This window comes from Mobula birostris, chromosome 5 (assembly GCF_030028105.1).
Source record: "Mobula birostris isolate sMobBir1 chromosome 5, sMobBir1.hap1, whole genome shotgun sequence".
Taxonomy (NCBI): Eukaryota; Metazoa; Chordata; class Chondrichthyes; order Myliobatiformes; family Myliobatidae; genus Mobula; species Mobula birostris.
The window spans coordinates 34,592,781-34,736,959 of record NC_092374.1 but is presented as its reverse complement, the minus strand read 5'-3'; the positions used below and the strand labels follow the sequence as shown (position 1 = coordinate 34,736,959).

Below are 144,179 nucleotides of genomic sequence, written 5' to 3'. Positions count from 1 at the left end.
CAGGAGGGGAGTCCTGACTGATTTTGAATTTCTGCATTCAAGAGAGTCTAGAAGAAGCTTTTTGAATAAGGGAACCAGCATATAACTGTACACCACACAACTGTTTTGGCTTACGTGGAACAGGGGCATGCAGATGCAGCAATTCTTGTACTGTTAACGCAAGTATTTTTTTGATTCCTGAATGTAGTTGCTTCAGTAATAATCTCATGCTGCACTGACAACAGAGTCCCTTTCCTTCGGCTGACCAAGTGCTCTCTCTCTTAAGTTGCTAACACACAAAGGACTTCACATGTTCCAGTCTAGCACCGGTGCTGAACATCCAGCTCTCAGTCCTTTTAAATCACAGCATTCTACAACACTGAGTAAGCCCAAGTGCAAATCTGCTTTGGCTCGTCGTGAGATTTTATACAATCAATCATCTATGCAGGATAGATTGCTGGTCATTCAGTCTCATTGCTACTTTAGAAATCCATACACATTGATCCACCCGGCATGTGAACCATTACCAGAGATACCAAGTGAATACTAATTTCTTCCTTATATGCTTTTCCTTACTAAACAGTAGTACCACAATTTAGTCTTTATATTTAAGATAGATGTTATAATCATCATTTGGTTTAATCTGCATTAATGGATGCATATTGCTGAAGTTAAATAGATTCATCAGATCCAATCTTGAGAGTTTAATCACTACGTGTACAACTGACGACATGTAAAACTGAAATTTTAAGAGAGGAAATTTTCTCCAGGTGTTAGCCTTTTTTCCCCTATGGCAGGGTTAGACAGACATGTTTGAAATTACTTCCCTTCTTCCCCTTTCATGGATCTTCCTGTGTCCCATTTACCCCTTCCTGAGCAGACAAGTAGATTGGCAACTTAGCCAGATCCTTAGAAAGCAGTTTTTACCTAACTTATCACATTCAAGCAACATAGAATTACTGTACAATCACCCTGTGTTACCTGCTACCACTTAGTATTACAATGTAGCCACACAGCTGAGGTCAAAATTTTATTATGTAAAACTCAGTTTGTAACTCCAATTTATTATATTTAAATATTGAAAGAAAAAACTTACAAAAATCATTTTTAGGTATTAAAGAAAGGTTTTGCATTTACATTCTACTCTTTTGTACAACTCGTGTATTGTAAATCTCATGAGGAAACTCATAGACCAATAGAAAAGCAAAACCATTGAAAAAGCTGCAAATTTGACAGAAGACCATCCATGTCAACAGTTAACTCGATTTCCCTCTCCACACATTATCTCACCTGCTAAAGATTTCTACGGTTTTTGTTTCCCAAATGTTAAAATGTTTTCAATTTCTGTTACTGAAGGAAAAGCTTACAAAAAGCAGAGCAGTCCGTCACAGGCAAAGCCCTCTCCACCACTGCACACACCTACAAGGAGAACTGCGCAAGAAAGCAGCATCCATCATCAAGAAACCCCACCATCCAGGCCATGTTCCCTTCTCACTGCTATAATCTGGAAGAAGGTACAGGACCCTTAGCTCCCACCAGGTTTAGGAACAGCTATTATCCATCAACCTCTCGGCTCTTGAACCAGTTGTGGATAACTTCACTCATCTGAACAAAGTGCTGATACTACAACTTACAGACTCACTTTCAAGGACCCCACAACTCATGTTCTCAGTAATTTACTTTCTTAAAATGTGTACAGTTTATCTTCTTTTGCATATTGATTGTTTGTTAGTCTTTGTTTGTGTGTAGTTTTTCATTAATTCTATTGTATTTCTTTGCTTTACTGTGAATGCCTGCAAGAAAAAGAATCTCAAGGTAGTATATGGTGATATACTGTATATGTACTTAGATAATAAATTTCATTGAACTTTAAACACTATATGGTTGGAGAGAGTTATTATCGAATATTGTTACTCCCTACAAATAATATAAAACACTTTCACTGTTTCTTACATAGCACTATAAAGCCATTTGAGACTGTCGATGTTTGGCCTCCCATTGTAGGTAAAACAAATGGAATTAGGCTGGGTAAGCCCTTGCTGGACTCGCTGACAATGGTCCTGGCCTTTGAATTCACACCTGAGCCACAGTGGAAAACATATCAAGGAAACACACTGCAGCCTGATCGTGTCTGGAGAGGCCCAAAGAGGCCCCAGTAATATAGCAATGAGACCCATCCTCTCATGCCCTGATCGCCTTGGACAAGAAGCAAGGCTGGCGTTGGAAATTTCCCTCCTGTTCAATCCATTACATCTTTGCATTGGTCCTTAAATGTCACTGATCTGCAGAGACATTTAAAAATCAATAGATTGTTGATTTTTTTTAAATATTAAAAACTAAATTAATAAAGTTAATTAAAAGCCATTAACATACTAAAATAATTTAAAATATTAAACTAGCAGCTTAATTATTTAACTTACCTTTCTCTTCCATTCTCCAGGGCATGAATCCCAATTCAAATGAATGGAGACTTTGTTCCAAAGCCAATTCAGCCAGAGGTCAACACATTTAGAATGAAGGACCAAGAACCAACTTTATTCATGGTATACATTTACATATATTAGGAATTTGTTGAGGGGTATTGGCGCAACATGCAACAACATTCAACAATTATAAAGAATAAAGGATTATATAAAAATAGAGGTTAAAATGTGGATATGGAATAAAATGTGCATAAATACATAAATATCATGTGTATTTATGAAATAAACAGCATTATAAAAAATGGTTTAAGGTGTTTACAGTGGAGTGCAGTGACTGAGGTAATGGAGACAGGGGTGGGGGCGCTAACAGGAATGGTCGATCAGATTAACTACCCGACAGAAGAAACTTTTAAGATGGTGTGAAGATTTTTGTTTTAATAGTCCTGTAGTGCTTTTCAGAAGGGAGGTCTTGGAAAAGGCAGTTTGCTAGGTGAACAGTGTACACAATGACATTTTCTGCCCACTTCTTTGCCCTGGATACATACAAGACCTGCAGTGATGTTAGATTGCAGCCAATGACATGTTCTGCTGTCTTGACAGTTTACTGTAGTTTTCTGTATATTAGCAGAGGATGCTGCACCAACCCAGACAGTATTGGCTGATGTGAGCCTGCTCTCTATGATGGCATTGAAGAATTACACCACCATATTCTGGGGAAGATGGAACTTTACCTACTGTTGCAAGAAGTACAACCTTTTTGCTAATAAAGGAAATATGGCTCTCCCACTTAAGGTTTTGTGAAAAAATGATGCCCAGGAACCTGAATGTTGAAAGAGTGCTAACTCTCAAGTTGTTGATGTTGAGTATCATAGAGTCATAGAAAAATACAGCACAGAACTAGGCCCTTCAGCCCATCTAGTCAGTGCCAAACTATTTAAACTGCCTACTCCCACATTGACCTGTGCCAGGACCATAGCCCTTTATATCACCACATCCATATACCTATGAAAACCTCTCCTAAACATTGAAATCAAGCTCACATGCACCACTTGCACTGGCAGCTTGCTCCACACGCTCACAACCCTCTGAGTGAAAAGGCTTCCACTCATATTCCCCTTAAACATTTCACCCTTCACCCTTACCTCTAGCTGTAATCGAAACCAACCTCAGTGAAAAAAGCCTGATTGCATTTACCCCATCTCTACCCCTCAAAATTTTGCATACCTCTAATTCAATCTTCTACTTTCAAAGGAATAAAGTCCTAACTTATTCAGTCTTATAACTCAGGTCCTCCAGTCTCAGCAACCTCCTTGTAAATCTTCTCTGTACTCTTTCAAACTTATTTACACCCTTCCTGTAGGAACTGCACACAATACTCCAAATTAGGCCTCATCAATGTCTTATATAACTTCAACATAACACCCCGCCTACTGTACTCAATACATTGATTTATGAAGGCCAATGTGCCAAAAGCTTTCTTTACAACCCTGTCTACCTGTGCGACCATGTTCAATGAATTATGGCCCTACCTTTTTATTGCTGATGAGATCACTCTGCTATGGAGAGGGAGAATGCTGGCCAGGTTTTCTGTGTTTTGGATGTGGACTTGGACTGTTGGCTTTTTTCAGTCCTTTTTTGTACTCTGTGCTTTTCATCCGATCTTTCTTGTTTTTTTTGTGTTGGGGGAGGGGGTTTGGGGATTGTTGTGCCTGTTCCATTTTTGTTCCTTTTTTGTTCAGGGTGGAGGAATTTTGGGGTTGTTAATTGTGCTGCTTTCTTTCTTGGTTTTGTGGCTATCTGGAAAAGAAGAATTTAAAAAGAAGACGGCTTTATAGAGTGGGCACCAGAGGAGCGGATGTCAGAGAAGAAGGCGTCAGAGTAGGAGGGCTTTGGCTCAACGGGGCTTTGGTGGTAACGGGTCAAGGCGAGGTAAATTCCTTGTGAAGAATAGGAATAGGAAGTATGTCTGTGAGGCCAGTGTCCTGTACTGGGTGTCGAATGTCAGATATCCAGGAGACTCCCAGCCTCCTGGAGAGCCACAGCTGCACCAGATCTGTCGAGCTGTAGCTCCACAGGGATCAGGTTAGGGATAATCTGGTCAGTGAGAGTGAGGACGTGATAGGAGCTATAGGCAAGTAGTCAGACCGGGGCCTCAGGAGTCAGATAAGTGGTTAACAGTTAGGAAAGAGAAGGGCAAGGGTCAGATTCTGGAGAGTACCCCAGTGGCTGTCCCCCTTAACAATAAGTACTCCTGCTTGAGTACTGTTGGGGGGAACAACCTACCTGGGGGAAGCAACAGTGGCCACGCCCCTGGCACAGAGTCTGGCCCTGTGGCTCAGAAGGGTAGGGAAAGGAAGAGGATGGCAGCAGTGATAGGGGACTCAATAGTTAGGGGGTCAGACAGGTGATTTGTGTACACAGTAAAGAAACACAAATGGTACTTTGGCTCCCAGGTGCCAGAGTCCGGGATGCTTCTGATCACATCCACAATATCCTGAAGTGGGAGGGTGAACAGCCAGAGGTCATGGTATATATTGGTACCAACAACATAGGCAGGAAAAGGGAGGAGGTCCTGAAAAAAGACTATAGGGAGTTGGGAAGGAAGTTGAGAAGCAGGACCACAGGTAATAATCTCGGGATTACTGCCTATGCCACGTGACAGTGAGTATAGGAATAGAATGAGGTGGAGGATAAGTATGTGGCTGAGGGACTGGAGCAGGGGGCAGGGATTCAGATTTCTGGATCATTGAGACCTCTTTTGGGGCAGGTGTGGCCTGTACAATAAGGATGGGTTGCACTTAAATCCATGGGGGACTAATATCCTGGCAGGGAGGTTTACTAAGGCTATTGGGGAGAGTTTAAAACTAGAATTACTGGGGGGTGGGAACCGATCTGAAGACACAGAAGAAGGGGTGGTTGGCTCACAAATAGAGAAAGCTTGTAGGCAGTGTGAGGGGGAGGATAGGCAGGTGATAGAGAAGAGATGCATTCAGACTGATGGTTTGAGGTGTGTCTATTCTAATGCAAGGACTATCAAGAACAAAGCGGATGAGCTTAGAGCATTGATCAGTACTTGCAGCTATGATGCCGTGGCCATTATAGAGACTTGGATGGCTGAGGGGCAGGAGTGTCTACTTAGAGTGCCAGGCTTCAGATGTTTCAGAAAGGACAGGGCGGGAGGCAAAAGAGTTGGGGGCATGGCACTGCTGATCAGAGATAGTGCCACAGCTGCAGAAAAGGAGGAAATCATGGAGGGGTTGTCTATGCAGTCTCTGTGGCTGGAAGTTAGAAACAAGAAGGGGTCAATAAATCTACTGGGTGTTTTTCATAGACCACCCAATAGTAACAGGGATATCAAGGAGCAGATAGGAAGTCAGATTCTGGAATGGTGCAATAATAAGAGTTGTCATGGTGGGAGATTTTAATTTCCCAAATATTGATTGGCATCTCCCTAGAGCAAGGGGTTTAGATGGGGTGGAGTTTGTTAGGTGTGTTCAGGAAGGTTTCCTGACACAATATGTAGATAGGCCTACAAGAGAAGAGGCTGTACCTGATCTGGTATTGGGAAATGAACCTGGTCAGGTGTCAGGTCTCTCAGTGGGAGAGCATTTTGGAGATAGTGATCACAATTCTGTCTCCTTTACCATAGTATTGGAGAGGGATAGGAACAGACAGGTTCAGAAGATGTTTAACTGGAGTAGGGGAAAATATGAAGCTATCAGACAGGAACTTGGAAGCATAAACTGGGAGCAGATGTTCTCAGGGAAATGTACGGCAGAAATGTGGCAAATGTTCAGAGGATATTTGCGTGATGTTCTGCATAGGTACGTTCCAATGAGACAGGAAAAGGATGGTAGGGTACAGGAACCATGGTGTAAAAAAGCTGTTGAAAATCTGGTCAGGAAGAAAAGAAAAGCTTACAAAAGGTTCAAAAAATTATAAGACTATCAGGAAGGAGCTTAAGAATGAAATTAAGAGAGCCAGAAGGGGCCATGAGAAGGCCTTGGTGAACAGGATTAAGGAAAATCCCAAGGCATTCTACAAGTATGTGAAGAGCAAGAGGATAACACATAAGAGAATAGGACCAATCAAGTGTGGCAGTGGAAAATGTGTATGGAACCACAGGAGGCAGTGGAGGTACTTAATGAATACTTTGCTTCAGTATTCACTATGGAAAAGGACCTTGGTGATCGTAGGGATGATTTACAGCAGTCTGAAAAGCTTGAGCATGTAGATATTAAGGAAGAGGATGTGCTGGAGCTTTTGGAAAGCATCAAGTTGGATAAATCACCGGGATCAGATGAGATATACCCCAACCTACTGTGGAAGGCAAGGGAGGAGATTACTGAGCCTCTGGCAATGATTTTTGCATCATCAATGGAGACGGGAGAGGTTCCGGAGGATTGGAGGGTTGCTAATGTTGTTCCCTTATTCAAGAAAGGCAATAGAGGTAGCCCAGGAAATTATAGACCAGTGAGTCTTACTTCAGTGGTTGGTAAGTTGATGGAGAAGATCCTGAGAGGCAGGATTTATGAACATTTGAAGAGGCATAATATAATTAGGAATAGTCAGCATGGCTTTGTCAAAGGCAGGTTATGCCTTGCAAGCCTGATTGAATTTTTTTGAGGATGTGACTAGACACATTGATGAAGGTAGAGCAGTAGATATAGTGTATACAGATTTCAGCAAGGTATTTGATAAAGTACTCCATGCAAGGATTATTAAGAAAGTAAAGAGGCATGGGATCCAAGGGGACCTTGCTTTATGGATCCAAAATTGACTTGCCCACAGAAGGCAAAGTGTGGTTGTAGATGGGCCATATTCTGCATGGAGGTCGGTGACCAGTGGTGTGCCTCAGGGATCTGTTCTGGGATCCCTTCTCTTCGTGATTTTTATATATGAACTGGATGAGGAAGTTGAAGGATGGGTTAGTAAATTTCTTGATGACACAAAGGTTGGGGGTGTTTTGGATAGTGTGGAGGGCTGTCAGAGGTTACAGCGAGACATCAATAGGATGCAAAACTGGACTGAGAAGTGGCAGATAGAGCTCAACCCAGATAAGTGTGAGGTGGTTCATTTTGTTAGGTCAAATATGACGGAAGAATATAGTATTAATGGTAAGACCCTTGGCAGTGTGGATGATCGGAGGGATTTTGCGCAGGTTGACTCTGTGGTTAAGAAGGCTTACGGTGCATTGGCCTTCATCAATCGTGGGATTGAGTTCAAGAGCTGAGAGGTAATGTTACAGCTAAATAGGACCCTGGTCAGACCCCACTTGGAGTACTGTGCTCATTTCTGGTCACCTCATTACAGGAGGGATGTGGAAACTATAGAAAGGGTGCAGAGGAGATTTACAAGGGACGTTGCCTGGATTGGTGAGCGTGCCTTATGAGAATAGGTTGAATGAATTTGGCCTTTTCTCCTCCAAGCGACAGAGGATGAGAGGTGACCTGATGGAGGTGTATAAGATGATGAGAAGCATTGATTGTGTGGATAGTCTGAGGTTTTTTTCCCAGGCTGAAATGGCTAACACAAGAGAGCATGGTTTTAAGATGCTTGGAAGTAGGTACAGAGGAGATGTCAGGGTTAAGTTTTTTACGCAGAGTGGTGAGTGCGTGGAGTGGGCTGCCGGCGATGGTGGTGGAGGCGGATACAAAAGGGTCTTTTGGGAGACTCTTGGATAGGTACATGGAGATTAGAAAAATAGAGGGCTATGGGTAACCCTAGGTAATTTCTAAAGTAAGTACATGTTTGGCACAGCATTGTGGGCTGAAGGACCTGTATTGTGCTGTAGGTTTTCTATGTTTCTAATTTTCTATGTAAGAATTTCAGAGTTGTATACTTTGATAATAATTGAACCTTTAAACCTTTAGTCCCAGTTCCCTTTGTTTTACTCTCTCCTCAGTGCTCTACAGTTCACTGTGTAAGACATACCCTGGTTGGTTCTACTGAAGTGCAACACCTCGTACTTGTCTGCATTAAATTCCATCTGCCATTTTTTAGCCCATTTTTCCAGCTGGTCCAGATCCCGCTGCAAGCCATGATAGTCTTTATTACTGTCCACTGCACCCAGAATCTTGGTGTCATCAGCAAATTTGCTGATCCAGTTAACAACATTATCATCCAGATCATTGCTATAGATGACAAACAACAATGAACCCAGCACTCTACTGGTCACAGGCCTCCGGTCAGAGAGACAGCCATCTACTACCAATCTGGCTTCTCCCACAAGGCCAATGTTTAATCCAATTTAGTACCTCATCTTGAATGCTGAGTGACTGAACCTTCTTGACCAAACTTGCTAAAGTCCATGTAGACAAAATGCATTACCTTGCCTTCATCAACTTTCCTGGTAAATTCCTCAAAAAACTATAAGATTGGTTAAACACAACCTACCACACACAAAACCATGTGACTATCCCCAATCAGTCCATGTCAATCTAAATACTCATATATCCAGTCCCTTAGAATACCTTCCAATATCTTTCGCACTACTGTTGTCAGGTTCACCGGCTGATAGTTTCCTGATTTATTCTTGGAGCCTTTCTTAAACAACAGAACATCATTAGCTATCCTCCACACCTCTGGCATCTCACCCATTCCAACGGATGTTTTAAATATCTCTGCTAAGGTCCCTGCAGTTTCTGTACTTGCCTCCCACAGGGTCCAAGGGAGCAGCTTGTCAGACCCTGGGGATTTATCCACCCTAATTTGCCTCTAGAGAGCAAACACCTCCTCCTCTGTAATCTCTATAAGGTCCATCACCTTGCTGCTGCTTTGCCTCACTTCTATAGACTCTGTGTCCATTTCCCATGTAAATACAGATGCAAAATCCATTTAAGATCTCCCCTACCTCCTTTGGCTCCACACAGAGAATACCACTCTGATCTTCAAGAGGACTGATATTGTCCTTTGCAATCATTTTTTTCCTCAACAAAATTAGCACAACATTGTTCTTAAAATATCCGTAGAAACCCTTAGGATTCTCCTTCACCTTGTCTGCTAGGGCAACCTCATGCCTCCTTTTAACCTTCCTGATTTCTTTCTTAAGTGCCCTCTTGCATTTCTTACACTCCATAAGTACCTCATTTGTCCTACCAGCCTATACCTGCTATGCACCTTCTTTTTTTCTTACCCAGGGTCTCAATAGCTCTTGAAAGCCAAGGTTCCCGAAACGATATTTTTATTTCTGACAGGCACATACAAGCTTTTTACTCTCAAAATTTCAGTTTTGAAGGCCTCACATTTAACAAGCACATCTTTGCCAGAAAACAGTCTGTCCCAATCCACATCTGCCAGATCCTTTCAGAAACCATTAAAATTGGCCTTTCTCCAATTTAGAATCTCAACACATGGACTAGACCTATCTTTTTACATATCTACTTTGAAACTAATGGCATTATGATCACTAGATGCAAGGTGTTCCCCCACACAGACTCCGGTCACCTGCCCTGCCTCCCTAATAGTGGATCAAGTATCACACACTGTCTCTTTGGGACTTCTATTGTACTGAGTGCGTAGAGAGAAAACATATTTCTCCTGGTCGATATACATCTCCATGTTGTTCATGGCATTAGCTCTAAGTTGATGTGATTGCACCAGGACATTAGCTTGTACAATGTAGGAGAATCCCTGTACAGTCAAATCTGCATGTGCACCTGTCACTCAGCACAACTCAGACTTACATCATGTCTGCATAAGCCTGGCATTTATTCAGGTGGGGGCCGAGGACACTTGTATTTCCTTTACTGGTCACAGTCAGTGCAATATCTTGTACATATTACAAAGTGTCTTTGGCAAACTGTAGAACATCTCACAAAAATTCATTACATTGACTCATTAGAAGCCTACAAACCAGTACAGTTACTAAGAACAATTCTTTTTTCCATTTTTTATTGTAACTTTATTGGAATTAAGATTCCCCAAAAATACTTCATAGATGAGCATTAGGAAATCAGTACATGATTGGATTAAGAAGGGTGATTGATAGTGGGATTTTGGAAAAGAGATGAAGAACTTGAAGATATTTAATTAATGAGTGTGAGGGACCAGGGTATAGGATAAGGAAACTGAAGGATTCCCATGAAAGGAACAATAAGGGGTGTGACCCCAATCCAGAAACAGGTTCACAAAACTTTTGGATTTTAGAAAAAAAATTTGTTATAGTGCTCTTCATATCTTCAGCACAGCCAAAGCAACTTTAAAGGCAGTTAACTACATTGAAGTAAATTGAATTTTCACATGGAAATTAACCAACTCATATTGCTGGATATCTGACACACAAGTAGCAGATAAAGTGACATGTTGCCACCTTGTTCCCATATCTTTATTTAATTTTTCTTTAGTCACATATCAAAATTGATGGTCTCTGCTTCAGTTGTAAATTTAACCACCCTGCATGAAAGGGCTCGTCTGCTTTTTATGTTTAATCTTTTACATTTAGTCTTGTTTTGAAGGTCATTCATTCTATATCTCCCAAAAATCTAGAAGATCTTTTAACTTCAGTGGGACATTAAATGGGTTTTATTGAATTATCTGCGACTGCACATTGGGTAAGAGCTGTAGATGACTTTCCAATGCATTATCATTCACTTCATACTCAAACTGAATATAAAAACTCTGACTGATTTTTAAAATCTGATTTGTTTCATTCTTTCTTAAGATGAAATACCTTGTAATTTACCTCAATCCAAAGAAAATGTGGCAATTTTAAAGGCTTTGTGTTGTTTTAATGACATTAAATGCCATCTTAATGGGTTTTATAGTGAGTTGTCACCATTATTTTGATGGCATATATGTTGCAATTTTACACACAACAAAATGCAAGAATAACAATGTGATAAATGTTTATAAACTATTTTTAAAGGTAATGATTCAGGAATTAGTGTCGGTAAGGTCACTTGTAAAACTCAACTGCTCCTCTTCACTCAATACCACGGGATTTTTACAACTATCCAAACGATATCACAGGCCTTTGATCTAACATCTTATCATGCACTACATCATTCTAATACAGAGACAACTTAACGTTGTGATCTTCAGTGTGTGGTATTTCCTATCTCGTTCCTATTCCGAATATTGTTTCACTTGTGACACTTTTTGTCAAGGAAACTGTTGGCTATGCTGCTGTGTCTTTGACCTAACAAATGTTGATGTACTTTTTTTTAAGACTGAGTCATCTGAATTTGCCCATAAACATGAAGACTTGGCACTACAGATGTTGATTTCCTGCAACACACATCAAAGTTGCTGGTGAACGCAGCAGGCCAGGCAGCATCTCTAGGAAGAGGTAGAGTCGACGTTTCAGGCCGAGACCCTTCATGGTCCTGACAAAGGGTCTCGGCCTGAAACGTCAACTGTACCTCTTCCTAGAGATGCTGCCTGGCCTGCTGCGTTCACCAGCAACTTTGATGTGTGTTGCTTGAATTTCCAGCATCTGCAGAATTCCTGTTGTTTGTGTTGATTTCCTTGCTGTTTGGGTGATGAGCTTTAGTAATTGTGACTCTAGCATTGTGACCACCAACAATTTGTAATAGAAGATTATTAAGTCTGGTATATCAGTGCAGAATAATGAGTTGAAATCCACCTAGCAGTACATGCTAATGGTAGATTATTTAAATCAAATAGATGAATGACAATTTTTGTGGCTTTTCCCCCTTTTTTGACAATTTTATTGTGAGTTTGGCTCAGTCTGCTGAGCAACATCCTAGAAGTGCTTGTGATACCACAACTCTGGTTTTCTTTGAAGACAAGAATGCACTAGGGAAATGTGATTTGCTGGGCTGCCTCAGCATTCCCTTGATTAAGCATTGAAGAAAATCCTAAATGATAACAAGCTTTACTTAAAATCCCATGTGTGTTCTAAGCATTCAGCTTGTTAGATCTTTTTGTTAATTAATAATGCACCTACTCATATTCTGAACACTGGAGCTGAGTATATTGTGGTTGAGAGCAGAGCAAATGAACCCAGTGTGGTGACAAGAAATGGGGCACATTCTATTCTAACAGCAATAGCCAAAGAAACTCAGTAATCATATGTAATTCCCACTCAAACCTCTCTGCTCCTTTAAAACATTCCCCAAAGTTATTTTTCTGCTTGGTGCTTACTACCAACCACTGTTTGAAATGCTCCTGTGAAGTGCTTTTAAATACTACTATTTTCTATTTTGGTACTATGTACTATTTTGGTAGAATTATTATATTATTAAATTGAACAATAAAGCCAAACGTCAAAATTCTTCATTCCAGAGTATTATCTTGGTTTCACAGTGTCGTAATCTTACAAGTTGTTTGATATAATTTGAATATAACTAAACATGGGAGAAAAAGATTTCTGTACATTTCCTGGTTGGATCAGAAGTTGCTTTCCATGGTTTTCCATTGCTCCTTTCTGCCTGAGAGCTGGAAGGCCTCTGGTGAGCAGTTTTAGAGAAAGAAAGAGTCAGTAATATCAGAGGTGAGAAACACTGGTCAGATCCATCAACCTTTTACCTATAAAGTGAAAGTTTGAAAAAACCATACATTAGCTATGAAATAGATGGTGGGGCAATTTTTGAAGAGTATATAGCTGGTGAGTTCATTATCATAAAGAGTTGCCTGTTTTCGGCAAATTAGCAATAAACTAATGATTTGCAATTAATTGCAAATATAAACTGTATGCTTTCAATTAATGTATTTTATTTTGTCATTATCCTCAAGGGTCTCTGAATGCGGATGTCACCATCCATTGTAGCTCAAGCTATTAATGAAGCTATAATTTATCATTTTGAAGTGAAACATGGAAACTACTCTTTCCTGTTTTGATTTCAATTCCCTATGTACGTTATAAACATAAACTAACACAAGGCGCGGTGAAGCAGGATTAAGTACTCCAATGCAAACTATTAATTATCCTCGAGTTATTTGATCCCTCCAAAACTTGGCAATTCCCAAACCATTACAACAACGATTCTGATAGATTTCACAAAGCATGTCAAGATAAAGAATCGTTTTATGTCTACTTAACTGCGATAAATATATTTATTTAACAATTACATCCAAGAGTGTCCGGGTTTGCAGAGTTGCGTGTATTCACTCCGACAGTTTCATCGCTAGGCAAAAGGACATAACCGTTTAAGCAGCGACACTCCTGGGGAATTTTCTCAGGAAAGAGACCCGTCTACTGCGCGCTGCAATACTGAAGGCCCACTGTATGTTATTCTCGGCTGCAGCATCGTCCCACTAAGTGTTAAACAAACAGAAAATGTTTATAATGGCGCAGCTCCTCCTCGCTGTTGCCAAACTGTTATAAATCATTTGTCAACAACATTGACAGATCATTATCCTTATGATATTACCGAGATTCAAGAAAATCACGTTTTAGTTAACACAGTGTTAATACTATATGCAATCATATAGACCATTTATTTATATTTATCTGAAGCATTACGCTTCAGCGGGATCTTGAAGCTTTAACTGCACAACAGACCCTTAACCAACAAGTTCTTTATTTTATTCAAAACAATTGTATTTAAAGTCTCGGCTAGATACTTACTTAAGAACAACTATTTACGATTAAAATACATATGATGGTAAAACAATTTATGGCTATTTGTGCAAGATTATATTTGGGTTGGTAGAAGGCAAGAGTGAGATATTCTTTGGTAAATACGTTAATAAATGTATCAACAGCGTATGTTCATTTAATATTAAGCAGTTTAATAATGTGCACACTGATATTTTTAAGGAATTGTTTTGTCGAGGCATTTTGTTATTTCATTGTAAATGTTGCTTGGTTTCGCTTAACTCTGTACACTTTTGTAAATTGACTACCAATTGCTATAGTATGACGTTATGGTTCCAAAAAAACTGTCCTCGAAGAACTCGTAAAGGACTCGAATTTACGAAACAGCCCTTCTAAAGGATTAAAATTGTTACGTCATTTATTCTTGCTCCCCTCCCACTGATGTGGAAATGAGGGGAAAATGGACCGGTGAAAGGTCGACTGCTAGCCGAGCCTTATGCGACATGGAATCATAGAGTTACGCAGCTCGGAAGCACGCCTCTCCGGCCAATTGATCTATGCCTACCTACGCTAGTCCAATTGGCCCACATCTTTCTAAACCACGCTCCTGCCTAAATGTCATTTAAATGTTATAATTGTACCCGCTTCTACTACTGACTTGGAAGTTCATTCCAAATACCCACCGTTCTGTGGAAAATTTTATTATTAGCCAAAGAACCTCATGTCCCTTTTTTCTCCCCTAATTTCTCCCTTAAGTGTGCTCCTGGACCCTCAAAGCACAACTCAAGCTTAGCTCTGGAGTGTCGGTTTTATCTTCTTCTTCACCTTTCAAGGCTCTCAGTTGTGCTGAAAATCTTAAACCTGGAAGAATAACTCCGCTTCTACACCCCCTCCCACCCACTTCCGGAGACTTTGTTTTTGAAATTGTTATCGTTAAGATGAGATTCCTCACCTAAGTAATGAATAAAATCTTACTTCGTATCTTAACTTCGGTGCAATAATCCCCCCCCCAAAAAAATCTTCTGGAATCGTAGGTTCTAGAACTTCCTCGGGGTTAATCCTTCGATAAAGTAGTTTACGGTTAGTGTTGAGCAATGGTTTGTATCTGAAATGCAGATTGAAATTCATTAACGGTCCACCAAAACCTCCACTTGTGTTGTAAGGTGTAGATTTTCTACCCCTGGAGGTAACCGGAGAGAAATCAGGTCAGTAGTACCGCAAACGTCAGCTGGCGTCTTTATTAATGGAGACAGAAAACTTGATACTTTAGCATTCAGTACGTAATTGAAGAGAATACGTGCGAAGTCTTTAGAAGGCGCCAAAAAAAAATACACAAGACTATTTCCATAACAAAAACTGCATAACGGCTGGTAAAGACAGCACCCTGCTTTTGAAAGCAGCTAGTGAAAATAGTGCCCTCCTTTTATAAACCACCACCCAGTTCACTTACTGTGGCATTTAACAAATTTCACGACACATGCCGGTGCTAATAAACCTGACTCTGATTTGGTACACACCAGTTGCCCGTTTTTATGTGTAAGGAAACATCAACCCACATGCTACCATCAGGGAGGAAGGAGGTACACACTCAACAATTGAGGAACAGCTTCTTCCACTCCGCCATCCGATTTCTGAATGGACCTTGACCCCATGAACACTAACTCGCTATTTTTATTTCTTTTTATTTTCACTACTTATTTAACTGTTTGTTATACATACTCACTGTAATTCACAGTTGTTTTTCCTGTATTGCATTGTACCGCTGCCGCAAAGTTAACAAATTTCACATTTGCCGGTGATATTAAACCTGATTCTGATGCTGTGATCTAGAGAATTACTGAACTCTGGGGAAGTCCAAGGGAAAATAAAACTTTCTCTTCTTTAACGATAACATATCAATGTAAAGCTCCGTCTGTCTCTACAGTGAAACGTCCACGACAAGTCTGTGTAAAAAGTCTGAAGGCGAAACTTTGTTCTGCAAGGCATTGCAATTGTTTTTATTCAATTCATTTGCTGAATTTCCACAAATCGAATTTCACTTTTATACCGCTTCCAACATCTCTAAATACAAATAACTGTACATGAAATCATAAAGCTTTTTCTTATAAATTCCGTTACAGGTTTAATACACATTGTGTATTAAAAAATTGCAATTATTAATCATCACTTAATTGCTAAATTGGGTAGTAATTAACATAAAAGGTTTTCTGTGCCCCTTTAACCGTACGAGTTTCCAGTTAACATTGAAAGCTTGGTGAACGATTAACCATCGAATTTCTAACAGTTATGAATTGCTATGTATCTGTGAACGTTTGGAATAAACATAATTCCGCGATAGCCTTGCTAATTTTGACGCTTTCGTTGTCTTTCTGATTTGGAACTGTACATGACAGTTAAAAAGGCACAGAATAGCGTGTCCCCAGAAAGGGGATGTTAAGCCAAGAGCACACACTCCGAAAATGTGAAGATATTGTATATTACATATTCGAAAAGCAGGGCTTTTTTGATTACCATGAATAATTTTAACTCAGCGCAAAAATTATAATATTCAATAACAGATCAAACATTTATTAGGAAATCTATGTTCGATAAATAAGCACAGACAATAATTTAAAACATAGCACAAATTGACCAATGTATAGCCAGAGTGGTTATTCTACACAGAAAACATTCTATATCACAGCTTTGATCGTTCAGTTCAATGTAACTTTCGCCCGATGGTTCATTCTGATCAGTTCATGCAGATGAAAGTATAGGTTATGGGTTACGTGGTTCCAGGGGTCGAAATACTCACGTGCACATCGCATGCTGGAAACCTCCCCTTCTGCATGCTGTGCAGGTGGCATCTTGGACTGAAGCATTTCTTATATTTAAAAGAAAGGAAAATCACCCAAATCACGAGCTACGACCAAGGAGAAACAAGCCTCCGTGAGGCTTGAATATAGTGCATTGAAACAAATACTGTTAGTAAATCCGTGTTCTTGCATTGTCCGCTCGTGTGATATGGCCGCTGTAGTGCAAGACTAAAATATGCTTCCGTGCGATCTCCACTTCGGATAAAGAACCTGGCGGTATTGTAAATTAAAAGGGATCTGTTGAGCCAAGTGTTAAAGGTGCAGAGGCAACGCTGAATGGCCAATATCACAAATGCATTTGGCATTGACAGTTGGCTCTTATGTAATCAAGGGTACCGAGTCAATACATTTTTCAAGAATGAGATAGATTTTTGATTGGTTAAGAGATTTGGAACCAAGGCGAATAAATGGAGTTGAGATATAGATAACTAGGGATCTGTTGAATGCCGGAACAAGTCTGAGTGACCCATTCTATTCTTGGACAAGAAGAATTGGGAAAACATAACATGACACATCTGCAAGGTTTGTGTGAAGTGCATCGAAATATAACAAGACAGGGTCTGTAAGCACTGTCCAGTAAGTATATATTAATATTATATATATCAAGACTAAACATGTGCAGAAATTCAAAGCAAGTAAAAGTGTCCCCTAAAGTTTGTCAGAGTTGTGTGATTTAATGTTATTGCAACAGGTCATCTCGTGATCTGGAAATGTGATTCAGAAAGATGAGGCTGCGCGGGATTCCAGATCACCGCCATTGATCAGAGTTCTTGAAGTTTGAGTCCATTGGTGATCGTTTTGCTCTCTGGTGCCTCTAGTGTTTTCCTCGTCTATTAATGATTTAGAGTTTGACCAACCTCCCTCCCTCCCTCCCTCTCCCTCCCACCTCCTGTTTACGTGTGGCTGCTGAAGGATGTAATTCAAATCCTGAGTCGACTCCCTGGTTGCTGAATGTTGGAGCGAAGGGTGGGGGGGGGGGGGTGCAGCTGCATTAGGTGAAGCTCATGGACACTGTGTGTTCGAGTGCTTTACGGCGCAGGGAAGCAATGCTGGTCCCCCGCCACACGTCGCTGTCCGGGGAGCTGCAGAGCTGCGGTGAGCCGCTCGTCACGTTGCCGGGGCCGGCCAGGGAGGCGGGTACCATGCCAGGGAAAGTGGGCTGGTAGAGATGGGACTGTAGGCCGCCGCCGTTCGCGCCTGTGAGGCTATTGGAAAGGCTCATGGAGTTGGACGGGCCGCCGAGGCTGCACTGGGACAGAGACTGAGCCATGGCCTGCTGCCTACCCAGGGCCGGGGGCAATTGCAGCTGCGAGACCCCCATGCCTGCAGTGGCCCAGCGGGTATCATTGGCATGGAAAGAGCAAAGGCTGTCGCCCATGCTGGCGCCTGGGAACTGGGGCAGTCCTGGCGTAGGCACCAATGTGCCAGGGGCGCGGAATACATTAGTAGTCTTCTTTCGCTTCTTCCATTTGGCGCGGCGGTTCTGAAACCAAACCTGAAAGCAGAATAAAGAGGGAATTGTATTCAGGAAGGAAAGAAAACAAAGTCGGCGAGAAGCATTAATCCTGTCAACAATCAGACCTAAGTGGGTACAAAACGAGCCTGCAACTGTCAGCAACAAACAAGATGCTGAAGAACTCGGCCAACATGCAACTGAGTTCATCCAGTATTGTGTGTGTGTTACCGAGGAATTCAGCGGATCAGGCAGCAGCTGTGGACAGACCAGATGAAAGGTCTCCACTCGAAACGACCTTCCACAGACGCTGCCTGATTCTTCACATTCCTCCAGCATTTTGTTTGTTGCTCCGGGATTCAGCAATTGTATCTACACCTGTCAGGCCCAGGTAAAAATCGGAACTGATCTAACGCCTGTGCGTTCTTACAGTGTCCCCATTCTTTGTTTCAGTGGAGACGGTGTGCTGAGATTCTTGTTGTGGGGGGGGGGGGGGGTGGATCATTAACGTCCCAGATAACATACCTGCTGCCTCTGCTGTTAGCGGGCAGCTACCGCGCCCCCTCCCCAAACCATGCAAGCTCTGACCAGCTTACCTAGTTAACTTCGTGATTGTGAGTATGGAATGAGCAGCCAGAGAAAGTGGTTGAGGCAGATGCAGTGACAACATGTAAGAGACATTTACAAGGATATCGGGCAAATGGGACTAACTTAGGTGGGCATCTTGTTGGGGATGGACAAGTTGGTTTGAAGGGCTTGTTTCCGTGCTCCAGGACTCTAAACTGGGGACGCCCAGGGAAACTGCGTGGAGAACGCTGATCTATCGTCCCAGTGTCCCGAAAGTGGAAGTTGGCCGAGAGTTGGAGATTCTTTTAACCGAGGATCACAAGGAGAGCAGAATGGGTTGGGTGGAAGGACATGGATGCGTGTCTATTCCTGAAACAGGAATTCCACTCGCCGGAAGGCATGTAAAACGCCCAATAGCAAATGTAGACCAAACTACAAAATGGTTTAAGAGGTTAAGGCATGTTCCATCTCCAGAAAGAAAACTCGTATCTTTTTTTTTAAAATACTTGGGGGGGTGGGGTAGTGGGAGGAACTTCCTTGTGTCACCCTGGTGACGATTTTGGAGGGAGGGAATCAACTCTCGCGAACAAAAGGAGTGCAGTTTGATTCGTGACAAATGTTTCAGGTGCAACTGGGAGAATAGGAGTTGTGAAAGAATAAAATATAGACACAATTAGGCCTTCAAACACTTGAAATAGAGGGAATTAATTGAACCAAATGGGAAAAAAAACGTCGTGTTGATGGAGAAGTAACTCGTCAGTTTATCGCGGAAGCGTTGAAGAGCACGTATAAATACAAAGAGCAGGTTGAAGTAAATGAAGAGTCCTTCATCGCCTATTATGGAGCCTTTTAGAAGTTTCACAAGTTGCCTTATAATTAATTGAATTTTCGTTAGTAAATCGAGTTCCACTTCAGTGCACGTAGATATAAAATTAGCCCGATATTATATACGTTAATAATTTTGGAAGATTTTGCACTAGAATTGTGTGATTCTATACTGTGATTGCCACCGGGAAAGAGTCAACAGGCACGTAATAGACACATAAGATGTTTCACTTATCTTGAAATCATTCACTGTTTTGGAATGTATCTTCACGTTTAAGGCAATATACAAGGAAACTGCAATATTCTCAGATGTGATATAATTGTAATAAATACAGGGAAATGTACTGAAATAAAGGACGATTAGAAGTGTTCTTTTATGGGAAAAGACGTCTTAAATCATCACGTGTTACCCTTTAGGAAAACCTCCGTTTCTTGTAGAGACCCATAGCTTTGTAATTGAAATATTAGCTGTATTGACCAATCTAGATTTAGAAAACAAGAATTCTTTCACCTAACAAAAGATGCAAAGTGGGCAAGGGAAAAAAAACCTGCTATTTACACAAGGCTAATTCGTGATCATTTTGCAACAGCTGTGAAATAGATTGGACCAAAGATATAAATAATGATCATCATGATAATGTAAATGACGTTGAGGGAAAGGGCGACATTCTTTAACCAAAATTAAAGGTTGAAATAGAATTCAGAATGAATAAAACGTCACTACTCTAGGAAATAACAACAGACAGATAAAATAGCATCTTAGATATATAAAAAATAAGTCGATACAGATCGAGAAGCCGCCATGGTGACTGAATGTAATAAGTTTCTTTGCTGCCTATCATTTCATTTTACAAGATAAAAGCAATATTATAAGTATATTTTTTTCATTTTATTCTTCCTTTATATATTTATGATCAGGCAAATCCATGGTTAGAAAAGACGTGAAGTCGTTTTTAGAAAATATAGCATTTGGAATGTTAAATTTTGCAGGAAACTGTGGGTTTATGAAGATCTCATTGTAATATTTGCGATGATTAATGCGGAAATTTTGTGTGAAATCTCCAGCTCTCGATGTGCTCAGGGCAGAGATTCATTCTGGCCAGCCAGCCGTGAAATCCCAGCGAAATTCATTACACTTTAATAGTGTTAGAGAAAATGCAATTTCTCATTCCATTAGAAAAGTAGAAAATACTTCCAACTTGTCGCCTATTAAGATGTGGCAGGTGACGGAGCATTGCATATCTACAATACAGAACGCCAGGTTAGAGCGAGAATTAAAACACATAATTAGGGAGAAAAGATGAGACCTCAAGGATCACTGCAGCGGTTATTTCACTGATATGGGTTTTATGTAAATAAAGTATTGGAAGCTAATTAATACATGCTGGAAACTAATGATTATGCTGATTATATTGTATTTTATTGCATGATTTGCATTATTTTCACATTGTCATTTAATAAACTATATCAGACTACAGATGATTCACAAGCGGGCTACCTATAATTGTTCAACTGAAATATTTTAAGTGAATAAATAAATTTCAGTATTAGTGAGGCAGGAATGTAAAATTAGAATAAGCCTTTCTCCAAATGTTAAAAATAAAGTGGCGTTAAGCGGTGTGTTTTCATGTATGTTTGTATCGCGAAAGAGAAAGAGAGGGAGGTTGGGGAAGCATCTCGCTTTTGTTCAGCAGGTCCCTGGAACGAAAAGTGATTTATGTTGTAATGTGTTGTCTGTGGAAATTGAATAAGCTTTAGATAATATCTCCTTTTGTGTGAGATGACAGGAAACAACTGCGAGACAAACGTTAAGAAATGGTAAAGGAAAACAACAATAATGCGGTAGAATGAGCTGAAAAAAATTCTTCCATATAAAATAAGAATTGTAAAACCGTGCACGCCATTACTAACAAATGAATTGCCCCGGTATTGAGAAAATTAATCTCAGCAAGACACAAAATAACTTTCAACAAAATCGATTATAAAAATATATTCATATTTTATGTAAATTCAATCAAAGATATATTTTTCTAAATAAATTGATAAATAGGGATTACATAAATTAGAAAATTATAATCTTCAGAAATCTCTCAGTAAACACTAACTAAGATTATTGCGATCGCTGGCTAACACCCATTTGCCTAATGTATAAGTCTGATTACAAATTCGGTGGCAATGACACATTTTTTAAATTCTTAAGACAAATTCTTATAATTATATTTAAACTGAGCACTGAACATTGAATAATGAAATTCCCGCCATCCTGATTTTGTCTACAAGGTTTGTGGTAAGATCTCATTGATTTTATTTTGAACAGTCGCCTAATTTGTTACTGGAAACTTTCAGCTGCGAACGCGTGAGAGTCTTTCCTGCAATTTATGACTATTCTGTATTATTTTAAAACTTGTTTTTCCAACGATAATATATCGAAGTTACCAAAAATAACCAGTCCTTCCAGACCCAATACACCTAGGCCAATACATCTGAACGTTTCACATCAAAATTTGCACCATTTCACTTATCTCTTGTTGTGGTATTTAACTTCAGTCAAATCTTCAAATTCGTATTTCAGTCCAATCATAAATGGAATTTAGAAACAAGCTATTCATGATGTGCTGACCCCGTTCCATCTACGTTGTTCGAAATGTTGATTATTTTCATTTTTAACTATGCTTCTAATTCTATTGATTATTAAGGTCTCTTTGGACTGTACGCTAGTACACAGTCGGAATTAAAAATATGGGAATTCTGCTCCGATTTAATGTCCAATCTCCTTTTCATTAAATGAGAGTCTCTAGGACCCTAGCGTATTGTTTAACGTGCGCCGTTACTTTTCAGGTGCTTTCTCGATGCAAACGTTTAAAATGCAATTCTTTACTCTTTCCATTATCTGCTTTATCATCAGATTAGAATTGCTATCATGTTAAATCACTGGGCAGCCGTTGTAATGGCCAATGTCAGCAGTAATTACAGATAGCCGCTTCGGGTGATTTACTGATTATACCGTTCGTCAAAACCCGGAAACCTCACAAATCTCCACGTCTTTAAGAAAAGAGTTTCCTTCTGCAGTCGGTGTTCGCAGCCGCACAGAGATGAGTTTCATTGGCCTGAGTTACTTTGGGAGGCGCAGAGCTTTGAGAGATCTGTAGTTGTTAACATCACGGTCATAAATCTTAAAATGAAATTAGGTGTCTGCTGTATAATCTCTTTCAACTTCCAAAAAATGCTGAATTCTAGTTATGAACTGGAAGGTTGCCTGCATCCCGTATCATAAATATCTGGCAATTTAATCACAACTTTCCAATCCGATGAATAATTGCCGTTTTCATGTTTCTAAAATATGCATTCATATGTGTTATCTTGTGAGAATTTGAATGTGAGTTTTATTTTACACCAGCTGTTGGTTTTGTTTTCTTTTTAATTCCAGGTTTACGTAAAACTTTACCTTCTAATCCTTCGTTTGAATATTAATCAAGCTTTGAAAATAATTCAAATTCTATGCCCGATGACGATATTACAAAGGAAATATATAGTGTAACCGTTCATAGGGGCGAAACTATCCGATTTGTTCATTCTTTAAACATTATTCGTGGTCTAAGTAGATTCTGTAAAATATATGTACAGTAACACTAAGAAACTGAAGATCAACCATACATTTCACAGTTCAATATATACACATATTGAGAGCATATTAAACTGATGTCGTGCTGGATGGGATTATTGAGGGAGCCGGGTCTAACTGTTAACTGAATGAAAGATTCCCCAAAACCTGATGTTGTGTTTGGTCAGACACCAGGTGCTTTTTAACTTCTGTCTTTCAAAAGCTAGTCTTCATCCTGACTTGATGACGGGCTGTTAATAACCCGAAACCTTGTCATATTCTCCTGTCATCTCTTCTGTTCTACGTTTTCAAAATTGCTTGGTCGCTTCTTCTTATTTTACTCGGTTATCAGCGGCTTTGGTGTTCAGCTACAACACACGCATTCTGCCTTCTGTCCCGTTAGCTAATTATCTTGAGTAATATTGAGCATTTCTGAAAGTCTGGATATTTCTTCACTCAAAGTAGAATTAACAAATGAGGGTTTAATGTGCTTACTTACTAGAGACTAATGAAAGCTAAATAAAGCCCAACACAATAGAATTTCTTTTAGTTCAAATACAGTGGAAAAGTGCAGCCCTAAACATACCTTAGTCACCCTTTTTGCTGACTTGCATACACAATTTGAGACGAACAAAACAATAGTTTTGAAGTCATCGCTGTTGACTTTCAAAATTTTTTTAAGAGATACTAAAATTCCCGTTGAAGGTTCTCTTCAAGAATAACGTTAAAGGAATCGTGGCCCTTTGGAAAATGAGTTAATTCCTCAGTACCCCATCAGCCCACAAAAGGTCGCTTGCCTTTCGCGGGCAACGTGCTTCGTTTCTTACCTGTACCCTGGACTCAGTGAGGCCGATTCGCAGAGCCAGTTCCTCTCTCATGAAGATGTCCGGATAGTGGGTTTTAGCGAAGCTGCGCTCCAGTTCGTTGAGCTGAGCAGGGGTGAAGCGGGTCCGGTGCCTCTTCTGTTTCTGTTGGCTCTGTTGCTGCTGTTGCTGCTGCTGCTGTTGCTGCTTGTCCGTGTCTTTGCCGCTGGCCGAGCCGCCGCCACCGCCGCCACCTCCTCCCGGGTTCGATCCAGCCGATGCGATGCTATCCCCCGGAAGGAGGGTCGCACCTTCCACCGCGTCTGACCCCGGTGGGCAATCGCCTGGGTGGCCCGACTCGGAGCCTCCGGGTCCCATCCGACACTTGACCGCCTCCCGGTGCCCGAGTAATTCAGCCGCGGCATCCTTCATCCCTAGTAAACAAAACAAAGCAAAGCAAACACAAATCAGATAGTGATTAAAAAAGAAACAACATAGCAAAAAACTTTCTATCAGTTGCTAATATCGGTGATAGATTTCACTAACTCAAACAGTAAGTGCTAGATTGTTAGATTGATTCTAAATCAAATTATTGCAGTAATTTGAAACTAAAATAATTAATTTTAGATAGAATTAACTAATTTTCGCTGCATTAAAGCGAAATAACGAGGAGTCTGTGAATGGAAGCTGCTATCTAACAGCCCCCGGTGACACCTTCTTGGAGAGATTTTTTGAGGGGAGTGGAGTTTAGCTCACTCACCCAGGCGAGCGTCCAGGAGGTCGGCGTGTGAAAGCATGGTGCACCGCTCCAGGGTGAGATTCCCCCTAAAAACCGGAGAGGTTTTTTAAAAAATACAAAAAAAAACTACAAATTTCTGTTTGTTGTAAAAGGGGGTCTCTTGCATTATAATCTCCTTTAGAGGGACGGGGTGGTGCTTAACAGTTGAATGAGCCCATGAGCAGCTCCAAATCAGGGCCAATCAAAACTCAACGCTGCAAATGTCAGCGCAAAGTGAGACTCCATTACGCATGCCTCAAGGCAGCTCTCCCCAACCACTCAGAAGCCACTCAGAACATTTACAATTCTATTTCTGCTTTCTAAATCTGATTTATTAGCTTTCAACGTCAAATATTATGCCTTTAAATGACCTGTTCTAATTTGGATAATAGATACAAACCAAACATAATAAAGCCAATATTACAGGAATTATATTTATCCAACTATACCTTATCTGCTCACTTCTCTTCCCCGTCCCTTAATGTGATCTATTATGATTCGGGGTTAAATATTGATGTTTTCGCAATTTTATGGTAGATTGTACAATACGATCGTACAATAAAGTCTGAGATTTTCCCACAATGTTGAAACTATATTTTTATAAGACAGTCTGGTGGTGGAATCCAACTTCTTCAAGTTAGATGTGTCAACTGAAGGTTCCAATGTTCTATATTTCATTTGGAACAGGCGCCCAATTCCAGATATACTATAACATTTTATGTATATTCATACTGTTGTCACAATATGTTTGCTATGAGTACTCTTCACAAATATTCGACCCTCGGAATATTTTTGAAAACTTAGGCGCGATGTACAAATTCAACCTCAGGTGTTGAATGAGAAATCGGGAAGTTATCAATAATACAGATCTTAACAACTTTTTAAACGCATGAACAGTTTACAGAACTGTAAAAACACGTGAAGTCATCCGTTTCTAATATTCTGATTTCAAAATCAGCCAACAACAAAGTTTCTGTTAGTAATATATTTCAAACCAGAGTAATTTTCAAGATCATTAGGCATTTATCTAATTAGTGCCAAATCTATAAGCTTTTATTACGATTATTAAAATAAAATCATTATAAATGTGTACTAATTTACTACTGGTTTAGACTTGGCTGTCAACCGAAAGAATCTCCTGTTGTGAATGATACCAGTGGAAGCAGTGAGCGGATTACGGTGCAGATGTAATGGATGTAGGAACCAGTCGTTTCAAATGGTATTCGTATTAGAGATTGTATCTCCTTTTAAGGTTTTTAACTTAACAGAATAAGAGAATGGGCAATAAGGCACAATTGTGACTGATACACTTCATTGATACAATTCATCTCGATTGTGATTGATTTTTAAAGCAAAATAGATACAATTAAGAGTATTTATTAAGTGGCAATAAAAGTACAAAACGGGTGTTCTGTAAAGTCGGTTAATATAAGGCACAAAGGACTAATTTGGAGCAAGTTAATAACCCCCACACAACAATTGAAAAGCCTTTAAAGCAGATGCAAGAGAGATATTCTAAAAAGCTCTTTACACGCCGAGCAGACAAAGGAGGCGGCGAGGCGCAGATTGTGTATTTTTGTCCCTTTCTCTTCACCTTGGCTAGATTTATTCAATCTGCTTTTAAGCACGTCAGTCTTCAGAATGAATGTATTGCCGCTGGGATCCACAGCAGCGTTTTAATCCTGATCTCGGCCAGGCCTCCGAGCTTCTTATTCCGTAGCTCCAGAGCTGATGTGGTACCTGCTAATGTGAGTACTCTCGGGGTGAGCTCAAACCTCTCCTTGTGCATGTGTGCGTCAATATCATAGGAAAGCGAAGGTGAGTTGAAAGCTGGGAAAGGAGAGATTTTTTGTTAATAAAAACATTGTAATCAGAAGGCACAAAAACACAAACCAAAAAAAAAATCACGAACTTCGGTTATAGAAAGTCGACAGCTGCATCTTCATACAAGGGAAAGACTTAGGTGCTGGGCAAACCCGGTTGAACGTTTCCATTTAGTTGCATCTTTAAAAGCGGTTTGTTAAAGTGATTGTTAATGAAACAGAATATTGGAACATGTATTTTAATTTTGTAAGAGAATCTTGATTATTATGTTTGTTTACTGTTCACCGACTCCGTTTAAATTGAGATAGTATTTGAGCATTAAAATGTATTGACTTAACGCTACAGCTAAGTATGTGTTTTGTGTTATAGAGAGATCATTGGTTTTATTATTCGCTGTTTACCGCGGACTGGGTAATGGCAGCCAAGTGATTGATAACCTGCTGTGTTTATGACTTATACCGCCGTGGGTTTTTAGATCGGAACAAACGCACCGATATTTGTATAGGTTTGTATACTTCCTACATGATCTAACGGGAAAGAAAAAGGGGTGGGATGGGGGAGAATTTTCATAAATATGCACCGAATGGACAGTGCAAGGCGTAGGAATAAAATGAAAAGTAATTAACGATGCCCATCAAAAAGTTTAAGTAAATAACCGAAACGTGAGTTTCTCTGTAAGCCTCTGCGTGTATGGTCTCTCTGTTCACAAAAGTACCTGTCATTTTAAGAATGAGGAAGAATGGAATAGATTAGTTTTTTTATATCCATTTCACTCTTATAACATTTTATGCTGGGACTTACTTCATCTGCACTGACAAGGCAGACGAACAGAACAGAAATTATTTTCAAAATTCTAAATTGCATGATTATTTGCACCTTCTCGCTGTAACTGGCGAGAACGAACGGCAGCTAAGATACGCAGACGGCTGCGACTGTCAGTGGAAGTTTCTGCGTAGATACTGAGCTAGGGATAACAACAAAAAAAAACACGAAATGAACACCTTACCGCTTTGCCCCATTTTGCGAATATTTGTTCAGGATAGATATTTCCATGATCATCGTCAAAGAATTGCCAGTAATTTTGACTCTGTAGCATGTCCTGCAGAAAAACATTTTGTTCAGACGCAGCAAAAAATAGTACAAAAATGTGTTCAGAATAGGATTCAAAACAATCGGTGAAAAGACAGGCTTTGTTTATGGGATGGATCAGTACATTTTAAATAGGTTTCAGATTGTTGCTCACACCAAAAGGAGCAGTGAAGTAGCTGCCTGAAAACATTGGTTGCCCGTAATATAATTTATTTATTGAGTTTGTCTCTTACAGAACAAAAAGATTCAATTTTATGCCAACACAACACAGCGAGGAACTAAAGACCCAAGAGGAGCGCTGGCCATTAACTGGCGTCGTTTATTTTATTAAAGAAACGGAAAACTGCACATTCGGATTTTTAAAGTTATATTTAATCGTGACAAGATAACTTGTTAAATAGATTTTAAAGATGTAACTTTAAAATACTCCAGTAATTTGGGATAAATTTGTATCAACACTGACAGAAGTCCAAAAATAAGCAATGATTTATAAATTCCACCCAACTAAATCTTTGCTAATATGAAATCTGCATAGGAATAGCACATATAATTAACTGGGCAAAATAAACTTTGAATAATATTAAATATTGGCAAGTTGCAAATATGGAGAATATAACCAGGAAACTAGTTTGAAATGTTATTGTAATATTTAAAATGTAATATCAAAAAATCAAGTAAATAATACTAGTGTAAATATATCGAACGAGTTATATATATGACTTTATATAGATATCTATATATATATAATTATTCATCTATTATATACATATATTCTCTGAGTCAATAAAAGTATTAGCCATGTCTTACTGACAAACGTCCTGCAAATAATTCGCACTGATAAACGGATTATAAACTATTGTAGGAGTTCCAGAAATCGTCCATGCATCCAGTTAGCTATTTAGCTATTTCTTCATCTTTGGCTATTCGCCTGGTTTGATTCCGTTGTTTTTTTTTAAATGCTTATTCCGACCCCTGGCGTTTGAAATGAAGAGTCCACTGCAATAATTAACGATCGCACATTTTTTTATTTTCTTGCCTGATGAGAAGAATCAATTTTAATTCGCTGGTAAATTAGAGCAATGCTTTTCTGTGTCATTCAGTTATATAAAACAAGCCAGTGATTGGGAGCTTTTATTTGTTTTATGCAAAGCCAGAAAAATAAACAACCGCAAAGAGGCAAGTTAAAAACGGTTAAAAATTGTATTTTAATATTAAAATCTATAATTGGGCAAAACTTAAAAAGTGTCGGCTACGTCCTCTTTCCTTCCATTTGTTTCTTAATAAGATACTGATAATAACAACACATCAATCTTTTCCCCAAATAAATAAAAATAGACAAACAAACAAATTCGCCTCGAACAAGTTAATGCGGTGTATCTGAGTGGAAAGTAGATATTTTCACGCACTCTGGAGATGAGGATAGACTTTTAATAATATCACAAGAAAACAAATGTAATTCCAGCAATTCTCAGCTCGGTTAGTTAGTATTCTAACACTGTGCTCAGCTCTGCTTTTTAAAACCCAGTTAGTTCCAGAATATGACTTGTCATTCAATCAGGGACCTTTCGATCCGCGTGCGTTTATTATTTGGCTATTCCAGAGGTAATATGGGTTATTTTACAAGGATGATTTTTGTTGACTTTTTCCCAACCGAGCTAATTCGGGCGTCTATATTCACTCAATTAGAGAATTCTAAAGAGAAAATCGATCTTCCATCTACAGAAATGCCAGGTTAACAAATTAGATTCTTGTTTCGTGCAGGTGATTTTGTGAGAGCGCAGACAGTTCATGAATTAGAAGTAATAAGTTGTTTGTGTCGATGTTTTTTTTTCTTGCCGAGACTAAGAGAATGGAGCGAAGCTGCGAGGGACTCGCTTTACCCGATCACACACTCTAAGCCACTGCTCTGCCCCACATCCCACCGTCGCTAAATCTTCGCAGCCGCAAACCTGCCTTCAATTAAGGGGCGCTCTGCCCCTGAACGTGTGCTCTATTAAATCGTGATTCAGCCAAAAGAAATATAATTATGGCACCAAATAAAATAATCAGCATTGAAGAGCGATTTCGTTAATGAGATGGAGCGGCTGCATGTCACGGAGTACGGGGGTCTCATTAAACGCTGGTAATGAGGCTGGGTTTGTGGATGAGGCAGAACAGGAATGCTTTTTATAATCTGCCTTTTAATCCAACGTTTAGTACGACAGAAAGATCCAGGCGATCGAAAATTAGCAACACTTTAACTTAAAAATTACACTGAAATTGATGTACATTCTTTTAAAAAAAACTTATTACATTTTCCATATTGGGAAATTCGGATGCCTGGAGGATTAATTTTTCTCCCGCCACCAGCCAGTATGAGCAGGTCTTGGTTAGCCTGTCCAATCGCTAGCGCTCCTGCATTGAATTTTGCTGTTCTGCACATTTTCGCCTTCAAGGTTTGCGTTACTATTGATTTGCTTGGACTGACCTAATTTGCTTGCATTTGTCCAAGTGACCCACCTCCTGGCTCTGGCCCAAGTATTAGGTTTGATTTTGACCGCGTTTAGGTGGGGCAATCGAATGTTACTTCATGATTTTGCCGTACTTTAACACATCCATCCTTGGTCGGAATTTATAGTCATCAATACTGTATACGGCTTCGCAGCCTCCCAATTAATGTAACACCTTTCTACCCTGTTGCTCGGGCTAGTGCCTCACCCCTACCGTATTTGTGTTTCCGTCCAGAGAACCGAGCACAATCCAATCCTGCTTCAGTGTCGGACTGAAGTGGTACTGCATTATCAAAGGTTAATTCGAGTCCTTTGTTCGGTATTACTAAGAACATAATCAGGCGGCTGTTTAGTGGGAGCTTACTTCGGTTATATTAGCTGCCTTTCCTGGCACTTCAAAACTAGTAGAAGGTTTTGGGATTAAACGATTTTTTTTCCCGTTCAGAGGCACGGGTCAGACCCATCTTAAAACGTTATATCCCGAGATATCTTTTGGAATCAGTTGGGACACCAAGCTCTATGGCGAGAATATGCTACAGATGGGCAAAGCGCAGGCTTGAAGAAAGAATTTACTTTATATAAAAACAGTTTGAGTTTTCAGGAGCCCAGAAGTGGCAATTGTTTGAGGGCATGGAGAGATTTCAACACAGAAATGTAAGATTTATAATCCAGCCATTCCAGGACCTGGAGCTAAAGTTAATCCTGATCCTGGGAGTGATTGGAGAACGGAATTTATTGCGAGTTAGTTCAGAAGGAACTCTAAACTGCACATGCCCATGGGATATTGTTCTCCCAAACCCACTTCCATGACTTACTTTTACTGGACTTGCTCATTGAATGTCGTCAGTGACAATTTTCATCAATGTTGATTGAGTTCTGTCGATTAAGCAGCCCACTGTGCTCTGAAGGGACTTCTGAAAATCGACGTTCCAAAACGGTCTCTCGCAATGATTTCCTCTCTCTGCGATTGTGTGGGATTAACAAGGAAATCGTGATCACAGTAACACATACATGGGCGTTTATGCACACTAGCGTTAAAGTTAAACAATAAAAGAAAATATATAGATAGTTCCCAGGAATTATGTTTAATCTCGACAAGACAATGCAGACAGATATCTGTTGAAAAATATGGTTGATATCAGCATACCACAATTCAGTTAAAAAAAAACGAAATGCCTAATTTCAGTAGTTTCCATTCAACTTTGTAAAACGAGCTTGGTCAGATATTCATAGTTATGCAAGTAGCTCTTAGAGGGTATCTTAACTTAGTCTTTCCTGTTCTCTTCCGAGAGCAGAGTTTCATAACACACACCAGCCAAGAATAATTCGGCCTTAACGCCTGAATTCAGTTGCTGGCAATGCACGTTTCTTTCCTTCCAGCAGTCAAAAATTGTTAATTTTCAAAAATGTTGAGGAAGAATCTGCCCTCTTCAAACATTTCAAAATTAGGAGAAACTACATTTACAAAAAGTGCATGAATCCTGTGGTTTTCCTCCAATGGCACGGACTGTCACCAGGATTAGTGTGAAACTGAAATCACTTGGGACACACCTTTAACTTACCATCTTATTTCCATCAGTGTGTTTCAATGCAATTATATTATATAGACCCCTCAACATTAGGAAGAAAGTTCCAAACATAGTTTAGCCTTCAAGTAGTTTATATTAAGAACAAATGCTTTAAAATATGAATCTAATTACAATAAATGAGTTCTACAGCAAACTACATTCTTGGAATAAGGCTCGTTTAATTTATGTCATCCTTACACAAATGCCTTTGCATACAGTGAAAAGTATTTGTTTCTTGTATTTTTTAAACAATATATTCTAAGAAAATTAGTAATATTTCAATGTTATCAAAACAAAAAAAACATTAAAATACAGATAGGGTGGCACCAGAGATCAATGGCCATTCTTTAATTTTCAAATATGAAATAAGATGGACATGAGCATTGCTTTCCAATGTGTTTTATATGACATATGTAAGATAATGTTGGACTTCTTATTAACTATGCAGAATCAAACTCTTGAAAATAACCACAGAAAATGAACTTGCAGCTTGAGTTGAGTGATGCAGATGGTAAAAATAGAAATCTGAAATTAGCTGACCTCTCCATCATAGAGAAATACGATGTGTAAAATAGCTCATGTAAGGAGTATGCTTTGCTCTGATGTACCACTATTTCACAAGTGAGTTGAAGTTAACTCTACTGAAATACATGGAGATTTATTTAAATTGTTCCCTGCATTTTATCTACATACTTGTTTGGTACTATAATTACCAATTACAAAATGTTTATAAAGTATAATGTAAAGTTTAATACCTCAGTACACTGGATGCTTAAAATTTCAACAGATTGGGTAGTCTTCCTATTCTACATTCAGCAATTTTGTAAGATTACAATGTTCATCAGGTAGTTAAGCCTACTGCCGGTCTACCAGTAAGACACAACATGAGTCCAAATGATTTTAAACAAGAGTAATAAAACAAAAAATCTCTCAAACCTAATTACAAATCAAACTTTAGTTTGATCAGAATCAGAATTAGGTTTAACATCAATGACACAGGTCATGAAATTTGTTGTCTTGCAGCAGCAGTACATTGCAATACATAATAACAAAATTATAATGCAAAGAAAGACCAAAAAAAGTTGTTGGCCATTATCTTATGACATATCAATATTGGTATAACACCACACAAAATCAACTGGTCAATACTATGCTGTTAGTACCACTGCAACAAGTTTAAAGTACCATGTGCCACCATGAAGACACTGATTTTTAATCCTAGAAGATGGCTGGTGAAAAGATTCACAAGATTCGAGGCAAGTCACCAAGCAGTTTTCAGTATTTCAATTTATATCAGACTGGAGACATGTCACACCCAGTATTACACAGCCAAGCAGCAGGAGACAAGGCTAGATGAAGTTACACTCTTCAAGTTGAGATCAGACTAATGGTTCACAGGGTGCTTTCATCCCACTACGTGGGTTTGATAGCAAAACAATTAAATCACTTGAAACAAACAAAGCTGCCTCTGGTCTTAGGTAAGTTAATTTTTTAAGATAAATTTGTATATTTCACCAGTATATCTTTGACCAATGATACAGCAGTTGCTGAAATGCAACAATTAAATTGCTGGATTACAATCTATATTCACTTTAACCCATAAGCAGAATGGAAGGTATCCCTTAGCAAACAGGCATTTGCATGTCAGATGCACACATAAAATAAGACAACTCATTGTCAGCATGTACATTTATTTAATGTTTCATTATTTCACCATGATGTGGCACAAACTTAGTCTGATGTACAATGATTACACAAGATTGATGCATATAACCCAAGCTTAATAATAACAAGATCACAATGTCTAAAGTAAAAATAAAGAGGGAAATGGAATGGACATTGTAAGTATTAAAAACAAAAGAGATTATCATTGTTAAATAAGTTCTATGCTTCTAATTTAATTGATCCTATTGTGGCCTGGGCTTCCTTGTATTCCTCAGTTTCTTCCAAATCTTTCTCGCTTTCCTAAACAAGAAGGATATAAAATGCAGAATATTTTAATTTTCCACAAACGTACATGTACTTTGTATAACATCTATAATACTCCAGCTAACAGATTACTGTAAACACTCACAAAACATTTATAACTACAACAGGACTCTACACCATATTGTACAAGACTAGTACATCTACTTCTGTCTCTGCACACTTGACGTGTTCTAACTTGGGATTCTACAAGTTGGATTCTCTGGTGTGATTAGCAGCAAAGATGGTCAAAGTCAAGCTTATTGTCACAAGAACATCGCTATTGATGAGGATAGAAATGATTAATGTTAATCACTACAAATGGTTTTGCAAATGTTTGAACGAAATGTGTGCTTTTCTTTGAATGGGGATTAACACTGTTGAATAGGCTTAGTAGTGAACTGCTGTGACCATTGACTAATTACCAATAAAGAGAACAAAATTCCAACAAAAATCAAAATGATACACTATTAGATTCCAATTGGAATCCAAACAAATTTACAGAGCGAACTCTCAGCCAATTGAAGTCCAAGTTTCAGAAGTAACAGGAGATATAGATAGTCCTGTTCATACAGAAAGGAACTTATTTATAGACCAGTGCACTTATTGCTTTTTCTAAAAACTGAAATTAGAATGTGAATTAATTAGGGGAAAAAAAAACAGAAGAATGGAAGCTCAGCAAGTTTAATGCCCACATAACTGGTCCACCCAGATCAGGAATGAGAACAAAAATTCTTCAACCCGTGTTAAATTAGCTAATTCTAACTAGAGCTAAAAATGACAATGGAACTCCTGGATTAAGATTATATCAGCGAACCAAAGCATCTCCTTGATGTTTGTGGTGGACCAATTAGAATCAGATGAAAACACTAATTAGACAGAGGTGGTGGGCTTCAACATTGAAATTAGAAATGAACAGCAAAGTGTCTAACCTTTTCCTGATTATCAAATTAAATTCTAAACACACCTTAGTACCTCAAAAAGTTACAAAAAATTGAGAAATCTGTAGCAGTTGGAATTGGTGGAACCTCCGCTGGAGGATTTCACAACACTGCAGAACATGAAACTTTTGGGTAACTACAAGATCACTTTGAGTCAATGACACACAAGCACTGCTTAATACCAATTTAAAGTTATGCCTTTGCTACACTTTCATCTTTACCCCAACCAATGCTCAGATAATCATCTTCAACCAATCAGCAAACTACAACAAATAGTCCCAGTTCCTTTAGGACAGACTGGAGAATGTCATTTAATGCTTTCTGTTCAGCATAATTAAATAATAAAACTAATGTAGTTTGTTCAAATTGTGGACATTCAAAGCATAAGAGAAATTTTTTTTCAAATTTTTAGTAAAAAAAGATTAAAATCAGTATACACTATTTAAACTCGATTTATCTGTTTTAGAATTTGATTATTATCAAGTTTGAAGAACACCATTACACACAAACTGGACTTCAAAAGCAACTATTTTCTTCCCTTCCACCAAAACAAGTGTCTAATAATATAAATTACAGATTAACAAGTGACTGTTCATGTTCAAAAATTGCCAATTCTGATAACAAGCAAAGGTGACCCTTAAGATATTACTATGGCTAATTTAGACAGTTTACAGCTAATTTTACATAAAAATGCAAATGAATAAATACACTGAAATGGTTGTAGTCAAATTTCTTTAAAATATGTTTGTGATAACCTAATTATTCTAGGGAACAAGAATATTTAGAAACAGCTGGCATCATCCATTTTCACTAATCCTGTGTTTATTATAGATTCAGAGCTTTTATCCAACCAAGCATACTTTAATAGACTAAACTCCCCTAACATTTACACCTCCATTAAAATTATACTTCACAAAATATCTAAATATCTACTTATTTTATAAAAGTACTTTAACTGCAATTTTCCAAAATTAATATAAATTGCATTGCCTCATGCTTGCCAAGACGAATCTACTGGTTATTTTTTTGTTTAACATGTACGTTCCCTGAACAATTTGAATAATGAAATGCATTTTATTGCAACTTTATTCTTGAACATCTGTGGCAAATTCATTAAATGTTAAAAGATAACTAGATAATGCAAATGAAGCCCCACAACCATAAATTAAGCTGTATATGAACATCGTACATTTTTATTTAGTCGAGTAAAGGAAAAACTAACAGTTATTTCTTTAAGAATCAACGAGAGTAGTTCTTCATTTTCAAAAACAGTACAAAAAGAAAATCAGCTTTATGGCACATCTAGTTCATAGGTTTGAACTGAGCCATAAAATAGTAAAACTTTGGCTTGAAGTTGAGCTTGTAGCAAACAAAACAATATATTATTGTAGGAACTCTGCTAATCTTTTCAATCTAGTGATGTAATATATTCATTGTTCAATACACATACCAGAAAAAAATATTGAAGCTGTGCTTATTGAACTGGCCAAACTAAAAATAAAGCACTCTTACCAATAGTTGTGTAAGATCACCATAGGCAGTTGCCAATCGCCGTTGACAATCTGGAATCATCATACGTGATTCTTGCAAAATTTCCATCTAAAAATAAAAGTATAGAAAATGAGGCTGGAACCAATAAGACCGATAAGATATTATACTTGATGTTTTGAGCTGAACTTTGCAATATTATATCTAAATTCATCAAGATGTCACCATCTTATAAAATCTCACCTATACACTACTTTCAGAAATCTTGCCAATAATTTGACTTCTACTATATCTTTATGAAATGGAAAGACAATTATACCATTGAATAAGTTCAATAAATATATGATAATGAATAATTGTTTTTTCTAATTTGCATTTATAATAATTCTGATACAAAGTATGCTTTGTTTCTATTTTTTAAACAAATGGCTCTATTGTTGACATAAAAAGCTTTCATCTTTGAAGTAATAAAGAAATGCTGTGTTCAAGTAATATCACACAGATAATTACTGCATGAAAAAAGTTATTGAGTTATTGATCGTACTATGTGCTCACTGCAGGAGGTTTAGGCTGTGAAAGACAAAGGTCTACAGGAGCTCAGACAGGACAGCAGAGACCAGCAGGTCCATCTTCACGCTCTTTATCATACATAAGTTATTTCAAAAACCGCACATTAAATTTTTATCTAAACCATTATAATTTTGATCTCATTGGTATGAATTGAAGTAACAAATGCAGCCTTGCCACTACAACGAGAGCTCAACGAAACAGTGCAGCATTAGAAATAGTACAAAGGCTTTAGTTTTGAAGCTTCAGAGAAGTGAAAAGGAGTTCATTCTCCATGTTTAAAGCTTAGGTGTATTGCACCACCTCCTAATTCTGCTTTATTCTTAAGAACTGCTTTCCAAGTAGTTTACTTACTTTATACAGAACAAGCAAAAGCTTTAGTGGTGTAATTGGTGAAAAAGCTCACTGTTTGTCCATAACTAAAAATAATTAAACCTCATATACTCTAAAGATCCAATAATGAAACCAAAGCTATACATTGTATTTTGAACTATCATTGACAAAATGGAATTCTAAAATTGTAAATACATGATATATAGACCATCCTCAACATAGTTTGAGTGACTAACATTTTACTATGAAGAATAAAGTATATTGAAAAATTTACAGTTTCTATTAGTAATCAATTAACATTTTGCCTTTTTAATTGAAGCTATAAGTTAGCTAAACAGTGGTTAAGCAATGAAATACCAAACTATAATACACCAAAAGCAAAAAAAACGTTTCAGGATCTGAGGCACTTTCTTTTGCTGTGTTTTTTCCCCCCTTTTTGCCAGAAAGCAACAAATTTCACAACATATGCCAATGATATTAAACTTGATTCTGATACTGCACATAATTGCGAGAAACAGAAAATAAAGGAGAAATCTGGGAAAGCCCAGCAGATCCAGCAGCAGCTGTACAGACATAAAAACTGAGTCCTGTTCTGATATAACTCAGTTCTTTTCACTCCACGGATGCTATATGATCTGCTGAAATTTTTCTCAGAATTCTTCTGCACTTCTGCAGTCAAGTAATAGAAATTTTAGCCTTACATAATCCACTACTGAAAATCTTAGGATATAGAACAAAAATTGGCTGTTACGAAATGTGTGCAAGAAAAGTAAGTAAGTAAACATTTTTCCATGTCATGTTTCTTATGCATATGCATTTGATGTGGCTTCACTTTATGGAATATTACAATGCAAACCATTAACGTACTGTGGACAGCATTCTAACTAGCTGCATCATCATCTGGAATGGCGGGGTGGGGAGGCAGCACTGCACAAAATCGAATAAGCTACAGAAAGCTGTGAACTCAGTCAGCTCTATCATGGGCACAGCTTTCCCAGTCTCCATGACATCTTCAAGGAGCGATGCTTGAAAAATGTGACATCCATCATTAAGGACCCCCATTACCAGGACATGCCCTCTTCTCACTGCTACCATAAGGGAGAAGGTGCAGGGGCATGAAGGCACACACTCAATGACTCAGGAAGAGCTTCCTTCCCTCCGCCATCAAATTTCTGAATAGACATTGAACTCATGAACACAACCTCACCACTTTTCCCCCCACTTTTTGTACTTATTAAACTTTTTTAATATATACTTTTTACTGTAATTTAGTTTTTATGTATTGCAATGAACTGCTGCGACATAACAACAAATTTCACGACATATGCCAGTGATATTAAACCTGGTTCTGATTATTTAAAAACACAACCACTCCTCCCCAGCCCTACTACTGTAATGTGGGATTTCTTGTATTTCAGATTTCCAGCAACTATTATATTCTGCATCTTTGTTGCAGCACGGCATTTTTGAATCATTTTCCTCTACTCTTTCCCCTTTCCCACCTCTTTCAGAGATTAGCTATTAAAACTCTTCATCACCCTCTTTCAATCCATCACCTCCATCCCCACTTCCCTGCAATTTAAATCAAGCTTGATTTCTAATTTATTGTACTACTTACAGAAATTCATTACCCAAAATGTTAACGATGTTTTTATCTTCTCAGTTACTGCCTGAGCTGCTATATCCTGTATTTTGCCTTTTGATGCCTCCACCACTCCTTAAAAGACAAGAATTATGCAAGATACTTAGTCTCAGCAAGACTATTCATTTATAGTACAGTCGATCAACTGTTCCGGCATTCTATAATTAGGATCTAGCCAAACAGTATTCTGCATTCCGTAGCAAAAAAGCTAGAAATGTGATATTAGTTAAAATATCTATTAGAAAAGTACAATTCTATTAAAACAGAGTCTGTACTTTAAATCTTGGCCCATATTATCTTAATGGAAACTACTAACATAGACAGTTTTTGTGAAGCTAAATATAGAAACAGAAAAATCAGAATGAACTATTTGAATAAAGATACAAAGGGCTGCAGATGCTGGACTCGAACAAAAACAAACTGTTGGTGCAACTCAGTGGACTGAGCGAAGCAGGGTGCCAACCCCAAATGTCAGCTATCCCTTTGTCTCCAAAGATGCTGATTGACCTCATGAGTTCCTCCAAAGTTTAGTTCTTTTGATGTAGCACTGCATCTACATCAATTCCTCCCCCGCCCACTATTTTAAAGGTTCCCTTCTCCATATCTTGACATTTCACCATGTTGAGAGCAACTGTCTTCATCTATGGATAATATACATATGTACACTCATGATTCCTAATTTTTTCTCTCCACTAGCTCTCAAACTATCACTAGCTCTGTGAAATATTATTCTTGAAAGAACACATAGCTCTCTACACCCACAAATGTGTGGCTAGGCACAGTTCAAACACCATCTATAAATTTGCCGATGATACAACTATTGCTGGTAGAATTTCAGATGGTGACAAGGAGGCGTACAAAAGTGAGATGGATCAGCTGGTTGAGTGATGTCACAACAACCACCTTTCACTCAATGTCAGTAGGGCCAAGGAATTGATTGTGGACTTCAGGAAGAGGAATTTGAGGGAACATACACCAGTCCTCAGAGGTATCAGCAGTGGAAAGGGCGAGCAATTTCAAGTTTCTGGGTGTCAACATCTCTGACGATCTATGCTGGGTCCAAAATATTGATGTAATTACAAAGAAGGCACGAAAGTGGCAATATTTCATTAAGAGATTGAGGAGGCTTGGTATGCCTCCAAAGACCCTCACAAATTTCTACAGAAGTACCATGGAGAGCATTCTAACTGGTTGCATTACTGTTTGGTATAGAGGGGCCACTGCACAGGATCAGAAAAAGCAGAAAGTCAGCCAACTCCATCACGGGCATTCATCATTAAGGACCCCCATCACATGCCTTCTTCTCATTATTACCACCAAGGAAGAGGCACAAGAGCCTGAAGACACACACCCAACATTTCAGGAATAGCTTCTTCTGCTCCGCTATCAGATTTATGAATGGACATGAACACTACCTCACTATTTTTCCCTTTTTTTTCCGCATTACTTATTTTTAATATATATCTCTTATAGTTTTTAGTTTATAGTTCATGGTTTAGTTTTTAAAAATTATATATTGCAATCTACTACTGCTGCAAAACATCAAATTTCATGACATATGCCAATGATATAAAACCTCATTCTGAGCTTCCTCAGCTGAGATGATCACAGCCATCATTTTTAGTTCATAACATAAACTGCTCACCAGCTGCAAATTCAAGGTGTCCAAAGGTAACCTTTCAATGCCATCCTCCCCATCTAAGAATGCCTATTTCTACTCCTTTAACATTATCTGCTTCTACCTCAAACTACTTGGTGTAATTATCTCAATTATTCCAATGCTATGCTTGCCAGCCTCCCATTTCGCCAAGCTACAAAGCTAATTCAAAACTGTATTGTGCATATTTCATCCTTTATTCATTCAATTATATGCACTCGAACATTTTCTCTCAGCATATTAAATATAATTTTCATAATTTGGTTATTGTTTCTTTTGCCAGTTTATTGAGAAATATATATTAAGGGATAGGACCTACATGAAAGCAGACAGGGTTGGTTTAAATTAGCATCATGGTCAGCACATACAGGCGGGCTGAAGGTCCTGTTCCTACACTAGACTTTTCTATGTACAATGTAAATTGAATTAGACATTGGCTCAATGGAAGAAGCCAAAGAGGGGTAGTAGAGAATTGCTTCTCCGAGTGAAGGCCTGTGACTAGTGGTGTGCCACAGGGATCAGTGCTGGATCCATTGTTATTTGTCATCTATATCAATGATCTGGATGATAATGTGGTAAATTGGATCAGCAAATTTGCTGATGATACAAAGACTGGAGGTGTAGTAGACAGTGAGGAAGGTTTTCAGAGCCTGCAGAGGGACTTGGACCAGCTGGAAAAATGGCAGATGGAGTTTAATATAGACAAGTGTGAGGTATTGCACATTGGAAGGACAAACCAAGGTAGAACATACAGGGTTAATGGTAAGGCACTGAGGAGTGCAGTGGAACAGAGGGATCTAGGAATACAGATACAAAATTCCCTAAAAGTGGCGTCACAGGTAGATAGGGTCGTGAAGAGAGCTTTTGGTACACTGGCCTTTATTAATCAAAGTATTGATTATAAGAGCTGGAATGTTATGATGAGGTTGTATAAGGCATTGGTGAGGCCGAATCTGGAGTATTGTGTTCAGTTTTGGTCACCAAATTACAGGAAGGATATAAATAAGGTTGAAAGAGTGCAGAGAAGGTTTACAAGGATGTTGCCGGGACTTGAGAAACTCAGTTACAGAGAAAGGTTGAATAGGTTAGGACTTTATTCCCTGGAGCGTAGAAGAATGAGGGGAGATTTGATAGAGGTATATAAAATTATGATGGGTATAGATACAGTGAATGCAAGCAGGCTTTTTCCACTGAGGCAAGGGGAAAAAAAAAAAGAGGACATGGGTTAAGGGTGAGGGGGGAAAAGTTTAAAAGGAACATTAGGGGGGGCTTCTTCACACAGAGAGTGGTGGGAGTATAGAATGAGCTGCCAGACGAGGTGGTAAATGCAGGTTCTTTTTTAACATTTAAAAATAAATTGGACAGATACATGGATGGGAGGTGTATGGAGGGATATGGTCCGTGTGCAGGTCAGTGGGACTAGGCAGAAAATGGTTCGGCACAGCCAAGAAGGGCCAAAAGGCCTGTTTCTGTGCTGTAGTTTCTATGGTTTCTACGGTAATCTCATTCATAGAGCCTCGAAATCTGGTGTCTTGTACACTATTCCCTCCTGTGCCTCATCATTAACAATATAATTCATTGATCCAGATTATACTTTGAACTTTCTACCCATCCTCTTATTTACCTCTAGCTCTCACTCCTTTCTTAAAGTCTTCTTTAAAAACATGACCAAATTTCTGTTCATTTGCTCTAACTTCTGATTATTTTGTAAAGTATGATTGTCAAAGCACAGCCAAATTTTTTATGAGCTATTAAAGCCATGATAAAATGTTATACAAATGAAGGCTGTAATATTTTTGGACTTACATTCAAAACACTTCACAGACATATGTTCTAAAAATGCTTGAAACTGATGTTCTGCATTAAACAATGTGTTTTTTTATCGGAATGCAATGTTTTTCAAATTCATTCCAAAAGATACCAAATTACGACTAATTCTATGCACCAATCCAAAAACTCTAAGACCTGTCCCATGTTAGCCTTTTGCCAGTTTGAATCTACAGGTATATCCTATGATGCAAATCTTATAATTTTTAATTCAAATTCAGAATTTACCTTTTCCATATTGTTTCTTATACAGTACTGTAATGTTAATGAAACCAACTGATTTCATTTTAATCAGGCAACCCACAACTTGAGGTAACTCGCCTTCACTGTTTCAGAATCTCCCAATTCTGCTGCAAGCAGATTTAAAATGCAGGTGTTCCAGTCAGGACTTTATGCTGAGTTTGAGATTGCGGGCGTATTTCTTTGTGAGTAGCACAAAATCTAAAAAGCAAGAGGGGCCTATCAAGGCTTTCTGCAAAGTTTGAGATCAATTGTGTTATTAGGCAATTGGCAAGAGCAAATAAAAGGTAGTTAGGTTTAAGTGGAGTGGCCATTCCAACAATGGTCGGAGTTAGGGTGGGGAACTAAGGCTTTGGCAAGGAGGCACAGGTGAGTACTAGGGAAGAAATGATGAGGTTTCTTTTAATATAGTAGTTAACTAAAGACATATCAAATTACAACTAATTAAATAAAGTAGAGATGCCGGATCAGGTGTTGTGATGTAGCTGCATGATATGGGAGATAGTGGCCTCCACTGTGGTTCCTGATGACCACATCTACAGCAAGCGTTGGTTGCTCAAGGAACTCAGACTCAAAGGTGATGATCTGGAATCTGAGCTTCAAACACAGTGAAGCATCAGGGAGGGGGAAGAGATACCTGGATATGGTGTTTCAGAAGGCAGCTGCACCCATCAGATTAACCAATTCAAATTGTGGACAAGGACAAAGGGCGTAACTGTGAGTGAGGCAGGTAGGGGGCTCCAAGAGCTAGTGTTAGAGAAGGCTCAGCCCTTGAGTTTGCCCAACAGGTCTGAGATAGTTGCTCCCTGTGAGTATGAGTGTGGAGACTGCAGGAAGAATTAAACACATGGCTCAAAGATTGGTGTGGGAGAAGTAGGTTTGAGTTCATGAATTGACACTAGTATTGAGGAAGGAGAAAGCTGTTCCAATAGCAGGGGCTCCACCTGAACTATGCTGGGACTAGGGTGCTGGCAAATCACGTAATTAGGGCTTTAAACTAGATAGTAGGGAGAAGGGGGGCTCTATTGGTAAAAAAATGAAATCAAATTCTTAGAAAGTAACAAAGGATGAGATGTAGAATGCTTGTGGGTAGAGTTAAGAAACTATAAAGGTAAAAAGACCCTGATGGGAGATATACAAACACAAAGCATGTGGAACTCAGCAGGTCAAGCAGCATATATGGAGAGGAATAAAGAGATAACACCTCAGGTTGAGATGCTTCACCAGGACCTTGCGTTTATGATGGGAGTTATATAAAGGCTTTTGAACAGTACGTGGAATACAAATTACAACAGAAGATAGAAAAAGCATGCAAAAAGGACAATGTTACAACAGTCATGGGGGTTTCAATACACAGGTAGTTTGGGAAAATCAGGTCGGTGCTGGATTCCGAGAAAAGGAATTTGTAGAATGCCTACGAATTGGTTTTTTAGAGCAGATTTCCACTAGGGAAAAGGCAATTCTGGTTTGGGTGTAAACCAGATTAGAGAGTTTAAGGCAAAAGAACTGAGAGGCAGTGGTCATTATATGACAGAATTCATCCTGCAGTTTAAAAGGGAGAAGTTAAAATTCAATGTATCAGTATTATAGCTCAGTAAAGGTAGCTACAGAGGCACGAGAGAGGAGCTGGCAGTGGCTTACCAGCAGGGATGAAGGTAAAGCAGCAATGGCTGGAGTTTTTGAGAATAATTCATAAGATGCAGGATCAGTTCATCCCAAAGAAAAATAAGCATTTTAAAGGGAGGATGATACAACCACGGTTGACAAGGGATGTCAAAGACAGCACAAAAGCAAAAATGAGGCCATGCAATACAGCAAAGTTCAGAGGGAAGCTTGCAGATTGGGAAGCTTAAAAAAAAATCAGAAGTCAACTAAAAAGAATACAATAAGAGAAAAGATGAAATATGAAGGTAAGCTAATCAATAATATAAAAGATGATGCCAATACCTAAAGCTTTTCCAAATAACGAATGAAGACAGGCAAGAGTGGACATCAGACCTCTGAGAAAAAGACACTAAAGTAGCAATTAGCATGGTTTCCTTAAGGGGAAATTTTATTTGATAAATCTGTTGGAATTCCTTGAGCAAATAACAAGCAGGATAGACAAAGGAGAGTCAACAGATGCTGTTTACTTAGATTTTCAGAAGGCTTTGACAATGTGCCACACAACGAGGCTGCTGAACAAGACCTTGTGGTATTACAGGAAAGATACTAGCATGGACAGAAGGTTGGCTGACTGGCAGAAAGCAAAGAGTGGGAATAAGGGGGTCTTTTCCAGTTGCCTAGTGGTGCTCTACAGGTGTTAGTATTGGGTCTGCTACTTTTCACATTATATATTAAACTGAATGACAGAAGTAATGACTTGGTGACCAAGTTTGCAGATAGTACACAGATAGGTGTATAGTAAAAGGAATGAAGGCATAGACTATTTTGCTAATGTGTAGGTGCAAAGTGAAAGTGCAAAGATGGAGTCAATATTAAGGAAAACAAATGCTATGTCAGCATTCATATCAAGTGAAGTAGAATATAAAAGCAAGGATGTAATGCTTTATAATCTCAGAAAGAATGTACTGTCATTGGAGGGAGTCCAGAGGAGGTTCAGAAGGATGATTCCAGGAATGGAGGGGTTAACATATGATGAGTGTTTGGCAGCTTTGGGTCTGTACTCACTGGAATTTAGTAGAATGCATGGGGATCTCATTAAAACCTACCAAATGTTGAAAGGACTAGATATGGTGGCTGTGGAGAGGATGTTTCCTGTGGTGGGAGTATCCAGAACTAGACAGCACAGTCTCAAAATTGAGGGGTGCCCCTTTAGAACAGAGGTAAGGAGGAACTTTTTTTTAGCCAGAGAGTAGTAAACCTGTGGAATGCTCTGCTACAGACTGCAGTGGAGGCCAAGTCCGTGAGTGTATTTAAGGTGGAAGTTGATAGCTTCCTGATCAGACAGGGCATCAAAGGATATGGCCAGAAGGCAGGTGTATAGGGTTGAGTAGGATCGGGGATCAGCCACAGTGGAATGACAGAGCAGACTTGACGGGCTGAATGGCCTAATTCTGCTCACGTCTTATGGTCTTATAATGCTTTGGTCAGACCACATCTGGGGTACTGTGAGCTGGTTTGGGCCCTATATCTAAGGAAGGATGCACTGGCAGTGGAGAGGGTCCTGGGAGGCTTACATGAATGATCCCAGGCTTGATGGCTCTGGGCTTATACTTGCTGAAGTTTATAAGAATGGGGAGGGGGAATGAAACATACCAAATATTGGAAGGCCCTGATAGAGTGGACATGGAGAGGGTATTTCCAATAGTGGAAGTGTCTAGGACGAGAGGCCTCAGAAAGAATGTCTCTTTAGAACAGAGATGAGCATTTTCTTTAGCCAGAGGGTGGTGAATCTGTGAAGGTCAGGTCACTGGGTACATTTAAAGTGGAGGTTGATAGGTTATTGATTAGTGTGGGTGTCAAAGGTTACAAGGAGAAGGCAGGAGATTGGGGTTGAGGGGAAAAATAAATCAGCTATGACAAAATAATGGAGCAGACTCAATGGGCCAAATGGCCTATTTCTGCTTCCATGTCCTATGATTATCTGTGGTATTACTCAGTTTTTCCTTTCCCCTATAGCACAGCCTGTTAAACATAGCAAATAACAACGAACTTTGCCAATTTTACATCCTTTTGTTTCCAACTCTATAACTCACCTACTGTACATCATAGCTTTTATTCTTATTTTCTCTCTAACTGCCCCCACTAAACTGGATGGTGTCTGTAATATATCCCCAAGGCAACCCCGGCAATGTCCTTTCAAATATTCCTCATCCATTCCTTTAGCACTCTCTCTCCGCAACTAAAGAACAACTTCTCTATCAGTTCTGACTGAAGGGTCTACAACCAAAGAGTTTCTTTTTACTTGTATTGAAGGACCTGCTGAGCATTTCCAGCATTTCCTTTTTTTTAAAATCACAAATTTCTTAACGTAGACAAAAAGAAAATGAAATATTGTATATGCATATTAATTACAAGTTTAATAATTCTTAAAATACCTGTAGCAGGAAAATGACAAATGTAAATGTTATACTAAATACAAATGTACAATGGATCATAAAAAGGTCTCTGAACATTAACCTTAATCTTAACATGGGCAATGGAATGGCAAATGTTCAGCAGGTTAGTGCTACTGCTGTATACTCTTAAGACTTGGGTTCAATCTTGACTTTGGGTGCTGTAAATAATAAGACACCAAGTCACTAACTGTGACCATCAAGCCAAAGACAGTACCACACTACACACAACCTCCTTGAGCAAGTACTTCCCGCCACCTCTCTCAACTCACCCAGCATCACTACAAATACATATCACCTTTTTGACATCTAATAAGGATCCCTACAACTAAAGCTAACAGCAATCATGCCAAACCCATTATCCAGCAATTCTGCTACCATCATTTCTCATGGCAACCATCTAACCAAACTCTCGAAGTCTGTGCATTTTAATTTTGCCTTGATGAGATTCGGATCATGTATTAGGTAGCATCTAATTTCTTTTCCACAATGCTACCCTTCCTTTGTCCTGAAATTTCTCATTCCCAACTTTGTTACTTCTAGGCTTGATTATACCCAATGCTCAGCTGGATAACGTTCTACTTTACAACCTTCATAAACTTGGATCATTTAAAAATACTCTGTCAACATAATCCACACCATGCCATCATTCATGTTCTTCATGTTTTTCTATACATCAATTAAAAAATTTATGGCCTTCCGCTCTCTACTTCCCCAATTTGTTCAGTCCCACAACCTTCTGTTATTTCAATGTGTTTTAAATTCTGCCTTCTTGAAAATCACTGATACTAAATTGCTCTACTTATGGCTGCTACACTTTCAGCTATGCAAGGACTGGAATTCCCGTATTAAACATTTTTTTAAGATCACGCATGACATGATGTTATAATTGACCTCTGTTACTGGGTTTTACAGAACAAAGAAGTTGTGATCAATACCTTTTTATTGCTAGAGAATATATGTATACACAGTGGAAGAGTTTGACTACTACCTATGCTCATCCTCTAGACTCAGACACAGAAATGGGAGATGGGTGTCTGTGTAATATAGTAGTTATTATTTAAAGATTTAAATTGGGAACTGATGAGCATCTTCCCCTAGGGATTGTGCAGGTTCAGATACTATTCATTATCTTTTGTTAATCAATATCTTGAAGTTACACGAAGGATAGTATATAATACCATAGGAAAAGTAACTTAAAAATTCAGAATAACTAATCGATACATGTTTATTACAAGACTGTATTCTGTGTGATGTAGAGCAAAACGTGGTTTCAATTAGGCCATTAAGATTCTGTACACACAGACTAAGCAGATAGTCCCTTTTAATTCAACAAGCACCAAAGGATATGTGTATTGTGTTATGCCTAGTTTGCAAATAAATATTTATTTCTCAATCGATATTTGTCAGGTCAAGTCTGGTGTTTATAATAACAAAAAAAAAACTTATAGTGATAAGGAATAATACTCAAGTTACAATCAACAAAGAATATACATGAATTGCCATCTACTGGTGTGGTAGCATATGACACAAAGACCACATAACAAACATGAACAAAGCAATTCATCCGCCACAGTCCACCTAAATGTATGAATAACCTTAATTTCCATAATTCTTCAGTATCCTTTACCATGAAGTTGCCTGAAACAGTATGTAATGTGAAGATCCAAATGTTACGAACCCACAGGTTTCATTTACTGTGGACTGTTATTTTAAGAGCGCCTAAGTGATGCGGGACTATGATGTTGTTCACTGACTGACTTGAAGCTTGTTTAACTTTAAAATGGGGGGAGGAGGGGAGGGGGGGAGGAGGGGAGGAGGGGAGGGGAGGGGGAGGGGAGGGGGAGGGGAGGGGGAGGGGGAGGGGGGAGGGGGGAGGGGGAGGGGAGGGGAGGGGGAGGGGAGGGGGGAGGGGAGGGGAGGGGGGAGGGGAGGGGAGGGGGGAGGGGAGGGGGAGGGGGGAGGGGAGGGGGAGGGGGAGGGGGGAGGGGGAGGGGGGAGGGGGAGGGGGGAGGAGGAGGGGGGAGGAGGAGGGGGGAGGAGGAGGGGGGAGGGGGAGGGGGAGGGGGAGGGGGAGGGGGAGGGGGGGGGGAGGGGGGGAGGAGGGGGGGAGGAGGGGGGGAGGAGGGGAGAATGAACGACCGCTTGCTGAAACTTCAGCTGGTTACTGCGATAGTTCGAAACTCTCTTATGCCCACAAGGGTGGGTTAAATATCTGCACACGGTGCACTACGAATGGGTGTCTGTCACTTCGTATAATCCAAAGGAGTAGATTTTGTCTGGGATATCCTGTGGAGACCATTTATGTGCTAACCCTTGCCTGGGTATGTTGTGTGGTAATCCCTTGAAAATTATATTCCTGTGACAGATCACTTTCGGTGATAATTCGTATGTGGATTTGGAACGACCCGACGGACAAGATCTACAGCAACTGTTATCTCATTTTACCATCGTTGAATCTGTGGAATACTTTTGTTTACCTGTGGAATTCGATGTAACCACCTTTTCTCTACATTTCACCCTAGATTACAAATATCTCTCTCTTATCATTCATTCTGTGGATGAACTGAACTTTCCTACTTTACAATCTCAAGACTCTAAGCTTTGTTTCCCCAAGCTTAACTTAGTTTGGGAGCTATATTACACACATATATATACATAACACTGTTAACATTTGTTTATCTTGGTTAAGTTACGATATTATAAGTAGGTACTAATGAAGATAGTGGTTTTAGCATTAAAACCTGACTCAGTGTGAAATCTCTTGCTGCTGGTTTATTTTTAAAAGGTTACAGTAAGTAACAATATCAAATATTGAACATGTTTATATTCTGCTAATATGAATAAAGCAAACAAGTTGATTTACCTTTCACCTGAATTTCAAACAGTTGAATTAAGTTGGTATGATTATCAATGGCACCAAGGGATTGCAATGAAGTTGTACACAGTCTTGAATAAGTAGATGCATTCATAAATGAGCAATGTCAAATATGGAACAGAACGACTATGGTATACATCCAAGGCTAGGTACGCCTGTCTGCTTCACAACAGTAAAGTGAGATCAATACACATGCTTTAAATTATGCAAGTTAGTTATGCCTTTTTGGAGTACACAAGCATGAGTACAGGAGCAACAGCTTTTTACAATTCAACTAATGACTTTGATGAAGACATCAAACATACTTTAATAATTTTTTTCTGGTGATATAAGTTTAGGAAGCAAAGTAAAACGTTTGTAAAAAGATATACATAATTTAGTAAGCAGGCAAAAACTTGTTAGATAGAATAATAATTTGGGGGAAAACAAGGTTACCCACTTTTGGTTGCATAGGAAAAATAAAATATTGTTTAAATGCAAGAAACTACACACCGCTGCTGTTCGAAGGGATCTGGTAGTAAAAATGAACTCAAAAAGTTAGCATGGAGGTAAAACAAGTAATTTGGAAGCTTGCAAGAGTAATGAATCAGCCATGATGGAATGGTGGAGTAGACTCATTGGGCTGAATGGCCTAATTGTGCTCCTCTGTTTTATGGTCTTAAGGCAGATAGAACGTTGTCCTTTATTGAAGTGTACTGAAATATAAAAGGGAAGCTTTAATGAAACTTTACAAAATATTTTGAGACTTTACCTGGGAGTTCAGTGAACAGTATTGGTCTCCATTTTTAAAAGAATATACTTGCATTGCAGGGTATGTAGAGCAGGTTCACTAGGTTAATTGATGGGATGAAGGACTTAGCATATGAAGAAAGATTGTTCCAATACTTGTTAGTGGATAGAATAATCTGAAATGATCTTATTGAAGTAATATTCCATGAGGGCTTGACAGTTAGAAGCCGAGACTGAGGAACTACAGGGTATTGATTCAGAATGAGAGGTTACTCATGAAAGAATGCAGAAATTGAAAATACGATATTAGAACAATAATGCTCGAACCACTCCTGCATTTAAAGTTACTATTTTATAGATTTGCTAAGTATGTCCGGAGAAAAAGAATCTCACGGTGATACGTGGTGACATGTATATGCCACATACAAATTTTACTTTGAACTCTGGCTAGACCACACGGAGTACTATGTTCATTTCTGGTCTTCTCATTATAGAAATGTGGTGGAAGCTTTAGAGACTGCAGAAGACATTTACCAAAATGGTGCCAGAATTAGAGAACATATCATATGAGGAAAGATAGAGTGAGCTCTGAATTTTCTCTTTGGAGCTAAGGAGGATGGAAGGAGACTTGGAAATGTATAAAATGATAAGAGACAGAGTGGACAGCCAGCAGCCTTTTTTCAATGCAATAATGGCTAATATGAGTGGACATACTTTGAAGGTGATTGGAGGGAAGAATAGGGGGTGGGGTTGTCAGATGTAGAGTTTCTTTCTTTTACACAGAATGCCAAGTGCATGGAATGCACTGTTGGAGTTGGTAATAAAGGAATTAGGGACACTTAAGAGATTCTTAGGCACATGGATGAAAGAAAAATGTTGGACTATGTGGGAAGAAAAGATTAGACTGATCTTAGCTAGGTTAAGAGATCAGTACAACATTGTGATCGAAGAGCCTGCACTGTTCTTGAACAGAAAACTGTACTGAAGAAAAGGTCCTTTGGCTCAAACTGCTGTGTTGTGCTGAACCAAATAAATAAGTAATAAAATGGCCAACTAAACTAATCCCTTATGCCTACAAAATGTCCATATCCCTCCATTTTCCTCACATTCATGTGCCTATCTAAACATCTCTTAAACATCCTTAATGACCTGCTTCTGTGAACACCCTGGGCAGCACATCCAGACACCCATCACTCTATATTAAAAAAGAACTTGCCTCTCATATCTCCTTTAGAATTACCCCCTCACCCTAAATACATGCCGTCTGGTATTAAACATTTAAGCCTCGGGAAAAAGATACTGTCTATCTACTCTATCTACAGTGTCTATAAAAAGCATTCACCGCCCCCTCTTGGAAGTTTTCATGTTTTTTTTTATTGTTTTACAACATTGAATCACAGTGGATTTAATTTTGATTTTGTGACACTGATCAACAGAAAAAAACCTCTTGTGTTTAAGTGAAAACAAAGCAGATCTCTACAAAGTGATCTAAACTAAATACAAATATAAAACACAAAATAATTGATTGCCTAAGTACTCACCCTCTTCAAGTCAGTATTTAACAGATGCACCTTTGGCAGCAATTGCAGCCTTGAGTCTCGATCAGCTTTGCACATCTGGAGACTGGAATTTTTCCCCCATACTTCTTTACAAAACTGCTCAAGCTCTGTCAGATTGCATGGGGATCATAAGCGAACAGTCCTTTTCAAATCCAGCTACAAATTCTCAATTGGATTGAGATCTAGTCTCTGACTTGACCACCCCAGGACATTCACCTTGTTGTTTTTTTAGCCATTCCTGTGTAGTTTTGGCTTTATGCTTGGGATCATTGTCTTGCTGGAAAACAAATCTTCTCCTAAGTCACAATTCTCTTGCAGACTGCATCAGGTTTTCCTCCAGGATTTCCCTGTATTTTGCTGCATTCATTTTACCATCTACCTAAACAAACCTTCCAGGGGCTGCAGTAGTGAAACATCCCCACAGTATGTTGCAGCCACCACCATGCCTCACAGTAGGGATGATGAGTTTTTGATGATGTGCTGTGTTTACACCAAGCATAGCATTTAGTGTGATGGACAAATAGTTTAGTTTTTGTTTCATCAGACCATAGAACCTTCTTCCAGCTGACTTCAGAGTCTATAAGACCATAAGACAAAAGAACAGAATTAAGCCATTTGGCCCATTGAGTCTTCTCTACCATTCAATTATGACTGATCCTTTTTCCCCTCCTCCTCAACCCCATTTCCCAGCCTTCGCCACATAACCTTTGATGCCGTTTCTAATCAAGAACCTATCAATCTCTGCCTTAAATACCCCCAACGACCTGGCATCCACAGCTGCACGTGGCAACAAATTCCACAAATTCACCACCATCTGGTTAAAGAAATTTCTCCACATCTGTCTTGAGTGGATGCTCTTCTATCCTGAGGCTGTGCCCTCTTGTCCTAGATTCTCCCACTATGGGAAACATCCTTTCCACATCTACTCTGTCTAGGCATTTCAACATTCGAAAGGTTTCAATGAGATCTCCCCTCATCCTTCTAAATTCCAGCGAGTACAGACCCAGAGCTATCAAATGTTCCTCGTATGATAACCCTTTCTTTCCTGGAATCATCCTTGTGAACCTCCTCTGGAACCTCTCCAATGCCAGCACATCTCTTCTAAGATGAGGAGCCCAAAACTGTACACAATACACAAGGTGAGACCTCATCAGTGCCTTATACAGCCTCAGCATCACACCCCTGCTCTTATATTCTAGACCTCTTGAAATGAATGCTAACATTGCATTTGCCTTCCTCACCACTGACTCAACTTGCAAGTTTGTCCTGTGTTTTCTTGTGATATCATTCTGGAGGAACGCTGTATCATTTTTTTATGCATGCATTTCTAAATGACAATAAACGAGGACCGAGTGTCCTCATAATCTAAAAAAAAAAGTTAACTCCCAAGTCCCTTTACATCTCAGATTTTTGAATTTTCTCCCCGTTTAGAAAACAGACTGCACATTTATTTCTAGTACAATAGTGCATGACCATGCATTTTCCAACATTGTATTTCAATTGCCACTTTGTTGCCCATTCTCCTAATCTGTCTGTCCTTCTGCATCCAACCTGTTCCCTCAGCACTACCTGTCCCTCCACCAATCTTCGTATCATCCGCAAACCTGGCAACAAAGCTATCTATTTTATCATCTAAATCATTTTTTATACAGCATAAAAAGAAGTGGCCCCAAAACCTACCCCTCTGGAACACCACTGGTCACTGACAGCCAACCAAATAAAGACCCTTTTATTCCCACTCGCTGCCTCCAACCAATCAGCCAATGATCCAAGTAAGGATGATCCAACCACCTTAGTAACTTTTCTGTCGTACCATGGGCTCTTAACTTCGTAAACAGCCTCATGTGCAGCACCTTGTCAAAGGCCTTCTGAAAGTCCAAATCTACGACATCCACTACATCCCCTTCATCTATCATACTTGTAATCTCCTCAAAGAATTCCAACAGGTTCGTCAGGCAGGATTTTCCCTGAAGGAAACCATGCTAACTTTGTCCTATCTTGTCCTGCGTCATCAAGTACTCCATCACCTCGTCCTTAACAATTGACTCCAACATCTTCCCAACCACTGTGGTCAGGCTAACTGGTCTATAGTTTCCTTTCTGCTATCCTCCTCCTTTCTTAAAGAGTGGAGTGACATTTGCAATTTTCCAGTCCTCTGGCACCATGCCAGAGTACAATGATTTTTGAAAGGTCATTTCTAATACCACCACAATCTCCAGCACTACCTCTTTCAGAATCCTAGGGTGCAGTTCATCTGGTTTGGGTGACTTATGTACTTTTAGGTCTTTCAGCTTTTTGAGCACCTTCTCCCTTGTAAGATTAACTGCACACACTTCTCTTCCTTCACACACTATAACATCTGGCACACTGCTAGTGTGTTCCACGGTGAAGACTGATGCAAAATACTCATTTACAGGTTTCCCCCGCCATCCGAAGGTAGAGCGTTCCTATGAAATGGTTCGTAAGCTGGAATGTCGTAAAGCGAAGAAGCAATTACCATTTATTTATATGGGAAAATTTTGTGAGCGTTTGCAGACCCAAAAATAACCTACCAAATCATGCCAAATAACACATAAAACCTAAAATAATAGTAACATATAGTAAAAGCAGGAACGATATGATAAATGCACAGCCTATATAAAGTAGAAATACTTTTCCACAATCATTGCCGGCACTGTTCTCCGTAGCAAAAATCTCACGCAAGCGCTCTCGGCAGAAAATCTCATGCAAGCGCTGTTGGCAAAAACACTCTCTCCAGTAACCTTTAATCTATGAAGCTGCCAAATTATACCAAATAACACGTAAAAATACACAGCCTATATAAAGTAGAAATAATGTATGTACAGTGTAGAATCACTTTACGGGAATCCGGAAGACAATTTGCCGAGCACACTGATGACGGTGTGTTAGACTGAGTCGTCAGATTTTGGGTGGTGCAGTGGCCCCCACCCTCCGGGCCACCGACCAGTACCAATCCGCGAAGCATACAAGGGTACAGCGGTAGCCTGGAGGCACCCAGCACATCTTTAAGAAAAAAAGCCGAAATAAATATGCTAATTAATTAGGTGCCGCCTGGCACGTAATTGTCGGCCCAGATCAGAGGCGACGCAATCAGCAATCACCTCTGATCAGGGCCGATATTTACGTGCCGGGCGGCACCTAATTAATTAGCATGTTTATTTTGGCTTTTCTCTTAAAGATGTGCTGTGTGCCTCCCGGCTACCGCTGCATTCTCCGCGAATTGGTATCTGTCCGCAGCCTGGGGGTTGGAGTGATGGAACACTGGGGTGTCATCTCATCATCGTCTGTTTCCATTAGGGCAGGCAGGTCATCTTCTCCTATGTCTGCCTGCCTCGATGTCGAAGGTCGAGGTTTGCCGTCTGCTGTGGCTGATGTGGAAGGCTTGCTTAACTGCTGAGCCTCGCGCATTTTTCTATCATACAGTTCTTTGTAAATAAATCTTGCAAATAAGCCCTAAACCGACGTACCATTTCAAAATTAACGTCGTACTTTATCATTGAAATGAAAATCTCACGTAGTTGCTTCACGTTCAGTTCCTGGATGACTTCACTTTTGCTATTGAATTCAGTTTCGATTGTTATCCTTTCCTCTTCCAATTGCATCAGCTCTTTATCTATCAGTTCTTGGTCTTCAACATCATCTTTGTCAACTTCCACAAGCCAAACTCACTTTGTCCTTGCTTCATTCACCACGATCGAAACGCTTAATTATGCCTAGTTTTACGCTAAGTGTAACACCCTTACGAGCTCTTTTAGGCTTTTCCAATATCTTAGAACTCATCTTGCTAACGGCTGCTCACAGGCATGTGTTTAAGCAATGGCGGTGAGAATGCAGTTCTGAAACCGGGGGAAAGCGGATGCTCGGGGTGCGCGCTGCTTTTCCCCGCGTGCTGCCTTTCTTCGTAACAGTGAAAACACCTTTCGTTAGTGAAAACAGGGAACTAACGTAGGTCTTTCGTAACAGTGAGGTTTCGTAAGGCGAACGTTCGAAAAGTGTGGGACACCTGTAGTTCATCTGCCATCTCCTTGCTCCCTGTTATTATTTTTTCTACCTCATTTTCTAGCAGTCCTATAGCCACTCTCATCTCTCTTCTATTTTTTAAAAACATACTTGAAAAGCCTTTACTATCCACTTTGATATTATTAGCTAGCTTGTTTTCATATTTCATCTTTTCCCTTCTAATGATTCTTGTAGTTGCTCTCTGTAGGTTTTTAAAAACTTCCCAATCCTCTATCTTCCCACTCTTTTTGATTCTAGTTTCCTAACCTTTATATACTTCTCCTTTTTCTTCTTCACTAATTTATCAGTTCCCCCGACATCTAAGGTTCTCTTAGCTTGCTATCCTTGATCTTCCTTCTGACTGGAACTTACCTATCTTGTACTCTGTGCAGTTAGTCTTTAAATGCCCTCCACGTGTCAGTTGTAGACTTGCCCAAAAACAGTGTTCCCAACTAACTCTCTCTAGTTCCCGCCTAATGCTCTCGTGATTTGCCCTGCTCCAATTTAATTCTCTCCTGCAAGGTCCATGCTTATTCTATCTATAGCCATCTTAGAAGTGAGTTATGGTCACTGTTTCCTAACTGCTCACTCACTCAGGGTCAATCATCTGGCCCTGATTCTATGTTCTCTAAGAATGAACATTATAGGGGGAAAGGAGAATTAAAATAGAGAAAGATGAACAATCATGTTGCTAGCTCAATGTTTATTTAAAATGCAAGTTACACAATTGGCTTCACACTGCTATATGGTCAGAGCATTTATTTGTTTAAATTATGCATCCAAATGTATTTATTCCATTTATCAAAATCCCACTATCTGTGAATGTTAGACTTGGCTGAAAGTGTATGTTATAAATAGCTGTTAGAATAAGGAGGGCATAAATAAGTTAAAAAGGGAAAAGAATGCCTGCATTCATAAGAATGCAAGCTTTCATACACACACAATTTTGATAGGTTTTGATATTTTTACCATTAATGATGCTCTGCCCCCGTTCTCTAAAATTGTTATTCAGTATTCAGATTCCTATTGCTTGAAAATTGAAGACAATATGGTGGGATCACTTTCTTCCATTGATTTTTTAAAACTATTCCTTTTAATTTCTTTGAGCAGGGTACTACTACTCTGTGATCAACCTACCTGCTTTACATTTCAGCGGTAAAGTATTAGTTCAGATATCCAGAGAGGAGAATTGCATAAGAATCAAGTGTCAAAACTAATAAATATATAATAACAAAGCAGCGTTTGCACTGTACCTTTAATTCTGTTTTCATCTTTTCTACCCATCCCTTCAGATCTGCTGGACTATGTATATGTGTATTGTAGTAGCAAAGTGTGATTTGTACAAATATAATGCAACTGACTAATGGACCAGCAGAATTTTAAGTTGTTAACTAATAAATTATGCCGCATATGAAACCAAATAAATCTCTTTACAGAGTGTTACACTTGGTCTCACAATTGTATTCTATAAAATTAAAAAAGGCATTGTACTTCTAAAAGCCAACCAAAAATATTCTAAGAGTCTAATGACATGATGCAAACAATAGTAATGAAGACAGATTACAGATATTTAGCTGCCAAGGTCAATAACTGAAGTCTACCTTCACCACTAATCTAGCTCAAACTCATTTGGTAAAAGCAATTTTTCACTGATTTCAGAGGATATTATATTTTGTGTCTATGATACATCCGCAACAAAATAACTTTGTTTTCAGTATCTCTGATGCAGGTATACTATTCAATACTGAAGAACAAAATAGCATAATAATACTATACTTGTACAAATGAAGGGTTTTAATCTGGTACTTAATGAAGAGATAAAATGTAAGAAAAATCTAAAACCTTCCTTGAGTTTTGAAAATTATACTTCCAATTAAGCATGTCCATTATATAAATAAAAACACCATTGCAGAAAGAAACATCTCATAAATACTTTATTAATACAATACAAAAAAGACATTTAGCATAATTTTCTAAAACTGGAAAAATTTATAAGTGATTGAACCTAGTTTAAAATAAATTAAAGAAAGTCATAAAAAGACTGCATGGAATTGAGTCATGAAAACAAATCAGAATTTGGTTGTACAATAATCAACACGCACACTAGAGACACTAAGATACATTTCTTACAAAGCTCCATTGTCTTCTCCAAATATTTGTTAATAACAGAAAAAGAATCACTTCTATGAATGTGCAAGCTGAATCCTGAAAAATTCATTCAAGTTTCAGTTCCCGCGAATATAAGCTCTCCACCTGCACAAGTTAGTTACCATTTATTATCAAATATGAGAAATACTAGTTTCCTTTGCCACATCTCAGTTCCAGTCAAAAATACCCTGCAATTGGAATCCACTCAATGTATTTTCTACTCAGTATCTTTGAAACTTAATGGAGTGACAATTATTATCAATTTCAAATTCATATTTTCAGGGAGTCCAGAACCAGAAGGCACAGCGTCAGAATACAAAGATGTCCTTTTAAGACAGAGATGAGGAGGAATCTGTGGAATTCACTGCTACAGAGGGCTGTGGGGCCAAGTCATAGGGTAAATTTAAAGCAGAGTTCTTGATTAGCAAGGGTGTCCAAAGTTACAGGGAGAAAGCAGGAGAATGGGGTTGAGAGGGGTAATAAATCAGCCGTGGTGGAATAGTGGAACAGACCTGATGGGCCAAATGACCAAATTCTGCTCCTATGTCTTATGGTCTTATCACCACTGACAATATCACTGTCTTTCTCTCCATATGATGCTTGACTTATCATTCTCCATTGTTTATTTTGTCCAAACACATGCATACAACACCCACACTTGTTCACTCTCACTTATTTTCATATACTAGATGTCCCCAAAAAATTTAAACACTCTTCCTTATATAAACACACACATATATATCCCTCCATAGCCTCAACTTCCACTGTTTTCACATACTTGGTTCTCTTCCAGTCTCCTAACTTTAGCCTCTTGCAAATATTGTTCCCTAGTCTTTACTCTCAGTGAAGTTTTCAGTTTTCTCCAAAACCCTCTCTCCATGCTTTGCTATCCTTGAAAGGTACATCTTTGACCAAGCTTTCAGCGATCTCCTAACTCATTTAATCAGAACCTTGGCATCTGTTCCATTTTCTCTCAATGGGATGTTTGTCTATGTTGAAGATCCTATATAAATGCAAATTGTTGTTGATAGATTTAAATTGAGGAGTAAAGTAGTGTTTGGCATGAATGAGGAATCTGAATTTCTTTGTGATAGCTTTAGCAGGAGAGGTGCACGAGGTTCCACTTCAGGTCAGATACAGAGGCTGATGGTATTATCAGGTGAAAGCATAAGGATGGAGCTGGAGGAAGTGGCTATAGCTGCTCATTAAGAACAGCAAGGCATCACAGAATTGAAAGCAGCAGCAAGATTTTCATTGCTCCCACTCAAAGGCATCAAGAGTCAGGAAGATGATTAATGCAGAATTGAATTATCATATATGTGCTGGGATGATACTGAGTGCGGAGCATTGACTTAAATGAGAAACAGAGTGAGAGGAGGGAAAATGTCCTGGAATTCCAAAGTTACTATTCTCATATTAAAAATGAACCCATCAACTACAACACAGAGCTATGATGAAAAGGCTTCAAAGTCACTTTTTTATCATCTACTATATAGGTGATGACAAAGTGACTCATAGAACATCTACAGAACACAAAACATAGGCATAGGCCCTTCACCCACAGGCTCCTAGGCCCTTTGGCACATGACAGCCGTGCTTACCATGATGCCATATTAAACTAATCCCATCTTCTTGCACGTGGTCTACGTACCAACCATTCCCTGCCTATTCATGTGTCTTGTCTAAAAGCCTCTTAAATGTTGCTACTGTATCAGCATCTGCCCCCTCCCTTAGCAAAAGGATTTAAATGACCACTACTGTGTAAAAGTACATGCTCATAAATTTCCTTTAAACTTTCCCACTTTCACCTTAAAGCCATAACCCTTAGTTTTTGATATTTCCACCCTAGGAAAAAAGACATTTCCCTATCTGCACTTCTCATAAAAGGTCACCCCCTCAGCCTGAGGGTCCAGAAAAAAACAATCCAAGCCAGCCTCTCCTTATAACTACTACTCTTCAATCCAGGCAACATGCTGGTGAATCTCTTTTGCACCCTTTCCAAAGTCTTTATATCCTTCCTTCATGTAGTAACCAAAACTGCATACAAAATTCCATATGTAGCTCAACAAAATTTCATACGACTACAACATTACTTCCCAACTTTTTCACTCAATGCCCTAACAAATAAAGGCAAGTATGCCCTACGCCTTCTTTACTAGCCTATCTACTTGTGTTGCCGCTTTCAGGAATCTAAGGATTTGCACCCTGAGATCCCTCTGAATATCAATATTCCCAAGGATCCTGCCATTTATTGTATAATTTCCTCTTACATTTGTCCCAAGTGCAATACATCACATTTGCCTGAATTAAATTCTATCTGGCACTTCTCCACACCTATTTCCAACTGAGCAATATTTTGCTGTTAACCTTTGACAAACTTCCTCACTATCCACAATTTGTTCAAAAACTTTTATATATACATCATAAAGAGCAGAGATCACAGCACCAATTTCCACGGGTCATAGATCTACAGTCCAAATAAGCATTATAAGAAAGGTGGATGAGCTTAAAGCATGGATTGATACCTGGAGGTATGATGTGGTAGCTATTAGTGAAACGTGGTTACAGGTGGGGTGTGATTGGCAAATAAATATTCCTGGATTTAATTGTTTCAGGTGTGATAGAATCGGAGGGACAAGAGGGGGAGGTGTTGCATTGCTTGTCAGAGAAAATATTACAGCGCTGCTCTGGCAGAATAGATTAGAGGGCTCGTCTAGGGAGGCGATTTGGGTGGAATTGAGGAATGGGAAAGGTGTAGTAACACTTATGGAGGTGTATTATAGACCACTAAATGGGTAGCGAGAATTGGAGGAGCAAATTTGTAAGGAGATAGCAGGTATTTGTAGTAAGCACAAGGTTGTGATTGTGGGAGATTTTAATTTTCCACACATAGACTGGGAAGCCCATACTGTAAAAGGGCTGGATAGTGTGGAGTTTGTAAAATGTGTGCAGGATAGTTTTTTGCAGCAATACATAGAGGTACCAACTAGAGAAGGGGCAGTGTTGGATCTCCTGTTAGGGAATGAGATAGGTCAGGTGACAGAGGTTTGTGTTGGGGAGCACTTCAGGTCCAGTGATCACAATGCTATTAGTTTCAATATAACTATGGAGAAGGATAGGTCTGGACCCAGGGTGAAAGGAAAGGTTAAAAGTTTGAGAGAGCCATGGTTTTCAAGGGATATTGGAAACTTGGTTCGGAAAAAGAGAGATAGCTACAATAAATATAGGCAGCATGGAGTAAATGAGGTGCTCGAGGAATATAAAGAATGTAAAAAGAATCTTAAGAAAGAAATTAGAAAAGCTAAAAGAAGATATGAGGTTGCTTTGGCAAGTAAGGTGAAAATAAATCCTAAGGGTTTCTACAGTTATATTAACAGCAAAAGGATGGTGAGGGATAAAATTGGTCCCTTAGAGAATCAGAATGGACAGCTATGTGTGGAGCCAAAAGAGATGGGGGAGATTCTGAACAATTTCTTTTCTTCGATATTCACTAAGGAGAAGGATATTGAATTGTGTAAGATAAGGGAAACAGGTAGGGAAGTTATGAAAACTATGATGATTAAAGAAGAGGAAGTACTGGAGCTTTTAAGGAATATAAATGTGGATAAGTTTCCGGGTCCTGACAGGATATTCCCTAGGACCTTGAGGGAAGTTAGTGTGGAAATAGCAGGGGCTCAGACAGAAATATTTCAAATGTCATTAAAAATGGGGATAGTGCCGGAGGATTGGCATATTGCTCATGTTGTTCCATTGTTTAAAAAGGGTTCTAAGTGTAAACATAGCAATTATCAGCCTGTGAGTTTGACGTCAGTGGTGGGTAAATTGATGGAAAGTATTCTTAGAGATGGTATATATCATTATCTGGATAGACAGGGTCTGATTAGGAACAGTCGACATGGATTTGTGCATAGAAGGTCATGTTTGACGAATCTTATTGAATTTTTTGAAGAAGTTACTAGGAAAGTTGATGAGGGTAAAGCGGTGGATGTTGTCTATATGGACTTCAGTAAGGCCTTTGACAAGGTCCCACACGGAAGGTTGGTTAGGAAGGTTCAATCGTTAGGTATTAATATTGAAGTAGTAAAATGGATTCAGCAGTGGCTAGATGGGAGACGCCAGAGAGTGGTGGTGGATAACTGTTTGTCAGATTGGAGGCCGGTGACTAGTGGTGTACCTCAGGGGTCTGTACTGGGTCCAATGTTGTTTGTCATTTACATTAATGATCTGAATGATGGGGTGGTAAATTGGATGAGTAAGTATGCAGATGATACTAAGATAGGTGGAGTTGTGAACAATGAAGTAGGTTTTCAAAGCTTGCAGAGAGATTTAGGCCAGTTAGAAGAGTGGGCTGAAAGATGGCAGATAAAGTTTAAAGCTGATAAATGCGAGGTGTTACATTTTGGTAGGACTAATCAAAATAGGACATACATGGTAAATGGTAGGGCATTGAAGAATGCAGTAGAACAGAGGGATCTAGGAATAATGGTGCATAGTTCCCTGAAGGTGGAATCTCATGTGGATAGGGTGGTGAAGGCAGCTTTTGGTATGCTGGCCTTTATAAATCAGAGCATTGAGTATAGGAGTTGGGATGTAATGTTGAAATTGTACAAGGCATTGGTAAGGACAAATTTGGAGTATTGTGTACAGTTCTGGTCACCGAATGATAGGAAAGATGTCAACAAAATAGAGAGAATACAGAGAAGATTTACTAGAATGTTACCTGGGTTTCATCACCTAAGTTACAGAGAAAGGTTGAACAAGTTGGGTCTTTATTCTTTGGAACGTAGAAGGTTGAGGGGGAACTTGATAGAGGTATTTAAAATTATGAGGGGGATAGATAGAGTTGATGTGGATAGGCTTTTTCCATTGAGAGTGGGGGAGATTCAAACAAGAGGACATGACTTGAGAGTTAAAGGGCAAAAGTTGAGGGGTAACATGAGAGGGAACTTCTTTACTCAGAGAGTGGTAGCTGTGTGGAACGAGCTTGCAGCAGAAGTGGTTGAGGCAGGTTTGATGTTGTCGTTTAAAGTTAAATTGAACAGCTATATGGACAGGAAAGGAATGGAAGGTTATGGGCTGAGTGCAGGTCGGTGGGACTAGGTGAGAGTAAGAGTTCGGCACAGACTAGAAGAGCTGAGATGGCCTGTTTCCCTGCTGTAATTGTTATATGGTTATAAATAACACCCCTCCACCACTACACTCTCTCTTCTATAGGCAAGCCAATTCTGAATCCAATTTACCAAGTCACTGTAGGTCCCATCTGCCTCGATCTTCTGGATCAGACGATCATGATGGAATTTCGCAAATACTTTAATGAAGCCCATGTATACAACGTCCACTGTTCTCTGATTCACTTTTAGGGGGAAAATGTAGATTCTGGTTAATTGGACCAATGATTAACTGGGACAGCTGCTTATTTGGGAGGCCTCTTAAATAAACAAAAAACTAATCGAGAAAATAGCCAGAATTCCTTTCATTTATTTGGGACACTATGCTGCTTAATTGGGGCAGGAGACTGGTGCTGAGGAGTTTCTAACTAGCGTCAGTCACATGCATTTGTGTGGCCATAGGCCTGGGTCCCAGCTATGCCTGCTTTTTTGCCAGTTACATGGAACAGACTATGTTCCAAGCCTACACTGGTATCGCTGCCTAATTTTTCCTATACTACATTGACAACTGAATTGATGCTGCATCTGGCACCTATGAGGAGCTCTTCGACGTTGTCAGCTTTACCTTCAACTTCCACCTTGCCCTTAAATGTACCTGGTCCATTTCCAACATCTCCCTCCCCTTCTCAATCTCTCGAGACAGTTTATCTATGATGTCGATTATAAACCCAATGACTCTCACAGCTACCTGGACTATACCTCTTCCCACCCTGTTACTTGTATGTATGTATGTATGTATGTATGTATGTATGTATGTATGTAAGTAAGTAAGTAAGTAAGTAAGTAAGTAAATAAATAAATAAATAAATAAGTGCCATCCCAGCTCTCAATTCCTCCGTCTCCGCCACATCTGCTCTCAGGATAAGGCTTTTCGTTCCAGATCTAAGGAGATGTCCTCCTTCTTCAAAGAAAGGGGCTTCCCTTCCTCCACCTTCAACCACATCTCTTCTATTTTGCACGTCTGCCCTCACCCCATCCTCCCACCACCCCACCATAGATAAGGTTCCTCTTGTCCTTACCTACCATCGCAACAGCCTCCACATCCAGCACATAATTCTCCGTAACTTCAAACATCTCCAACAGGGTGTATTATGGTCTTATGAGATCCCACCACATCTTTCTCTTCTCTCCACAACCCCGCCCCCCCCACTCTCTACACAATTCCCTTGTCTATTCGTTCCTCCCCACAGATCTCCCTCCTGGCACATATCCTTATTACACCTGCCTCTACACCTCCTCCCTCAATACCATCCAGGGCCCCAAAAAGTCATTCCAGGTGAGGCAACACTTCACCTGTGAGTCTGTTGGGGTCACTTTCTGTATCTAATGCTCCCGGTGTGGCCTCTTGTATATTGGAGAGACAACTTCGCTGAACACCTACGCTCCATCTGCCAGAAAAAGTGGAATCTCCCAGTTGCACACATTTCAGTTTCACTTCCCATTTGATATGTCAGCCCATGGCCTCCTCTACTGTCATGATGAGGCCACATTCAGGTTGAAGAAGCAACACCTTATATTCTGTCTGGGTAGACTCCAACTTGTTAGCATGAACATCGATTTCTTAAACTTCTGGAAATGCCCCCTCCCCCCTTCACTCTCCCATTCCCATTTCTCTCTCTCACTTTATCTTCTTACCTCCCTATGGTGCTCCTCCCCCCCTTTCTTTCTTCCATGGCCTTCTGTCCTTTCCCATTCCCCCTTCTCACTGTATCTCTTTCATCAATCAACTTCCCAGCTCTTTACTTCACCCCTCTCCCTCTCACTTTCACCTATCACCTTGTGTTCCTCCCTCCCCTTTCCCCATCTTTTTATTCACTCATTTTTTCCCCCTCCCTAGTCCCGATGAAGAGTCTCGGCCTGAAACATCGACTGCATTCTTTTCCATAGATACTGCCTGGCCTGCTGAATTCCTCCAGCATTTTGTGCGTGTTGCTTGGATTTCCAGCATCTGCAGATTTTCTCTTGTTTGGAATTTTTAAATATTGTGTGAGCTTGAGTTCAAAAATCAGTGATTACTATCACTGATAGTTGCCAAGAAACAAACAGCAAGACAATTCAGAACTGTTTTGCTGTTGTGGTTTCAAGCATTCAGACTTAGAGATGCCGGAAACGACCAGGAGTAAAAATGAAATATTTTCACTATTTCAACAAGTTAGGAACTATGAAGAATTTAAAAGTATCGACAATCTTCTTGAATGTTACAGTGAAAATGAAGAATGAAGTAATACAGTTTTATAATACTGTAGTAGCATTGCTAATGTCCTAATTTGTTTTGTATTTCATTGAAATACATAAGCTGTTCCTCAATTAAATGGTAGTTTGTCTTTTTTTAAAAATACCTTTTTGACTATTTATTGCGCCACGGCATAGTGATTAGCGCATTGCTATTACAGCCTGGGGCATTCTGGAGTTTGGAGTTCAATTCCAGTGTTGTTCTGTAAGGAGTATCTGTATGTCCTCTCTGTGGAAGGCGTGTGTTTCCCCAGATCCTTGGTTTCCTCCCACAGTCCAAAGCCATACTGGGTAGGTTAAATGGTCATCGTAAATTGTCCAGTGAATAGGCTAGGTTTAAACGGGTTTGTCCGGGGTTGCTGAGGAGTGTGGCTCGAAGGACCGGAAAGGTCTACTCTGCGCTGTATCACTAAATAAAAAATGAATATTTCCATGAAACATCAGCTAATAGAGGAGGCCACTTAACTGAGCCAAAAAAGGGGTACTGAAGGTATAATTTGTCCAACTGTGCTGATCACCCCATCCTTGACTGAGCTGTTCCACCGTGAACACGATCTGTTATGAGTCAACATGATGCTTTCAGATCAGGTCATGAATAGCACATACCTCCGCCGCACCGCTCAGGTGTGTTTCTGGGGTACAGGGGCTAGCGACCCTTGTGCCTGTTTTGTGTTCTATCGCTGAGCAGCAGTGAACCATCTGATTGGCCTATCAGAGTTCTCTTTGGGAACTAGCTGACTTGATCAGCATTTCTGATCTGGCTATTGCTCACGATTGCACTTAATAAAAAAAAATGTACTGGTCCCCATGTGTCCCAATTAACCAGAATCCACTGTATATCCATATTAGTATCTTTAATATCATAAAATTACTAAGCAATGAGTAAAAGAGAACAGCTGGGGAGGTGGAGGGGTTGAGGGAGAAAATTGCCCTAGGCAGACAGAAGCACATCCAGCAATACAGAGATTGTGCAAGGGGCCAGATTTAAAAGCAGAGATTTCAGAAACGAAGAGATAGAGGAGATTACAGAGGCAGAGAAGGAGGAATAGAGAGATTTGAAAGTATTGGATGAGAAGCTTACAAGATACGTTTTGTAAAAGAGAGCTGACGAACCAGCAGTAAACATAAGGAACTCCAGATAGATAATACGACATTCTTGAACATTCTTTGCTGAAGCAATATTTATAAAGCGAGTTTGAGGTCTTTAAACCAATGTCCTTTTTCCCCCTAGAGAAGGAGTTTATGTTGAAGGTATCCTCATCAAAATTGTAACAAGGACAGGAAGTAATGATATGGTCCATTGTTTGATCCAGGTGACAGCGAGGAAGATTTGATTCGCCACTTACACATTAAGTTGGCACATTGCTCATGTCCTATTTGCATTCTGTTCTAAGCTGCCCATGTCCTTCGAGGCTGGTGAAACCTAGGGAACCTTGTTACTGGGCCTTGAATGAGCTCCTTAGGGGAAAAAAAATAATGTACCTGATACAACCTTCTGTCAGTGTATTCCAGGGTCAGATTTAACTTCATAGTTTCAGGGAAAAAAATGCATATTTCTATACTCAGTGAAAGAAACATGACTCAAAACATGATGCACCATTTTAAATTATGCCTAAAATAGGATAATACAACTCTGGATTTTAAACATCCTTATATTTAGGTAACCATGGTATTTAGGAACGAATCATAGGCAGATTGGTTTAGACGAAGTATTTTAGATTAGTAACCAACAACTAAAAGTTTAAAGTTAATATGAATCCAGACAACAAAATAAGTTAATTTTCAGTTGATGATGCGAATACCACAAACAAAAGTCAAAACCAACATATAGCTTCTGCTGTTAAGGCAATGGAATATTTGCATATTCAGGACAAGACAGAACTAAATATGTCAGTGTGTGGGATTTTAGAAAAATTACTGATACGCCGTAAAAGGTTCTGGAAGGAGCGTTGCTAGCATACAACACAATGTTAGTTACTAAAAAGGATCATTGAGTAGACAGGATCACTTTGCATCAAAAGAACTCACAGTGACACAATATCTTAGTGTGATAATATATCTTCAGGTGTAAGTGCACCATTCACCATATCAAACAAAACCTGACAGCAGGCCACATAAGAGAGATATTAATGTGGATGACAGGCAGGTACTGAGAAGCAACTTAATGGAGAAAAGGGACACCAAGAGGTTTAGGCAGAGAACTACAGAGCTGAAGTTCTGGTCAGTTATGGTGCAGCAATTAAAATTTAAGACATGCAAGATAAAATGGAAAGATAAGAATATTTTTAAGAAAAAACAAACTGCCCAATAAAAGGCAGTAAAAGTAAATTATGAATCATTTAAGATTTGTAATTTGTACTTGGAACAGCTATTGGCCATTTCTAGTTACACGGCGTTTCTTTTTACTGTACAAAATGCTTCACTCTTGGGGCAGACAGCATTTCGGGCATCATCTTGAACTCCTGCATCATTTAAAATCTGATTTGGCAAAAACATGCCAAAGGTTTGAATTTCTCCTTCCCAATTTGCAACAAATGCTCATTGGTTGGTTCACTTTGCCAGCTCAACAGTCAGAAATAAACTATGTACGCAACTGAAGTCACATGTAGACCTATCTTGCCAGACAAGGCCATTTTCTTCAACCAAATATATTATTAACCAGTGAGAAATTTAATGATAATTCATTGGTGTTTTTTTCTTCTGCTGGGAGACTGAAATGACCAAAGAAAAGAGAGTGCAAGTATACAACAGAATCTGTTCTACCCTTTGGCTTACAGATCCAGTAGTCTAACCACTATACTACAACATTCAAGTCTGAAGTCTATCTTTGTGTGGGAAGGTGTCAGGGGTAATGAAGATGGAGAGGAAGAAGAAAGCAACAAAACAAATATCTTACTTGAATTTGCATCTTATGACATTGGTCTATATAACATTTGTCCGATTTACCCTGTTATTTTCACTAGTAACTCAACCATTGTTGCATAGCTTACACAAGGTATAAGCAACACTTTCCCTACAGAATGTTTTCAGAAGTAAAATATTAATCTTTGAGAAGACACTGAATATATAATATACCGAAAGCAATAATTAAGGTACCTACAGATTTTTTAAATTTATTTTTTCTTATTGTCTTTGCTAATCAGCTGCACCACATATTTTAAAGATGGATCATTAAAACAAGAAGCTATATGTTACAAAATAAATCCCCTAACAGCCTAGATACATGACTGTATTAGTAATCTTACTCAACAAAATTAAGGTTGAAAAAGGCATGATATCTGCCCACATACTCTTCACTTGATTATAGATCACTCTACAACGTTCTGGCTGTCAGGTGTCTTTCAGGGTGGGGAGGATATCACTATGTGGCATGATATGAAAAAGAATGTTCCTTTCTGTGAAGTCAAATATACTTCTAAAACGAAAATAGAAGAAAACATGCAGATACTGGAAATCCAGAATAAAAAGGGAAAATGATGGAAGCAGTTGGCAGGTTAGGCAGCATCTGTGGGGAAAGAGTTAACGTTTCAGGTCAAAGACTCTTCATCGGAACTGGAAAACGCTGAACTTCTCCATTTGTAACAAAATGTCTTCCATCTGAAATATTAACCCAATTTCTCTTCCTACAGATGCCGCCTGACTTGCTGCTTCTATTATTTTCCTCTTTGATTTCAAGCCCATAACTGAACCGAGGGGGACAAGAATTGTTTCCGCTTGGTGCTTGTACTGTGACTACATAACTCTTAGTTTTAAATTCTATTCTGCAGAGAACAGTAACTATTAAATTGCCTTAACCAACAGTGAAACCTTATGGGAAAATCCATTTTTAGCTTTATCTTTGTCTTTGTCAGGTAGGCATTTATTTATAAAATATTCCACTCAAGTAGTAAAAAAGCATTTAGGGTGCAATTCCTTTCCTACTACCCCAAGCCATCAACCAGACATAGTATCTCCCATACTACTTCTTACATGCTCACCATTTAAACTACAGTTTGTTCCGCTATCAAGCTTTAGAAATATTTACCAATGGGAATTCACTTAGCGCCTTCTCTGCAATAGTTGTCCTTTACTGGACTAAACTACCTTTGTCAAAGCAATATCAAAGTGAGTCAGAAATCCTGAACATACAGAAATTTCACATGCTGAAATTAATGTACATGCAGCTATTGCACTCAAGAATACCAACAATGGAAAAGAACAAAACCTTATATTGTGGGCACCTATCAGCAACACACAATCACTATGGTCTGTGAGATGGGAAATTATATAAATTGGTCTGCTTACAGCAGCCTGAAAATGTTTTAGAATTGTTTTAACATTTCACAAATGTTAATGAACAACAGGAACCTCCACTAAAAATGGAGAGAGCTAGAATCAATGCCAATGTTCCTGCACAATTTAGAATCAATCTTTTGGCGGGGGGGGGGGGTTCTTTGTGTAAAAAAAGTTCAAACCAACAAAAAAAAACTGTAACAGGAATAGTAGATGCTTTTCACTGAGTATTTAATTACCACTTCCAACATCTTGAAAATTTATAAGCTTTATCTTTAAACTGCAGAGAGAAGAATTTGATTGATTTAACAGTAAATGGGTTTACCAAACCTGATTTCTGTAATTTCAATATTTGGATATTATTTACTTAGTGCCTTTGAAGCTGTCAGGGGTTCAATAACTGACCAACTTTAAAACTCTTATTTGTCTGTGCATCTGATCACTTGTCTGATTTATTAGTATTTGCATACTTTAGATTTGTTATGAATACAAAACAAAGCAGTTTTCAAATACAACATAAAATCAAGAAGCAAACTCAGAAACTCACCTGCTTTTTAACCAGATATTGATCATTTCCCTCAACTTTCATCCTTTCAACTTTTTCTTCCTGTTCCTTGGCTTCCATTTCATACATTCGTTTTTCCTTTGCCAGCCTGTGTGAAACAATTATGAGATCTTCAGATACACAAAATTAAAACCTGCTCATTTCTAAGTATGTAAACTCAAAGTTCAGCTTATTCAGTATTTAAAAATACTGGAGTATCATTCATGTCATGACATCACTCGGATATTTGGAATTTCTTTTCTCCTGTAGAATATCACATTGCAAAGACAAACCTACTTATTGGTGCTAACACCATTTGTCAATGCACATAAATTTGTTTGACTGACGTGAAAAAAATAGTCCATCTTTTCCTAAGGTTGTCGTTTTTACACAGACTCCATAAATCCAGCTATTTGTAATCCAGCTGCATGCTCATTAGCTGCGATCCGTGGCGCATTCAGCTCCTTTCTGCTCATTCCACTAATCTCCTGTCTTTACTCCATTTATTTGCCACTTTTGCTGCTGCTGCTCTACAAAATACAACGCTGCCCCTTCTAAGATTAATTGATCATCAATTTAGTCCTAATTTGGATCAAGTCAGGTGGTAAATGGACCACTTTTGCTTGATTGTTAGTGAAATGTGTGCAAGTACATTGATAAATTTTGATTATTTGTCAATTACCACCAAATGAACTAAATCTATTGAATAAATTCCTGCCTGATTGCCATAATAGAGTTTGAAAATATTGCTATTGATAATGATTCCCATTAATAGTTTCTTCCGGCTGCTGTTGCCTGGTTGTCGGCAAGACAACAAAGAATTCATTTTTCATAACATCAACTGCATGTGCCTGAGCAATTCTTCATTAATCAGTTACATTATGGGGCCGCTCCTCAGTAATGTGTGTTGCTTTGCTCAGAAAGCTTAAAACACTTTGTCATATTTTATGTCAATTACTAGTAATTTTAATATCCTTCCATCAAAGCATCTTGTAATGGTTAGCATATGCTGCAGAAAGAATTTTAAGCTTCTTTGAGATCACTTGACTTACAGTTATGCTTATGTTTGGTCATGCTATGTTGGGAGCACAGAAATATAAATCAACATCCAGCTAATGAAAAGCCCGTGGCCTTAATTTGTATCCAGTAGGCTAAGTCATTTATAGGAAGGGTGGAGCTGAACTTATTTCCAATGAATCTGCTCGTGCATTTTCCCTAAAGTTAATGGAAATGCAGCTCTCTGGAAAATGGGAAAAAGAATTAGACTCGACACACACTCAACTGCTTTAATACTGTATTTTTGAGCCATGTAGCTAGTGCCAGTTCAAATGACAAACCTAAATTACTGTTGTCATTTTATTAAGAGCATTCACTGCATCTGGCACTGACTCAAATGTGCAAAATTGCAGAAAAACCATGCGCAGTATTTCCAATGGCCAAAAACAGCAGGAAGCAAGAGCAGTGCTTAATTTTATTTTGTGCTATGACTGCAAGTCTTGCACAAGACCACAAATGTATTGGGGTTCTGCACTTTGCATGGTGCCCAAACTGTACTTTCAAAGTGAACTGCTGCACTATTATTGACTTCAATGTACACCAAATCTTCTATTGTTGGGTGTAACTTCTGAGAGTGAACGGTCAGATAACAAATCACACAATATACTGTGTGTATTATCTCAGAGAGATCATGCTAAAGTGCAACAGAAAGACCAAGAGAGAGAGAAAATAAGTACCTTAATATGCCAAAATACCTCAAAGGAAATGGAAAACTGGACTGGAGGCCTATCTACGTGTGTGAGTGGGTGGATGGCTGGGAGGATGGTGTTGTGACTGTGATCAAAGTCACTAAAGGGACACCGAAGCTGGTGATATGGTCTTTATTCATCACAACAAGCAGGCTTTCTCGTGGAGGCTCACAAACCCAAAGTATATCACATTTTTATATCCTGAAGATCAAAGGTAACAGTAGGTAATTTAATACAATTTCAGTAGTTCCCAATGGCATTGTTTACCCTTCAATATTTTGGGTTGACAAATGGTTCCTTTGAGGTACATAGTGACAGTGGAAGGACATTGTAATCGATAAGATACCTCCGAAGGTTCAGATGCCTTTGCTGATAGAAATTATAATTAACACAAATATTCTAAAAACTTCTGACGACAGAGAGTCAAATGAAACCCATAGTTGCCTGGATTCATGCAGGTCAACACAACCCCATTGTCTTAACGTTTGGCTGTTGCATAGGCAAATGTCCATAGTCACTATTTTGCAAACCATATCTCTTACAGACAGTATTATTTATTTGCAAAGGTGTGTTTTGAACTTCAATTTACAATAAAAACTGAAGACTGGTTCTTGTTTGAATTAATATCTGCTATAGTCACATAACTCCAGAATATTCCCTAACAGTTGGAAAGGTGCTCGTCTTACTGTTATTGCTCTGTTTTGTTGCTGGCACTAGAACATGTGACGAAGCTTGCAAGCTACGCCCAGGACATCCTTGGGTTTTCTCATTTGCTAATGCAAACAATGGATTTCACTGTATGTTTTAATGTACATGTGATAAATAAATTACTATGATTCTGAAGAGGAGGGTCCTGGGAGAACCCATGAAGGTAAGGAGATTAAGGCAGCATGGTAAAGAATTTTTAAAAAGCATGGAGATCAGGCAGGAACAGTATAAATCACTAGGACAGAAGCTGATTAGCTTCCACTAAGGAGTAGAACGTATTCATGTGTGATTTCTTCTAACTGAACACTAGATACCATGCCAATTTGATCGAGGAAGGATTTGATCCAATGGCGAGAAGTTATACTCACTCTCCCATGGATCTTGCCCACACACACCTTTCCTCAGCTCCTCTCCCTCACCAACCTTCTGCCTCTGCCCTATTCTCAACTGTCTCTCCTATCACGACTCCCTTGTTTGCCCTTCCTCTCAGCTCTCTCTCTCTCCCACTTCGCTAATCTTTTTTCCCCTGTTATCCCATTCTTTCTTCCTTCACCTCAAAATTCCCTACACAGGAAAGTTATGCACATTGGGTAAGGTTCTCAAATTATGCAAGTCTGCTTTATGTTAGTGATTCTCAACAAGTTGGCAAAAACTCTGTAGGCATCTGAAGAAAACAAAAGAAGAACTTTTTTGAAATACCCACTTAGCCAAATATCCACATAGGTTGTTGATTTTTATTATTTTCATTTAAATATCATCCTTCTCAATTTCAGAGGATCGAGAAGCATCATAAAACCATTGAAAATGCCTTTAAAGTGTAGTTATTATTGTTTGTAAGAAAAAGCAGTAGCTAATCTTGGCAGAGTAATTCCCCACAAATGGAAAATTAATAATGACTAGGTAAATAGTACATATATAAATAACTTGCCCAACGCCAAATATAAATCCTGTGTTCGTTGAAAGATAAATCCTGTTTGCTTTGGTGCCTTGGGATCATTGACATTTCCCCCCCGAGGCAGCAGATGTGATCATAACCCAAAAAAGCAATATTCTCTTAGTCATCCCTGATATGTCAGGAAAAAAAATTGTGCATTTGTATTCCTGGTTAGGAGCATGAACCTACAACCTCAAGTCTCAGATAAGAGTGCTACCAACCGAGCTATGACACAAAAATGAGCAACGTAAAATTATTTATTTTTATGGATCAAAATACAATAAGCATCTTAAATTTTATAATGTTCAGCTTTATTTAATGAAATGATGTTGAAAAGCAGGTTGAAAAGCAAAAATGTTAGTAATTTAAAAATTAGAATAGGTTTGGATCTCCAAATATTCTGCCATAGAAACTGGAAAGCTAGTGCACATTAAATTGAAAGACTACAGTACTCTGACATGAAGATGAATTTATAGTATAAATTTTCCCAACCAGCTTACATTATGAATGTGACTGTAAATCATAATTACAAATTATTTCATTACAATTATGAATGTTTAATGATAAAACGTGACAAAACTGTGTAACTGTACTGGACTTTTAATATACTAAAGAACAGTTAAAACAAGTTAACTGTTAAACTAAAAGTCAATTGTGTACATCATGAACAGGGATCATCCCAATTCAACACTTCTGTCTTATCAGCAAACGTGTCCTATAACAGTATCACGGAGAAATACATCATGGAACCAAGCCCTTTATCCCACTGAGTCTACACCAACCATCGATATCAATCCTATATTGATCTTTTTTTGATTCCCTCCCCACTTTTGCATCAACTACCCCCAGATTCTATTACTCACGCTTATACAATTTTCAGTGGCAAGTTAAAGGATTAATAGGACTGAATATTGCACAGGAAGAACTTTAATTTCTACATATTGATTATAAATAAACTACCAAACTGAAGCACATTAAATGGCAGTTTAGAGCAGTTCTTTAATCCTATGAAGTAACTGCTATTAAGTGGAGCGATTTTTTTTAGTTATGATATTTTTGTAACTCATGAACAACATCCATGAATCCAGACAAAGCAAACAACCACTAATCATCATTATGGTCTATTAAGCAGATAGAACAAAGTTAACTTAGAAGTGTAAACAACAGGAATTCTGCAGATGCTGGAAATTCAAGCAACACACATCAAAGTTGCTGGTGAACGCAGCAGGCCAGGCAGCATCTCTAGGAAGAGGCGCAGTCGACGTTTCAGGCCGAGACCCTGCTGAGATACTGCCTGGCCTGCTGCGTTCACCAGCAACTTTGATGAGTGTAACTTAGAAGTATATTGTGTAACTCTCTAATTTGCAAAGAAAAGTCCTGTTAAACCAGACTAATGGCATATTTTCATAGCATGTAACCACCACTATCAAATCTAGTATTCATGGCTTACTTTTAATTACACCAATAATATGGTGGAGAACCAGGTTATTAAGTTGTTGCAGTCTATGTAGAGAATGAACTCCTTCGATCTGTTAGTGGGAAGTACACAAATTTCCTTTGGTAAACTCAGTGTTTATATTTTCCATGACAGTGCTTGACTTGTGGAGGAACTTGGGAGTATTATTATTCCCTTGTACCTGTTGTTTTTGACTTTCTGGACATGCTGTTTTTGACTTTCTGGACATATAGAGGCCTCAAGACTGAGAAGTAGTGTTGAAGCCATGACAAGTTGCTACATAGCACCTTACAAACTATATACAGTATAACCACAACGTGAGATCAGTGGTGGCAGTGAATTTTAAGCAATGAGAGAACAGGGTGCCAATAATTAGGCTACCAAACTATTTCTATCATGGCATGGTGATGAGCTCTTAAAAATTGTTGGCCCTTCTTCTACAAAAACAAGCTGTTGCTTCTGGTGAGTGAATATGAATTTTTTAAAAAAGCATTGGGCAAGTGGGGCCAGTCAGTATTTTAGATAGGCTTGAGATTGTTTGGTCTAATAGGCAATTGGCAAGGGCCAATAAAAATAAAATAGTTTTAAGTGAAGCAGCTACTGTTAGATTGGGACAGGGTTAGAGTGCAGAAATTGAGGCTTTGACGAGAAGAGGCAGAGGGGGACTAAGTTAACCTTCTGGTAAGTTTCTTTTTTAATGCACAGTGGGAACAAGAAAGACAGAGAAATGCTCCTCTTTCAGGATGTGGAAAGACAGGGAGACCTCCCTGTGCCCCTGACAATTTCATCTGCAAGAAGTGCATCCAACTGCAGCTTCTTACAGATCGCATTAGGGTACTGGAGCTGGATAAACTCCAGATCATTCAGGAGACTGAGGGATTGATTGACATGTAATATAGGGAGGTAGCTACACCTATACTGAAGAACACATGTAACTGAGTGACTACCAGGAGAGCGAAAGGAGTTAGGCAGCCAGGGTACTCCCATGGCTTTTCCCCTCAATAAGAATATTCTTTTAGATACGGTTTGGGGGTGGGAGGGGTAATGATCTAGGAAAGCCACAGCAGTCAGATCTCTGGCACTGAGTCTGACTCTGTGACTTAGAAGAGAAGGGGTTAGAAGAGACGAGCAGTAGTGAGAGGTGATTCAGTGATTAGGGAACAGGCAGGAGGTTCTGTGGATGAGAATGAAATTCCCGGATGCATGTTGTCTCCCAGGTACCAGTGTCAGGGTTGGACAGTCCATAACATTTGTAAGGGACAGGGTAAGCGGTCAGATGTCGTGGTCCACATTGGTACCCATGACATATGCAGGAAGAGTCATGAGGTCCTACAGAGTAAATTCAAGGAGTTAGGTAATAATGTAAAGGACAGGACCTCCAGGGTGGTGATCTCAGGATTGTTAACTCTGCCACATGCTAGTGAGGCTAGAAATAGGAAGATAATACAGTTTAATACATGGCCAAGGAGATTTATGCAAGAGGGAGGGCTTCAGATTTTTGAATCATGGGGCTCTCTTCCAGGGAGAGTGGGACCTATACAAACAGGGCACCCATATCCTTGTGGGAAGGATTGCCAGTGCTCCAAGTGCCAGAGCACCAGCACAGATAGTGGAGTCATTGTGGGATAAGGGCAAAGAGTCTGATGACCCTGATGAAGGGCCTCAGTCCGAAATGTCAACAGTTTACTTTTTTCCATAGTTGCTGCCTGGCCTGCTGAGTTCCTCCAGCATTTTGTGTATGTTGCTTGGATTGCCAGCATCTGCATGTAATGCCCTGGTTCACACTTTTACTGTTATGCTGTAGGTATTGGTTTACATTTTTACTGTTACGCTGTAGGTATTTCATTTAGGAGTTCTGTAAGAGCAATTTGTTCTGCTTTCAGCCTGTTTGGTTATTGCCAAACAGGGATGATGATGATAAGGGATGATGAGGAATGTGCGCCATCTAATTTGAATGGTGGAGCTGGGGGGAGGTTTTCTGGTAAGGGACACCAAGGTTGGGCTTGGGGCCTTTGTTTGGCAGGAGAAGAAGAGAGAAGACACTGGAGAGAACAGATCCTAGGACTCGACCAGGAACTGGACTGTGATTCGAGGAAACCAGTGGCCGAAATCAAATGAGGATCGGTGAATACAGTGAAACACTGAGCTCTAACTCGTGCATATTTGACTGTTCAATTAAAATGTGCCTTTTTCTTTACTAACTCTTTAGTTAAAATTCAAAAATATAATTCCTTTAATCATATGCCGGGTAGAGTCTGTTATTTCGTGGCACTAATTTATAACAGAGTAGCAAATTACACAGGTTTGCAGGTGGGAGAGCCGTCTCAATCTCATGAGTATGGCGGAACCAGAGAGTGTCTTTCCTAGACTCACGCTGCCAAGGAAACCAGGTTTCATGCAAATTTTCTTATGTTTGTGAGATAAGATGTAAAGCTTATGTACAAAGACAGGAACCAAAAGGTTGAGCATGGTGGGAATAATGTTTTGATTTGTGTCCATTTCGATACAAGCAGTATTGTAGTCCAGACAGATGAGCTTAGAGCATGGATCTTCACAAAAAATTATGATATTGTAGCCATTAGTGAGACTTGGCAGGACTAGCAGATCAATGTTCTGGGGTTCCATTTGTTTTTAGACATGGCAGAGGAGAAGGTATTAAAGGGGTATTGCTAGTCAGGGAAAATGTCATAATAGTGCTCAGACAGGCCAAACTGGAGGGCTCACCTATTGAAGCTATGTGAGTGGAACTGATGAAAAAGAAAGGGATGGCCATGTTAATGGCATTATATTATAGACCACCCAATAGTCAATGGATTTAGAGGGCAAATTTGTAGAGTGATAGCAGACAGTTGCAAGAAAAATAAAGTTGTGATAGCATGTGATGTTTACTTTCCACATGTTGGCTGGGATTCCATACTGTAAAATGACTGGATGGCATAAAGTTTGTCAAATTATTTAGGAAAGTTTCTTTAATCAATATCTAGAGGTCACAACTAGAGAAAGTGTGATAGTGGATCTCCTTTTCTGAGAACAAAACAGGACAGGTGACAGGAGTGTGTGTAGAGGAACGCTTTGGATCTAGTGATCACAATTCCATTAGTTTCAGGATAACTATGGAGAAGAATAGGATTGATCTTTGGGTTGGATTTTAAATTAGAGAAAGGTCAATTATGATTGCATCAGAAAGGACCTGGCAGATGTTGATTGTGAAAAGTTGTTTTCTGGATGCTTGGTTAGTGACAGGCCTTCAAAAGTGAAATATTGAGAGGACAGAGCTGGAATACTCATGATAGAAGGCAAGGCTAACAGGTATAGGGAACCTTGGTTAAGGAGGAGGAAGAGGTACATACCAAGTATAGGTAGCAAGAAACAAATCAGATGCTTAAGGAGTACAAGAAATAAAAGAAAAATACTAAAGAGCCGTGGGTGAGGTACCAGAGGACATGAGGATGGCTGATATTGTTCCGTTGCTCAAGAAAGTCTCTAAGCATAAGCCAAGAAATTATAGGCTAGTGAGCCTGACGTCAGTAATAGGCAAATTATAGGAAAGCAATCTAAGGGACAGTATACATTGTATTTGGATGGGCAGGGCCTGATTGGGCACAGTCAATGTGGCTTCATGTGTGGTAGATCGTATATAATTTTGAGGAGATTACCAGTAAAGCTAATGAAGGAAAGACAGTGGACATTGTCAAGTTCCTGGTAAAATCCATGCAGCCAAAGTCCTGAATGGGAGGTTGGTCAAGAAGAGTTAGTCACTTGGAATTCAGGATGAAGTAGTAAATTGGACTAGATGTTGGCTTAGTGGGAGAAGCCAGAGAGTGGTAATGAATGGCTGCCTTTCTGACTGGAGGTCTGTGACTAATGGAGTGGTGCAGGGATTAGTGCTGGGTCTGTTGTTGATTGTCATCCATATCAATGATTTCGATGACAATGTGGTGAACTTGATCAGCAAGTTTGCAGACGACACCAAGATTGGAAATGAAATGGACAGTGAGGAAGGCTGTCAAAGCTTGCAGTGGGATCTGAACCAGCTGGAAAAGTGAGCTGAAAAATGGCAGATTAAATTTAATGCAGACAAGTGTGAGCTGTTGCACCTTGGGAGGACAAAGCAGAGTAGGACTTACACAATGAATTGTAGGGCATTGATGAGTATGGTAGAACAAAGGGATCTGGGAAAACAGATCCATAATTCCACTGAAGTGACAATACAGGTAGATAGGGTTGTAAAGTGAGCTTTTGGTTCACTGGCTTTCATAAATGAAAGTTTTGAGTTTAGGAGCAGGAATGTGATGTTGAAGTTGTACAAGACTTTGATGAGGCTGAATTTTGAGTATTGTGTACAATTCTGGTCATCTACAGTGCCCGTAAAAAGTATTCACCCCCCTTTGGAAGTTTTCATGTTTTACAACATTGAATCAGTGGGTTTAATTTGCCTTTTTGATCAACAGATAAAGACTCTTTTGTGTCTATGTGAAAACAGATGTCTACAGTGTGATCCAAATTAATTATAAATATAAAACACAAAATAAGTGTTTGCTTAAGAAATCACCCCCTTTAATATGACAAACTAAATCATCACTGGTGCAGCCAATTGGTTTTAGAAGTCACATAGCTAGTTAAATGAAGATCTGTTTTTGGAGATCTGTGTGCCTGGGGACCCGGGATCCTTACGATCTCCAGGCAGAGTTTTAAAAAAAGTGACGTAACGGACTTTTAACATCGTAAACCATGAGTTGTTTGTTATCTCTCCTGCTCGTTGGAAAATGGAGTCACCTCTTTCTCCCTTATTGGGGAGAGAGAGCCTGCAGCATGTCAAATTATCGGGTGAACAATGTAGTCTTCGGGGTAACTGCAAGTCTGTGTCTTTACTATTGTTTTGCTGGCGCTTGAGTGCTGGTAGCGGGTGCGCTTTATTTTTGCCAGTGGGGGGGAGGGGGATTGTTGCTTGCTGCTGCTTACGCGCAGGAGGGAGGGGAGCTGGGGGGGGGGGACTTTGGGGTTCTAACATTTAACTGTCATTCATTCTTTGGGGCACTTCTCTGTTTTTTGTGGATAGTTGCGAAGGAAAAGTCTTTCAGGATGTATATTATATACATTTCTCTGACATTAAATTGTATCTTTGAACCTTTGAGACCTGCGTGCAATCAAAGTATTTCAATTGAGTATAGTAAAAATACACCTGTATCAGGAAGGTCCAACTGATGGTGAGTCAGTATCCTGGCAAATACTACATCATGAAGACAAAAAAAACACTCCAAGCAACTTCGCGAAGAGGTTATTAAAAAGCACAAGTCAAGAGATCAATACAAGAAAATTTCCAAGTCACTGAATATCCCTTGGAGTACAGTGAACTCAATCAAGAAATGGAGAGAATATGGCACAACTCTAAATCTGCCGTCCTCAAAGGCTGAGTGACTGTGCAAGAAGGGACTAGCAAGGGAGGCCACCAAGAGACCAATTACAACTCTGGAGGAGGTTCAAGCTTCATTGGCTGAGATGGGAGAGACTGCACATACAACAACTGTTGCTCAGGTGTCTCACCAGTCACAGCTTTATGGGAGAGTGGCAAAGAGAAAAATCACTGTCGAAAAAAACTCACATGAAATCTTGGCTAGTTTGCCAGAAAGCATTTGGGAAAGTCTGAAGTCAGCTGGAAGAAGGTTCCATGGCCTGATGAAACCAAAATTCAGTTTTTTGGCCATCATATTAAATGCTGTTTGGGGTAACCCAAACACTGCATATCATCAAAAACACACCATCCCTACTGTGAAGCATGGTGGCAACTGCATTTTACTGTGGGAATGCTTCACTGCAGCAGGCCCTGGAGGGCTTGTGAAGGTAGAGGGTAAAATAATTGCAGCAAAATACAGGGAATTTCTAGAGGAAAACCTGATGCAGTCAACAACAGAACTGCAACTCTGGAGAAAATTTGTTTTTCAGCAAGTCAAAGACCCCAAGCATAAAGCTAAAGCTACACAGGAATAGCTTAAAAACAACAAAGTTAATGTCCTGGGGTGGCCAAGTCAGAGTTCAGACCTCAATCCAATTGATAATTTGTAGCTAGATTTGAAGAGGGCAGTTCACTCACGATCCCCATGCAATCTGACAGAGCTTGAGCAGTTTTATAAAGAAGAATGGGAAAAAATTGCAGTGTCAAGGTGTGCAAAGGTGATAGAGACCTGTCCACACACTCAAGGCTATAACTGCTGCCAAAGGTACATCTACTAAATACTGACTTGAAGGAGGTGAACACTTATGCAATCATTATGTGTTTTATATTTGTAATTAACTTAGATCACTTCGCAGAGATCTGTTTTCACTTTGACACAAGAGTCTTTTTCTGTTGATCAGTGTCAAAAAAAAAAGCCAAATTAAATCCACTGTGATTCAATTTTGTAAAACAATGTACAGGTGTCCCCCACTTTACGAACGTTCGCTTTACGCCACTTCGCTTTTACAAAAGACCTACCTGTTTTCACTAACCGAAAGAGGATTTTCGCTTTTACGAAAAAAGACGCCCGCTTTAAACTGGTGTTTACCCCAAGACTACCATGACCGTGAAGCCTTGCGCGGGCAGGTGTGTGCGCATGCGTGTACGTGCGCATGCGTGTACGTGCCGATTTTTTTTTTCTACAAATCGGTTTTGGCTGAATCTTCCCAATTCTGTTAAGTGAAACTACACAGTACATACATTATTTCTACTTTATATAGGCTATGTATTTATCATATCATTCCTGATTTTACTATATGTTAAGTGTTATTTTAGGTTTTATGTTTATGATTTGGTAGGTTTTTTTTGGGTCTGGGAATGCTCAAAAATTTTTCTCATATAAGTTAATGGTAATTACTTCTTCACTTTACGCCATTTCGGCTTACGAAAGGTTTCATAGGAACGCTCTACCTTCAGATAGCTGGGGAAAGCTGTAACATGGAAACTTCCAAGCGGGGTGAATACTTTTTATAGACACTATATCTATGTGAAAGATACCAGTAAGACTGAAAGAGTACAGAGAAAAATTATAAACACGAGAAAATCTGCAGATGCTGGAAATCCAAGCAACACACACAAAATGCTGGAGGAGCTCAGCAGGCCAGGCAGCATCTATGGACAAGAGTACAGTTGACATTTTGGGCCGAGACACTTCAGCAGGACTAGAGAAAAAAAGATAAGGAAGAGAGTTATAAGGTGGGGGGAGGGGAAGAAAACACTAGGTGAAACTAGGGAGGGTGAGGGGTCAAATAAAGTGCTGGGAAATTGATTGATGAAAGAGATACAGGGCTGAAGAAGCAGGAATCTAATAGGAAAGGACAAAAGGCCATGCAAGAAAGAAAAGAGGGCAGAAGCACCAGAGAGAGGAAATGAACAGACAAGGAGATAAAGTGAAAGAGGGAAAAGGGGATGGGCATTATCAGAAATATGAAAAATCGATGTTCATGCCATCAGGTTAGAGGCTACCCAGACAGAACATGAGATGTTGTTCCCCCATCCTGAGTGTGGCTTCATCGTGATAGTACAGAAGGCCATGGATAGACGTATTGGAATGGGAATGGGAAGTGGAATTAAAATGGGTGGCTACTGACAGATCCATCTTTCTCTGGCAGACGGAGCATAAGTGCTCAGCGAAGCAGTCTCCCAATCTATGTTGGGTCTCACATATAGGAGGCCACACCGGGAGCACAGGACACAGTATATCATCCCAACAGACTCACCAGTGAATGTCACCTCACCTGGGGCCCTGAATAGTAGTGAGGGAGGTAGTGTAGGGAGGTAGTGTAGAGGGAGGTGTAGCACCTGTTCTGCTTGCAAGGATAAGTGCCAGGAGGAAGATCAGCGGGGAGGGACAAATGGACAAAGGAGTTGCGTAGGGAGCAAACCCTGCAGAAAGCAGAAAGTGGGGCGGGGGGGCGGTGGAGGGAAAGATACGCTTGGTGGTGGGATCCCGCTGGAGATGGCGGAAGTTGTAGAGAATTATGTGCTGGACGCGGAGGCTGGGTGGATGGTAGGTGAGGACAAGAGGAACCCTTTTCCTGGTAGGGTGGCAGGAGAATGGGATGAGAGCAGACGTGTGTGAAATGGAAGAGACGTGGTTGGGGACAGCATTGATGGTGGAGAAAGGGAAGCCCCTTTGAAGCAGGAGGACATCTCCTTCGCTCGGGAGAGAAAATTTATAAAGATGTGTCTGGAACTTGAGGACTTGAGTTATAGGGAAAGGTTGAATAGGTTAAGAATTTTTTCCCCCCTTTCTCCAACATAAGAGAATGAGAAGAGATTTCAAAAGGTATACAAAATCATGAGGGGTATAGATAGGGTAAATGCTACCAGACTTTTACCACTGAGTTTGAGTGAGACTAGAACTAAAGGTCATAGGTTAAAGGTGAAAACTGAAATATTTAGGGGGAACATGAGGGGGAACTTCTTTACTCAGTGGGTGGTACAAGCTGAATTGAATTGAGTATTACTTACATCCTTCATATATATATATAAATACTTACATTCCATCTCCATCTAAATGTGCAATTATTGTAATTTATAATAAATATTATAGAAACATAGAAAACCTACGGCACAATAGAGGCCCTTCAGCCCATAATGCTGTACCAAACGTGTACTCACTTCAGAAATTACCCAGAGTTACCCACAGCCCTCCATTTTTCTAAGCTCCATGTACCAATCCAAGAGTCTCTTAAAACACCCTATTGTATCCGCTTCCACCACCGTCACTGGCAGACCATTCCACGTACTCGCCATTCTCTGAACATCTGACATCTCCTCTGTACCTGCTTCCAAGCACCTTAAAACTGTGCCCTCTCATGTTAGCTTTTCAGCCCTGGGAAAAAGCCTCTGACTATCCACACGATCAATGCCTCTCATCATCTTATACACCTCTATCAGGTCACCTGTCATCCTCCATTGCTCCAAGGAGAAAAGGCCAAGTTTACTCAACCTATTCTCACAAGACATGCTCCCCAATCCAGGCAACATCCTTGTAAATCTCCTCTGCACCCTTTCTATAGTTTCCACATCCTTCCTGTAGTGAGGTGACCGGAACTGAGCACAGTACTCCAAGTGGGGTCTGACCAGGGTCCTATATAGCTGTAACATTACCTCTCAGCTCTTGAGCTCAATCCCACAGCTGATGAAGGCCAATACACCATATGCTTTAACCACACAGTCACCCCGCACAGCATTTTGAGTGTCCTATGGACTCAGACCCCAAGATCCCTCTGATTCTCCACACTGCCACGTGTCTTACCATTAATACTATATTCTGCCATCATACTTGGCCTACCAAAATGAACCACCTCACGCTTATCTGGGCTGAACTCCATCTGCCACTTCTCAGACCAGTTTTGCATCCCATCAATATCCCACTGTAACCTCTGACAGCCCTCCACACTGCCCACAACACCTCCAACCTTTGTGTCATCAGCAAATTTACTAACCCATCCCTTCACTTCCTCATCCAGGTCATTTATAAAAATCACTTAAAAATCATTTAGAAAAAAAGAGGAGGGATCCCAGAACAGATCCCTGAGGCACACCACTGGTCACTGACCTCCATGCAGAATATGACCCATCTACAAACACTCCTTGTCTTCTGTGGGCAAGCCAATTCTGGATCCACAAAGCAAGGTCCCCTTGGATCCCATGCATCCTTACTTTCTCAGTAAGCTTTGCATGGGGTACCTTATCAAATGCCTTGCTGAAATCCACTACATCTATGGCTCTACCTTCATCAATGTGTTTAGTCACATCCTCAAAAAATTCAATCAGGCTCGTAAGACAAAGCCATGCTGACTATTCCTAATCATTATGCCTCTCCAAATGTTCATAAATCCTGCCTCTCAGTATTTTCTCCATCAACTTAGCAACCACTGAAGTAAGACTCATTGGTCTATAATTTCCTGGGCTATCTCTACGCCCTTCCTTGAATAAGGGAACAACCTCATCTCCGGAACCTCCCCCATCTCCATTGATGATGCAAAGATCATCGCCAGAGGCTCAACAATCTCCTCCTTCACCTCACACAGTAGCCTGGGGTATATCTCATTCAGTCCGAGTGACTTATCCAACTTGATGCTTTCCAAAAGCTCCAGCACATCCTCTTTCTTGATGTCTATATGCTCAAACTTTTCAGTCCACTGTAAGTCATCCCTACAATCGCCAAGATCCTATTCTGTAGTGAATACTGAAGCAAAGTATGCATTAAGTACTTCCGCTACCTCCTCCGGTTCCATACACACTTTTCCACTGTCACACTTGATTGGTCCTATTCTCTCACATCTTATCGTCTTGCTCTTCATATACTTGTAGAACAGGATAGTCAATATAACATAGAAATACAGTTGCATCAGCATGAATTAAGCAGTCTGATGGCCTGGTGGAAGAAGCTGTCCTGGAGCCTGTAGCTCCTGGCTATTATGCTGCGGTAGCAGCCGGAACAGTTTGTGGTTGGGGTGACTTGGGTCTCCAATGATCCTTCGGACTCTTTCTGCACACCTGTCTTTGTAAATAGCCTGAATAATGGGAAGTTCACATCTACAGATGCGCTGGGCTGTCCACACTACTTTCTGCAGAGTCCTGCAATTGAGGGAAGCAGTTCCCATACGAGGCAGTGATGCAGCCAGTCAGGATGCTCTCAATCATACCCCTAAAGAAAGTTCTTAGAATTTGGAGGGACATACGCTGTTGTGCCTTTTCCACCACCCAGTCGGTATGTCCAGACCACGTGAGCTCCTCAGTGATGTTTATGGCGAGGAACTTAAAATTGTTCACCCACTCAACCCCAGATCCATTGATGTTTATAGGGGTTAGCCTGTCTCCACTCCTCCTGTAGTCCACACCCAGCTCCTTTGTCATGGGTATACAGAGATTAAAGGAGGGGGCTTAGTACACAGCCCTGAGGGGCACCTGTGTTGAAGGTCAGAGGGGCAGGGGTGAGGGAGCCCCTCTCTTACCACCTGCCAGTGACCTGACAGTAAGTCCAGGATCCAGCTACACAAGGCAGGGTGAAGGCCAAGGTCTCTGGGCCTCTTGTTGAGCCGGGAAGGAATTATGGTGTTGAATGCTGAACTGTAGTCCAAGAACAGCATTCTCACATAAGCATCCCTCTTCTCCAGATGTGTAAGGACGGTGCGTAGAGCTGTGGCTATTGTGTCGTCTGTTGATTGGTTGTGTCAGTAGGCGAATTGTAGGGGGTCCAGCAGAATTGGTCGATGTGCATTCAATTATAACATTTGAAAGAAGTTTGGGTAAGTACAAGGATGGATGGATAGGACAACAATGGCCCACAAGCAGGGTGATGGGACTGAACAGAACCAGTTTGACATGGACTAGATGGACTGAAGAGCCTGTTTCTGTGCTGTATTGCTCTATGACTATTAGTCTATAAAAACATTGTTGGCAGTCAAGCTATGAATATATATTGTGAATTACCAAGCCACTGATCTGTTCATGTTGTCATAGTTAAGTTTCTGGTCAACAATGCTTCCTAGGATATTGATGGTGGCAATGCAATTCAAATCATAGGAAGATAATCATACTTTTGCCACTGGTGTGTCATTATCAACCCTAGCCCGAATGTCGTGATAGATGTGGGCATGGACAATTTCATTATTTTAGAGAATGGAGCTAAACAATGGGCAATCACCTATGAACAATCATACCACTGAGCTTATGAAGGAAGGAATGTCAGTAATGAAGCAGGTGGTTGGGCCAAAAACACTTCCTACCATAAGCCCTGCAACAAAGCAATGGAACTGAGAAGATAACAGTTGTTGAAAGGCCAATCATTTGTGCTAGAGTACAACTCCAGTTAAGTAGTCAATTTTCCCTTAATGCTCATGGTCTTTGATTTATCAGGGCCCCCTCAATGTCAAAGGTAGTCATTATACTCATGTCACTTTGGGAATTCAGACTATAATGAGGTCAGGAACAAAGTCCTGACAGGATCCCAGCTGACACCCAGGTTACAGGTGAATCAGAATCAGATTTATTATCACCGGCATGTGATGTGAAAGTTGTTAACTTAGCAGCAGCAGTTCAATGCAATACATAATCTAGCAGAGAGAAAAAAAATCATAATAAAAAACATAATAATAAGTAAATCAATTACATAGATTGAATAGAAAACAGAAATACTGCATATTAAAGAGAGTGAGGTAGTGTCCAAAGCTTCAATGTCCATTTAGGAATCGGATGGCAGAGGGGAGGAAGCTGTTCCTGAATCGCTGAGTGTGTGCCTTCAGGCTTCTGTATCTCCTACCTGATAGTAACAGTGAGAAAAGGGCATGCCCTTGGGTGCTGGAAGTCTTTAATAATGGACGCTGCCTTTCTCAGACACTGCTCCCTAAAAGTAGTCCTGCGTACTTTGTAAGCTAGTGTCCAAGATGGAGCTGACTAGATTTACAACCTTTTGCAGCTTCTTTCAGTTCTGTGCAGTAGCCCCCTCCATACCAGACAGTGATGCAGCCTGTCAGAATGCACTCCGTGGTACAATTTTAGAAGTTTTTGAGTGTATTTGTTGACATGCCAAATCTCTTCAAGCTCCTAATGAAGTATAGCTGCTGCCTTGCCTTTTTTATAACTACATCGATATGTTGGGACCAGGTTAGATCCTCAGAGATCTTGACACCCAGGAACTTGAAGCTGCTCACTCTCTCCACTTCCCATCCCTCTATGAGGATTGGTAAGTGTTCCCTCATCTTACCCTTCCTGAAGTCCACAATCATCTTTTTTGTCTTACTGACGTTGAGTGCCAGGTTGTTGCTGCAGCACCATTCCACTAGTTGGCATATCTCACTCCTGTATGCCCTCGTCTCCATCTGAGATTCTACCAACAATGGTTGTATCATCTGCAAATTTATAGATAGTATTTGAGCTATGCCTAGCCGCACAGTCATGTGTATATAGAGAGTAGAGCAGTGGGCTAAGCACAAACCCGAGGTGCGCCAGTGTTGATTGTCAGCGAGGAGGATATGTTATCACCAATCCGCACAGACTGTGGTCTTCCGGTTAGGAAGTCGAGGATCCAATTGCAGAGGGAGGTACATAGGCCCAGTTTCTGCAACTTCTCAATCAGGATTGTGGGAATGATGGTATTAAATGCTGAGCTATAGTCGAGGAACTGCATCCTAATGTGTTTGTGTTGTCTAGGTGGTCTAAAGTCATGTGAAGAGCCATTGAGATTGTATCTGCCATTGACCTATTGTGGCAATAGGCAAATTGCAATGGGTCCAGGTCCTTGCTGAGGCAGGAGTTCAGTCTAGTCATAACCAACCTCTCAAAGCATCTCATCACTGTCGATGTGAGTGTTACCAGGCAATAGTCATTAAGGCAGCCCACATTATTCTTGGGCACTGGTATGATTGTTGCCTTTTTGAAGCAAGTGGGAACTTCTGCCCGTAGCTGTGAGAGGTTGAAAATGTCCTTAAACTACAGTTTAATTGTACTGTTGAAGCAGTACATATGAACATATAGATTAGGGCCAGGAGTAGGGCAATTGCCCCTCAAGCCTGCTCCAGCATTCCATAAGGTTAATAAAATACAATTGTCACATAAATTCCACTTCCTTGCCTACCCATGATAACCTTTCACACCTGTACTTACTAAGAATCCATTCCACTTAAAAACACTCAGTGGCCACTCCCACTTTCCTGTCCTTCCTACAGATTTGTGCTTTTTCCACTTTGAGTTAGATAACTAATCGCCTTGTGATGCTAGAACACGATGTATATTCAGCAGCCACTTTACTGGATACACCTGCTCATTAATGCAAATATCCAATCAGCCTATCATGTGGCAGCAACTCAATGTATAAAAGCGTGCAGGTATGGTGAGAAGGTTCAGTTGTTTTCAGACCAAACATCAGAATGGGGCAGAAATGTGATCTAAGTGACTTTGACTATACCAGAAGGGGTGGCTAGAGTATCTCAGAAACTGATGATCTCTGGACATTTTCACGCAAAACAGTCTCTTTCAATCTTTTCATTAATTTCAAAATATAGAAACAAAACATAGCAATAATACAAATAGTAGGAGATATATTGTTACACTTAAAAAGTAATTGCAAAACCAAGTAGTGTAAATTAACAAAGCTCCCAAACATGTAGAACTAACCACGGATAATACAAAGCAAAAAAAAACTGGGGAAAAAAAAAATCATGAAAAAGAAAAAAAAACAAACCCCATCCCCAAAGAAAAACAAAATTAATCAACTAAACTAAAAGACTTGGGCAAAACTAACAACTTAAAAATGGAAAAGAAGAAAACCTTAGTGTCGACGACTCCATTCCCCTCCACAATAGTCTCTAGAGTTTACAGAGAACAGTGTGAAAAACAAAAGACATCCAGTGAGCAGCAGTTCTGAGGACAAAAACCATCTTGTTACTGAGAGAGGTCAGAGGAGAATAGCTAGACTAGTTCAAGCTGACAGGAAGACGACAGTAACTTAAATAACCATGCGTTACAATAGTAGACAATAGATAATAGGTGCAGGAGTAGGCCATTCAGCCCTTTGAGCCAGCACCACCATTCACTGTGATCACGGTTGATTATCCACAATCAGTACCCCGTTCCTGCCTTCTCCCCATATCCCTTGACTCCACTATCTTTAAGAGCTCTATCTAACTCTTTCTTGAAAGCATGCAGACAATTGACCTCCACTGCCTTCTGAGGCAGAGCATTCCACAGATCCACAACTCTCTGGGTGAAAAAGTTTTCCCTCAACTCCGTTCTAAATGGCCTACCCCTTATTCTTAAACTGTGGCCTCTGGTTCTGGACTTTCCCAACATCGGGAACATGTTTTCTGCCTCTAGCGTGTCCAATCCCTTAATATGTTTCAATCAGATCCCCTCTCATCCTTCTAAATTCCAGTGTATACAAGCCCAGTCGCTCCAATCTTTCAACATATGACAGTCCCGCCATCCCGGGAATTAACCTCGTGAACCTACTCTGCACTCCCTCAACAGCAAGAATGTCCTTCCTCAAATTTGGAGACCAAAACTGCACACAGGTGTGGTCTCACCAGGGCCCTGTACAACTGCAGAAGGACCCTTTTGTTCCTATACTCAACTCCCCTTGTTATGAAGGCCAACATGCCATTAGCTTTCTTTACTGCATGCTGTACCTGCATGCTTACCTTCAGTGACTGATGAACAAGGACACCTAGATTTCGTTGTACTTCCCCTTTTCCTAACTTGACACCATTCAGATAATAATCATTCAGCAGCAGTGTGTAGAAGAGCATCCCTGAATGCACAATGTTACATACCTCGTGGGTATCTTGTGACTGTCTTATGACCATGATGTAATTGAGTATCTTGTGAGTATGATGTAATGGTCTTGTGATGGTGGAGTGATGTAATTTTCCCACCAGTGCGAGGTCACGTGATGACATGTCCCCTACAGGTATATAAAAGGGAAACCCCTGTTGTTACACAGTTTAGTTCGTCAGTTATGTCATTACGCTGCGTATTCGTCTCATGATGCAGTTTCGCTTTAAAGTGGAGTTTTACTTTTATTGTAAAGGTAAAATCCTTGTGCCGGCAGTTTCGCCAATCGCTGCCAGTTTTTGTGTGTTACACCTTTGATTTACCTTTACAGTCTAGTATTGGAGAGTGAAGACCTTACCAAAGTACGGGAACCCGAAGGATCGAGTAAGGTTGGTGTCATTCGGCGGTTTTGTAAAGGAGCGACCTTATTGAATCTTTGTTCAGGAATAGTGGCTTGCATCTGAGATAACTACTGCAAGATCAGGAAGGTTTGTGCAGTGTTCACCATCCAGGAAAAAGTTCAGTTCCTTTAAGCCGTTTTATTTCCTTCGTCGTGAATCCTTTGGACGGGATCAGCAGTAACGTCACGTCTTCGAAGAAATCTGTTTCCAGAGAAGTCTCTCCTTACTGACTGCATAAGTCACTTGGACTTTCGAATTTACCACTTTAAAACTGTGTTCGAATTTACCACTTTAAGAACTGCTCCAGAGTTGCTGCATAGCAGTTAACTTCCGGTTAAGTTAGTCATTTGAGTTCTTTTCACTACTGTTGAGCAGAGTTTAATAGATGTTTATGTTTCTTTATAAAACCTGACTCAATTCTATATTCATTGTTGCTGATGACGTAACAACCACATGTCGAATCTTGGAGAGGATGGGCTACAGCAGTAGAAAACCACACCAGGTTCCACTCCTGTATCTAATAATGTAGCCACTGAGTGCATATTTAAAGACACTGTCCCCACTGTCCTTTGAAGGAATTCCAAGACTCTCAAACCTCAAAAAAGATTTTACTTCATCCAAACCTTATATGGTAATCCTTTTCTAAAGAAACACCTCATTCTAACTTCTGCAATAAGAGAAAATATCCCTTCCACATCCACCCTATCAAGACCTGATAAGATTTCAATCAACTTCCTAAAATTTTCCTGTTTCATGAGGAAAGGTTAAACCAATCAACTAGGCTTTATCTTCTAAAGTTTTCTTATAAAATAATGGATACAGCAATCATAATGATGCTGTTGTTTGCCTTGCGTATATTCCCATGCTGCTGCTTCTGAAATGGCATACCATTTAATTCATGTTTCTAATATATTCTCAGTGAGCTCTCCCACCCTTACAATCTGAGTTGGCCCCATGACTTAACAATAACTGAAGGCTGACGAATATCATAGGCTATAAAGTTCCATACCATAGTGAAACACAATTATGTACCTGATACTGGCTCACATCACCTCCATTCTAATTTGATAGATTTATTCTGAAAATCTATTCTACGTAGCGTGGTTGAGAGCTGTTCCGCAGACGAGTCTTCACAGAGTGCATCTCAGTGTGAAAACTCATCCGCAGAACAGCTCTCCAATGGTCAACCTCAAGTAACAAACATTTACACTGGTGAATCGTTGAAATATACTGCTGTAACCATTATGTTTTACTCATCTAACAAACCAGCCCAATAGATTTGCTGGTATTGATTGTGCTACATATACAGCATTCTAACTTAATGAAATGGCGGATTAAACTTGCAAACATCAGTGCCTGGAAATTCAATTGCATAACACTGTTTTTTCAGCATTATGGAATTGAAAATCAATTTTTTTTCCATGAGTGTAGCATATTAAGTACTCTAGGATCATTTGGAGGGGCTTGGATAATTTGATCAGACACCTCCTTCACGAATTGCCTAGTGACTATGACACAATTTCTGCCTCAGGGTGCAAAAAATGACATCACCCCCTGTACAATGCTCCTTTTGGAGCATTACAGAGGTTGCCTGGACATTATCCTCACACATGGCCACTCCTGGGACAACATGGTTTTACTCTTGCAAAATTAACCTTGAAAAGTGGCAAATTAAGTAAAATATTTACATGTATTCTGGCAGAATCTTGAATTTCAAGATAGTCTTTTCTAGCACTGATCACAGCCTGCAGCCCTTCCCTTAATCCAACTACACCAAGCCCTCCCCATCCCAGGGCAACTTCACACTCTCCATTTCTTCCCTTCACACTACACCCTTCCACTACTCAAACCCCAACTCTGCAAAGAACGGTCGCTACATCTAGTTATGCTTTTTTCCATACCCACACTAAACGAGGACAGATTTCCATTCCAAGTTACACACCTACTTCTCCAATAAACATCTCCAAATTCTGGGCTCAACAGCATTGCCCCTCACAGGGCCTCAGGAAGATGAATTTCAGTTTTGGGGCTCAGTTGTGGTTAGTGAGTTTGTGCATGTATCAAGTGATTTAAAACAATAGGATTTATGTGAACAGTGATTCAAACAGCCTTAGTAGTTTATGACTATGACCCCAAGATTTTCATCCTCCTCTTGAGCAACTTCAAATGCTTTAGCTGGTGCATTAGAAGGGGCGAAAAACTATTGTTTCACTAATTTTTAGAATGCTGATATTTGCCAGTCTCTAAAATTCAGGCCTGACCCTTTTATTATCATCTCCAAGCTTCCTTACAGTAATTAAGACTTATTTGTGCTACCCAGATCCTGGCTTACCATAAAATAAAAGCAGAAAATGAGAAAGCCACTTATTAGATCCAGCAGCATTTGCAGAAAGTGAAACAGTGTTAATGTTACAGGTTCTAGAGACATTATTTACTGTTGAATTCACTGTCACTTCTCTTTCAGGAATGCATAAAGAAAGGTCTTGGACCTAAAACACTAATCATGTTTCCGTTTTCTCAGATACTTGTCTTGCTGTTTCCAATTTGTTTTTTTTAGTTCAGATTTCTACTGTTTCTCTATCTGATTTCCAGGCTCATCATTTCTTGTCAAACTAACCCTGTCAGGATTCCACTCTTTCGTAGATCAAAACAGCAAAATCATCTCTATAACCACAATGCTGTATCCTTCATTCTTCTTGCATTCTTTGCAGCTCTCAGCAGTCAACAGAATCATTCTACAGCATTCACCTTTTCTTGTGCTACCAAACAAACCAGCTTTTTTGTTTGGATCCACTTTCAATTAACCAAATAGAGTCACTGAATCAGCGTTGCTCAAAATATAAACAAGTCCATGTACGTGGCCTATCAGCGGCATCAACACAGCTTTACCAAGAGGGATTTCTCGCAGGTTGGCAGCGGTTATTTAAAAAGGGAGCTTCGAGAGCATTTGTCCATTGTACGTGGCCTATCAGCGGCTATAACAGGAGCACCAATCATGAGTTAGATACAAGGAAGGTTCAGGCATAAAAGAGAGACACTGCCTAGTGGAGTGGTCAAAGGAGCAGTCATCGACAGTGATCTGAGGCAGAATGGTAGGGCTTTGGCTCATTCGGGCTTCAGCGATAATGGATCGAGGCGAGGTAAGATACCTGTGAGGAACAGAAACAGGAAGTATGTCTGTGAGGCCGGTGTGCTTTACTGGGGGTCAGATGTGGGATGTCCGGGAGACTCCCAGCCTCCCACGTCTGCGCCAGGTGTGTCAAGCTGCAGCTCCCTAGGGACCACTAGGGAACTGGAGATGCAGCTCAATGACCTTCGCCTGGTCAGGAAAAGTGAGAAGGTGACAAAGAGGAGCTGTAGGCAAGTAGTCACACTGGAGCCTCGGGAGACAGGTAAGTGGGTAACAGTCAGGAGAGGGAAGGACAAGAGTCAAATACTAGAGAATACCCCTGTGGCTGCCCCCTTAACAATAACAACTCCTGTTTGAGTACTGTTAGGAGGGACAGCCTACCTGGGGGAAGCCACAGTGGCTGCGCCTCTGGCATAGAGTCTGGACCTGTGGCTCAGAAGGGTAGGGAAAGGAAGACAGCAGTAATAGGGGACTCTATAGTTAGGGGGTCAGACAGGTGATTTTGTGGACCCTGGAAAGAAACACGGATGGCAGTTTGCCTCCCAGGTGCCAGGGTCCAGGATGCTTCTGATAGCTTCCACGATATCCTGAAGTAGGAAGGTAAACAGCCAGAGGTCATGGTACATATTGGTACCAACGACATAGGTAGGAAAAAGTCCTGAAAACAGACTACAGAGACTTAGAAAGGAAGTTGAGAAGCAGGACCTCAAAGGTAGTAATCTCGGGATTACTGCCTGTGCCACACGACAGTGAGTATAGGAATAGAGTGGGGTGGAGGATAAATACGTAGCTGAGGGATTGGAGCAGGGGGCAGGGATTCAGATTTCTGGATCATTGGGACCTCTTTTGGGACAGGCGTGACCTGTAAAAAAGGACGGGTTCCACGAATCCGAGGGGGACCAATATCCTAGCAAGGAGGTTTGCTAAGGCCACTGGAGAGAGTTTAAACTAGAATTGCTGGGAGGTGGGAACTGAAGAGATGGAGGAAGGGGTGGTTGGCTCACAAATAGAGAAAGCTTGGAAACAGTGTGAGAGGGAGGATAGGCAGGTGATAGAGAAGGGATTCATTCAGAGCAATGGTTTGAGATGTGTCTATTTTAATGCAAGAAGCATCATGAACAAAGAGGATCAGCTTAGAGCGTGGATCAGTACTTGGAGCCAAGATCACTACAGAGACTTGGATGGCTCAGGGTCAGGAACGGTTACTTAGAGTGCCAGGCTTTAGATGTTTCAGAAAGGACAGGGAGGAAGGCAAAAGAGGTGGGGGTGTAGCACTGCTGATCGGAGATAGTGTCACGGCTGCAGAAAAGGAGTAAGTCACGGAAGGAATGGTTTACTGAGGGTCTGTGGGTAGAAGTTAGAATCAGGAAGGGGGTCAATAACTCTATTGTTTTTTTTAATATAGACCACCCAATAGTAACAAGGACATCAAGGAACAGATAAGGAGACAGATTCTGGAAAGGTGTAATAATAACAGGTTTGTCATGGTGGGAGATTTTAATTACCCAAATATCAATTGGCATCTTCCTAGAGCAAGGGGATTAGATGGGGTGGAGTTTGTTAAGTGTGTTCAGGAAGGTTTCCTGACACAATATATAGATAAGCCAACAAGAGGAGAGGCTGTACTTGATCTGGTATTGGGAAATGAACCTGGTTAGGTGTCAGGTCTCTCAGCAAGAGAGCATTTTGGAGATAATGATCAAAATTCTCTCCTTTACCATAACATTGTAGAGGGATAGGAAGAGACAAGTTTGGAGTAAGGAGAAATATAAAGCTTTCAGGCAGGAACTTAGAAGCATAAATTGGGAACAGATGTTCTCAGGGAAATGTACGGCAGAAACATGGCAAATGTTCAGGGGATATTAGCGTGGCGTTCTGCATTGGTACGTTCCAATGAGACAGGGAAAGGATGGTAGGATACAGGAACTATGTACAAAGGCTGTTGAAAATCTAGTGAAGAAAAGAAAAGCTTATGAAAGGTTCAAAAAAAAAAGGCAATGATAGAGATCTAGAAGATAAGGCTAGCAGGAAGGAGCTTAAGAATGGAATTAGGAGAGCCAGAAGGGGCAATGAGAAGGCCTTGGCGAGCAGGATTAAAGAAAACCCCAAGGCATTCTACAAGTATGTGAAGAGCAAGACGGTAAGACGTGAGAGAATAGGACCAGTCAAGTGTGACAGTGGAAAAATGTGTATGTAACCGGAGGAGATAGCAGAGGTACTTAATGAATACTCGAGTATATAGACATTAAGAAAGAGGATGTACTGTAGCTTTTGGAAAGCATCGTTGGATAAGTCTCCAGGACCGGATGAGATGTACCCCAGGGTACTGTGGGAGGCAAGGGAGGAGATTGCTGAGCCTCTGGCAATGACCTTTGCATCATCAATGGGGATGGGAGAGGTTCCAAAGGATTGGAGGGGTGCAGATGTTGTTCCCTTATTCAAGAAAGGGAGTAGGATTAGCCCAGGAAATTATAGACCAGTGAGTCTTACTTCAGTGGTTGGTAAGTTGATGGAAAAGATCCTGAGAGGCAGGATTTATGAACATTATGAACATAGTCAGCATGGCCTTGTCAAAGGCAAGTCATGCCTTACAAGCATGATTGAATTTTTTTTTTGAGGATGTCACTAAACACGTGGATGAAGGAAGAGCAGTAGATGTAGTGTGTATGGATTTCAGCAAGGCATTTGATAAGGTACCCCATGCAAGGCTTATTGAGAAAGTAAAAAAGCATGGAATCCAGGGGGACCTTGCTTTGTGGATCCAGATTGGCTTGCCCACAGAAGGTAAAGAGTGGTTGTAGATGGGTCATATTCTGCATGGAGGTCGGTGACCAGTGGTGTTACTCAGGGATCTGCTCTGGGACCCCTCCTCTTCATGATTTTTATAAATGACCTGGATGTGGAAGTGGAGGGATGGGTCAGTAAATTTGCTGATGACACAAAGGTTGGGAGTGTTGTGGATAGTGTGGAGGGCTGTCAGAGATTACAGCATGGCATCGATAGGATACGAAACTGGGCTGAGAATTGGCAGATGGAGTTCAACCCAGATAAGTGTGAGGAGGTTCATTTTAGCAGGTCAAATATGATGGCAGAATATAGTACTAACGGTAAGACTCTTGGCAGCGTGGAGGATCAAAGGGATTTTGGGGTCCGAGTCCACAGGACACTCAAAGCTGCTACGCAGGTTGACTGTGTGCTTAAGAAGACATATGGTGTGTTGGCCTTCATCAACTGTGGGATTGAGTTTAAAAGCCGAGAGGTATGTTACAGCTGTATAGGACCCTGGTCAGACCCCACTTGGTGTACTCTGCTCAGTTCTGGTCACCTCACAACAAGGAGGAAGTGGAAACTATAGAAATGGTGCAGAGGAGATTTACAAGGATGTTGACTGGATTGGGGAGCACGCCTTATGAGAATAGGTTGAGTGAACTTGGCTTTTTCTCCTTGGAGCAGTGGAGGATGAGAGGTGACCTGATAGAGGTGTACAAGATAATGAGAGGCATTGATCGTGTGGATAGTCAGAGGCTTTTCCCACTGCTGAAATGGCTGACACCAGAGGGCACAGTTTTAAGTTGCTTGGAAGTAGGTACAGGGGAGACATCAGGGGTAAGTCGTTCTTTTGTTTTGTTTTTTTTTTAAACGCAAAGAATGGTGTGTGCATGGAATGGACTGCTGGCGACAGTGGTGAAGGTGGATACGATAGGGTCTTTTGAGAGACTCCTGGATAGATACATGGAACTTAGAAGAATAGAGGGTTATGGGTAACCCTAGGTAATTCCTAAAGTACATGCTCAGCACAACATTGTGGGATGAAGATCCTGTATTGTGCTGTAGGTTTTCTATGTTTCTAAGTCCTTCATGCTAATTAATTCACTGTTGATATCTACCCATGCTAGTCCTATTTTCCTACAGTGGCCCACGCCTCTCTATTCCTTTTCTACTTAGGTATTTTGTCCAAATGCTTTTAAAAATAGGGATTGTACCAATCCCTACAACTTCCTCTGGCAGCTTGTTCCCGATAACCAGACCTTCTGTGAGAAAAGCTTGCCCCCTCAGACTCCTCTAAATGTTTTCCTCTCACCTTAAACGAATGCCCTTTAGTTTTAAGACTTCACTACCACTGGAAGAAGGCTGTGACCATCTATCTTATCTATGCCACCAAGATCATTTAAAGCTCTGCAATATCATACCTCAGCCTCCTGCATTCCAGTGAGAAAAAAAAACTTCCTTGTAACTAAGTCCTCCATTCCAGGCAACATTCTGATGAATCCCTTCTGCGCTCCTTGCTTTGGTTTGGTGATCATAATTGTATATAATATTCCAAATGTGGCCTAAGCAACGTCTGACACAGCTGCAGCATAGTGCACCCTATCCACAAGTATCACCACTTTTAGTGGGCTACAAACTTGCATTCCAAGCTTGCCCTATACAACATTGCTTCCTATGTCCGTTCCATTTGCTGTTTTAGAAAATCCCAGCCAGTATCAGAAAACCCAAAGTGCAATATGTCATACTTGTCTGGATTGAATTCTACCTGCCACAGATCTTGCCCAACTTCCTAGCTGATCTAGGAAATGTAATCACAGTATTTCCAGTGATGACTCCTCTCAACTGCAATGCACCATTACTGTTAGTTTCCACCAAATACCACATATATGATGCCCTTTGCTGGAATTATTTGCAAGTTTGAGATCAGGTTCCACATACACGCCAACAATACTTACCTTTACCTTTCTAAAACCCATTTCAAGCTTCAGAATTGACAAAAAACTGTAACAGCAAGAATAAAACAGAAGTTAGATACACTGCATGAGTGAATCATCACCTGACTGTCAAAGACCTCTAGAATCTTAGCTGCTTGGAACGAATGTAACCTGAGACCAGTGACAGAAAGTGTTAAGTAGCCTATTCAATTAACGTAAAAGATTTAATAGATATACAAAGATATGACAAATAACTTAAAATGTTTGAGCAGAATGGCAAAAGTGAAATAATGAGATCACCAGCAGAATGGGCTGTAACATTTAAAATTATGAACATATTTATAAAAATTTCCACCATCTTTTAAATAATGATCAGTACAGCGTACAAGTGCAATTTTCAAAACACTATAACTTCAAAAATGCTGCAAAGCCTGCAAATTCTAAGGAGGTCTCATAATTAATGTCATAAGGCTTGCTTCGGTCAATCTACTCACATGATCGTGCGGATTAGACTGTATAATTGTTACTTTCTTTGCAACTTGAATTTCTTATGCCTGCTTGTATTTTATATAATTACTGATGTACATGCAATTTTTCAGTGTGCCCTCTAGGCATTACAGTTCTTTGTGTTATTCTGGAAGCATCTTAGGTACCGTATTATCTGGATAGGAGCTATCTGATTGGTTAACTCCTACTCCTATTCATAAATTAGTTTATTAGTGTCACAGCATTTCTGTCCAGATGTACAACAGCTTGGTATAGCATTGCTTTGTACATGACCACAAGAAAACGCAGTATTATGGAACCAGCCTCCCCTCCATGGACTATCTATACTGCCTCAGTAAAGTAGCCAGCATAATCAAAGACCACACCCAGCTAGACGTTCTATCTTCTCCCTCGCCTATCAGGCAGAAGATACAGAAGCCAGACTCAAGGACAGTTTCTATCTCACTGTCATCAGATTCATGACAGGCCTGATAGACTAATGGTAAGATAGACTTTTGGCCTCACAATTTACCACATTATGATCTTGCATTTTATCATTTACTTGCACCGCACTCTTTTAGTAGCTTTTACACTCTATTCTGCATTATCATTTACTTTACCCTAGCTCAATGTACAGTATAACAATTTGATCTGTATAAACAATATGTAATACAAGCTTTTCACTGTACTCTGGTACATGTGACAATAATAAACTAATAAACATGTCTTGAGGTACAGTGAAAAGTTTTGTTTTGCATGCTATCCTTTATCAGAGCAGTGCAGGCAGGCAATAATGTTCAAGGCTAGGAAAAGTTAAACTGTGATGTCAGAAGCCAGTACAAGGGGACAGCTCTTTAATACTGCTAGAACAGAAGGGTAAAAATTGTCCTAGAGTCTTGTAGTACATACTTTCAGACTCTTGTATCTTCTGCCTGATTTTGGGGGGGGGGGGGCGAGAGGGGTTGGGGTGGAAGGAAAGAACTGGGGCAGGTGAGATTTCTGATGATTATGTTGGCTGCTTTATGGAGGCAGCAAAAAATATAGACAGTGTCTGTAGAAAGAAGGCTAGTTTTGATGATGTGCTGAGCTGCATTGACAGCTCTCTGCAGTTTCAGCGGTCTCTGGCAGTATAGTTGCCATACTAAACCATGATGCATCTGAATAGGATGCTAAAGTGCATCTATAAAATTGGTGAAGGTCAATGAATGAATTTCTTTATCTTCCTGAAGGAAGTAGAGCCACTGGTGCATTTTCTAAAGTTCAAAGTAAAATTTATTATCAGAGTACCACATATCACATAGGTGGTACATATCACGTCACCATATACAACCCTAAGATTCTTTCTCTGCAGGCATAATTAGCAAATCTATAGAATAGTAACTATAAATTGTAAACAAACAAACATAACTAAACAAACTGTGCAAATATAGATATAAATGAATAGCAATAGATAACCTTCCAAGGCACAAGTGTTCACCTGGCAGAGAATTTCACCTGGTCCCTCAACACCAGCTCCATTGCCAAGAAAGCCCAACAGCGTCTCTACTTTCTGCAAAGGCTGAGAAAAGTCCATCTTCCACCCCCCATCCTCACCACATTTTACAGAGGATGTATCTAGAGCATCCTGAGCAGCTGCATCACTGCCTGGTTTGGGAATTGCACCGTCTCGGATTGCAAGACCCTGCAGCGGATAGTGAGGTCAGCTGAGAAGATCATTGGGGTCTCTCTTCCCGCCATTAGAGACACTTACACCACACGTTGCACCCGCAAAGCTAATGGTATTATGAAGGACCCCAAGCACCCCTCACACAAACTCTTCTCCCTCCTGCCATATGGCAAAAGGTACCAAAGCATTTGGGCTCTCACGACCAGACTGTGCAACAGTTTCTTCCCCCAAGCCATCAGACTCCTCAGTACTCAGAGTCTAGACTGACATCTCATCATTTATTATACTAGACAACGGGGTGACCCATTGGGGCACCCTTTGAGAGAAGGGTAGTGCAGTCTGATGTGTCCAGAATGAACATTAAGTTTTCCTGAATGCTAGTGGTATCGCTTTGCTTTGGAAACTGAAGTAGAAAACCTCAGTTTATTAAAGAAGAACGACGTATAGCAAAGCAAATATAGCTGCTCCTCATTTAATGAAGGACACCTTTGATGGCATTATTTCTGGTTTATCTGCCACCCTTGTGCCTCTCGTTATCATTCTGGAGACATGCAGCCCTTTCATCCCCAGTCTCTTCATCTCTTCTGCTGTTTGTTGTTTGTCTCTAATCCTGGAGACGTGCATGCCTCTCCTCCATTGTCTCTTCTCTCATTTTTTTTTGTCCTGACTTTGATCCTGGAGTTGTACGGCCCTGGCCTCATCCCATTCTTGTTCTCTCCCTCCCCTTGCCGCTTCCCGACGACGTTTGGTGTCATCTCTTGGCCATAATGTCCCCCTTCCCTTTCCATATGGCATAATTAGGCTGACCATTTTTTTTTTACCCTAATGCTGGATAAAAGATACGAAGCAGTAACACCAAAGGATGCTGATTATTCTTTACGTTGTGGTTGGCGCTCTCCTAAATGGACGTGATATAGTCACCGCTATATAGGGGTTTATGAGTGTCTCGAAGTACGTCATTACAATAAGATTTAATTATCTCTTATTGATGGGTGGCAGTTAGATCTGTCCCAATCCTGCACATGCTGATGGTGATTAGCAGAATGTGACCCCTCGAAATAGAACTGCCCTGCCCTTTTGCTCCGGTAGGTGTCGCTGCTGAGGCTGACCATGCGCATGCGTCGGGCTGTCGCGTCCCGATTTCCATGATGGCCGATCGGGTCGCGGATTAAAAGGGAGACTGTTTATTTTGGCGAATGAGTACTTTTATACGAATATATAACCCTGAACTTTGCCTGCATTCTGTAAGTTAGCACATTTTAATTCAAATTAGCCAAAAAAAGTGCTGCTGTAATGCACTGTTTGCGCTAATTGGAGGTCACAAACAGAGAGACACAGCATGAGAGCTTTAGTAGTATATAGATTGTAAAATGTCCTCTACTGTGCCTATTGTCTTGTTTATTAATTATTGTACTGCCCTGCACTGTTTTGTGCACTTTATGTAGTCCCATGCAGGTCTGTAGTCTAGTGCAGTTTTTTTTAATGTTGTTTTACGTAGTCTAGTGCAGCCTTGTGCTGTCTCACATGGTCTAGTGTAGTTTTGTGTTGTTTCATGTAGCACCGGGGTCCTGGAGGAACGTTGTTTCGTTTTTACTGTGTACTGTACCAGCAGCTTATGGTCAAAGTGACAATAAACCTGACTTGACTTGAAATCCATGGTCTCACGAGACTAATGGATGCCTATATATAATAAATAACAGGCATGAAGTAACAATACAACAGAGTCCTTAAATGATTGTAGCTATCCCCTTTTGTGCTGTTCTTGAACCTGGTGGTGTGAGTCTTGAGGCACTTGTACCTTCAACCTGATGGCAGCAGAGAAAAGAGCAAGGCCTGGGTGGTGAGAATCTTTGATTATGGAATAGTGCTTTCATGGCCATGGTATCTCATCGTTGTGGCTATCCCTTGAGGTCGAGGATGATGGTCTTCGTTCTGAAGAAGTGGCCCACAGAGTGAAGACGCCTGCGCTTGTATTTGTTTAACGTATACTTGATGTTGCATTCCAAGCAGCACACAATACTTCACAAATCAACCAACTGATTCCAATGGCATGGAAACCACGATGATTGGAGTTGATAGATTTGTTGCAGCCTTCATCCGCCTTCACAGCCATTGAGTTCAAAATAACTTTGTCCACTTGTTCCACCGTTGAGGTCTTGGTTGAATTGTTCTTTGTCAGGGACCTCACCCTCACCGCCATGGGTGACCCTACCAGGAGCATAGCTCCAGACGGCATTGCTCTCCGGATCACAGGACCACACAAGCTTCTCCACCACGACAAGGTGACAATCCATGGAGAAGCCATGGTATCTATATTTAAATTCATCAAAATACAGACCTATTCTAGAAATTGCTGTTATAGAAGCCTTATTGTGTTGACTGGAGTCAATATAACTATTGATGTGATGTCGTTTCAAAACTTCTTCAGGAGGAAGAGGTTAGAGTAAAGCAAAGAACTGTTAACAGAATACCTCTATTCTGTTACTTATAAAGATACTAATAATGGCAATTTTATACCCTATTGATTGGAAATATTCTGAAAAATACAATTCAAATTTTTTAAAAATGGACTGTGAAATGACTACTTAACCATCAAGTTTCTTTATTCCATGTGCTTGCATTCCTTCCAAGAGGACCACAACCTTTCTGTGGTTTGGAGTCTTGCATACTTCAATGACCTGGAGAGCTATGTTGGCTGGAGTCAGAGCCTTGTGCTTTGACTTTTGGTATGGTCACCCATGCAAAACAGGTCAAAGGGTAGAGGCCAGATGAAGGATGGTCCACCAGTCCTCCAGGTTGCGGGTTTCAGCTCAGGGCTAACAACCCTGACTGGTAAAACAAAATTGTTATGGAAGCAGCAATGAAGAATCGTTCTGTACAGTATCTGTGTGTGATGGTATTCCTGAGTCTCCACCCAGGATTTCAATGACTCACAGTAGGGAAAACCAAGAGGAAGTTACTGGCATGATGAAGGAAGCCCTGAACACCACCAAGACCAAAATTGGTTCTGATGGCAAAGGACAGAGATGGTGGACCTTCATTGCTGCTCAAAACACCAGCTGCGTAACAGGCACTAAGTACTTGCATTCACTTGGATGGTTGTAACTTCATCCAAGTAGCTTGACACCATCTAGGACAAAACTGTTCACCTAATCAGTACCCATCATTTTAAGGTCCATGCAAAACTTACAAATGCTGAATCCTATACCTCAATAACCAAGGACAAAATATCCATATTTCTCATAGAAAGTCAGCCACGAAGCATCATTTTACACATGCATCTTCCATCATTTGTTTGCTTCATGCAATACTTCAAAAGAACCCAGAAAGAAATGAGCCATTGTAATATTTTTAATTTGCCAAATCTACATTATACTTTTGAACCTTAAATTTCAGTCTAAACTTGATTTTCTCCTTTTCCCCATGTGGTTCTCTCTGAAGAAGATGGAAGCAAACATTTAGATTGTTAGACTATCATCACTGTGAATATAGATGTCCTTTGAGCCTGCTAATTCTCCTGTCAGTTATTTAATCATTTATTACTATTCACTGTTACATCAGGCAGGAAAATAGATTACAAGACATAGCGGAAAGTTCAAAGTAAAATTTATTATCTGTGTACATACATGTTACCACGTACAACCTTGAGTTTCTTTTTCTGCGGGTATACTTGGCAAAATAAACAGGATCAATGGACAACACACTGTGCAAATGGAAATATAAATAAATAGCAATAAATAAAAGCATGAAATAACAAGATAAAGAGTCCTTAGAGTGAGACCATCAGTTGTGGGAACACCAGAAGTAGAATGAGCGTAGTTATCCCCTTTTGTTCAAGAACCTGATGATTGAAAGCTGGTAACTGTCCTTGAGCCTGGTTACAAGTCCCGAGGCACTTGTACCTTCTACCTGATGGCAGCAGCAAGAAAACAGCATGGACTGGGTGATGAGGATCTTTGATGATAGATGCTGCGTTTCTATAGGAAAGTTTCAAGTAGATGTGCTCAATGGCTTTTACCCATGATGTAGCGGGTCGAAACCACTACCTTTTGTAGGATTTTCCAGTCAAACGCATTGGTGTTCCTATACTAGGCCATAATGCAGCCAGTGTACTAGGGCAGGATGGAAGTGATGCTAGATTTTTTGTACAGCATCCTTCAGATGGTAATGAGAGGGCGTACGGGAGCGCGATACATCATCTAGTTCAGTGCTGTCGCAGCAACAACTTTGCATTTAATGTCAATAAGACCAAAGAACTGATTGTGACATCAGAAAGGGTAAGATGAGGGAACGCACACCAGTCCTCAGGGGGTTCAGAAGTGGAAAAAGTGAACAATTTCAAGTTCCTGGGTGTCAACATCTCTGAGGATCTATTATGGGCCCAACATAACGATGCAGCAACAAAGAATGCACGACAGCAGCTATATTTCATTAGGAGTTTGAGGAGATTTAGTATGTCACCAAAAACACTTGCAAATTTCCACAGATGTACCCTGGAGAGCATTCTAACTGGCTACATCACCATCTGGTATGTGGGGGTAGGGAAGGGCTACTGCACAGGATTGAAATAAGCTGCAGTGAATTGTAAACTTACTCATCTCCATCATGGGTATTAGCTTCCGCAGTATCCAGAACATCTTCAAGGAGCGAAGCCTCAAAAAGGATCCCCGTCACCCAGGACATGCCCTGTTCTCATAGCTACCAACAGGAGGGAGGTAGAGGAGCCTGAAGGCGCACACTCAACAATTCAGGTACAGCTTCTTCCCCTCTGCCATCTGATTTCTGAATGGGTATTGAACCCATGAACACTACCTCGCTACTTTATATATACACACATGCACAGAGACAATAATTCTCTATTATTTTTTCCCTCTATTATTATGTATTGTATTGTATTGCTGTCGCAAAGACAACAAATTTCACCATGTAAGCTTGTGATATTAAACCTGATTCCAATCATGGTGGATAAGTTGTCAGGGCCAGATGAAGCCCAGTGGGTGGGCGAGGGGAGAGGAAGTAAGAAGCTGGGAGGTGATAGGTAAAAAAGGCAAAGCTGAGAAAAAGGAATCTGATAGGAGAGAAGACTATGGGAAAAAGGTAATGAGGAGAAGAGAAGATGCCAGATGAGGGAATTGAAGACCATAGGGGGAAGTCATGTTGGCTCATTGCCTCCTCTACTGCTATGATGAGGCCATTCTCAGGTTGGAGGAAAAACTCCTCATATTCCATCTGGGTAGCCTTCAACCTGATGGCATGAACATTGATTTCTCTAACTTCCAGTAATTTCCCCCCCCCTTACCCTTTCCTTTTTTTCAGTACCCTACTCTGGCCACATCTCTCCACTCACTTGCCTGTCTCCTATCCCAGTGTCTCTTCTCCTTCCCATTCTCCGATGGCTGACATTCCTCTCTATCAGATTCCTCCTTCTCCAGCACTTTACCTTTTCTACCCAACACCTCCCAGCTTCTTACTTCATTCCCCCCACCCCATCCACCTGGCTTAACCTATTATTTTCTAGCCTTTATTCCTTCCCATCCCTCCCACCTTTTTATTTTGGTTTCTTTCTCCTTCCTGAGTCCAGCTGAAGGGTCTTGGCGCAAAAAGTCACCTATTTATTTGTTTCCACAGATGCTGCCTGACCTGCTGAGTTCTTCCAGCATTTTGTTTCTGTTGCTCTGGATGTCCAGCATTTCCAGAATCTCCTGTTTCTTACTTGATGCAAGTTAGGATATGGACAGACTTCTGGACAACTTCAGAATTATATCAAAAGCAGTCAGCTAGCCAGGAGTGCATTGTATTGCAATAATCTAAAGGTAACATGGCCAAGAATGAAAGAGAGAACAGAAGTTAAGTTGATGTAAAGACAGATTTGAGAAAAACTAGGGAAATAAAAATACGTATTCTCAATGATTTATTGAACCTGTAGTCTGATGCTCATCTCATATTCCAAGTTGCAGGCAGTATGGTTCTGCATCAGACCATCAGAATGGAATCCGTAACTGGAGAATTAAGTTTGTGATAAGAATCATTGTCAATAATTTTGTTCTTTCTATTAATTTGAATGTAATTTCTACCCAGTGGTACAGTGCTAAAGGAAGGTTGGTATCATAAAGAGATTTGAAGTCAGTGGTAAGAGTAGCAAAAGATCAGCAAAGCTTATGAACATTAAAAGATAATGGAGAAGTCAAAAAAGTAGCAATGTAGACCAGGTTATGTTGGCATTGAATAGCATCTTCATTAGAAGTTAGAGGACACTATCAATAAAACTTTTAGAGACACCACAACTGAGGCTTTAGTGAGCAGAAAAGCTTTGGTTAAAACTAGAGTTCAAATGAGTGTAATCCAGTCCAGCTGTACAACAATGGAGATGCTTTAGATGATAATAATTACATGGTCAACCATGTCAAAGGTTACAGATCTACTGGGAAGTATAAGGTAGGAGAGGCAAATTGGGACTGTAAAATGTTCAAGATGGACTGGTGCTGCTTACAAGAATGCCATCTGGAGCTCTTTGACTCCAACTTATTTGAAGATAACACCTCATGGTTGCAGTTTTGATATACTGCACCTACCTGTAATCTTTCACATTGGCTGTATTACTTGACATGATGGCCATGTCATTTGCAAGCAGGCAAAAATAAAATAATATCCAAAATGACTGGAGGAAGCAACCCTTGCTTCTTGCAGTAATGCTACAAATAGCAAAATGTTCTGTATTATAAATCAATATATTCTCCTCCCCACTGGTATTAATGCAAAGTTCTTTTGCAGTCAAGGCTCAGATGTGCAATTATAGTATGCCAACAACATTTAAATATGAGTGTTAAAAGAATGTTGGAGATAAACTAAAAGGATTGCACTGTGAATTGTTTTAGGCTTATTCTAATCTATTGGTGTCAGCTTGGTTTAATCAACACTAAACCATCAGCCTAAATTAGCACCAAGCTGACAGATTTTTGCCTTGTGTGTACAATATAGATTCTAAAATCTTTGCTGATCAATGAAAACTGATCCTAACTATATTCAACTACGACACAATCTGTGGCCTTTCAATCAATTTTTTTTAAATTAGCTTAAAGTCAGCTCACAATTGTTTAAGATTTAAAATTGTTTCTGCTCTTAATTCAGTGAATACATTATTTTTCCCAGTCTCTGAATTAACTCACTAATCAAGACCTTTTAAAACAAAAGAGGCACAGGAAAGAAAATGAGAATTCTGCAAATATGTAAACATAAAATTGATCAATATCAGCATTAATGTAAAGTCTATAAACTACGGTAAGGGAGCAGGTAAATGACACTAATAGCCTAGCTCTACCCAGGATTCTGCGTACTTCTGAAACCCTTAACCACACTGTTGAAATATCAGGCTTTCCTTCTACTAGCTAGATTCCCATAACTTGAAGATCCAAAACTCTACCACCTATCCAAGGCCCTTGCACTTAATGGCCTTTGCAGGATATATATTGATTTAAAAATCAAATCTGCAACCATTGCTGCCCCCTCACCTCCACCACCAGTTTTCCTTGTTCTCTGTTCCTTTCTGATTCTAGCATTTTACCTCCTCAAATTTAATGGCGCCACCACTGGCACATGTTCTTCAGCTGTTGAAAAGCAAAAATAAACCTGCTGATACTGGAGATCTGAAATAAGAACCAACAGGTCAGGCAGCATCTCTTGAGAGAGTGAGTAAATGTTTCAGGTTAATAATTGATTCCAATCACCAAAAGAAAATACCAGCTCTGTTTCTCTCTCCGTACATGCCAGCTATTTCCAGCATCTTATGTACTTATTCCTTCAGCTGCCTGACTTCTATTTTCTACAATTCTCTGCCCAAGCCTCATTCAGCTCTGCCCCCTTTTATCAAAGGCCCTTAAAGCCCATATCATCTCCTTATGCGGCTTCTTACCAAATCTTGTTTGGTATCATTCCTGTGACGCTCACAGACACTTTTTTGTCAAAGATTCTATGCAACCATATTGATGTGTCTTTCTATGTGTGACATGTTACTTCTCTGACATTCTAATTTAATGAAATATGCTGGTTCTTAAGGTTGGTTAAATTTATGAAACTCTTAGGCCCATGAAATGTCAAAACCCTTTTAATTTTCCTTCACTGGTTAGATAGTCCAAGATGTTCTTACCAAACAAAATGTCGCAAGCATTTCCTCTATGCTTCACTGGTTAGCTCCCCACCCCCAGAGAACGTTAAAATGAGATATTAGAAGGCGGGAGGAGAAGATGGCAGCAAGCCGCGCGTGCGCAGCTCTCCGGTGAAAAACGATATCGTATCTGTTAAATAGGGGCCGTGGACAATTCTGATTTGATGGAGAATGGACGTGAAAGCACAGAGGAACATCTGGAGAAATTTCTGAAACGCCTGTTCGCTGCTGTCATTACTGTGCAGTCGTGAATCTTTCGGAAGGTAGGCCTCAAAATCCCCGGCCTTGCCTGCTTTTGGCGACCGAGAAGGAAGTCGAATCGTTTGGGCAGAGATGGCGCTCAGTTCTTGGTGTCAGAGAGCTGATCAGAGGTCGAAGTTTTCGGATGACTCAGAGTTGGATTGTGGTCGGCATGGCCAGGAGAGTCTTTTCTTCCTTCTCCCATCTGCGTGAGATGTGGGACATTTGAGAAACTTTGAACTTTACTGTGCTCACGGACTTCATCAAGTTATGGTATTGTTACACTGTTTGTAACTATATGTTATAATTATGTGGTTTTGTCAGTTTTTTCAGTCTTGGTTTGTCCTGTGTTTTGTGATATCACAATAATGCATTTCTTAATACATGCATTACTAAATGACAATAAAAGAGGACTACGTGTCTTCATAATCATAATATTTAAATCATTTCCTATTATATTTCTTATGACACAATCACACCTCATTATAATATCCAAATAATTTGCCCAATGAAACAGCAATGTAGATACCACTATATTCCAGAAACAGAACATTATATATGCACACTAGCATGTACTGTGTTCCATGATTTTTCTGTAACCACAAAATAATTTGACCAACTGCCTGTGCTAACTATACTCTGGTGTTTGCATAGAAACACAGAAAACCTACAGCACAATACAGGCCCTTTGGCCCACAATGCTGTGCGGAACATTTACGTACTTTAGAAATTACCTAGGGTTACCCATAACCCCCTATTTTTCTAAACTCCATGTACCTATCTAGGAGTCTCTTAAAAGATCCTATCCTATCTACCTCCACCACCGTCGCTGGCAGCCCATTCCAAGTGCTTATCACCCTTTGCGTAAAAAAAATTTACCCCTGACATCTCCTCTGTTCCTACTTCCAAGCACCTTAAAACTGCGCCCTCTCATGTTAGCTATTTCAGCCCTGGTAAAAAGCCTCTGACTATCCACACGATCAATGCCTCTCATCATCTTATACACCTCTATCAGGTCACCTCTCATCCTCCACTGCTCCAAGGAGAAAAGGCCAAGTTCACTCAACCTATTCTCATAAGGCATGCTCCCCAATCCAGGCAGCATCCTTGTAAATCTCTTCTGCACCATTTCTAGTTTCCACATCCTTCCTGTAGTGGGGTGACCAGAACTGAGCAGAGTACACCAAGTGGGGTCTGACCAAGGTCCTAAACAGCTGTATGCAACATTACTTCTCGGCTCTTAAACTCAATCCCACGGTTGATGAAGGCCAACACACCATATGTCTTCTTAACCACACAGTCAACCTGCGCAGCAGTTTTGAGTGTCCTATGAACTTGGACCCCAAGATCCCTCTGATCCTCCACACTGCCAAGAGTCTTACCATTAATGCTATATTCTGCCATCATATTTGACCTACCAAAATGAACCTCCTCTCACTTATCTGGGTTGAACTCCATCTGCCACTTCTCAGCCCAGTTTCACATCCTATTGATGCCACGTTGTAACCTCTGACAGCCCTCCACACTATCCACAACACCCCCAACCTTTGTATCATCAGCAAATTTACTAACTCATCCCTCCACTTCCTCATCCAAGTCATTTATAAAAATCACAAAGAGAAAGGGTCCCAGAACAGATCCCTGAGGCACACTACTGGTCACCAACCTCCAAGCAGAATATGACCCATCTACAACCACTCTTTGCCTTCTATGGGCAAGCCAATCTGGATCCACAAAGCAAGGTCCCCTTGGATCCCATGCCATTTTACTTTCTCAGTAAGCCATGCATGGGGTACCTTATCAAATGCCTTGCTGAAATCTATATACACTACAGCTACTGCTCTTCCTTCATCAACGTGTTTAGTCACATCCTCAAAAAATTCATCATGCTCGTAAGGCACAACCTGCCTTTGACAAAGCCATGCTGACTATGTTCATAATGTTCATAAATCCTGCCTCCCAGGATCTTTTCCATCAACTTACCAACCACTGAAGTAAGACTTAATGGTCTACAATTTCTTGGGCTAATTCTACTCCCTTTCTCGAATAAGGGAACAACATCTGCAACCCTCCAATCCTATGGAACCTCTCCCATCTCCATTGATGATGCAAAGATCATTGCCAGAGGCTCAGCAATCTCCTCCCTTGCCTCCCACAGTAGCCTGGGGTACATCTCATCTGGTCCTGGAGACTTATCCAATTTGATGCTTTCCAAAAGTTACAGCACATCCTCTTTCTTAATGTCTATATGCTCAAGCTTTTCAATCTGTTTAGGATACAATTTATTCCTTTCAAGAGAAGCAAAATGCACATGAAGATTCTCATCAAGATTGAAGCTGACGGAAGAAAAGGGGCAAAAATATCATGGATAGAAAATTGGCCAAGTGACACATATCAGTGAAGTGAGCTAGATTTTTGAATTAGAATGTGCAAAGGTGTTTCCTAACTATCAATACCATCACCACTGTTTTTCTTAATGACTTCAACTTGGTGGAGAAGACAATGTCCAAATTTGTAGGTGAAATAAAACATGGGGGACTAGTGAATTGTGGGGACAGTAATGCATTTTTTCAGAAATTTAACCATCCAAGTAGAATTTGTGGACACATGACAAATGAAAGTATGCACAATTGTACAAAATCTACACCAGTACGAATATAAATCGAAGGTCAAATTCTAAAAAGTGATTGGGATATATGTGTTTATGAATGCATACATTGAAAATAGTAGAGCAAGAAAAAAAAAGTTTAAATTGTTATTCTGGGCTTTATAAATAGAAGCAAAGATGTACCACAAGGAACTGAATCTCAAGGTAGTATATGGTAACAAACTATGCACTCTGATAATTTATTTTGATCTTTGAAGTCATGGTGACTACACAACACATGATGACTACATGACGTCATCAATTGGGAATATTAATAGCCTCCAGTTCTATCAGGCACACCTTAAACAAAATCTTGGAGTCTTAGATGGAGTATAAATAACAAAAAAAAGTTGAATGATTCCAGGGATAAAAGACCCAACTTGGATAAATGTCCTAGGTGGTCTGCTGGGAAAAGAGGAAGTTTTAAGAGAATCTGATTAAAATCATGACAGATAAGCACTGTGCAGATAGCTCTCATTGACAAGAACTTAGTTCATAGTATGCTGTAATTGACCAAAGAAACCAGAAATTACATAAGGAAAAAAACATGGATCAAGTGGGAGAGTATGAATCACATTACTCGGAGTGGACAGAGTAAAGTTAGATCAAATTCTGGCATTCGAAAGGGAATTAGATAGCTAATTGAAAGTGAAAAACTGCAAGGCTATGGGGAGGACAAGGAAGTGAGATTTACTAGGCTGCTCTCATAGAAGTGGCTTGAGCTTTAGGGGCCACGCCATAACTTATGATTTTTGGGGGGAAAAGAAGTTCTTACCTAATTCAATAATTTGCCCTAGATCAAGTAATGGATAACAAACAACTGACTTTTCAAACCGTCTGCATAAACTTACAGAAATTAATGTGGTATCAACTTGGGTTTCTTTTTAGACAATTGCTTCTTTTGAGGATGACTCACTCCCTTTCCGATTTCCTAGGCTCTGAAGTAGCTAATGAGGCCAACATGGAAGCTCTAGCTGGGACAGACTGTGTCTGACACATAGGCAGGCGGGTAGCTTGTGCGGTACAGTGCAGGGCTTCTGTACACTCACATTACATGGCCCCAAGTTCTCAATACCATCCCATATGAACTCATATACCACACCATCAGCAACAATATTCCCTTAGACTTTAGTTCTGATATTAATCTTCAGTTTTCACTAACATTTTTAATTTATTTCCACATACTAGCAACACAATTCAAAAGCTGTGGAAAAACTTTTTGCAAGTTTGGCTAAGCAAACTGGATCATTTTTCTCTAATCACCAGTCACTGTGCTTCACTCATAATGTGAAGATTTGAAGAGATAATATTTAACTTTTGCACATAAAATTATCTTAACTGCCCTAGAATGACAGCTCTATTAAGTAACATTTTTCTAATATAAATACAGCTATCCTTTAGGTTCATTTTTTAACTCAATCCACACTAGCATTGTATTTCATATCCTATACAATTCCTCATTATCTTCCATTTTTATTGATTTACACACCTGCAGCTAGGCAATATTAAGAACCATTTCAAACAGCACATCTAACATGGTCAAAACTTCCAAAAGTGCTACAAGAATATTGTGAAGAAGTCTTAAAAGAGAAAAGAAAGATAGAGGCAAATATGTTTTAAAAAAAAAAGAGAAATGTAGATCTTATGACTTTTGCAGCTGGAGGCACAAAAGCCAGTAACAGTGGGACTAAATTACTTGATAACTAACCGGCTAGATTAAAGTCCAAATATCCTGGAAGATTATAAAACTGAGGTTACAGAGATTAGAGATTGGAAGAAAGACAACAGAAAAGAAGAAAGCAAATTTTAAAACTGAGGTCTTGCACAAAAGTTAGTGGAAAGGCATTAATTATTAATTTAATGAATGACACGACACATATTATGACAATGGATGACACAGTGCTGAACTAGAGAAAGTAAACAGGAGTATGTGCAAAAGTGAAATCAGACATAAGAAAGGCATGATGCAATTCAGCAAATAAACTGAATCAGAGTCCAACAAAATTATGAACTCAGAAGTAGGTGGCAGGTCGAACTGCTGGTTTAATTTGGGTTGGGAAGTAATCGGCCTGTGTAAATTCCCCCAGTGTGTTGGGTGTGGTATAATCTCCGGAGAGATGATGAAAATGTAGCGTACAAAATGGGGTTAGTGTAGATAAGTAAAAAGGCATTTAATGGTCACTGTAGACTCAAGAGGGGTGTAGGATCCATCTCATTATTGCATGAGACTCATTCCATATGGTTGCAAAGAGGAACGGAATCAATAATCAAGGGATAGTTTATGAAACACTCAAAGAGGACACACCAATTCTTCCTCTCAGAAGTAGCTTTAATTCATATTTACTGTCATTTTCTAATTTTTAAAGAAATTTCTAGGTTTGCAATTTACATTTATCCCACTTTATTTGCCATATGTCACATTTCAGGCTTGATGCATTTCCCTGTCTCAAGAGCCAAGATTCCCAAGAACATTCGAGACTACTGCTAACTGAAAGATACATCAAACTAAATTTAAATCTTCAGGCTATGTGATGAAACATTGTAGTTTTCTGGTCAGCTTCAACTCCACAATCAGTTTGGGCGTATTCAAAAACAATAAAAGACTTCATCTTAATTTAAAAAGGAAAGACTTTTCCTCAAAATGAAGCAAATGACAAAGAATCATAGCAATAGTTGAAGAAAAAGCAGAAAAGATTAATCCTAAACACACCTTCAAATATGTCAAAATACACTTCAAAAGGCCCAAAATATATTACATAAAAGGCTAGTTGATGTAAAGAACTTCTGCACTAAAACAACTACCCAAAAAAAATTCATCCAAAGCTATTTTTTGATTTAATTATCACCCCAGAGTAAGAAGCTTGTAGGTCCATGCTCTAGTTAACAAACTCAAGTATAAACCTTCAGGCTGAAACTTCAATGAAGGCGGGAGCCACAATGTTAAACAATCAGATTTACACTGCTGTTTATATTATAAATACATGATGTATCTCTGCAAATTTTATTCCATGGCAATATTTTAACCTCCAAGATTACTTTTATATAATTCTTTACTCTTATAATTGTTGAATGTTGTTTTATGTTGCACATCGTGCCAACACACCACAGCAAATTCCTAATACGTGCAAATGTATATTATGAATAATGCTGATCTTCAATGAGGCATTAAACTGACACCCACCCCATTACTTTATAAGAGGCACAAGACCAGTGTTCTGGGATATATATCACTAAAACAAATTATCAATTCACAGTGACATTCGAATTGCTGGGAGTTTATTACACACAAACAAAATTAACAATGATCATCATTTTTAAAATTACCTGTTTAATATAAAAATGCTTTCGGTGGCCAAATAGGAATGAGAGGGTCCATATAAAGGGCAAGTCTTTCTTACTTTGGTTTAAATGTTTGAATCGAACTATATTTTTGATGAACACTAAAGAAATACATAACTTTTGAAATGAATTGGAAGATGGAATACTGGGTGCATTGCCTACACCAACGTCAGCACCAATGTGTTCCATTCATTTTAGTAAACATAGAGAACTCAATGAATCCCGGCAAAGCAGGTAAGGACCCACATTGTTTCTTACAGTAAAGAAGCACTAATGGAATTTCACACTAAACAAACAGCAGCTGGCGTGAATCAGCAACTTGAGTCCCAGGCCTCGGGCTCCAGTTACTGCAGCCCGAAAGCGAACAGGCCCCAGTTCGCCGCCCTAGTCCACAGCACAACTCCTACAACCTTCTTCCCACTTGGTAACGTTTGACCTTACCGCTTCACCACGCCGGTTTTGATTTTGATCTGCCTTGTCCTGGGATCTGCCATGCTTGTGTTCCTGTTATAAACAGTGACAAAATGCGACCGGAAAAATACCCGCGTCTCGCGCTCAACTGTCGCCACCTAGCAACCCGGCGAGGCGGTCGCGCATGCGCCCTGCCCCGCCTCGGCTGCAATGAGAAACATAGCGGATTGTTACATTGATGCCGCCTCCCATCTATGCATTGGACCCAAGTTTCAGAGACAGACCAGTCTTCGTTTAACTTTATCAGCGTTCTTTTATTTTGCTTTATGTATCTATCAACCTTCCATCCTGGCTTAGTTCACTGAGTCAAAAGGTTATGTGGTTAAATCCACACTTTAAATAGTAGAGTCACAAATGTGAGAAACCTGCAGATGATGGAAATCCAAAGCAACACAGGCAAAAATGCTGGAGGAACTCAGCAGGCCAGGTAGAAGTCCATTTCCTTTCCAGTCCTGAAGAAGGTTCCCGATCCGAAACCTCGACTGTTTACTCTCTTTTGCAAAAGTGGTACACTTTCGTAATAAGTATCCCAACTGAAACTACAATACAAATGGAGAGCACCACACTCAAAATGCTGGAGGAATTCAACAAGTCAAGCAGCATCTCCGGACAGTCAACATATCGGGTCAGGACCAGAGAGGAAGGGGGAAGCCCAAATAAGAAGGTGGAGGAAGGGAAGGAGTACAAGAAAGGTGATAGGTAATCCAGGTGCGTGGGGAAGGGGATGAAGGAAGAAACCGGAAGGTGATAAGTGGAAAAGATAAAGTGCTGGAGAAGGGGGAATTTTCCCCCAGAGTGGAGATGTCTAATGCTAAAGGGCATGTATTTAGGGTGAGGGGGGTAATTTCAAAGGAGATTTGCTGGACAAGTTTTTTTTTACATAGAGCGGTGGATGCCAGGGATGGCGGCGGAGGCTGATACATTACGAACGTTTAAGAGACATTTACATAGGCACAGAAATGTGAGGAAAATGAAGGGATATGGACATCGTGTAGGCAGAGAGGATTGGTTTGATTGACCAGTTGATCACTAATCTAATTGGTTCGGCACAGCATTATGGGCCAAATGGACTGTTCCTGCGCTGTACGCTTCTGCCCCCCCCCCCCACACAATTGAGCGGAGGAGATTTGACAGATGAAAGGAAAAGAGTAGACCATGGAAGAGAGGGAAGGAGGAGGGGGAACCAGGGAGAGGTGAAAGGCAGGTGAGGAAAAGAGGTAAGAGGAGGGCCAGAATAAGGAATTGAAGAAGAGGGAAGAGGGGGTGAGAAAATATCCCCACCCACCTGACTTCACCTATCACGTTCTAACTTGCACGCATTCCGTTCCCTTCCCGTCCCCTTTCCTTTCCAGTCCCGATAAGGGGTTCGGCCCAAAACATGGACAGTTTACTTATTTACATAGACGCTGCCTGACCTGCTGAGTTCCTCCAGCATTTTCATAGTCATAATTTATTGATCCAGGGGGAAATTGGTTTTCGTTACAGTTGCACTATAAATAATTAAATAGTAATATGTAAATTATGCCAGGATATAAGTCCAGGACCAGCCTATTGGCTCAGGGTGTCTGACCCTCCAAGGGAGGAGTTGTAAAGTTTGATGGCCACAGGTAGGCGTTCGGTTTGCATTTCTAGCATCAGTAGAATTTGTCGTGTTTATACAAATGGAGAGATGTGTTGTTGAATGTGCTCCCAATAAGAAAGACCAGATCCTGTCTTCCCTCTTGTGCATACACAAAATATTCTCTGAAGTGTTTCAGATAAGAGGAGTCCCCAACGCCTTCAGATAAAGAAGGCAAAGCAGAGTAGGCCATTAGCCTTTCATTCATGCTCCCTGGTAGATCTTCTACTTAATGATGTAGCCATTATTATTTCTTAGCATTGCTAAAGTAGATCTAGTTATTGTCGTCTTACAGAGTACGGTAGCTCACAGTATAGAAGTTGACATTTATTTCCAACATTACAATCACTACACTTTAAACTGAGTTAACTGTGAGGAGCTTTGGGTCCTGTCTACTGGAAGGGATTTTAAAGACCAATAAATACAAATGTTTAATTTTCTTTTAAATGCATTAAAGCTATTTTCTACAACTAATTAACATGGTTTCATAGTCTTGTCACTTTTTGGGTAAACAAGTTTCTCTGACACAAGTGAACCTTATATCCAAGAACAAAGTTTCCTGGTGCTTGGGTTCCACTGTGCAAGCCTATGCATTCAACAGATCATTCTCCCCAATTTCTGCCATTTTCAACGAGATTCCACCACCAGACACCTCTTCCCTTTTTAACATTCCTTCCATGAGTCCCTAGTCAACTCTTCCTTTCATGTCTCCTTCTATCCAGATTTTAAATCATTTTCCCTTGTGATAGCAGGTAATGCAATGTTTGCCCTGTCATTTCTTCCCTTCCCACCATCTAGGGACTTAAATAGTCTTTCCAGATGAAGCAGCAGTTCACTTGCACTTCTACTCTAGTGTACTGCATTGGTGTTCACACTGTGACTTCCTCTTCTTGGGGGAGCCAAACACAGATTGTCTGATCACTTTGTGAAACACCTCAGTTCAGTCTGCAGAGATAACCCTGAGTCCCCGTTGCCTGGCACTTTAACTCCTCACCCCATTCCCACTCTGACCTACCAGTCTGCCCCCCTGTACTGTTGTTGTGACTTCATGCTGTTTAACAAAGAGGATCTTTTTCTTACTGGACCCGTCTATGGATATGGCTTAACTATAACACAAAAGCAAAAGTTATTTTCAGTCTTATTGTAATGACTTTTCCTCCAGTCCAGCAGCATCTTCACAGTAACACTCACAACACGTTAGAGGAACTCAGCAGGTCGGGCAGCATCCATGGAAACGATGAGTCGACGTTTTGGGCCGGAACCCTTCATCAGGACTGTAGGGAGAAGGGGCAGAGGCCCTATAAAGAAGGTGGGGGGAGGGTGGGAAGGAGAAGGCTGAGTTTCATCTTCACAGTAGTTTCTTAGGATTCACTGAAACAATGTTGGTCCTTATTCATGTCTTGACTCTTGACTATATCATTCAAAAACACCTTTTCCAGGTGTACTCTAATGATGCATGGCTCCAGTTCACACGACTCTTCTCAGCTCATCCATTACATCTCTATTCGCAGACTGTTTGTCAAGTATCCAGTTTGGATGAGTTACTGTGTTTTCCAACTAAGTTTTGACAAAACTGAAGACATTGTCTTCTGTCCCCACAACAAATTTGGTTTCCAAGTTATTAATTCCTTCCCTCTCCAAGGCAACCATCTGAAGTTGAACCTACCAATTTGCAGTCTAGGTTTGATATTTCCTCAGGTGACTACGCCTTCACAGTATTTGCCTATTTTAACAAATTGCTCAGTTCCATCCCTGCCTCATTTCATCTGTGTTTGACAGCCTTGCTATTGCTTATAAACTTGATTATTACGATGAATTATTTGCTGCCCTTCAACTTCCTGCCCTCTATAAGCTTCTTTCAGAATCCTGCTATGAGTATCCTAACTTACAGCACGCTCCATTCACCCATCACACTTATAAATTTTGATCTGCACTGTTAAGAAATTTTTATTTTAAAATTCTCATCTTTAGTTTCAAACCTCTCCAAGGCTTCATGCATTTCTAATGCCCTCCAGCTTTACAGTCCTGCTTGATATCAACAGTCCTCTCATTCAAGACAGCACGCAGATTTGAATTGCTGCGTCTTTGACTGTTGTGACTTCAGATGTCAAGGACACAAAATCTGTGATTACCTCCACAAATCTCTCTGCTTTTCAACATTTCTCCTTAAAACCTTCGTCTTTGACCAAAATCTAGACCTTCTGCCTGTCCATGTACTCTCTTTACAAAGTTTGTTTAAAAATAAGACAACATTAATAGATATCCTTCCAATTTTTTTTTGAGAGAATTATTTACGGCTTCCTTTCTGGCAAGGCAGTAACTACTAATGAGGTAGACAATGAGCAATGCAGGTGTCATGGTTATGGGGATTTTAGTAGGCATGCTATCACAACACGCCTGCAACAACAGGATAAAATAAATGGCCATTAAATAGCTATAATACATGGCTCTTCATTATTACTGTCCATTGGTGTATTTCATTGCAATGGTTCTATTTGCACATCATTTCCTAAAGGAAAATAACTTAGAAACCTGAGATTTAATTCCAAATGCACACTTTATATAGTACCTGAAACCATGGAAAATCAACATAGTAAAAAACACAGATCTTTCCAATAACCTTGGGCTCAAGTCTAAGAACACAATTAGCGATTCCAGCAATTTCAAAAAAAGTAGTAAATCTCCATAAGACACAAGAACAGAATTAGACCATTTGGCACGCCAAGTCTGCTTAACCACTTAATCATGGATAATTTATTATTCCCTCTCAACCCCATTTTCCTGCCTTCTCTCTGTAACCTTTGACAGTGTTACTATAAATCCTCCACTTTAAATATATCCATTGACTTTTTTCCACAGCCATCTGTGGCACTGATTTCCACAGATTCACTTCTCTCTGGCTAAATAAATTCCTCCTCTTCTCGGTTCTAAAGGATTGTCCTTCCAATTGGAAACTGCCCTTTGGGAAACATCCTCTGCATATTCACTCTAATCTGGTCTTTCAATTTTTGGTAGGTTTCAATAATCTCCCCCCACCCCCCCTCCATCTTTCTAAACTCCAGCGAGTACAGTCCCAGAGCCATCAAAAACTCCTCATATGTTAATTGTTTCATCCCTGGTCTCCTCTGGATCTTCTTCAATGTCAGAATATCCTTCTTTAAATATGGGACCAAACTGTTCATAATATTCCAAATGTGGTCTGAGCAACACCTTGTAAAGCCATAATATTACATCTTTGTTATATTCTAGTCCTCTTGATATGAATACCACATTGCATTTTACTTTTGTTACTGCCAATTCAACCTGCAAGTTGACTATTAGGGAATTCTGCAATATGATGCCCAATTCTCTTTGCATCTCCAATTTCTGGATTTCATAACCATACACTTACCTGCACAATATTCCATCAGCCACTTCTTTGCCCATTCTTCCAATGCGTCAAAGTCCTTCTGTCGACTCGCTGCTTCCTCAGCACCACCTTCCCCTCCAGCTAGCATCCATAAATTTGGCCACAAAGACATCCATTCTGTCATCTAGGTCATTAGCATACCATGTAGTACAAAAGTAGTGGACCCCATCGATGACCCCCTGCAAAACACCATTGGGCATACCAGCTAATCAGAAAAGAACCCCTTTATTCCCACTCATTGCCTCTTGCCAGTTAGCCAATCTTCTATCCATGCTAATATCTTCCCTGTAATACCATTTGCTCCTATCCTGTTTAGAAGCCTCATGTGTGGCACTTTGTTAAAGGCCTTCTAAAAATCTAAGCAAACACTACTTACTACTTATGCTTCTTTTTGTCTAACCTTCTCAAAGACTTACAACAGATATGTCAGGAAACATCTCCCAATCAGCTAATCACTGAGGTTTGTTGTTTTAAATTCTTCCCAATCTCACTCTTGTAAATCTCAATGCATTTTTTAAAATCTTTCCTGGAATACTAAAAAATGTGTTACCCTAAATCGATATCTATCTATATATATTGCCTGTCAGATTGAGCCAGTCTGGCCATTCTCCTCTGACCTCTCTCATTAATAAGGCATTGTTTGTCACACCACTTTCTGTAAGCTCCAGGGACTGTTGTGTGTGAAAATGCTCAGAAATCAGCAATTTCTGAGATACTCAAACCACCCCATCTGGCACCATCAATCATTCCACAGTCAAAGTCATTTAGATGGCATTCCTTCCCCATTCTGATGTCTAGCCTGAACAACAATTAAACCTCTTGACTGGGTTTGCATGATTTTATGCATCAAGTTGCTGCCACATAATGCTGATTCATATTTGCATTATTAATTTAGATGAGGGAAAATCTTGCATAATATCTTCAGTCAATTTTATTACACCAATTATGAATCAATTGCCATAAAAGATATTCAGATCTTTGGTGTGCATTTTTTTTTTCAGTTCTGTTAATATTGTGTCGGGCACGTGGCCAAGTGGTTAAGGCGTTCATCTAGTGATCTCAAGGTCGCTAGTTCAAGCCTCAGCTGTGGCAGCAAGTTTGTGACCTTGAGCAAGGCACTTAATCACACATTTCTCTAGTCTGTGCGAGGAGTGGCGCCCCACACAGATCTCCAATCTGCACCTTGTAAGGCATGAAAATGCCTGACGCAGGCCTCTCATGGTCTGAGTCGACGTTCCCTCCCTCCCCTCTGTTAATATACCCTCCTTCACAGCTTGTAGTTGGCAGGGTAAGGATAAGTCTAAGAATGATGTATATATTAGAAATAAGATGAGATGATGGAAGGCTACTTTGTATAAAACTTCGTAGCAGTTTTGCAGGAAATAGTTCTGGCTTAAGATCTTATAAATTTGTGAATTATGTAACTCACAAGGTTTATTCTTCAGACAAGTTGCGTTCCAAGTTATTGGTGTCTGTGATGCCCAATAAATTGTCTTCAAACAGTACAGGTGACACATGCATTGCAGGCATTCAGCTTTGGAAATTTACCCCTTACAGAATTCACAAATCACTACCCAAAAGTTTGAGATGCAGAAATAAAATTTGCTCTCAGAAAAGTTAGGTAACAAAATATTTTTTAAATCAATTTGCATTTCTTGATACGTGCACAGATGAGCTGGTTTCAAGTTACTGAAAATCATGATGCAGACCAATTTCTAGGAATCAAAACACCACCCATCCCCCATAATGTGGGTCTTACATGCACTGCAAATCAATTATTCACCATTTTAGCACCATAAAATCAGCAATAACGCCAAACTCATTACTGATCAATTATAATATGATATGTTTTGATGCAAAACTTTTAACTTTTTCATGTAAGATCATATATTCTCAGAATTCATCTGCAAATTGTGTTTGGGTATTTTGAAGATTTAAGTGAAGGATCTGTCTAGATGGCATGCAAACAAAGCTTTGTGCTGTATCTCAGTACATGTGACATTAATAAACTAATTACCAATTACCAGATGTTGCCTGACCCACTGAGTTCCTCCAGATGCTCATTTATTTGCAGCAAGATGTCCAAATGGTTAGTAATTGGTTGACATTGTGATAGAAAATACTGCTTTTCACTTCAGTTGTGGGGTCATCATGGATTCTGGTGAAGTCCATAGTCATAATTCTGCTATGAGAGCAAACAAAAATGATGCCATGTTATTTGTATCAACATGAAATGTATCTTGCTTGTTCAATATCTGCCCAAATTCCAAATCGTACACTACCGGGGCTTAGATACATTTCAACTTTTTTCCATTGCTGCTAGGTTAACATCCTGCTACTTCTTACTTAATACTACTGTAAAACATAAATCCCAAAAGAACTCAATATAAAATTTCACCACTACCTTCTCAAACCAACAAAAGAATGGAAAAAAATATAATCTTTCCAACATCATCCCAATATTTTGCATAATGCAGATATGTTTTATACGGTTTCTGTGTCATGCTGACAAAGAATGTGGCATCAATTTTACAGTGATGTCCTTTTGATTCATTAAGAATGTTCAATTCTGTAATAAACCTAGTGTATCAGTCACTGATTATACATATTAGCCAAATTAGTCAAGATGTATTATGTTATTAATATAAAAACATGAGCAATATGGTAAATAATAAGTTTTATTTTGTTTTCCAATTAATAATAATGTGCATGATAAACCAATACATGTTAATTGTAATAATAATCGTTTGGTCCATAAATACACCTGGAACACAGTTAAATTAGCATATTGATATTTTATTAGACCTTCCATGCAAATGCTCACCTTTTTAAAATCTATTATGGGTTTGTGGGGGTTCCTGACATGCCCCAAGTTCATTCCTTATAGCAGAATAGTCTTGTGAAATTGGCAATCAGTGACCCACTTGAACTTTGTCATCCATATCATGCAGTGCAGTAAGGAATTCCCCCATTTTGACCTGACAATGTGAAGGTCACCATCATCATCATGCGCCGTGTTGTATGACGTAGGCAATCATGGTCTTTAACCATGATTGGTCTTGGCAAATTTTTATACAGAAGTGGTTTGCCATTCATCTGGGCAGTGTCTTTAGAGGACAGGTGGCCCCAGCCACTACCAATACTCTTCAGAGATTGTCATTAGTGGTGGCATAACCAGGACCTGTAATATGCACCAGCTGCTCATAGGACCATCCACTGCCTGCTCCCATGGCTTCATGTGATCCTGATGAGTGGTGTGTGTGTGTGTGTGTGTGTCTGGGGGGGGGGGTAGGCAAGCAGGTGCTACACATTGCCCAAGGGAGGCCTGCAGGCCAGTAGAAGGAAGGAGCACCTTACGCCTTCTTTGGTAGAGACGTATCTCCACTCCACCATCCTAAATGAAAGGATAGCAATGTGCTTCAAGTTGAGATTGCATGCAATCCCAAAGCAAGTGTGCTGGTTCCAGTTTTCCGATATTGTTTCTTGTAGGTGGTAGAGATCACAGCATTGGGAGGTATGGCTAAGGAGCCTCAGTAGATTGCTGATTTGAATCTTGTAATTGATAATAGGTTTAGATAGATTTTCTTAGTCCATTTATCCTGAGCTACTGCTCGCTGATATTATGCACTTGAACGTCCTCCAACTTTTCTGCATCTAAAACTATCCATATAATCTTTTATTCTCTTCTCCATCACATTTTTGTCCATCCACGTCTTAAATACATTTATACTATTCACTTTGACATTCCCGGTGGTAGGAGTTTTCACACTGGTGAATTGGTAAATTTTTATTATTGTCACATGTAGCAAGGTACAGTGAAAAAACTTTGTTTTGCATGTCATCCATACAGATCATTTCATTACAACGGTACATTGAAGTTAGCACAAGGGAAAACAATAACAGACTGCAGAGTAAAGTGTTACAGATGCAGTGAAAGTTCAGCACAGGCCACCAATAGGTGCAAGACCACAAAGAGGTTATGAGGTTGAGTTCATCTTATCATTCTGGGGAGGTGGGGAGGGGGGAAGAGATTCATGGGTAGTGTTTTTTTGGTGAAGTGATTTTAACTGAATGTTGATAGCTCTAGTTATGCACATTTTCATGAGTATAGGTCTTGGAGGATTATGGGCTGAACATTGAAAACTGGGACTAGCAGTGAAGATGCCGTGGTCGGTATGGACAAGTCAGGCCGAAAGCTCTGTTTCTAATATTTTGATGAAGATACTACCATGGAACATCAATTTACATGAATAGTCCTTCTCTTGTTGCTAATCATCATTATCTAGCACTTGTCCAGGGTATAGCTTGCCACCCATCATGCCAGACCTGAATGTAGTCCAGTCCTCCATACACCTCACCACCACTACTTTATCATTTCCAGTCAACATCTCCTTATGTACAGACACTCATGTGCCTAGTGTTACTTTATGGACATATAATCAATCTATGTATATAAGCTATCTTGCGAGAGTCTTCACTCTCCAGGGTGCAGGCCTGGGCAAGGTTGTATGGAAGACCAGCAGTTGCCCATACTGCAAGTCTCCCCTCTCCATGGCACCAATGTTCTCCAAGGGAAGGGCATTAGGACCCTTACAGCTTGGCACCAGTGTCACTGCAGAACAATGTATGATTAAGTGCCTTGCTCAAGGACACAACACGTTCCCTCGGCTGGGGTTCGAACTCACGACCTTCAGGTAGCTAGTCCAATGCCTTAACCACTTGGCCACGAGCCCACACAAGCTATCTTATATATTTATATTTATTGTAGTTTTTTTGTGCTGCGTCGGATCCAGAGTAACACTTTACACTTGTGTACTGGAAATGACATTAATCTATTTTGAATCTTGAATCTTGAATCTTTTGCTGTACACAGGCCAAAGTGCTGAATGAGAAGATAAGGATGGAACTAAACTCAGTGCACATCTCAATAGAACTCCCACTTCCTCGCTAATAATAGAGAAAAGTTTATGGATGAGGCACCTAAGGGTTCCTGATTTGAAAAACTTCTTTAAAAATAAACTGGGGCTGAGGCAATAGGTTTTGGACAAGTATTTCCTCTAGTGGTAGGTACAACTCTAGCTAATGCAGGAATATATATCATATTCCTCATTTAACCTAGGGCCATTCTCAGGTCACCCTGGGATGAAGTGTATAAAGTGGGTCAAACAACGTCTGTGGAGAGAAGGAATTGTCAACGCTTTAGGTTGAAATCTTGCATCAGGCTACCTTTCTTTCCACAGATACTGCTTGACCCACTGAGTTCTTCCAGCAGATTGTTTGTTGCTCCAGATTCCAGAACCTGCAGTCTCTTGTGTCTCCAAAGGTGTAACGTACTCTTGGTGGGACCCAAAGTGAGCAGGAAATTGTTTAGAAAATACTGCTAAATAATCCTGGAGGAATTGGGGACACTTTCTATGACTGAGAGTAGACTGATTACACTTTGTGGACAGGATACATTGGACAATTCTCCTACATTCTGGATAGAAGCCACTGTTCTAACTGTACCGAAGCATCTAGAGTCAGATATTGCACCATTTTATAAGAACATGATTGTTGCAATATCACTTAACACATGAAGTAGTTTTGATGCCCTCCATTGGTTGGGGTTGACCATGGATGTTGTGTGCCAGCTGTCTACATGATATTCAAGTGAGAAGTGAGAGCATTATGGTGTGGATAGCAAGTTTTTGCCCATGCAGCAGGCTCTCCCTCTCCACTCAGCTGATGCATCCAAAGGAATGGCAGAGACTGATACAGTTTGGCACTAGCAGCGTTGCAAGACTTGCCAGTGATCATTGAATTCAACGTAGGTCTGCCTTAGGGACTCCAGCTCTGGATTTTTCCTTCAGTTTTTCTCCTGAAACCTTCCCCATGATTAGGTATAGCTGCAGGGCAGCAGAGGTTTGAGATCAGAGTTCTCCTTCTCCAAGATGAGCTGACCAAAGCCATTGGTTTAAGGACCCAGTATTCTGCCTTTGCCCCTTCTCCTGTCAGCTACATGTGAAGGCCAGGAGTTGGTTGTCAGGGGCTATTTGAGGTGCAAGGCTTTGGGAGCACTTAATAGATAGTGGGAGCTTATCCCAACTAGCTCCCCCTGGCTATGACAACCTTAAAGAACCGCATGAAGTAGTATTCTGATGCTAAAATGCAGGTTTGTGCCCCATTAAAACTACAAGTCATAATTCATCTAAATCTTTTGAAATAAATTACAGACTCATTGCTTCTAGCAGCCATTACAGGTCATAGAGGCTTTCATTTTTACCATGTAACTCCTCAGGTGAGAAACAACAGATATTCAGATCTTTCAATGAACAAAGCGTTTTAAGTTACAGCGAACATCTCTTATAGGTAAAAGTTTATCTTTATAAGTGTAATTTAGGTATGAGCTTTGAGAATCAGATTTATCCATATGAAATGATAAAACACATTCACAATGCATTATTCTGTTGACTGGTGAAGATGTGTTCTTTGAAGATTATAAGCTCCAGTTGTTATGGAGGAGCACATATTCTGTCAATTGGATTATTATCATGGAAATTAGGATGCATATCAGTTTCATATATTATGTCCATATATGACCATGATTTTTTAATTTCATGTCCATAATAAATTAGATGGTTAAAGAGTAAAATTTGGTGAGTGCATAAAGAACACAAACAACCTTTGGGATGGAGGATCAAAGTTCAAAGTAACATTTATTATCAGAGTACATACGTGTCACCATGTACATGTCTTTTTCCCGCAGGCATACTTTAGCAAATCTATAGAACAGTAACTGTAAACAGGATCAGTGAACAACAAACTGTGCAAATGCAAATAATAATAAATAGCAGTAAATAATGAGAGGATGAAATAACAAGATAAAGAGTTCTTAAAGTGAGACCATCAGTTGTGGGAACCCCAAAAGCAGAATGAGGGTAGTTATCCCCTTTTGTTCAAGAGCCTGATGGTTGAAGGGGTAGTATCTGCTCTTGAACCTGGTTGTGCGAGTCCTGAGGCACTTGTACCTTCTGCCTGATGGCAGCAGCGAGAAAAGGGCATGGCCATCCTTGATGATGGATGCTGCTTTTCTACAGCTATGTTTCATGTAGATGTGCTCAGTGGTTGGGATTGCTTTACCCGTGATGTATTTGTCTGAATCCACTACCTTTTGAAGGAATTTCTGCTCAAAGACATTGGTGTTCCTGTATCAGGCCATAATGCACTTTCCACCACACATCTATAGAAGTTTGCCAAGGCTTTTCATGACATGCCAAATCTCCTCAGACTCCTGAGGAAGTAAGAATGCTGTCATGTTTTCTTTGCAATTATATTTATATGATTGATCCAGGACAATTCCTTTGAATTTAACCAGAAATTTAAAGTTACTGACCCTCTCCACCCCTCATCCTCCAATGAGTACTGGCTAATGGACCTCTGGTTTCTCTCTCCTGAAGTCTATAATCAGTTCCTTAGTCTTATCGACATTGAGTGAGAGATTGTTGTTATTACACCACTCAACCAAATTTTCAATCTCTTTCCTGTATGCTGATCCATCACCACTTTTGATATGGCCCACAATAGTAAAGTTATCAGCAAACTTGTATATGGTGTGAGAGCTGTACTTAGCCACACATAGGTGTAAAGTGAGTAGAGCAGGAGGCTAGGTACACATCCCTGTGGTGCTCCTGTGCTGATGAAGATTGTGGAGGAGATGCTTTTGCCAGTCTAAACTGACTGTGGTCTACAAGTGAGGAAATCCAGGACCCAATTGGTAATGAGGTCCAGGTCTTGGAGTTTACTGATTAGTTTTGTTGGGATGATGGTGTTAAATGCTGAGCTGTAATCGATAAAGAGCATCCTATTGAATGCATCTTTGCTGTCCAAATGTTCCAGCATTGTGTGAAAAGCCAATGCGATGGCTTCTGCTGCGGACCTGTTGCTCGGCAGGCAAATTGAACTGGATCCAAGTCACCACTCAGAGAGGAGCCGATGTGTTTCAACACCAGCCTCCCAAAACACGTCATCACTGTGGATATAAGTGCATCAGGCGATAGTCGTTGAGACAGGTTACGGTGCTCTTCTTGGGAACCGGTACAATTGAAGCCTGCTTGAAGCAGGTAGGTATCACACACTGCTGGAGGAGAGGTTAAAGGTATCTCTGTACACACCAGCCAGCTGGTCAGCACAGGTCTTCAGTACTCCGAAACTGGATGCTTTCCTTGGATTCACTCCCTTGAAGGCAGCCCATGCATCATCTCAGATACTGAGACCAAAGGATCATCAGGAGATCTTTTCCTCTGCCGAAGGTAGTAATCAGCACATCATTTACAGCGCCTGCCATTGGGGTTCAATCCTGCCGTTACCAATAAGGAGTTTTTACCTTCTCCCCATGACCACCTCAGTCTCCTTTGGGTGTCCCCATTTCCTCCCACATTCCAAAGATGTATGTTGGGGTTAGTGAGTTGTGGGGATGCTACGTTGGCCCTGGAAGCATGGCAACACTTGCAGACTGCCCAGCAGTATCGTCACTCATTTAAAAACGCAAACACGAGGAAATCTGCAGACGCTGGAATTTCAAGCAACACACATAAAAGTTGCAGCATCTCTAGGAAGAGGTACAGTCGACGTTTCGGGCCGAGACCCTTCGTCAGGACTAACTGAAAGAAGAGATAGTAAGAGATTTGAAAGTGGGAGGGGAAGGGGGAGATCCAGAATGATAGGAGAAGACAGGAGGGGGAGAGATGGAGCCAAGAGCTGGACGGTTGATTGGCAAAAGGGATATGAGAGGATTATGGGACAGAAGGCCTAGGGAGAAAGAAAAGGGGGAGGGGGAAAACCCAGAGGATGGGCAAGGGGTATAGTGAGGGGGACAGAGGGAGAAAAGGGAGCGAGAGAAAAAGAATGTGTGTATATAAATAATTAACAGATGGGGTACGAGGGGGAGGTGGGGCATTAGCAGAAGTTTGAGAAGTCAATGTTCATGCCATCAGGTTGTTGGCTACCCAGATGTCCCATGATCCTCTCATATTCCTTTTGCCAATCAACCGTCCAGCTCTTGGCTCCATCCCTCCCCCTCCTGTCTTCTCCTATCATTTTGGATCTCCCCCTCCCCCTCCCCCTCCCACTTTCAAATCTCTTACTAGCTCTTCTTTCAGTTAGTCCTGACGAAGGGTCTGGGCCCGAAACGTCGACTGTGCCTCTTCCTAGAGATGCTGCCTGGCCTGCTGCGTTCACCAGCAACTTTTATATGTGTTGCTCGTCCCTCATTTGATTGAATGCAAATGACACATTTCACTGTATGCTGCAATATTTTGATGTACATACAGTATGACAAAACTAATCTCACTTTAGGATAGAGTGGTTGTTTTAAAAGTTTCATGTCGGGAATGGAAGGGTCATGTTCTGCCTAATGTATCTAACTGAGAATAAGTGGAATCTTCAATATTTGGAATGTTGCCCTGATAGAGGATACTGACAATTTACTTTCCTCCCAGTGAAATTTCGTATTTTCTCAGTGCTTTGCAGTGCTTGTGTAGTTCATCCATGTCTCATATAGGAGGGCAGGAGTTACTAGACCTTGAATTTTACACCAGTTCTTGATTCTTGATCATCAGATATATTTTTCACCGATGAAGAAAAAAGGCTGTCTAATCTATTGAAAGCAGCGATGAATTTCATGAAAGATGTTGTCTTTGCTATGTTATGGCTCCTATATTCTTCCAGAATCTGACTGACAGCATTTATTTTCAGAGGATAACTTGGTAAAGAACCTCCATCTCATGGATGGTGAGTGCCTGGCTTGTCTTGTCATAAACTTCATTGAGAGCATTAAAGATAACTTGTACCTTAGCTTCTTAGCATGCACAAACACAAGCTTCATCCAGAGAACTGGAACACTGTGTACAGTGTTGGTCACACTGTTATAGGAAAAATATGGTTAAACTTGAGGAAGTTCAGAAAATGTTTACAAGGATGTTGCCAGAACCAGAGGATCTGAGTTCCAGGGAGAGGCTGGCAAGGCAGGGTCTTCATATGTTGGAATATATGAGAATGAGGGGGCAACCTTATAGAAATATTTAAATTATGCAACACAGATATGATGGACAACAACAGTCCCTTCACCGGGAAAGGGAAATCCAAACTTAGGGGACTTAAATTTAGGGTGAGAAGTGAATAATTTAAAACGGACCCATGGGATAACTTTTTCATGCAAAGGTTGATAAGTATATTGAACCAGCTACAAGAAGAAATGGTTGAGGCAGGTACAATAGTGTTGGTTAAGAAGTACTTGGAGGGAGAGCCAGGGCTTAGAGAGATTTGGGCCACATGCAGGAAATAGAGGCTAGCTGTGTGGGCACTGTGGTCAGTATGGAGTTATTGGACCACAGCGCCTGTATCTGTGCTGCACTGCTCTGTAACTCTATGACTCTATTACCATGTCTTTCCTATAACAGGGTGGCCAAAACTGTACGCGGTACTGCAAATGCAGCCTTGCAAACAACTTATACAAATGCAAAATAATGTCCCAACTCCTATAGTCAGTGGCGTGACTGATGAATACCAGCATGCTGAATGCCCTTTTTCATCACCATGTCTACCTGTGATGCCATTTTCAATGAACTATGCACCTGCACTCCTAAGTCCCTCTGTTACATTATATTCCTTGGTGCCCTACCATTCATGGTACAAGTCCTAAACGGATTTGACTTTCCAGAATGCATCTCTTCATGCTTACCTGTAACTGAAATGCATTTGCCACTCTTCAACCTACTTTCCTAACTAATCACGATCCCCCTGTGATCTACAATAACTTTCTTCACCATCAACAACATCTCCTAATTTTGTGACACCTGCCCTTACTGATCAAGCTTTGTGCATTCAAATTCAAATTATTTACATAATAATGAACAAACAAGGGTCCCAACACCGACACCTGCAACACACCACTAGTCACCAGCCTCCAAGAAACATTGCTTCCTATGGCTGAGCCAATTTTGAATCCACTTAACAAGCTCTCTCTGGATTCCATGGAACCCAAACATCCAGACTAGCCTACCATGCAGGATCTTGTCCAAGCCCTTGCTAAAGTGCAGGTGGACAGCATTCACTGCCCTACCCTCATCTATCTTTTTGGTTACCTCATTAAAAGTTCTTCAAGGCACATCAAGTATGTCTTTCCATGCATTTCTAAAAACCACAAAAATTAAATGGATTCTGTTTAATGGGTTGAAAAGGTTGGGTGTCAGGACCACAGGCGAGGGTCGGGCTGACTCTGCTCGCTGCTGCACTCTTCGCTGAGGCTGTGGGCTGCTCCAGGCTTCAGGTCTACAAGCTCCATGACATTTTTTTATACTGTGTGATACACTGAGATCCAACCAAGACCTTAACCGTGGAACAGGCGGACGAAGTTACTTCGAACTCAACGGCTGTGAAGGCGGATGAAGGCTGCAACAAATCCATCAGCTTCAATCGTCATGATTTCCATGCCATTGGGATCAGTTGGTTGATTTGTGAAGTATCGTGTGCTTACTGGAGTGCAACATCAAGTATACGTTAAACAAATACACGCACAGGCGTCTTCGCTCTGTGGGCCACTTCTTCAGAACGAAGACCATCATCCTTGACCTCGAGGGATAGCCATGACAACGACACTGAGGCTGAGGCTTTGGGCCTGTTCCGGCTGCTCCGGGCTTCGTGTCTATGGACTCACTTTCGTTCTGAATACTGTTGCTTGCTTTTATTGCTTGTATGGTTTGTGCTTTTTTTCTCTCTGTGCACTTGGCATCTGCTAGTCTTTTTTTAAAATGGGTTCTTTTGGGTTTCTTGTTCTGTGACTGCCTGTAAGGAGACAAATCTCAAGGTTGTATAATGCATTTGTACTTTGATAATAAATGTACTTTGAACTTTGAACCTATTAATGCATAGTTTATAACCATATAACCATATAACAATTACAGCACGGAAACAGGCCATCTCGGCCCTTCTAGTCTGTGCCAAGCTCTTACCCTATCCTATTCCCACCGACCTGCACTCAGCCCATAACCCTCCATTCCTTTCCTGTCCATATATCTATCCAATTTAACTTTAAACGACAACATGGAACCTGCCTCAACCACTTCTGCTGGAAGCTCATTCCACACAGCTACCACTCTCTGAGTAAAGAAGTTCCCCCTCATGTTACCCCCAAACTTTTGTCCTCTAATTCTCAACCCATGCCCTCTTGTTTGAATCTTCCTCACTCTCAATGGAAAAAGTCTAACCATGTCAACTCTATCAATCCCCCTCATAATTTTAAACACCTCTATCAAGTCTCCCCTCAACCTTCTACACTCCAAAGAATAAAGACCTAACTTGTTCAACCTTTATCTGTAACTTAGGAGATGAAACCCAGGCAACATTTTAGTAAACCTCCTCTGTACTCTTTCAATTTTATCGACATCCTTCCTATAATTCGGTGACCAGAACTGTACACAATACTCCAGATTTAGCCTTACCAATGCCTTATACAAATTCAACATTACATCCCAACTCCTATACTCAATGCTCTGATTAATAAGGGCCAGCAAACCAAAAGCTTTCTTCACCACTCTATCCACATGAGATTCCATTTTCAGGGAACTATGCACCATTATTCCTAGATCCCTCTGTTCTAAAGCATTCTTTAATGCCCTACCATTTACCATGTATGTCCTATTTTGATTAGTCCTACCAAAATGTAGCACCTCATATTTTTCAGCATTAAGCTCCATTTGCCATCTTTCAGCCCACTCTTCTAACTGTCCTAAATCTCTCTTCAAGTTTTGAAAACCTACCTCATCATCCACAACACCACCTATGTTAGTATCATCTACATACTTACTAATCCAATTTACCACTCCATCATCTAGATCATTAATATATATGACAAACAACATTGGACCCAGTACAGATCCCTGAGGCACACCGCTACACACCGTCCTCCAATCTGACACACAGTTATCCACCACCACTCTCTGTCGTCTCCCATCTAGCCACTGCTGAATCCATATTAAAGCCTAACGATTGAACCTTCCTAACTAACCTTCCGTGTGGAACCTTGTCAAAGGCCTTACTGAAGTCCATATAGACAACATCCACCATTTTACGCTCGTCAACTTTCTTAGTAACCTCATCAAAAAACTCAATAAGGTTTGTCAAACATGGCCTTCCACGCACAAATCCATGTTGACTGTTCCTAATCAGACCCTGTCTATCCAGAAAATTATATATACCATCTCTAAGAATACTTTCCATCAATTTACCCACCACTGACGTCAAACTCACAGGCCGATAATTACCAGATTTACTCTTAGAACCCTTTTAAACAATGGAACCACATGAGCAATATGCCAATCCTCCTGCACCATTCCCGTTTCTAATGACATTTGAAATATTTGTCAGAGCCCCTGTTATTTCTACACTAACTTCCCTCAAAGTCCTAGGGAATATCTTGTCCAGACCCAGAGACTTATCCACTTTTATATTCCTTAAAAGTGTCAGTACTTCCTCTTCTTTAATCATCATCGTTTCCATAACTACCCTACTTGTTTCCCTTACCTTACACAATTCAATATCCTTCTCCTTAGTGAATACCGAAGAAAAGAAATTGTTCAAAATCTCCCCCATCTCTTTTGGCTCCGCACATAGCCGTCCACTCTGATTCTGCAATGGACCAATTTTATCCCTCACTATCCTTTTGCCACTAACATAACTGTAGAAACCCTTTGGATTTATTTTCACCCTACTTGCCAAAGCAGCCTCTTAATCTTCTTTTAGCTTTTCTAATTTCTTTCTTAAGATTCTTTTTACATTCTTTATATTCCTCGAGTACCTCATTAACTCCAAGCTGCCTATATTTATTGAAGATCTTTCTCTTTTTCTGAACCAAGTTTCTAATATCTCTTGATAACCATGGCTGTCTCAAACTTTTAACATTTCCTTTCAACCTAACAGGAACATAAGGATTCTGAACCCTCAAAATTTCACCTTTAAATGACCTCCATTTCTCTGTTACATCCTTCTCATAAAACAAATTTTCCCAATCCACTTCTAAATCCTTTCACATGTCCTCAAAGTTAGCCTTTCTCCAATCAAAAATCTCAATCCTAGGTCCAGTCCTATCCTTCTCCATAATTACACTGAAACTAATTGTATTGTGATCACTGGACCCGAAGTGCTTCCCAACAAATACCTCCATCACCTGTCCTGTCTCATTCCCCTACAGGAGATCCAACACTGCCCCTTCTCTAGTTGGTACCTCTATGTATTGCTTCAAAAAACTATCCTGCACACATTTTACAAACTCCAAACCATCCAGCTCTTTTATAGAATGGGCTTCCCAGTCTATGTGTGGAAAATTAAAATCTCCCACAATCACAACCTTATGCTCACTACAAATATCTGCTATCTCCTTACAAATTTGCTCCTCTAGTTCTCGGTCCCCATTAGGTGGTCTACAATACACCCTATAAGCATCACAACACCTTTCCTATTCCTCAATTCCACCCAAATAGCCTCCCTAGATGAGTCCACTAATCTATCCTGCCATAGCACCGCTGTTATATAATCTCTGACCAGCAATGCAACACCTCCCCCTCTTGCCCCTCCTATTCTATCACACCTGAAGCAATGAAATCCTGGAATATTTAGTTGCCATTATACCCCTCCTGCAACCACGTTTCACTAATAGCTACAACATCATATTTCCAGGTATCAGTCCATGCTCTAAGCTCATCCACCTTTCTTACAATGCTCCTAGCATTAAAATAGATGCATTTAAGAAACTCTCCACCTCCCACTCTCTGTTTATCCTTAATTGAGCAAACAACTTTATCTTCTTCTTCCCTTACATCAACCTCCCCTCTCCTAGTCTCCTTAATTTGATTCCCTCCCCCCCAATCATTCTAGTTTAAAGTCACCTTAGTAGCCCTTGCAAATCTCTCCGCCAGGATATTGCTCCCCCTATGATTCAGGTGCAACCTGTCCCCTTTGTACAGGTTATGCCTGTGCCAATAGTGGTCCCAATGATCCAAAAACCCGAATACCTGCCCCTTGCTCCAATCTCTCAGCCACACATTTATCCTACATCTCATTGCATTCCTACTGTCACTGTCACGTAGCACAGGCAGTAAATTTTAAAACCTTCTTCGAGTGCAAGAAGGACGAAACTGCGCAGGCGCGTGACGTCAACAGAACAGCGTGGAGAGTTTAATAAGGAAGGTTGCCACCAACGGCTGTCTTTTGGATCGGGACTACAGAGCGTCGTGGGAACTGAATTCTGAAGGAAGGCAGTTTTTTTAAAAACTTCTTCGAGTTCAAGAAGGACGAGACTGCACAGGCGTGTGACGTCAACAGGACAGCATGGAGAGTTTAAAAAGGAGACCACCCTATACAGTGGGCAGCGGAGTGAGCGGTAGCAGAGTGTAGGGCTTTGGCTTCAATGGTAAACGGGAAGAGGCGAGAGCGAAGCACCAACTCTTTTTTTCTCCCCCCCCCTTCGCGAATTGGCCGGAACAGTAGGGCTCTCACAGCTAACGGTACGAGCCAACGGTTTAAAAAGTTCATCTGTTTGGCGAGGTAAGTGGGTGAGTAGACTTATTTTTCCTGTTTCATTCTTGTAGAATTAGATAGCATGCCTGCAGGGTTAGTGCTTTGTTCAGGTTGTCAGATGTGGGAATCCTGGGAGACCTCCAGCCTCCCTGATGGCCACATCTGCACCAGGTGCACTGAGATGCAGCTCCTCAGAGACCGTGTTAGGGATCTGGAGCTGCAGCTTGATGACCCACTGCTTGTCAGGGAAATTGAAGAGGTGATAGACAGGAGCTACAGGGAGGTAGTCATCCCTAGGCTACAGGGGTCAGAAAACTGGGTCACTGTCAAGAGAGGGAAGGGAAATGCACGGATAGTGGAGAGCACAACTGTGGCTGTCCCCCAGCAACAAATATCTTGTTCTGGATGCTGTTGAGGGGGATGACCTGACAGGGCACGCCCACGGTGACCGGGTCTCTGGCACTGAGCCTGGCGCTGTTGTGCAGGAGAGAAGGAGGGAGAAGAGGAATGCGGTAGTCATATGGGATTCCATAGTCAGGGGAACGGACAGGAGATTCTGTGAGCCTGATAGAGATACCCGCATGGTGTGTTGCCTCCCAGGTGCCAGGGTAGGGGATGTCTCGGATCGGATCCAGAATATTCTGAAGGGGGAGAGTGAGCAGCCAGTTGTCTTGGTACATGTTGGTACCAATGACATAGATGGGACAAAGGAGGAGGTCCTGAAGAGAGATTTCCAGGAGTTAGGAAGGAAGCTGAGAAGCAGGACCTCCAGGGTAGTAATCTCAGGATTGCTACCTGTGCCACGTGCTAGCGAGGGCAAGAATAGTAGGATCAGGCAGATGAATGCGTGGCTGAGAGACTGGTGCAGGGGGCAGGGCTTCAGATTCTTGGATAATTGGGATCTCTTCTGGGGGAAGTATGACCTGTTCAAAAAGGACAGGTTACACCTGAACCCGAAGGGGACCAATATCCTGGCGGGAAAATTTAATAGAGCTGTTAGGGAGGGTTTAAACTAATTTGGCAAGGGGATGGGAACCAGAATGACAGAGCAGAGGAAGGGGAAAACAGAAGTAAATCTAAGATAGTGAGCAGTAAAGATGTCAGGAAAGACAGGCAGGTGATGGGGCAAATTTGTAGCCATTGGGATGAGTTGCAGTACAATAAATTTACAGTGAAATGAAAGCGAAAAGTACCAAATACTGGTCTTAAGGTGTTATACTTAAATGCACGCAGCATAAGGAATAAGGTGGATGATCTTGTCGTACAGCTACAGATTGGCAGGTATGATATTGTGGCCATCACTGAGACGTGGCTAAAGGATGCATGTCTCTGGGAGCTGAATGTCCAAGGATACATGGTGTGTCGGAAGGATAGGAAGGTAGGCAGAGGGGGAGGCGTGGCTTTATTGGTAAGAAATGGTATTAAATCATTAGAAAGAGGTGACATAGGATCGGAAGGTGCAGAATCTTTATGGGTTGAGCTAAGAAATCGCAGGGGTAAAAGGACCCTGATGGCAGTTATTTATAGGCCTCCAAACAGCTGCAGGGATGTGGACTACAAATTACAACAGGAAATAGAAAAGGCTTGTCAGAAGGACAGTGTTATTATAATTGTGGGGGATTTTAACATGCGAGTGGATTGGGAAAATCAGGTCGGCAATGGATCGATCCCCAGAGAGAGAATTTGTAGAATGTCTGTAAGATGGCTTTTTAGAACAGCTTGTTGTTGAGCCCACTAGGGGATCGGCTGTACTGGATTGGGTATTGTGTAATGAACCAGAAGTGATTAGAGAGATTGAGGTGAAGGAACCCTTAGGAGACAGTGATCATAACATGATTGAGTTCACTGTGAAATTTGAAAAAGAGAAACCGAAGTCTGATGTGTTTAAGTGGAGTAAAGGAAATTACAGTGGCATGAGAGAGGAATTGGCCAAAGTTGACAGGAAAGGGTCACTGGCGGGACAGACAGCAGAGCAGCAGTGGCTGGAGTTTATGTGAGAAGTGAGGAAGGTGCAAGACAGGTATATTCCAAAAAAGTAGAAATTTTCGAATGGAAAAAGGATGCAACCGTGGTTGACAAGAGAAGTCAAAGCCAAAGTTAAAGCAAAGGAGAGGGCATACAAGGAAGCAAAAATTAGTGGGAAGACAGAGGATTGGGAAATTTTTGAAACCTTACAAAAGGAAACTAAGAAAGCCATTAAGAAGGAAAAGATTAACTATGAAAGGAACCTAGCAAATAATATCAAAGAGGATACTAAAAGCTTTTTCAAGTATATAAAGAGTAAAAGACAGTTGAGAGTAGATATAGGACCGATAGAAAATGATGCTGGAGAAATTGTAATGGGAGATAAGGAGATGGCAGAGGAACTGAATGAATATTTTGCATCAGTCCTCACTGAGGAAGACATCAGCAGTATACCGGACACTCAAGGGTGGCAGGGAAGAGGAGTGTGCGCAGTCACAATTACTACAGAGAAAGTACTCAGGAAGCTGAATAGTCTAAAGGTAGATAAATCTCCCGGACCAGATGGAATGCACCCTCGTGTTCTGAAGGAAGTAGCTGTGGAGACTGCGGAGGCATTAGTGATGATCTTTCAAAAGTCGATAGATTCTGGCATGGTTCTGGAGGACTGGAAGATTGCAAATGTCACTCCGCTATTTAAGAAGGGGGCAAGGAAGCAAAAAGGAAATTATAGACCTGTTAGCTTGACATCGGTGGTTGGGAAGTTGTTGGAGTCGATTGTCAAGGATGAGGTTACAGAGTACCTAGAGGCATATGACAAGATAGGCAGAACTCAGCATGGATTCCTTAAAGGAAAATCCTGCCTGACAAACCTATTACAATATTTTGAGGAAATTACCAGTAGGCTAGACAAGGGAGATGCAGTGGATGTTGTATATTTGGATTTTCAGAAGGCCTTTGACAAGGTGCCACACATGAGGCTACTTAACAAGATAAGAGCCATGGAATTACGGGAAAGTTACATACGTGGATAAAGCGTTGGCTGATTGGCAGGAAACAGAGAGTGGGAATAAAGGGATCCTATTCTGGTTGGCTGCCGGTTACCAGTGGTGTTCCACATGGGTCCGTGTTGGAGCCACTTCTTTTTACATTGTACATCAACGATTTGGATTATGGAATAGATGGCTTTGTGGCTAAGTTTGCTGATGATACAAAGATAGGTGGAGGGGCTGAGGAAACAGAGAGTTTGCAGAGAAACTTGGATAGATTGGAAGAATGGGCAAAGAAGTGGCAAATGAAATACAATGTTGGAAAATGTATGGTTATGCACTTTGGCAGAAGAAATAAACGGGCAGACTATTATTTAAATTGGTAAAGAATTCAAAGTTCTGAGATGCAACGGGACTTGGGAGTCCTGGTACAGGATACCCTTAAGGTTAACCTCCAGCTTGAGTCGGTAGTGAAGAAGGCGAATGCAATGTTGGCATTCATTTCTAGAGGAATAGAGTACAGGAGCAGGGATGTGATGTTGAGGCTCTATAAGGCGCTGGTGAGACCTCACTTGGAGTACTGTGGGCAGTTTTGGTCTCCTTGTTTATGAAAGGATGTGCTGACTTTGGAGAGGGTACAGAGAAGATTCACTAGAATGATTCCAGGAATGAGAGGGTTAACATATGAGGAACGTTTGTCTGCTCTTGGACTGTATTCCTTGGAGTTTAGAAGAATGAGGGGAGACCTCATAGAAACATTTCGAATGTTGAAAGGCATGGACAGAATGGATGTGGCAAAGTTGCTTCCCATGGTGAGGGAGTCTAGTACGAGAGGGCATGACTTAAGGATTGAAGGGTGCTCATTCAGAACAGAAATGCAAAAAAATTTTTTTAGTCAGAGGGTGGTGAATCTATGGAATTTGTTGCCACGGGCAGCTGTGGAGGCCAAGTCATTGGGTGTATTTAAGGCAGAGATTGATAGGTATCTGAGTAGCCAGGGCATCAAAGGTTATGGTGAGAAGGCGGGGGAGTGGGACTAAATGGGAGAATGGATCAGCTCATGATAAAATGGTGGAGCAGACTCGATGGGCCGAATGGCTGATTTCTGCTCCTTTGTTTTATGGTCTTATGGTCTAATCCGGAGATTACTAACTTTGCAGTCCTTTTTCTCAATTCTCTTCCTAACTCCCTATATTCTTCTTTCAGGACCTCTCCCCTTTTCCAACCTATGTTATTGGTACCTATGTGTACCACGACCTCTGGCTCCTCACCCTCCCACATCAAGATCCCTTGGACGCGATCAGAAGCATCACGGACCCTGGCACCAGGGAGGCAAACTACCATCCGGGTCTCCTGACTTCATCCACAGAATCATTTATCTGAGCCCCTAACTATTGAGTCCCCTATTACTATTGCCCTCCTCTTCTGTTCCCTATCCTTCTTAGCTACAGGGCTGGACTCTGCACTGGAGGCATGGCCAGTGTTGCTTCCCCCAGGTATGCTGTCCCCCCCAACAGTACTCAAACAGGAGTACTTATTGTCAAGCAGCACAGCCACAGCCACGGGGGAACTCTCTATTACCCGATTCTTCCTATTCCCCCTCCTAACCCTGACCCGCTTGTCTGCCTCCCGTGGCTCCGGTGTGACCACCTGCCTGTAACTTCTCTCTAAAAACTCCTCACTCTCCCTGATAAGACAAAGGTCATCGAGCTGCAGCTCCAGTTTCCTAACGCGGTCTCTTAGGAGCTGCATCTTGACGCACCTGGCGCAGATGTGGATGTCCGGGAGGCTTGGAGACTCCAGGACCTCTCACATACGGCACCAAGGACAACAAGCTGCCCTCACACTCATACTTCCCCCTCTCTTCAAATAACAGTGAAAAAAAAATAACCAAACCCTCTTCGCCTCACCCTTTTCTGCCTAAGCCCGTTTAGCCAAAGCCCTTAAGCCTTCACTCTGCTCCTGGCTCACTCCACAGCCCGCAAACTCCGCTGCCCGCCGTATAAGGCTGTGTTCCTTTTAAATCTTCCTCGTTTCCCTCCACGACGTCACACGCCCGCGCAGTCCTGACTCTCTCGACACCGATGGAAAAAAAACCGAAAAATTTTAAAAAGGCTTCCTCCACACTCCTGCTCCGAATCTCAGTCTTCTTTCACCCAATTAAGTAATGAAAATACTGCTTACCTGTACATCGCCCTGTTTAATTTAAACTGAGGGATGAGTGGAACTGGGATTCAACAAGCCTGAAGTTAGGCAATAAATAAGCATGTATTGTCTTGCAGTTACAACTACAGGTGCGTCGTCGTCCGAACCCTTAGTGCCTAGGTGGTACATAGGGCCTCCACAAGGGTCTTCCATTTCTGCTGGTCTTTCATTCTGCTGCTCGCCGTTACCCAGTTCAAGCCTAGTTCTTTCAGTTCTGCTTCCACAGACCTTCACCACATCATTTTGGGCTTGCCCCTACTTCACTTTCCCTGTGGTGTCCACCTTAGTGCTACTTTTGCAAGTTGATCATTTGGCATTCTCATTACATGGACCAGCCATCTCCATCGTCTTCTTTTCCCACAAACTGAAATTGATTCCATATTGCAAGATGTAAGCAAGTCTTGGTTTCTGATTTTCTCAAGCCAGAAGATCTTCTTGATACGTTGTAGGCATTTTGTCTGGAACGTGTCAAGTTTCTTGCAGGTGTCTTTCGTCATCTTCCAACATTCACTTCCATAAAGTAGCACGCTTAGGACATTGCTTTTAAAAACTCTGATTTTAGTGTTAAGTTTGAGTTGTGTGGAATTCCAAACTGCATTGAGGCTGCCAAAAGCTTAATTTGCTTTTGATAGTCTTGCTAATACGTCCTTACCACTATCTCCATCAGTGCTGACTTTTCTCCCAAGGTACGTGAACTCATCTACCTCTTCCACTTGCTGATTATTGATGATTACTGGTTGGAGGTTGGAAGCATTCATCTTCATGATCTTTGTTTTTCTCACGTAAATGTTCATCCCAAGTTGCGATGCATACAATGTAAGTCTGTCTGATTTCTCCCGAATGTCACAATGACGACTCGCTAGCAGACTGATATCGTCAGCAAAAACTAGGTCTTCAAGTGCTGAGGTAAGTGGCCATTGAATACCCCATTTCTTTTCTGTGATTGTTTCCCTCATAAGCCAATCCATTGCTAAAATGAAGAGAAAAGGTGATAGTATACATCCCTGTTTAACTCCTGTGCATACACTGAAGCTCTCTGTCAGTTGCTTTCCACAAATCACTTTGCACTGAAAATCGCTGTACATTTGAATAACGTTTACAATTTTCTGGGGAAATCCGTATCTTCTTAAAATTTTCCAGAGTGTCTCTCGGAAGATACTGTCAAATGCTTTTTCGAAGTCCAGAAATAGCACATAAAAATTGCTGATCCACTCTGCAGATTGTTCGAGAATTTGTCTTAGTACGAATATATGGTCTATGCAGGATCTACCTTTTCTAAAGCCAGCTTGTTCTTTCCAGATGATATCTTCCACAATCTCTGAGAGCCAATTTAACAAGATGCGACTGAAAACTTTGCTTGTAATTGAGAGGCATGTAACACCTCTCCAGTTGTCGCATATACTTAAATCTCCTTTTTTAGGCAGTTTTACAATAAATCCAGTTTTCCACTCCTCAGGCATTCCTTCACTTTTCCAGATGGTGTTAAAAATTTGACACAGCACACGGCACATTTCTCTGCCACCTCCCTTAAGCATTTCTGCACTTTACTCATCTCCTCTGGGTGCCCTTCCTGATTTTATTTTCTTGATGGCTTGCTGGACTTCTTCAACTGTAGGTGGTTCCGTGGAGATATCAAGGTCTTCATTACTCTCACAAATCTCAGGGGTTTCTCGAGGTGTTGGTCTATTCAAAACTGCTTCAAAATGTTCTTTCCATCTGGTGGTTATTCCTTTCTCATTTTTGATAATACTGCCATCCTTTGCTTTTATAGCGATATCATGCTTATTTCCATAGTTCCCCTTCATGCACTTAGTTATTTTGTATAATGTTCTCCACATCCATATTTTTTGCAGCTTCTTCAGCTTTTGAGGCAAGTGTCTCAAAATACTGTCGCTTGTCCTTTCTGCAGCTTCGTTTAACATCGTTGTCATTCTCGGCATATTCAGCAGCAAGTCTCTCCTTCAGGTGACGGGAAGTTGTACTCAGCATTCTTTTCTTGGTTTCTTTCCTTTTCGTTATTTTCATCTAGGTTGTCTCACCAATCCATTCTTCTTTCCGTTTCTTTTGCTATCCCAGGATCTCTTTACTAGTCTCCTTCATCACATTATTAAAGTCATGGATTGTCATGTCAGTATCCTTGCCAAGTATGCTAAATCTGTTTGTAAGTTTGAGTGTAAGTTTTCTCTGTATCTCGAAATTTTGAAGTTTGCTGGAATAGAAGTGGTGGCCTCTGCCTAAGCCCATTCTCACTTTCCTCAATTTTAGTTTAACTTTTGCTACAAGGAGATGGGAATTGCTGCCAACATCCGCTAGCCTTTTTACCCAGGCACCGTTGAGTGATCTCTTCCATTTGTTGTTGATAACGGTATGGTCAATCTGGCTCTCTGTTTTCCCATCTGGGGATTTCCATGTGAGTTTATGGATATCTCTATGCTGGAAGATGGTGCCTCCTACTGTAAGACAAAAGTCACAAAGACTTTCACCATTGTCATTCATGACTCCAACACCATGCCTTCCAATAGTACTTTCACGATTGCTGTTTTCACTCACAACTCTTGCATTAAGGTCCCCCATTATAATGAGCACATCATGTTTTGGGATCTTTTCCATGGCAGCTTGAAGGCTGTTATAAAACTTACCTCCTTATGTGCTGTTCCTTATCGTGGTGGGGAGGTTTGTGTGCTTTAGTGATCCTGGGAGCTATACCAGCTGGGACTTCAGTCCCTGGTAGGTTCAACCTTGCTGGGCAGGTTCCAGGTGAAGGGCCAGACGAATACAGTACCTGGTCCTCCAAGTTGGGGGTTGGGCGTAGAGCCAGCAACCCCACCCTGTAAGATCTTTACCGCTACAGAAACCGAAACAAAGAAATTTATAGATGCCGGTGAGAGGAGTGGTGCAGATCTGGGAACAGAAATTATGATGGACAGAGATCAAAGCCACCAGGACGTCCCTGGACTGAGAGCTAATCTTCTTTCACCCAAAGAAACTCTCCATATTGGATGCTGGAGTGTTCAAACTTTATACCAAACTGGAAAGCTTGCACAGACTATCAAAGAGA

At 40.5% G+C, this 144,179-nt stretch overlaps 2 protein-coding genes across 2 annotated transcripts; both read right to left on the bottom strand.

The window, feature by feature from the left end:
• Positions 1-17,751: 17,751 nt before the first annotated feature.
• Positions 17,752-24,829, bottom strand: otpa (orthopedia homeobox a). Its single transcript, XM_072257146.1, has 3 exons — positions 24,770-24,829; positions 24,034-24,443; positions 17,752-18,255 (listed from the first exon to the last, which is right to left on the bottom strand). Exons 1-3 carry the CDS (start codon positions 24,804-24,806, stop codon positions 17,752-17,754), a joined length of 951 nt encoding a protein of 316 aa, XP_072113247.1. The 5' UTR covers positions 24,807-24,829.
• A 7,565-nt stretch (positions 24,830-32,394) lies between these two features.
• tbca (tubulin cofactor a) lies at positions 32,395-115,518 on the bottom strand. Its single transcript, XM_072257145.1, has 4 exons — positions 115,360-115,518; positions 70,029-70,134; positions 36,176-36,262; positions 32,395-33,722 (listed from the first exon to the last, which is right to left on the bottom strand). The coding sequence occupies exons 1-4, from the start codon at positions 115,410-115,412 to the stop codon at positions 33,642-33,644; spliced, it is 327 nt and encodes a 108-aa protein (XP_072113246.1). The 5' UTR covers positions 115,413-115,518; the 3' UTR covers positions 32,395-33,641.
• Positions 115,519-144,179: the final 28,661 nt, after the last annotated feature.

What these genes read in the sequence shown, in the direction of transcription:
- otpa (XM_072257146.1), bottom strand. Translation starts at nt 24,806, where the DNA reads ATGCTTTCACACGCCGACCTCCTGGACGCTCGCCTGG. An exon ending in CCTCCTGGACGCTCGCCTGG is followed by an intron (nt 24,444 to 24,769) that starts GTGAGTGAGCTA and finishes TTTGTTTACTAG; the next exon opens with GGATGAAGGATGCCGCGGCT. An exon ending in TCACTGAGTCCAGGGTACAG is followed by an intron (nt 18,256 to 24,033) that starts GTAAGAAACGAA and finishes TTCTGCTTTCAG; the next exon opens with GTTTGGTTTCAGAACCGCCG.
- tbca (XM_072257145.1), bottom strand. Translation starts at nt 115,412, where the DNA reads ATGGCAGATCCCAGGACAAGGCAGATCAAAATCAAAACCGGCGTGGTG. An exon ending in AAAACCGGCGTGGTGAAGCG is followed by an intron (nt 70,135 to 115,359) that starts GTAAGGTCAAAC and finishes TGTTTCACACAG; the next exon opens with GCTGGCAAAGGAAAAACGAA. An exon ending in GTGATCTTACACAACTATTG is followed by an intron (nt 33,723 to 36,175) that starts GTAAGAGTGCTT and finishes CTTCTTGTTTAG; the next exon opens with GAAAGCGAGAAAGATTTGGA.